General features: G+C 43.5%; 5 protein-coding genes across 29 annotated transcripts in view; 3 read left to right on the forward strand and 2 right to left on the reverse strand.

The window, feature by feature from the left end:
* Positions 1–2,092: 2,092 nt before the first annotated feature.
* On the reverse strand, positions 2,093–23,540 carry PACSIN3 (protein kinase C and casein kinase substrate in neurons 3). Of its 2 annotated transcripts, XM_058025924.1 has the most exons (12): positions 23,473–23,540; positions 11,258–11,343; positions 9,713–9,813; positions 9,125–9,281; positions 8,113–8,348; positions 7,558–7,713; positions 6,835–7,010; positions 5,923–6,043; positions 5,344–5,474; positions 4,627–4,692; positions 3,961–4,121; positions 2,093–2,407 (listed from the first exon to the last, which is right to left on the reverse strand). In XM_058025924.1, the coding sequence occupies exons 3-12, from the start codon at positions 9,764–9,766 to the stop codon at positions 2,292–2,294; spliced, it is 1,374 nt and encodes a 457-aa protein (XP_057881907.1). In that variant the 5' UTR covers positions 9,767–9,813; positions 11,258–11,343; positions 23,473–23,540; the 3' UTR covers positions 2,093–2,291. The 2 variants fall into 2 exon arrangements, with proteins under 2 accessions (XP_057881907.1, XP_057881909.1); XM_058025926.1 differs by lacking the exon at positions 4,627–4,692.
* A 3,986-nt stretch (positions 23,541–27,526) lies between these two features.
* On the forward strand, positions 27,527–40,881 carry DDB2 (damage specific DNA binding protein 2). 3 transcript variants are annotated; one of them, XM_058025921.1, is made up of 11 exons: positions 27,527–27,586; positions 28,485–28,683; positions 31,247–31,377; positions 32,002–32,193; positions 34,681–34,847; positions 35,893–35,992; positions 37,377–37,554; positions 38,250–38,395; positions 39,751–39,915; positions 40,222–40,267; positions 40,732–40,881. In XM_058025921.1, the coding sequence occupies exons 2-11, from the start codon at positions 28,497–28,499 to the stop codon at positions 40,824–40,826; spliced, it is 1,407 nt and encodes a 468-aa protein (XP_057881904.1). In that variant the 5' UTR covers positions 27,527–27,586; positions 28,485–28,496; the 3' UTR covers positions 40,827–40,881. The 3 variants fall into 3 exon arrangements, with proteins under 3 accessions (XP_057881904.1, XP_057881905.1, XP_057881906.1); XM_058025922.1 differs by having other exon boundaries at positions 28,485–28,668; XM_058025923.1 differs by lacking the exons at positions 27,527–27,586; positions 28,485–28,683 and adding an exon at positions 30,828–31,099.
* Positions 40,882–42,218: 1,337 nt separating this feature from the next.
* On the reverse strand, positions 42,219–51,386 carry ACP2 (acid phosphatase 2, lysosomal). Its single transcript, XM_058025927.1, has 11 exons — positions 51,291–51,386; positions 51,102–51,197; positions 50,939–51,025; positions 48,408–48,560; positions 47,983–48,081; positions 47,738–47,827; positions 45,361–45,493; positions 45,197–45,285; positions 44,479–44,585; positions 44,089–44,264; positions 42,219–44,006 (listed from the first exon to the last, which is right to left on the reverse strand). Exons 1-11 carry the CDS (start codon positions 51,384–51,386, stop codon positions 43,870–43,872), a joined length of 1,263 nt encoding a protein of 420 aa, XP_057881910.1. The 3' UTR covers positions 42,219–43,869.
* A 240-nt stretch (positions 51,387–51,626) lies between these two features.
* Positions 51,627–82,360, forward strand: NR1H3 (nuclear receptor subfamily 1 group H member 3). 6 transcript variants are annotated; one of them, XM_058025929.1, is made up of 9 exons: positions 51,627–51,708; positions 69,401–69,644; positions 72,377–72,643; positions 76,306–76,514; positions 76,754–76,933; positions 77,362–77,461; positions 78,993–79,106; positions 79,926–80,020; positions 80,416–82,360. In XM_058025929.1, the coding sequence occupies exons 2-9, from the start codon at positions 69,527–69,529 to the stop codon at positions 80,560–80,562; spliced, it is 1,230 nt and encodes a 409-aa protein (XP_057881912.1). In that variant the 5' UTR covers positions 51,627–51,708; positions 69,401–69,526; the 3' UTR covers positions 80,563–82,360. The 6 variants fall into 6 exon arrangements, with proteins under 6 accessions (XP_057881912.1, XP_057881914.1, XP_057881913.1 ...); XM_058025931.1 differs by having other exon boundaries at positions 51,668–51,724; XM_058025930.1 differs by lacking the exon at positions 51,627–51,708 and adding an exon at positions 52,835–52,902.
* A 3,214-nt stretch (positions 82,361–85,574) lies between these two features.
* The window catches only part of MADD (MAP kinase activating death domain), a 69,077-nt gene continuing 14,562 nt past the window's right edge, over positions 85,575–140,089 (forward strand). For 3 of the 17 annotated variants that reach the window (XM_058025976.1, XM_058025992.1, XM_058025984.1), the window contains exons 1-32: positions 85,575–85,644; positions 99,944–100,135; positions 102,630–103,244; positions 105,864–106,167; positions 106,527–106,658; positions 107,903–108,016; positions 108,693–108,773; positions 110,732–110,910; positions 111,499–111,734; positions 112,100–112,255; positions 113,212–113,319; positions 114,176–114,369; positions 114,955–115,286; positions 115,939–116,078; positions 117,294–117,395; positions 118,175–118,213; positions 119,242–119,301; positions 119,758–119,860; positions 120,894–121,080; positions 121,246–121,396; positions 123,787–123,993; positions 128,780–128,833; positions 131,876–131,973; positions 132,314–132,397; positions 132,829–132,987; positions 134,444–134,552; positions 135,083–135,145; positions 135,530–135,650; positions 136,786–136,891; positions 137,938–138,048; positions 138,937–139,044; positions 139,135–139,299. In XM_058025976.1, coding sequence (XP_057881959.1) covers positions 100,074–100,135; positions 102,630–103,244; positions 105,864–106,167; positions 106,527–106,658; positions 107,903–108,016; positions 108,693–108,773; positions 110,732–110,910; positions 111,499–111,734; positions 112,100–112,255; positions 113,212–113,319; positions 114,176–114,369; positions 114,955–115,286; positions 115,939–116,078; positions 117,294–117,395; positions 118,175–118,213; positions 119,242–119,301; positions 119,758–119,860; positions 120,894–121,080; positions 121,246–121,396; positions 123,787–123,993; positions 128,780–128,833; positions 131,876–131,973; positions 132,314–132,397; positions 132,829–132,987; positions 134,444–134,552; positions 135,083–135,145; positions 135,530–135,650; positions 136,786–136,891; positions 137,938–138,048; positions 138,937–139,044; positions 139,135–139,299 — 4,680 coding nt within the window. In that variant the 5' untranslated portion in view covers positions 85,575–85,644; positions 99,944–100,073. Of the gene's footprint in view, positions 85,645–93,499; positions 93,605–99,943; positions 100,136–102,629; positions 103,245–105,863; positions 106,168–106,526; positions 106,659–107,902; positions 108,017–108,692; positions 108,774–110,731; positions 110,911–111,498; positions 111,735–112,099; positions 112,257–113,211; positions 113,320–114,175; positions 114,370–114,954; positions 115,287–115,938; positions 116,079–117,293; positions 117,396–118,174; positions 118,214–119,241; positions 119,302–119,757; positions 119,861–120,893; positions 121,081–121,245; positions 121,397–123,786; positions 123,994–128,779; positions 128,834–131,875; positions 131,974–132,313; positions 132,398–132,828; positions 132,988–134,443; positions 134,553–135,082; positions 135,146–135,529; positions 135,651–136,785; positions 136,892–137,937; positions 138,049–138,936; positions 139,045–139,134; positions 139,300–140,089 lie in introns of those variants that run through there. The other 14 variants (XM_058025978.1, XM_058025981.1, XM_058025980.1 and 11 more) reach the window with 14 other exon arrangements.

A 140,089-nucleotide genomic window follows, 5' to 3' on the forward strand; every position in this document is an offset into this window, starting at 1 on the left:
AAGTCTAGCATTAGTGTTTGAAATATGCAGGTTAATCAGGGAAACTTCAGTATTGTTTACAGGACATCTCAGGTCACTTTATTGCTGTTTTAATCTCAGCTCTCTTAGAAGGCTGGCAGGCTCTCTTCACATTCACGTGTGCTAAGACAAAGGAGCAACAAATCATTCCAGTGTGGGTCAGCAAGTGGAACACTTGCAATTACTGCACAACACTAATTATATTTTTACCTGGGACACAGAACTGAGAGCAGACTGGATCTTTAAATAAATCCAAGTGCTTATACACCAACATGTCCAATTACATGGCATAAGCTTAGAGGCATCTTCAGATACTGAACCTAGGCTAACTAAATTCATAGCTAAATCCAGGCATTTTTATTGTGTTGCTTAGCTATTTAATTGCCTTTTGGAAATACTTTCTCTTCTATTGAAAAATGACATAATAGACTCTGAGCAAAATGCTTTAGCCTTTTTCTTTTAGGTTGCCTCTTCCCCATCCATGAAGTACATAGCTAGGGATATTTCAAGCAAAACTCTCCAACTGTAAGTTTCTGTGGTCTCCCATTTCTTTGTCTATGGCAAACTACCTTCAAGGCATGCAGTATGCTGTAAAAGGTTAATTTCTGTTGTCAGCCAGGCAATGAGATATTTGTGATACTTTAATCTTCATAAATTAAGTGTTTGAATGTCTATCCTCTCCTCTGTTTCAGTCTACATTTTGGTTTACTAGCTGCTGTTAACACAATACTGGCCATTTAATCTTGATGTTCACCCATGACTTAAGCCTTTTTCCAAACAGCTCTGAAGCAGTTCACTCCAAGTGGCTGGTGGAGGCTCAGCTGAGTTCTGTGAGTCTGACTGAGCCAGGTCACTCACACATGCTAGGCCAGAATAAGAATGTCACTACAGAAGGTTACTACAAACTCAAAATGCATTTCAGCAGCAGTTTCAGGCAGATGTACTAAGTAAGCCATTTTTAAGCAACTGCTTGTTTGCCTTTGTTTCTCTGGCAATGGGAGATTTTCCAGTTTTTTGTTCCCTCAAGCTCTTGGGTTAATCAGTCCCTATGTTGGAATATACAGAGCACTAGGATCAGGTCTTCCCAGCAGCCTCACAGGCTTTCAAAGGCATGAGGACAGGTGAGATAAAGATGTTGGATACATCCTCCCTGCTGAATGGCACTTAACAACTGGGCATAAGTGCACTTGCAGCAATTCAGGACAAAAAGGGGAGTTACCCCTCTATAGGTCATTTGTGCTAGCCAGCAGGCAACTTCCACAGTGCAACCCTCATCACAGTGCAGGGGTCTTTGGCAAAGCAGGGAGTGCACTTCTAGCCCTGTGTAAGCCAAGAAGATATTGGAAAGGAAAAAAAGAGGGTCTCTGCTGTGCACTAAGTGCTCTTGAAGAGAGGTATAGCCAAAATAATCTAGATGCATTAGAAACCCCAACATACACAAGTCAATTTAGGAATCCTAAGCAGAACAGCACTGGAACGTGGCTGTCATTTTAAAACCAGCCTTCATGTGTCAAAGACCATTCTAGTTCAGGGAGCATTCAGTCAGCTCCAACTTGCTGCACAACAGGTCTGTTCAGAACTCATTAGCCTGAACAGCCACACCATGCAAGACAGAAGCTTCTTTCTTGTGTGCCTCAGCTATACTATCATTCATTCCTGGGGTTATCCCAATAAAAATGAGCGCAGTGAAAAGGGATGTTCAGGTTGTAGCTGTGCAACTTTAACAGCTGTCTTGTCAGGGAAGCCAACAAGCTTGCAGGTGGGGGGATACTGAAAACTTATAAAATATATGGGAGAATAGAGACCTTTCTGCCAGTCAGCTTGATGGAGCTAAAAAGGGGAAACAATAGAAGTTCCTTATTACACTGCATATCAAAAATTCATTGAACAGGAAGCCTGGAGGCAGGGCAGACCTCAACACCCAATGCACTATGGATGCACGTGCACTGAAGTCAAGGAAGTATGCTTTCTCTCTTTTATAGAGCTCCATGAAAACACCTCCTTTCACTCAGTTCAAGTCAAAAGGGTCTGCTTCTTTCTGCACTCCTACACTACTGTAGTGGTCAGAAAAGTCTTTATTCATCCTTGTTTATTTTTTAGAAAATCCCTACAGATCTAGATGTTTAAATGAAGCATTAGTTACATGGAATATGTGCCTTTAAAGTCCAGAAGCTGCTGGATATACTGCAAAGGTGGGTTGGGGCCAGGAGTGACCCAGTGACCTCTGCAGGAGATGCTGGTATGGCTGTGAGGCACTGGTGGGGCAGCAGCAATCATGATCCAACCTTCTCAACATAATTGGCAGGATAGAGTCCAACTTGACCAGTGAGAAGTCGGCCTTTGCACCAGCCCTGCTCATCTTCCTCACTAATCTTCATTAGTTCTTCACCTAAAAGTAAGAACAGTCATTAGGAGGCAGCCTTGAGAAAGGTAGCATGGCATTTACCCACCTAAGATGACTTTATAAAAAACAAGACTATTGGTCTCAATCATCACACTCTTCTCCCCTTATCATAATGCAGTTTAATCAAAGCCAGAATCACTGATCTCTTCAGTATTTATACTCAGTACTATTACCTTGGCCAAGGAACTTAAACAGACCTTCACTTCTATTCAGCATCAGAAATCTTTTGGCCCTATAGTTCTGCCTGCTTTTCTCTCCCTAAGGAACATGCTTACAAACCAGAGTTATCAGACAGATCTGAGACATTTTTTTCTTAGTGGCTCCTCTGATAGGCAAGTGGGGAGGAAATTCAAGAAGCTGCTAAGCTCTGGCTGGTAGGACCCAAAATGTCTATTCCATGATGGAGTATCTGGTTTGGCCAGTAAGGCATGAGATCAACAGATTTCTCAGACTGGGAAAGACCTTTAACATTCCCACATCAACTTTGGGAGGGGCAGAAAGATCCCCTCCTCAACCAATAGAAGGTCATACTTCTGCCAGAGAGGGAGGTCTGACTGCATCAATGGGCACATCCCACATTGGCAGAGTCTCAGAAAGTCACTTAATAAAGTTCCTTAATGGTATGTGTTGCTCAGAGCTGACTCAAAAAGGAGATGACTACAGCTAACAAGTCATACCCCATTTCATCCGCTGAGTGGAAGGAAAGAACAAAGTCACATTCTAGAGCACCCATATTGCAGGATATTTTAAAGCAACAAGTTAATGTTAGAAAGTTTACTAGTATGGTAACACTGCAGCACAGATATTGGCCTCAGGCACAAGGCCCTGCTATGGAAGGACTTCAGTGACTTCCAGTGGGTGTGTTTTGGAGAGCTACAGCACAGAGATACCATGTAAAACTCAAAACAAGCAAGATCACAGACACTCCCAAGATCATGATGTCCACTTGAAGATGAGAGGAGGGCACATGAAAACTTAAATTTAACTAAAGGAAGAAAAGGGGACAGGTCTGTTTGCTCCAGCACTCAATCCTCTGCTGCAGGCCAGGATCTCCATTCATGAGATACCCATTTTGAGCAACAGTTGGCATAGCTGTTTTTTGCCAGCTGACCTCTGCCTTCAGTAGTACATGTCAGTCATGTGAGCTTCTCCCAAAATATCTATCTTCTCATTATTTGAAAAGACAATCCAGAACAGCCGGGTAATTTTTATATCAATGGTGCAAGGGAGAAACATTTAATAAAGGTTCAAGACACAATTCAGAATAAATGCCCTGAGAAGAGGCAGGGGTCTGTTCTCCCTGCACTCTGACCAAGGCCTAGGCAGTCTCTTGCCATGTGGCCTCACTACCTTGTGGTCTAGAAAAAGCTGGATTTCCCACTGTGTCATCCACCTCGAAGGACCTGGCAGTGGTCAGACCAAGGGAAGAATAAAGGTCAGTTTTCAAGTGGACATCCAATTCTTACAGAGTGTTGCAATCATTCATTGAGCCCAAGTGAGGACAGGGGAAGGTTTGTAAGAGATTGGTGCTTCTGTACCTGCTTTAAAGCTCAGCTCATCAGCCTCCTGTCCCGTGTAATCATAGAGTGCTCGTACCCGTACACCTGGTACCTTCAGGTCTTCCTCATGCCCGTTGGCATCCAGGCACTTCTTGGGAGTGTCCTCATCTGACCACTCTGAAATGTCTTCCTTCCCTCCGCTGTGTGTGGAAGGTGAGAGGGGACAAGATGGTTGTTAGTGGATTGATCTTTCACCAACCTCCTCCTGAGTCATGCACCACCCTGAGTCCCCCTGAGACTGCTACAGGACAGGGTGCAAGAGGCCCAAAAGTCAAGCAAGGGCAAACAGGGAAGAGAGATCCCAGAACATAATAGATTTTGTTGAGAGCACCCTAGCACTAGAACCCTGAGGGCCAGGAGGTAACTCACTGTCAAAGTATTTTTACACAAACACACTGTTCATGACCTCCTCCTAGTCTAGCAGACCTTCTTACACAAGGAAGGCCAGTCCTAACTGGACAGCCCAGCTGCATCCAGAATTGTTCCAGCCAAGAATAAGACAGAGAGGAAAAGCTGTGTTTTGCATCCTCACGAGATGTCTGGAATTATGTTTTCCAAGTCAGGGACAAGAGCAGAGAGGAAAAGCAGGAGAGGACAGACACCTGGAACCCAAAAAACCCTGCAGAGGCTATGTTCCATACTAACTTCACATGGGTTGGTGCCTTCAGGGTGTCATAGAAGAGACTGTTCTGCTCCTCTTGATAGGAAAACCTGTAGATTGGCAAATAGGGCCCTTGAATCCAGTTAACTGTGAAATACAGCAGTGGCCTTGAAAAATCTCTATATCCCCATTCTTCTCTGCTCAGTTCACTTCTTCTCTGCTCAGCCAGAATCTACCTTTTAAACCAGGACAGCTACTGTAACAGTTGTTTGAGCCTGTTTTGCTTCTCCTTATTCTTCAGGCTTGCCTCCTGGCAAGGGAAGCAGCTATACTCAAACTTGTCAGGTACTGCTCAGCACCATACCAGGGAAAAACAATAAGAATTTGTTACCTTCATTTAGGAAACCACACAACCCCCAACTTTTCTCACCCTGTCTGGGAGGAAGAACTGGGGAAATGCATGCCAGAATCAGACAGCACTAGCCAGACTGGGCTAAATCTTTTCACTAGAAGGATCTTTACCAGGAAAGCATTTTGTGAGGCAGAATGTGCTAGACAAAAAATCCCAACAAAACAAACCCAAAACCATACAGCTACCCTAAACAGCATTTTCTACATGGCCTTTTCCAGAGTGCCACAGGTAAGGCCATGGCCAAGAGACAGGAAATCAAAGAGATTACTCTTATCAACCCAACTCATTCACGACCCTAGGCAGGACTGTACTTTTCCTAACATGATGTATCCCAGAATTCAGCCTTTACCTTGTCTGCAGAGGGGTCTGTGAGACAACACCATCTCGTGCAGGCAAAATGCTGGTCAGTGTGACATCATCAGCCATCTTGCCACTCTTCTCCTTCTTGGTGATTTGCCTCTGTGTTTCAAGGGACCATTCCTGTCCAGGGAAAACCAGTAATACCATCAAAGCCACTCAGATAGAAACACTCTGCATCTTTTCTACCCAATACAGAACAACAGAAGACAAGGTTGTACTTCAGTAGCAGCTGAAGTGGTCAGCTCAACAGCCTTGCTGGTATAGCAGGCTCATTTCTGTTGAATCCCAAGGTACAACATGAGAGGCTGTGAGAAAATCATCCCAGAGAGCTGTCCCACCTCCTGTTCTCTGACCCTGCAGTTGGATGGCTGGAGTATAGCTTGGCAGCCTGTGTGTGCCCCTTTGGGCAGCAGACAGCTTGCAACACAACAATTTCAGAAGAGCCCAACATCCTGAGCCTGCTGAGCAAAGACATGGTCTTTCCAACACAAGACTAGCAACAGCCAGTTTCAGCTGAGCAGCTAATTGTTTGGAAATAGCATTACCAGAGTCTAGAATGCCACCCCACCTCAAACTGAGGCCAATTCATGGCCATGCCTGGTCCATGAGTGTTGCGCCACCACTTCAGGTCCTCCTGGTTGTCTGCAGCCATGATGACTTGGTGGAGATCCCGATACAATGCATGAAAGCTGCAACCAGAACAGACAGAACCACCACTAATCAAATCCCTCAGCAGCTTCCCAAAAGTCAAGTAGGAAGGAAGAGATTAACCTCATGCACAATTACATAGCACCCTCAATCCCACAGGATTGAGCACCACCTATTCAGCCCTAGGAAAACACAGCCTCCCTTTCTGGAGAGTCAGCCTGGCAAACGGGACAGGCTTGTTTGGTGTGGCAGTGCCTAACAAGTGCCAGCAGAGCTCATTAAGTGAGCACTGAAATAACTTGGCACACTCTCACACATGGACAAGGAGGTGGCTCAGATTTGTTGTCTATACCATAGAAGGGGCAGAGAAGATTTTTGGCAGCACCTGTTACCCCTGTGTAATGTCTGCTTAGGGCAACTCGTGAGCATTACTTCACAAAAGGTCTCTCTACTAAGGGCAAAATAGGAATGGAATAACCCTCAACACCAGATGGCAACAGAGTTACTACATTCCTTAGCCTGGGATTACATACATAGCTACATGAAGCTTTTCATAGGATGGAAGTACACAGGACAGTACTGGAGACTAGTGAAAAAGGAAGGGTTCAAAGGCAGAAAATCCTCTCTGGGGAGCATGGTGCTGCCTACAATCAAAGACCCCAGCACTGGTCACCCTACAGAGACCAAATGCCAATTCTAATATACACTTCAAAGGGGAAGAAGTGAGATCTGCCTGATGCAAGCAGCTTCCAGACACCCCAGAACTGGCACCCCTCACCAGAGCCTAAGCACTCCAGGCTGGCAGAATTCCCCTCTGCATGGGGGCCAGTACCTTTCACTGGTGGAGAGGTTGAGATGCTGGTGCAGATTCAGAAGCATCTCCTTGAAGAAGCACAGTCGCTTGCGCTCTGCCTCCTGACAGCCCTCAAACACTTGCTCCATGTCCTCCATGTAGCGGGGATTGTAGCGATTCAATTCTTCCAGCATCTTCTCATACTGATCCTTGCACTGTAGCAGGAACACAGCAATGGTGAGATGTGTTGCCCCGATGGCAAAGAAGTAACAACCCTCCCTACTCTGGCTTGGGACTGGTCAGTTTTTTCCCCCCTGCACTGTGGAAAAAATACACCAAAGAATTAAGAAATCCCACAGCTGATGTGCCAGTCCATTGCTCTCCTAATATTCTTGGAAGTTCTCTGTTTTTCCTTACTACTCTCTTTCATACAGGACCTTCCACACATTCCCTCTTGTGGAGAGACAAATCAGGTATTTTTGGTAGCCAGGTCTTTCAGCTCTACAGGTTCCACTCCCTGCACCAAATCCCCTACACTTTTTTCATTTTTTATTTAAATTCATGTATAAATTAGGATCTTGCATAACTCCAAAGACCAAGATCTTAGTTACTGAAGTCTCAGTCTAGCTCACTAAAACCTCAGATGATGGGATTTCACATCTTACAGGCTTCAGCTGAGTAACTTCACGAGGGACATTGCTGCCAATGCTTTTCCTTGAAAGGAGTGTCCTTGTGACCCTCATCCATAGAACACACACACACCTTCTCAGCCTCCTGAGTGCACTTCTCGACACGCTCCTGCAACTTGCGCATCTGCTCCTGTGAGACAGACGAGTCTGCCTTGGCATGGTTCTCCCTTGTATGGGCTGTTTTCTCCTCCTTCCGGGCTGCATGATAGTTTTTCTTAGAAGTCTCCACCTGCAGGAGAAGGGATGCAGAAAAAGCTGTGATCCTGCACACACTGATCCTCCAATACTCAGAGGAGGCATGCTAACATTTGTTAGAGTCTGCAGCAACCTAACAGGAATGCCAGTTCAACATTTAGTAAACAATGCTTCAGTGGGAAGTGGTACCTTCAAATGATCTCTTTTTCAGTGCTCACCTGCTGTGCAGGAATACAAAACCTGTTACCAAAGTCTTCCTATATGGGAAGGAAGTTATAAAACCACAAGAACATGAGATCCTCGAGATATCCATCCTTCTCTGGGAATTGTCTGCTACTCTGGCTAACCTAGGTTTGTTTGCTCAGTGGCTCTTGAAATCAGGCAGCCAGCTCAAGTACCCTTATCTCTTTTTCCACATTCACACTTTGCTTACATCTTTCATCTTCTTCACCCAGGGCTTCTGGGCTTTGCGGAACCCATCCTCTGCATCCTTTGTTTCCTTGAAGCCTCCAATCATCTGCTTGTGGTAGGCCTCCTTCTGCCAGGCCTTGATCTTATCGGAATCTTCACCAGCCAGGTGGTTCCGGACAGCCAAGTGAATTTCACTCAGTTTGTCTGCAGCTGTCAGGAAGGCATGCCAGGCCTTTTCCAGAGTACCATACTGCGGACCTGCAGGAACAAGCACCAGAGAGACTCTTATACCTACTGCCCCCAGAACGGAATGCAAAATCTCTTCCTCTTGCATCTACCAGTATGGAGTCACTTCCCCATCCAACAAGTCAGCACTGACTGGTCTCCACATTTCCACCAGGCAGCATCTGGACTGGCTGTTAGAGCTGGATGAGGTGGGCATTTCTTTGGGCAGCTTCAACTGTCCCAGACGGTGCCTGCTAGGAGAAGGGCTCTGTAGAAAAAAAATCCCTTCCCAAATCTGGCTTAGGCTTCAGAGCAGAGAGAGCAGAGAGCAGCATTAATTAATGACTGAGGCTACGCTTCTGCTCCACAGACCAGCAGGTCCTTTGGGACAGCTGTCCCATTGTCTCCTGTTACTTTGTGAGACACTATCAGTTTGAACACACTGCCACTAAATCACAGCATTAGTAGTTATTCTAAGACTGGAGGAGAAGACAGCTAAGACATCCTTAAAGGGGGTATCTCCAGATTGATTTAAGACATGGACTGCCCAAGGACTTGCCAAACTAAGCACAAAGTTTCTTAATTTTTAATAACCATGCAAATGGCAAGAGAACACATCTCCAAGTGAATCAGAGGACTGACTCAAAAATAGGCAAATACACAAAAAAGACACCCAAGAAAGTTACCCCCCTTCTGGGGGAAAGCAAGCCTGTCCCTCAAGGAAGCAATGTCACCTCAGTAAAAGATAGCACTCAAAGAGGGGAATGCAATGACTGCTTCCTGTTCCCAGTCTGATATGCCAACTTTACCTCTCTCCACATTGGTCCTCCACTTACGGGACCATTCTGTGAGCTGCTGGGCATAGTTCTTCTCTATCTTGGCTCTCTCCTGGAAGCAGGAGATAAGGTCATTGCAGAGCCGGTAGCCATCGTCCACACGTTTCACTGTCCGCTTGTAGTTCCCAGCCTGCAATGTCACACAGCATCATCCTTTAGACCACACTGACTTTCACATTGCTACAGTACATACAAGAGCAGGTCCATCATTGCACGGGGAGGGAACATGGGTCCTTCTGAAGCATCTGGGCTCAGACCCTCCTCTGGCTGTCTCAGGCAGACACAGCACTGGAGGGAAGAAGCTGAGATGCTTTGCTTGCTTCTCTCACAGCTCAGATCAATGTCAGCTGAACAAGGAACTCTCATTCCACAGTATCTATGGAAGAAAGACTCACTACTCCCTGCAGTAACACACAGCATGGCACTGAACCTTCCCACAGCTCCTCCCTTCCACTCCTCAAGGGCAACATGTCACCACAGACCTGGAACTCAACCCAATTCCACCAGTGGGTGGTAAGATGACACTCCTACCTCCCTCACATTCCAATTATCCTTCCTTACCTCCCAGAAACTGCCCCCAGGAGCTTCCCCGCCAGCATCATCTTCTGATGACATCACCCTTTTTTTCTTGCAGCAGAGAATGTTTGCAGATTTCAGTTAACCTGAGAAGAGAGAAAAGTGATTTCCATCATAGCACTGGCTGAGCCTTTGCAGATAGCATAGTTCTCCATGGCTCTTGGAGCTGGAGGAGCCCAGCTTGCTGCCCTTCAGTCAAGTAGTGTCATCAGTGCCACTCTAGCTGCAGATGGCAAGGTCCAGCAAAGATGCCCAGGGCTGAACTGGCCTCCTCCCTCCCTGCAGACAAGAGGCCTCCTTGGCAGGCCTGTAACACATTGGCAAAGTTGTGGAAGACAATCTTGCCAGCCTTGGCTGTGCAGATATCAGACATGCTCATGAATCCAACACTCTTCAGCAGCACCAAATACTTCGGCAGAGATTCTGTTCTTAACCAAAGCCCTGGAGAGGGTATCAGAAGCTGAGGTAGCTAAAGCTATTTAAAATCTGCCTTGAAAAACTTTAAATAAAGTCTTGTGTCAATGGAGATGACTCCAGCTTCCCAGTATGACTCAGGATTACAGGATTACAACCGACTGGGGAAAACAAGGTTGAGCAGTCAGCAGCCAGGCATGTCTTGAACGGGGAGGAGCCCTATAAGCTGCCCACCAGCTGAACTGGGCTTGAGCAGAAGTACAGAAATGTGCTGGGGCATACCCAGCCAAACAGCAGCACAGCACAGTTACCCATCAGCACTGCTTCCCTAGAAACATCCCTGCACAGCTGCTCTCTTCACTGCACTCACTGCATTAGGCTCAACATCTAGATTGGCAGGTAAAAGGTTCCTGTCATTCTCTGCTGTGTTAGAACTTCTGCCCATTCCCCTGTGCTAGCCTGCACTGCCAGTTTGTTCCTGATGTGGTATGGAGCCATGAATTCCTTGGGGAGAGGTTCAGGGTTGTTCTTGTGCAAGAGTGAGAGAAGGAGTAACAGGACCCAAGCGCAGTCACTTGCTGACAAACCCAGTTCTTTTCAGATGAGCCCAGGTTAATGCAGCATGCATGGCCTTTGCTGCCACTTCTCCTCTTGCACATTCCTAGTTATAAAAAGCTTCCCTCACACCCCAGAGAGGTATCTGCTCATTCTGCCAGCCCACAGAGCACACAGCAGAGAAGAATATCAGGTCAAGAGTCCACATCTCCCACCTCACGCAAATCCTTCTTGGTGGCGTGAGCTGCACAGTGAAGTGCCCCAACCCAGACTTCAGGAATTTCCCACATTTGCCCAGTGTCATCCCATGGAGTGTGTCAGAAGTGTATTAGTGCTGTTCCATTAGCCTTCTTCAGAAAGCTGGAAATGCTGAATTCCAGTCACTGAAGCAAGTTGTTAAATGGGATATGACATCCAGGTACACAAACCTTGAAAAATTAATTCCTCCACCATGCCATCAGCTGTCCCTGTCCTCCCTCCCCACATTTGTCATCTGACTGCAAAGCCATCTTACAACCTCCAGGGCATGGAACTCTACTCCTGGCCTCAGTAACTACATACCTGAAAGCTGAAAGCGAGACGCTGCCGCAGAGGAGCAGTGGGAAGCTGGCAAGTGTGCCTCAAGCTCTTCAGACTCTGAAAAAAGACTGGAGGAGACAGAGATGGACACAGTCAGACACTCCTTTGCAGGGATGATGCCTGTTCTGATGCACACAAAGGGGTGTCCCTTTTCTACCAGCTACTTAGGAGGGGCACCCTCTGATATAGCAGCTGCACCCACTGTGCCTCCCGAGATGCCATGTTCCAGCACGTAGCAGAGATGCCAAATCCTTGTGTCACAAGATCTAGCCCCAGAGAGAGTTAAAATAGAAACACTGGGGTGGCTGACAGCACTGTGCAGGAAAGGTAGCATCACAACAGCTGAGCACAGGGAATGGCTTGGGCCAGAAAGACCTAAAATAAGCACCCAGGCACCCCACGTGGGTCCTTGCTCCCCCTCACTGGATAGTGTCCAGTTTAGCAAACCCCACTGCCTGCATGGCCTTGCTGCATACACTTTTACACAAAGCTGCCTTTGGAACAAAGAGAGAAGGACACACACATACCTTCTCCAGTCTCTTCTACTAAAGATGAAGATTTATACACAAGTCAAAGAACTTGATAACTCTACATAAAGAAAAAAAGAAAAAGCCACCAAAAGCCACCAAAATGCATATTCTGATCTACAGTTCCTTTAGTACAAGAGCATCTAGCACTGCACTGGTACAATGTGGCCCTCTAGCAGGAAGGCTCTTTTGTCCCTTGCTTCTGTAAGCTGTTCCCATCTCATTCTCAGAAATACTTTATTTTGCTATATGGTACAGGTAATAGTCATCAGCCTTCCACAGAGCAAAGAGAAGTACAAGGTCTGCAGAAGCTAAGAAAAGCCAGGGCAGAACAAGATATTTTTGTTTATCTCACATTTACATCCCTGGGGATTTACCTCAATCTAAAAAGTTTATTTATTAAAAAAAAAAAAAAAGGCAGACAAAAATAATAAAAAACCTCAACTACAGACAAACAAAAAAAAAAATCCCTTCTCAGTCATCAGCATGCACTCAGCTGAGGCTAGAAGGTTAGGGCAGCTGAGAGTAGAAACTGCAAAACATGGAAGTGGGATCTTTAGCCAGATGGTAAGACCATTATTGAGAAGAAATGAAAGAAGGTAGGGAAACAGAAGGAAATAAAGAAAAGCAAACTGGGTTTTTGCAAACTATTGACTTTTGGTGAGGAAGGGGAAGGCAAGAGGTTGAGGGGGAATACTTGTGACTCTGAGTTGTCCAGGTCACTGGATTAAAGGTTATGGCTTCCCTGTAGTCCCTGAAAAAAAAAAGAGACTAAACATTCCTAAAATTGCTATGATTAAAAAAAACTTTGTGAAGGTATGTAAAAGTGTATTTAAAACCAATCCTTTCTTTCTTTCTCTTGATGAAGACAGATCAATGATACATGACACATGAACACTGTATCACTTTTTCCACACTACTCCCCCATCCCCACTTTTTCAGGAAGCAATGAATCACAAACATGCCCTCCATCTCTTCTTTCCTATTCAGGCTGACTACATGGCACTGTAATTTGCGGAGTAAATGTGGAAAGCTGTTGTATGGCAATATGTTTGTTCATTTGAGGGACAGTCAGGCTAAGCAAACATCCCAAACTGTGAATCCATTCTTTCTGCAGTTTCCATGTTAGAATTTGAGTCACATCTGCTTGCTTTTTCAGGAGTCACAAACTCAAAATAAGCATATTCACTATCACTAACAGGCTCTGAAATATAATAGTAGCTGTGCTGGATCAGACTAAGGTTTATCATGGCCTCATAGCCTTTTTAGACAGCAGCCAAAAGGAGATACCTTCCCTCACTTTGACAACAGAGCAAGCATACATGATGCCTCCCTGCATGCTCTCCAAGCCTCTAACCACTTGCTGACAGGAACTTCCCTGAGCTGGATGTGCCACCTATGAATGAGCACTCAACAGATTTCTCTTCCATTAATTTCTTCAACCTACTTTTCAATTCATATGATTTTGCAGCATCTGTAATATCATGTGCCAAAGCATGCCACAGCTTAAGGCTTTACTGTAGTCATCAGCACAGTAGCTGGGGGGAAAATACAATGAAGTGATATTTCTACAGACTAATCTCCATGACTGAGTAAGCAGTCAGTTGAGTACATATTTCCATAGCAGTTGTAAAGCCTTTATAAAAATCCAGAAAAATCCAGCTTGGTAGAAGCAAAAAGGTCAAAGAACAAGAAGGACCCTTTCCTGCTGGCTTTTTCTGGACTTTACATACTTCATGAGCCCATGTCAGTCAGCAGATCAAATTGGATCTGCATGCAGATATAGGGAAGGTACTTAGTACTGCACAGAGGGGCTGAAAAGAACAGCTGCTGCTGTCACCCTGAGTGAGCCCTGGATGAGCAAGTAGATTGCCAGTCCACCCCTTCATGCCAGTCTATTCCTGAAACACCACATGGTGTGAGCCACTAAGTGTTTGAGACCAGGGAAAACCCAAGTTTGACGGGAAAAGTAAATATATGTGCCAAAGCCTGGACATTGTTTGACAGCAAAGATGACAGGGATACCTCATGGACAGCGTGTTTAGCAATGATTCAGGAGGGCTGGCAGGGCCTGTACAGTATGAGCAACGTAGCTGGAGTTCTATTGGATGGACTACAGTTTTGGAGTCTTGTATGTGGGCCAGTACCACACACACTACTCCTCCTGATGCCACTGCCACCTATGCTAAGAGGAGGCTATCTAGCAAATCATATTTGCAGGGCAAAGGAATGTTTATGCCTACCTTCCCACCTTTGTTTATCAGCTCTCAGAGTTAAGAGCTACTTAAGACCTCACAGCAGCTCCTGCAAGATAAGGTCTCTGAAGAAGAGGGAAAGAGTGACTACATTGTCATTCATTTCACACCTCCAGAGGATTAATGGATAAAGGCATCACAGACACCACTACAATCAGCAACATCAGGCAAATCCAACCATGCAAATGACAGCTACAACTATTTCTGCGTGCTGTGTTAGAAAAGATTCCTCCCTTCTTCTCCCACATACCTGCTCTCACTTAGTAGCCAACATAATTATTAGGCCACACCTGCTTTCAACCCCCTATTAAGTTATCAAAAAAATGCTTCTTGTTCTTTAGCTGCAGAAAGATGGAATGGCTCATGACTGTCTCACTGGTACTGAGCTCCACTCAGGAAAATACCTGAGGGCTCATTGTGATAGAGCTGTTTCTACCTTTAAGCCATGTTGTTATTCTCACTCGTGATCCAGTCAGGGACACGTCTCAGACCACAGATCCCTGCCCTCAGACCAAGGTCTCAGGCTAAAACATTCCCTTTCAAAAACATGTGAAATCCATTATGCATTGTAGGGTGTACCCTGTTGCTTCATGCTTTCACAGCATCTGTGCAACAGGGTCCTGATCCACAAAGAAAACGTGTAGATCCAAAAGTAATAATAGCTGTTGTCCATTGAAAGCTTTCCCTCAGGCAGGTAAACCACAGAAATTCTCTTCCATCTAGACCACATTCCAGTACTTCCAGCCTCCAAATGCCCAAGGCACCACTTCTATGCGTTGCTTGACTGCCTCCTGAGAGTCCTTATGAGCAGCTGTTTTCCTGAGTTCCCCAAGATCAAACCTCTGAACTCTCCAAGGGATCAAAGGGCTGCAGTCCTGCAGGAATTCATCCACACAAACAAAGCTTGTATATTGCACCAGACAAGGCCTTCTGCTCAACTCCCCTTTCCCAACTACAACAGCAAATGCTGGATACAGACACATGTAGGAACAAACTGAGTAACATTTATCTAGTAAGTGAGGCTTTGGTGAAGACACGTTTTTATTGTGGATCAATTTCTATATAGGTGCTAATGCCAAGCTAAGCAAAAGTTGTAATCAGTAATAGGTTGCTACTAACCAATTTCCACCTCAAGACAACTACCACCAGAAAGCAGGAATTTGATACTTTCTGCAACCAATTTGTTTGATTCCCTGGTCATTCTTCTGTACAGCACCACAAGGCATTATTTTCCCTCCAAAAACACTGGCACTCTAGTATAGGTTGCAGATGAACGTTTCAATCTGAACAATCCAACTACACAAAATGGCAGCCCCTCCTTCCCTTACAGCATGAAATCCTTTTTTTTTTTCCCTTTCTAACTTGTCAGAATGAAACTAGAGAGCTGAAGCCAGGAGGTTCCACGTCACTCCAGCAGTGTAACAAACTCGACTGCTGTTGGTACAGCAGAGCTAGGAAGGTCCCCAACAGAGAGAATGAAATGGGGCATGGGACAGGGTGTCCTCTCCAGACTCCCCAGCTCTGGAACTGCACATCCAGTAGCTCTGCACCAGTAACTGGGATGGTGTCCTCTCCACTGCCATTATGTAGGCAGTCTGGCATTTATAGGCATACACTCACCTTTCTGAAGAGGGGACAGTTCTTGTCCACTGCTAGAAAGAATGCCAAGTAACACAAAGATCCCCCAAAAATTCCCTTAGAGGTATTTATCTTATTGCAGTGTCACACCCTCAGCAGTCACCTGACTGGGAAAGGGACTAAGCCAGTGTTTCCCAGCCTCTCCCTAAGGACTGAAGCCTGCCAGAGCTGTCTAATACAGTTTCAAGGAAGATTTCAGCTCATTTCTCCAGCCAGGGAAAGGTCAGAGAGACAGCAGGCAGAACAGTAACTACACACAGAGGTCACTTACAGAAGCCCATCTCCCAGCCCATGACTCTCTGGAGATCATGTGGCTGTCCACTAGCAAAATTCTCAATGATTACACCAAAATACTAAAACACAGCCAAGATTGAAGAGCTGACCCCCTGAGTCCAGACCACAGCTTCTTTAGCTTAGTCTTCACATTCAGATCAAGTTAATGTACTGATGACAGGCATTCCCCATGTGCCACCCCAAGCTGTTTTCAAAGTGCTCATGCAGAACTCAATCCTTTCTACTGTTAGCTATTCCCTGTCAGCAGCCAAGGCTACAGGACAGGCTTCTACTAATACACTGCTGCTGATCTAGGGGTTAAGATTCCTGGCTGACATAGCTTTACCAGACAGAAACTGTTTTACCAAGAAAAATTTAAAAATCTACTTTTATTTCCAATATGATGTAGAAGATCTTTAATATTACAGGAACACAGATCTATTCTGGTTAACATGACAGTATGAGACAATGTTAATGAAGGAATGTAGTGGGCTATCAAGGTAAATGTCACATTTTTTCCCAGTTGTTCTTTTTATTTAAAAAAATATCAATCTCAAATACAGAGCTGAAGGAGGGAAAAAGCCAGCAGCGAAGCATTGTGTACCATACTCAAACAGGGCAATAGGCTATGTTAATTTTTATTCCAAATGTTGCTGGTATAACTTAAACATGTATGTTGTGTCTATATATTTAGCAGCTGCAGCTGACAGCTTAGTAAGAAGCCACACATCCAAGTTACCAGGAACAGCACTACCCTAGCTGCTTTCTTAGACCTGTTAACAGCATCATTCGTGTTCACTCCTTAGTCACAGCATGCCCACTTTCCAGCTCTCACACTCCCTCTCTTACCACTCTCTCAGGGCAATGGTTTAACCCAGGCAGATATGGAGAACCTGTAATTGCTGCTGTCCCACTCCCTGGCCTCTTCACTTGTTTGATTCTACGCTGGATATTGCCCAGGGTACTTCCCACCCTGCTGCATCAGTCTCTGCAAGCAAACACCAAACACCTCCCTTTTCTTCAGATGGGACCCCAAACTACTGAAAGTTCTTTCTTCCTAAATCACTGATAAACAGGTGTTTAAAGCTCTAGTAAAAGCTAGTATATCCCTCCTCAGCAGTCTCAATCCACACTGAATGCAAACATTTTCCAGGATTTAATCTACATCTTATCTGGTAATATTCTTTTCTGCATTTATTAACTGGCAAGATCAATAGCCCATTCTGTAACACAGTCGCCTGGAACTTTAAGTAAAGATAAGTTATTGCAGTAGCAGGTCGGACCAGTCTCTCCTCTCCAACTAGGATTGGAATAAGAAGTTTGGTTTGTTTGGACAAACTTTACATGAACAACACTCATCCAAACAGAATAAAATGCCCTGGACTCATCTAACCCTGAGTAAAGAAGGCAGAAGCAATAGGAAGTGGTGAGCAGGGGTGTTTCCTGTGGTTGTGGATGGGGAGTGGGTAGGGGGACGAACTCCAGTAAGTTCCTGCCACTGGAATATTCTCCTGTGATTGAATCACCTTGCAATGCCAAGAGCAGGGATCAAGTTTACATGAATGCATTAGAAGTCCTAAGGAAGCAGATTGCACTCAATGCAATCAAACTTTGTGGGAGCCACAAGCCAGTTGGCTCCACTCTAACAATGAGCTTCTGGTGGTTTCTTGCTTCACTAGACTGCACAGCAGTCAGAAATCTCCAGCCTTCTCTCCTACCTTCTCCCACTTGGAAGCCACAGTGAGTTTTTAAATCATTTGTAGTTCTGGAGCCTTCTGGGTTTCCTTTACCAACAGTTGTATTTTCCACTGGCTGCTTTTTGAAAAAGGGGAATGGGAAATAAGAGTTGGAAGAAATTTGTCCTTCAGACCAAATGTGTGACAATCATGGTAAATTATTTCAAAGTACTGCATTTCTTTATCTATGGCTGCATCAAATAGGTTTCTGGTTTTACATGGTAAAAGCTGATTTACTAGAACTGCTTATTATGTGAATACTTTCCTTCCAAATATTCATATAATGGAGACAAAAACATTGAAGATCATCCTCAAGGCATTTCTGAAGTTCATCCAGTTCCCTGAAGAGTTTTGAGTTCCAAACAGTCAGTAGAAGGGAGTGCAACCAACTCCTTGACTTGAGAGCTGAGTAAGATAAAACTGAGTGCCAGGGCATCTCTCATGGTAAAGAAGAATGAGGTTAAAGCATCCTACCCATTGCTTCTGTTCCAGCTGTGACCAGTTCCTCCACTTTGACAGCAAGGCTCTTTTTTCACCTTTTGTTACCAGAGCTAGGTTTATTCTGCAGGAAAATCTAAACTGCATACAAACAACTGCAACTTAAGGCAGATTTCAATACCATAAGAACTGGAAGGACTGCAGAGTAGCTTTTACACAGAGTCATTTTGCATTTTTTTATGGGACCAGATGTGAAAAGAATGCATCCTTTGCTCTGTGGACTGAGGAGAACTTATATTCCCTTTGTAGCATCTCCTGGTTCAAGAAGAGTTTGGCAGATCAGCCACTTGGGAGGCACTCCACTTCTAAACATATTCATACACCTTTCTGACAGATTTCCCAGAGATACAGGTAACAAGGTTGAAGTAAGAAAGCCATAAGGAACTGGCCTGCTCTGTGGAGATTCATACTTCATTGAATATTAGAATGGTTTGGCTTGGAATGGACCACAAAGATCATCTAGTTCCATGCCCATCTCCATGGGCATGGGCTTGGATGGCACCCATTAGACCAGGCTGTTCAAAACTCCATCCAACCTGGCCTTGAACACTACCAGGGATGGGGAATCCACAACTTCTCTGGGCAACCTGTTCTAGCAACACTTTAAGAATTTCTTCATAGCATCTAATCTAAATCTCTCCTCTAGTTTAAAAGCATTCCCCCTTGTCTGATCACCATCTGCCCATGGAAAAAGTTGGTCTCCCTCCTTATATAAGCTCTTTTTAAGTACTGAAAGGCTGAAATTCTTCTGCTGAAAGGCCACAAATACTTCACACATTCTTCTTGAAGTTCATTGCCCTGCATGTCATGGAGCAGCTTTTATCTACTTTCATAGTATCTGCACAGAATCTGCTCCTTAATATCAGTAGTGCCTCTTAAAATAAGTTTTTGGATCTCAGGCTGAAAAACAGAACTGTTAACACTTCAGAACAGAACTATTATCACTTCATATCCTAAATTTTATTCAGAATACTTTAGGAGAACACAGGCAAACAGGGCAGGCAGCCCAAAGTACACACGTGACAGGATAGATTTTAATGTTCAGCATCACTGGAATGTCAGTTGCTTTCTCAGTCCACTGCCCAAAGGAATGATTTCAGTTTCTGGTCCTCAAGATTCACCCTGACATGTGAGGAAAGAACACTGGAAGGCTTTTTAAAAAAAAACCACAAGCACAACAAAGCAGTCCAGTGGGCTTTATTCCCCTGCAAGGCTTCCTGAAGCAGCTCAAAACCCTAGCTGTTTGCTTGCATTGGAGTAGAAGCCTGCTGGAGTCAACAGCAAGGTTTCCCATGGGTTACCATAGCTCACCAGTCCTTGTCCAAGGCAGAGCTGACTGAAAACATCAAGAAGCAGAAGTAAATACTTTCAATCATTCAAGGGGTCAAATGTGCTACATCTTCTCTCAATCATCCATGAAAGCTTCTTGCCCTTGTCAGAAAAAGCAAGGCCACTTCAGAGCTCTGCAGAGCAGTACTGCAGCTGGTGCAGCTCAGCACCCTCAGGAGTGGGAGAGGTTTGGCTCAGCAGCAGGGGTACTGTACTGAGGGATGGCAGGAAGTTACTACCAACAGCAAATCACCTGTAGGTGACTGAAAGGACTATGTCCCTGAGAGCCCAGGAGGCAAGTACTGGGTCTTCCTGCAAACAGGAGAGACACAGTTTGGGGCAAGCTCACAGTAGGGACAGGACTGAGGAGGCTGAAGGCTTGCCAGCACTGTTACTTATGGCTTGCCTGCAGCAATTCTAACTCCTCTAGCCTGGAAAAACTTAGTTGCAATAAATAGAGTCCTACCACAGTCACCTATTAAGAGAGCATAAAATCCCATACAAACCTAATGCCTCTGGATCCAGGCCCCTGGTACCATGGAGATCTCTCACATGCCTTTTCAACAAACTACAGTGCCCAGTGACAATCACTAGATTTAACACACAAATTCCAACTATCCCAAGTCTGAAAGGCTCATTCCCATCGTCCCATTCACAGCAAGGAGAAACCAGTGAAGGCTCAAATGTGATTAGGATGCCAGTCACATTTACTGCCTTACAGCAGTGCCCAGCTACTGGAGACTAATGTACCATTATTGAAACAAAGCTGGATGATTACAGCAGAGGATGCACCAGGTTCTTTGTACAACATTTTCCTTTGTGCTGCTGGAAAAACTTGTGCCCAAACAGTCAAGAATGCATTTTGATGTTAACTTACAGCCATCACCATGCTGCAGGGTAGTGGCAAAAAGCAACCACTTGAACAGCTTCTTAACTGCTTCAAGGATGCCAAGCTCTTTTTTAATTCTTCAAAGAGCAAAATCCTAAATTCTTTGTGAAAACTTCCAGATACAGCAGTCACTGTTTTCTGACCCATCCACTGAAGTCTTAGACTAAATATTAAGGGTTTTTTAAAATCTATCTGTCACAGTTGCCTCTCACAGAGTACCCTCTACACCCATTGCACTGAGTAACTAGTGATAAAACAGCTTGCCTGATCACAAAGTCTGTTTTAAAAAGATAAGAGCTCCTTAAAGGGCTTAAACAGCTCTTGTATTGTTCAGGCATTTCCCCATGAACTCTCAAGAGCAGCCCAAATTCACAGATCACTGATCAGCTGATGGCAAAAATAGAGGCAGTTTATTAATGCTCTCTGATCAAGAGTATAGCTTTTTCCACTCAGGCTATAAGCAGATACTTTTAGCTTTTGTTCAATCCCTGGATGCTAGCCATGACACAGACCAACAGTTCAAACAACAACTGAATAATCACCGGCCCTTGAGATGGCCAGAATAAAGAATATACAGTGTTTGCCCTGCTTGCTGATATCATGAGTTCTGACAGAAGCTCACATCACCCCGTTGTGGTGGTAAAGGCATTCTTACAGCTTTGCATCTCCTAAGAAGTCCCATTATTGTATTACTGTATATATATTTTTGTATTACATATTCATATTATGTACATATATATACATTACATAATATATATGTATATATAATTGTATTATTGATATATATATGCATGCATGCGTGTAAATATACATTGATTCTCTGATACATATTTATTTTCTTTTTCTTGTAAATTTATGAGCATCCAGGGAAAGCCCAGAAGATTCAGGCTAGGTCTTGTAAAATCCACAAAAACGTAAAATTACTAAAACCACCAATCATTATCCTGTGAAGAAATTAATTTGGGTCCATAAAATTTTCAGGCTTTTATGACTTGGTTACACACATGGTCTGCCAGTGACCTGCAGCATTTTGGTGCAGTCCAGCCACACACAAGCCTATTCACTTGTTGACATTTGATAATAGAGTTTCAGGTGGGCAGTTGTTCTCGCCCATACACATGGGTGATACACTCAGGTTACTGGTTTTTTTCAGCTTGAGAAGACAGTCTTCCCCTGAACAAGTGCAGGCAAGCCAGAGAAGCTCAAACACACAGATCAGAAGAAAAAAATTAAAAAGCCAGTAAAGCAATACAATGGACCAGGCACAAAACAGGGAAGGCAGCAGGCAGCTGATCAAGCTCACACATTCATTCTGTTCCAAGCTGTAACTCAAAGGACAATCTAGTAAATATTTTAGGGAACTTCTAGAGAAATACCATTAATTACACAAAACACTATCAAAGCAGACTCCATCCCACACAAAGCACGTTGTGGACTTCAGGGAAAGGTGAATCCTTACATGAAAGAATGTGCCCAGTTACACAACTCATGGGCAGAAGCTCCACTTTGACTCCACCCAAAGACCAGCTCACACCTGGAGCATGGAGTATCGGGACCCTGTCATTTTAGCCCACACACTGCAGTTGTGCATTCTGCTCTCATTCCTTCCCGAGAATGACTTGAGTCACGCACTGTAAGGCTTAGTGACACTTCAACGTCAGGGTGGAGTGAGAGGCTCTGCTTGGGTTCTGTACTGCAATCAATTATCCTCGTATCAGAAATTCCTTTGTGCGAATTAGACCGGCAGCTGATTTGAAAGAGAGAGAAGTTCACTTCCAGTTTCAGGAAACAGGGAGCACCAGTTCTCTAAGGTGGGTCAAAGAGTGAACAAAAAGGCCAGACTACTTCCTAGGGCCAGGAACAAGTGTCTGGCGGTGGTCAGCTAACCTCACCCGCCCCACCAAGCCTGAGCCTTCTTGCATACCTGAAGAACTGAAGCAAGGAAAGAACACATAGTTGGCACAGAAAGTGGTGGAACAGGTTAATGCGTTTGGGCCACGCTAGCTTCACTTATCGATAGCTTTGCAGAGACCGTGGAACCCTCCTCCCATGCCCAGTGACAAATCAGACTGTCTTCTCAAGCGCTGGATATTCAGGCCCACTAATACCCTCCCTGTTTATCAGCTTTCTCCTGCCCTAGGCTGGAGAGGACACGGTAACCCCAGCAGCCTGCCAGGGGCCCGGTGACACAGCCACAGGCAGCACCCCTGGTGCCTGTCCCTCGCCCTCCCCTCCCTGCTGTCGGCAGCCAGAAGAGAGGAAGAGGACGAACAAGGACAGAACTGTCCCGTCTGCCGAACTTCTCCATTCAGCTGCCCCGAGTGCGGCTCACAGACCGCCAACAAGGACACTGGAGACAAGGGACTGCAGCCCCGCTAGCATAGGCCCCGGCGCGGCCCCTTTCCCAGGGGGTCCTGGGAAGCCGCTTTATCCCCACTCTGCACAGCGCTGCCAGCGCCCGCGGCTCCGGTTTCAGAGTGGGAAGCGGCTCTGCGCGGATCCGGCACAAAGAGGCCCCTGTCCCCGCGGCGGAGCGGAGGCGCGGGCTCCAGAGGGAGGGGGAGCCTCGGCAGCCCCCAGTGACGGGGCGGCGACAGCGGGCCGGCCCCGGGAGGCCGGCGGCGGGGCACCCGGCGAAGCTTAGGAACGCAAAGGGAGCGAAACTCTGGCAAGAGCTTCTCCAGCCCCTCGCGAACAACCCGCCGGGACCGCAGCCCTGCCGCACTTCCCAGCCCCGCGCGCCGCCGCTCCCGCACCTACCGGGGGTCTCCGCTGCGCCTCCAGACGAACCGCACCGAGCCGCCTCCCAGTCCCCTCCTGCCCACAGCCAGCGCCCAGCCGGGTACCGCCTCTCCCACCCGCCCCCTTTCCATGAGGAAACTTTTCCCTCGCAGTTGCCAGCGCGTCCCGAGACGCGCTGCCCGCCGCGGGAAGGCGGCGCCGGGACCAGGACGGGCTCCGCCGCCAGGACCCCCGGCACCCCACGGGGCACAGGACGGAAAGGCGCCGGGCCCGGGAGAGCGGAGCCCACAGCCGTGACCCAGCCGCTTACCTCGCAGGCGGCGTGGCACGGCGGCACGCTCGGCAGGCAGCGGTCACTTGGGGGAGGGAGCGGTTGAGCCCTCCCCCTATTTCAACCGCGGGAGTCGGGGGTCCCGCCCCGCCTCCAGCAGCGCCCGCGGGGCGGGCCCAGGCTCCGGGCGCTCCGATGGCAGCGGCGGGGCAGCTTCGGCGCAGCTCCCGCCTCCCCGCCCCCGCCGCCCGGCCCTTGATCCAATTAACGGGAGTGGGCTCTGCCCAGGCAGGTGGGGTCGGAGGAGGGTGCCGAGAGGGCAGCGCCGGTTCCTGTCGTCGTTCCACGCTGCCTCCACACTGGGAAGGGCCTGCAGCCGTGGGGTTAGAGGGGACTGAGGGAAGTCTCCCTGGCCGGGATCCCCCTCGTGGCGGGAGGGAAGCAGCTCTGGGAGCTGCCCTGAGTTCGGCTCCTGTCCGTGAGTTCTTTCATCTATGTGCTGTACCGGCCAGCTGACCTGCAGGGCCCGGAGCCGCCCTGGTGTTGGGGGAGGAGGGTCCCCAAGGCTGGCTTCCACCCAAGTGAAGTGCTGTGGTCTCGCTTGTGAGAGTGCCGTGGGTCACTCTCCCTGGGCTTAGAGGGCGGCATCACCTCAGTTCGCCTTGGCATCAGTCTTTCTCTTTTAGCTCGATATTGCTAACTGTTTTCAGTCATTCTCCCATTCCTCTGCAAACCTCTATCTGAATAATCCGGACCTCATCTTTAAGTCCCCGAGTGCAATTTCTCCTGAGGCCGGGCTTGTACAAGGAGCATTATGAGACCTTGCTGGCCCACCTCCTCTTGACTGCTTCCAAGTGCCTTGGGACACAGTTCCAAGGCCCAACTGTGGGTTCAATTGGTCAAAAAAGGAAATACTGAAGAGGCTTGCAGAAGGAAGAAAGACCACGCCATCAATCTTCCACTTCTCTGGAGTTCTTGGGCCTTTTTACAAGTGCCCTAGATTTCATAAGAGCCAGAAAATAACTGTGCTGATGCCCTTCACATACAGTGAAATTCTGTGTTAGAAAGTGGATATTAGAAACCATTCCACTTAATTTCTTTCTTCTGAGACCAATCCTCTGTTCACTTTTACCAGCATAGGGTCCCTGGAAGGCAGACACCCGACAGGTCATTGCTTATCATGGGTGTCACTATGAGTATCCTTTTAAAAACTGAAGAAAGATGCTTGTCTTGTCCTCGAAGTTAATAACAGTTGAGACTATAAACAACAACATTGTCTTTTACTAAAACAAAGCTGAACCCTATTCTTTGGCATAGATACTCCCTAATTCAATTAAGATCTGTTTTTTATTTCCATTATCAAATTAATGTACATTAATGAAGGTCAAAAAAGGTAAACTCCTGTCATCCATTAATAGTCTATATTCAGTGTTTGCCCTGTGTTATGTTTGCATACTGATTTCTATATCAATATCCCATGTCCATCTAAGATAGTGTGTCTAAGACAGATGCTGTCCATGTGGGACTTGGCCACCACCAATACTAATTGCAAGGTGAGAGTATTAAATAGCATAGCTGTTGCAATCCTGTCTTCCAAGGCTGGAATGGCTTGGAGAAGATAGGGTACTTGGGTAAATGAGGCCATAATGATAGTGATCTTTTTGTTAATTTTCCTCTTATGGGCAGCTTAGTAATGGTCATGAAAGAGAAAGAGGTCAAACAGCATGATATTTACTCCTTCATCTCTAGGATTTTATATTTTGTTTTACTTTGTCATGGAATATAGACTTGTTTTCATATGCATGGCAAACTCAAGTTGCTCTAATGATATATACATCAGTAAATATAATTTATATATTTGTATATGATTATACACTTGTATATAATTGTATATTTAGTTAAAGTAGCCAAAATTATTCATGCTTTAGACAAAGATCCTGGAAACCGGGAGGCAGAACACCTAATGGTATTACTAATACCACTAAGCTGATCTTAGTTACAGTATAGCTTTACCAGACCCAGTGACAAGACAACTTAATTCTGTGAGAACCATGTCCCATAACTGAGGTAGAGCCTCAACATAATTGTACATCTGAGAAAAGGCATAATAAAAATAAGCCTAATATCCTGCCCATGCAGAATTCTACTCATCTGACTTTGTTGCATACTGCAGTTCTAAGAGACTGTAAACACATAAAAGAGTATTTTTTCAAATTAGTCTTTCTCTTGCTTGCTCAGACTACCTTCCAGACACTGAGCTGTGGGACATAGGGCAGTGGCATTTTTTCTGTGCATGAATTGTGTACTGTTGGCTGTTCTTGCCCTTAGCGGATAATAATTACAAAAATATCCCATCATTCTCTAGAGAGAAATCAAACTTGCTGTTAGTCATTGACACAAACACTCTGTTTAGCATGTGACCTCATCGTGAGTACTGTGTGCAGTTCTGGGACTCAATATTTGAGAATGGTGTTGAAGTCCTCAACTGTATCCAGAGTTTGGCTTTCCTGGGTTGGGAGAAAGTAGGCTGAGGGGTGACCTTATGGCTCCCCACAGCTTCCTGAGAAGGGTAAGTGGAGTGGGAGATACTGATCTTTTCTCCTGGGATCCAGTCATAGGATGCGTGCGAGTGGTTTAAAGCTGCACCAGGGGAGGCTTAGACTCGACATTAGGAAGCATTTCTTTACAGAGAGGGTAGTCAAACACCAGAGCAGTCTTCCTAGAAAGGTGGCTAATGCCCCAAGCTGTCAGTTTTTAAGAGGCATTTGGACAATGCCCTTAATACCAGGCTTTGACTAGGTCAGCCCTGAACCTGTCAGGCAGTTGGACTAGATAGTCACTGTAGGTCCCTTCCATAGGCAATAGACTTTTCAACTCTTTTCTATTCCATTCCATTTCTAAAAAATGCTAACTGTGATAGCTCCAGGATGGAGATCTGTAGGTTACACTGTTTTTTGCCAAGGGGTACAGTTCTAAAACAAATGCTGTGTATTACAAAAGTGCCTGATGAGACTTTAAGATGTGCTAATTGGTTTGATGCATATGTCCAAAACCAGATTGTATTAGTGATTATCATTTTTGTGTATGGCATTCTGATACAACAACTAATACAACTTTGTTACTGTTCAGGGAAAGAGCATAGAGACTATTTGTTCTTTTTCTGGGGAGTTTTTCTGTGCATTTTCTATTATGTGAGAAAATCCATAGGTAACTGTTGTTATAGCTCAAAAAATAGTAGCACTTGAAATCAAACCCTACAGAAGGCATGACTATGTACAGCTGCTTTAGAAGCTGTGTTCATAGCCTCCTGTGTGGATGACTGTACCTTGATTACTCAGCACAGTTACTGGCAGGCCTGAAGCCAGGGACCTTACTGCTCCAGAGATGAGGGATAAGGTTCCCCATGGTACATGGCCCGCAGTCAGTAGCTCCTTTGCGGGTGCGGGGAGAAGTGCTGGTACCTCCCTCGGTGTTGGTAGAGCTCTTCCTTTCCTGTTCTTGTCAGCTTCCTCATCTAGCATCTGGTACTCTGCGAGCTACTCTCGACAAGACTGTTATCAGCTTTTGAAACGCCTTTTCTTGTTCATGGTGCTGATGCTATTGTTGGTGTTGTGTTCCAACACCAGGTGAATTTTCTTGTGGAAATGCTATTTTGAATTTCTTTTTGATTGCTGTGTTTGGGGTCCTTACCAAACAGCTTTAATAGGACTGTTTGATCCTCTACAAACCAATGAGGGGCATATGATTTTACGTGCTGCACCAAATAAACAAGAGGCAGACAAAGACGGATCGCGCGTTTCAGGCTGGCTTGGCCCTCGCAGCCGGAGGAGCTCTCGCTGGTCTCTCGCTCCCGGGAGCCGGAGGTGCTGCTCATGCTGAGGGCCGGGGAGGCCGGCAGGGGTAGGGGCGGTGGAGGCGGGCAGGGACTAGGCAAGCACGCCGAGTCGTCCCCGAGCTCCCCCGTCGAAGGCGCTGCCCCTCTGCGGCGAAGGGTGGCGGGGGCCGCCACGGCCGGCGAACTCGGTGCCGCTCCGGGGGCAGGGCCGAAGCCGCTGCCCCCCGTTCCCGCCCCGGTTATGAAACCGCGGGGGAGGGGCCAGTGCCGGCCGCCGGCCGCGGCGGCGCCGGGGGAGCGGAGGCCGCGGGAGCGCAGGTGAGAGCGGGGTGGGCTTTCCGCCCAGGCCGCGGGGCACCGGGCCGCGCCTGGGGCTACGGGGCGGCTCCGCGCCAGGCCCGGAGCTGCCGGAAGGGCAAGAGCCTGCGCCGTGCCCGCCGAGCTATATTTAACACGGGCCGATATCCGTGACGGCCATTCAGGAATTCTAAATAAGCTCGGCGAGAGCACAGGCTCAGCCTAGGGATGCTCTGCGGGAAGGCGCTGCCGCTGCGGAGGGCGTTCGGCGCACGGCGCGCTGGCTGCAGAGCAGGCCGTGGAAGGCCCGTGATTTTCCTCAGGGGCCTGCTGGTGTTTTGGCCGGCATAACCCGGGACGCGAGTGGCTGAATCCCACCGCCGTCAGAAGAGCAGTTCCGGTGTGGTTGCCAGGCCATGCAGGAGCCCAATCCAAATGCCAGGTGGTGGTTGTGAGGGAAAGTGGCCATTATGCAGGAAATACCTTCTGAGCCCGCTTGTTGCAAGGCCAGTCAGCCCTGGCCATCGTCACAAAAATTCTGACCTTTTGCTTAGCTGAATCTAAAGAGCTCAGTGTGAGTTACCAGAGAAACAGTTAGGGTATTATGTGGTTTCACAGATGTACTTTATGCACATCTTTGGGTTTTGGGCTTAAAAGTCTGGTAGAGACACATCTGTCAAAACATAACCTAGTGCTTTAGGATACGTTAATTTTCATATGTGAGCTAAGAAGATTTTATTGAACATGTTTCTCTCTTCAGTAGAGAACAACAAAAAGCTAGTGTCATCCCAATGAAAGAGGATACAGGTCTAATCACTACCTTCAGATTAACTGGGATATGTTCCATTCCAGTTTTTCTCTCTGTCCTCTGGTTAGAAGTGTCTGACAGTCTTACCTTGCATGCTTTGTTTGCCTTCAGTGGTGAGACAGAATGGCTCCAGTGAACCAGCCAAAGGACAAGAAGCGTGAGAGGGCATGTCAGCATTGGCCAGAGGAGGCAAAATCCGCTGGGAAGAAGAAACGGGACTATGGAGAACGAGGGAATGAGAAACAAGAAAAGAAGTTGTTTGTGAGAAAAACATCTAAACCCTCAGGGAAAATCGGTAACATTTCTTCAGGTTCTTATTCTTTCTCCCTACCAGTTTAACAGCAAATAACAGGCATTGACTAGTTGAAGAGGAAGAATGCCAAGAAGCATGTTCAGACATGAGTGTTCAGATGGGGTTAGATGTTGAAGTAATAGGCAGACTTGTGTTGGGGTAGTACATCCTCCAAGTTTTTGTCTAGTGAGTGTGTGTGCATGCATGGATGTTTAAGTTTTGGGACTCTATACCCCTTGATAACCCAAAGCACTGAAGATGCTGTTACAGCTCATTTGAGGGTGGTCAAGTTTTATGGAATTCCTGTATTACAAGATCTCTGCTTTAGTGTTGGACAGACCAGTCTTGGTAATACATTCTTACTGTCATGCAATTCTGAATGCAGTTGTTAGTTTTAAGGCTGGTGTCCCACAGCATGCAGTCTGAACTGGTATTTGAACCCCATTCTTTTCCTGTTCTAAGTTTTGCTACAGTAAGTAAAGAATACTTTCTACCTCTGTTCAGATTATAAAGGACAGAATTTCCTCTAATTACTTCTGCTCATGTGCATTTTTTTCCTTTAGTGACTAACTTACGAAAAAGACCAAATCTTAATGATTTTTGATGTCATGTGGAGTTGTGATTAATTTCTAATATACTGGAAAGTTTAATGCTTTGTATTTATTGAGGAAGTTGTCTAGACTTTATCTACAGCAACTTCATAGAATCATTTAGGTTCAAAAAGACCTTTAAGATCATAGAATCCAACTGTTAACACAGCACTGCCAAATCCACCACTGAACCATGTCCTTAAATGCCACATCTGCACATTTTTTAAAATATCATTAGGAATGGGGACTCATCCACTTCCCTGGGAAGCCTGTTCCAATGGTTGACAACTTTCAGTGAAGAAATGTTTCATGATAGCCAATCTAAACCTCTTCTGGTGTAACTAATGACCCTTTTCTCCTTTCTATCACTTGTTACTTGGGAGAAGAATCCAACTCCCCTCTTGCTACAGCCTCTTTTCAGGTGGTTGTAGAGAGCAATATGGTCTCCCCTTAGCCTCCTTTTCTCAGATAAAACCTTTAATTCCATCAGTGATTTAGGAGATCACTAGGGTTACTGCCATGTGGAGATACTATGTGTTTTCTGTACAATTTTGGCTTAAGGATCCAGAAATTACTGAAGTGTTTTTCCAAAGTCAGAGATTCGGGGATTTTATGATTTTGCATATTTCCATTGTGTGGTCTGTAAGTCCAAACTTGGAGAAGTTAGCAGGGTGAACAGTGACTGTGGAGGCAAAATGCTCTGTTTGAAAGGAGTTTTGTCTATAATTGTAAATAGTTAAAGCATCTTCTGGTAGTTAATTTAGCTATGTGATTTTATTGTAACTTCATGACCTGATTTTTGTATTTGGTAAGCGTCTGCCATTCCTGTAAGATACTTCAGAAAAATGAGGCTAATAATATTTTTCCCTTAACCCTTTCTTAAAATGATTAAGACCTTTGTATTTGAGCTTTCCCGTTCTTCTGTCACCCCTGAAGAAGGAACTGTGGATACCAATTCTTCAGTGCAAAAAAAGCAATTAGAATAGAAATACTTACGTAACTATTTCAATAAGTGTGACAAGTGTTCTCACTATGTGAACAAAGAAGTGTGCTTTTCTCCATTATTGCATTGAAGAAAGATTTAATTAGGTTCTAATCATACAGGATGATCAACGTGTTTTCTGTCTTCTGTGTTTGGTTTTTTTTTAAGTGTCCTTAAATGAAAATAGCATTTGTGTTTCTTAAGAAATGCATTTGACATTTAGTTTGCCTGGGACAGCCCATTGTTGTGGGGATGATTAGATCACAGACATGGAACTGAACAGATCTAATTTTTACGTAAAGGCCTCTCAAGACAAAGATTTGGAACACGAACAAAATCTAGAAACAAGCTGTGCTCTCAGCAAAAATCACTCACAACAGAAAGGTTTTCAGGCAGTGAGGCATCAGCAAGTCTATTATCAGAAATAAAACTGGCAGTGCTGTAAGCAGACTGTATGGGCTACAGTGTGAGCAGACAGAAAGTTCTGATTCACAGCAGGCTTTTCAGGAACTGTGTGGGAGCTCATGTTGCCGTACTTGGGAAATTTTCAGGTGTTCCTGCTGATCACACATGTGACTTTTCTTTTGCTGTATGCAGGTTCTTACCACCTCCCATGGCATATTTCCAAGTAGCTGGGTCTTTGGATAGCAGCATTGCATTTTGGATATGGAGCATTGAAATTGTATGTTGTCCAAGAGGTGCACCACCCACCTGTGGCATTGCTTTAGTCCTTTCCTGTTATCTTGGATAAATCTATGGGAAAGGGAAGGAAGGTTTAACAAGAGGAAATATACAGAAATCTCTGGTGGCCTGTGGGATGCACTGGACTCCATAATTGCAGAAGCTGCTACACCCTAGATGTGTAAGAATTATTTAGAAGCTTTTATCTTGTGGCTGAAGCTTTTCATGGATGTAGCAGAAAATGCAGATGTCTTCCTATATTGTTTATATTGAATGAGCATGACAGGTGTTGCTAATCAGTAGGTTTTACTCTTTTCCTCACTGGCAGGTTGCAGTGGAGGTGGGTTTGTGATGAGAAACAAGAGAGTCCTTTCCTCTCAGCTGGAGCGGCGATGCAGCATTGTTCATTATGTCTACCAGAAAATGCTGGGAGGCTCCATTCAGGCACAGCTCAGGCAGGTGAGGAGTGTATCCTTCAGGACCTGTTGGACATCTCAGCTCCCTACATCAAAAGATCTTCAGCATAAGCAGAGGAACTTTAAGGAGCCTAAAAAGTTCCCCACATACACAGTTTGTGGCTCCAAGTCTGGTGCACCCTTATGTTTCTTAATCCTGTAAAATGGAAGAGCTGAAATGGCTTTCCCTTTTGGTTGGCTCAGCCCTGCCAATTTTTATCCTCTGTTAATTCTGTGCTTCCTTGAATCATATTTAAACTTGTCCACTCTCCCTGTCGAGTTATTGCACAGTGATACTTTTGCATGCTGATCTGACTCTTGTCATATCGTTCTTGTATCCACTCTACTTTGCCAGTCTTGTCAGGTTAAGTGTTGATTTTTTTCCTCTTCACAGACATAGTTTTCAAGTCCATAATGTTTTACTGTTTTGTAGAGCCAAATACCTTTCATGTGAAAATTAATTCTTCCTGTAACATCTGTAGGTGGGAAGCACTTGGGCGTGCTTTGTTGTTAAGATTATGTGTGAACATATTAACATTAATGACAATTAGAAATTGTTAGCATTCCTCATTCAGAGAATCTCAGGGATGCTTTAAAAAGTCATAATTCTCTTTATCTTTTGTAACAGAGATTGGAGCTGGCTTTTCTGCGTTCTCTTTCCTCATACTGCCTCTTTCGAAGAGCAAGTCCCTTTGACAGGAGAGTTACATGTCTGGAATGGCACCCAACACACCCCAGTACGCTAGCTGTTGGTTCCAAAGGTGGAGACATCATCCTTTGGGATTGTGAAGTACTTGCTAAAACCTGCTTCATAAAGGGGGTAAGCCTCTGGATGTGAGGAATGGGTGGGAGAGAAAACTGGAGTACTATGAAATACTGCAGATAAAAACTGAGGTTTGTTGTGAGAAGCACATAAGGGTCTTGGGTTTCAGAGTACCTAGTTATGGGTGGGACTGAGATAAAACAGCATGTCTGTTCCCAAGTCCCAGACTGTTGTAGCACTGGGGAGAACTGAGGTGTGGTGATTAAGTTCGTAATGAAGCAGCACTTGGTCTGTGCTCAGTGGAAAATACAGCAACTGGCAAAACCAAGGGATGCCAGAAACAAGTAGGCAGAGAGGGTCTGTCTGGTTTAGGTCTCGATCTTTCTCTGCTCACCTTTTATTGTGGCAGATGAAGAAACATCTTTGGGGAGAAACAAGGTGCCTTCATCTCAACAGAAAAACTAAGATAGAATGAATGGTGTGTGCATCTGGCATACCCCCTCACTGCTGTATTCAGCCATTTCCATTCCAACAAGGATCAAAGACTTTGTACCTTTTATCACCCTTCTAAGTTAAGATAGATACACATTGAGAGGTCTGTCCTCCAGAAATTCCAGAGTCACCTTTCTCTTTTTGTAAATAGTGTGGTGCCAGACAGCAAGGGAGTACCTTGCCTGGAGACTGAAGGAATTGCAGATTTGTCCTCCAGGAGGGCAGCTCCTGGTTTAGACAACCATCATGTTAGAGGCATGGTTGTCTTTCCTGCTTAGAGGACTGTGGTGTGTTTCACTGTTAAAGACATAGCAGTGCCTGCAGACTTACAGAACACACTTTTCTCCTTCCCCATCACTTAGTGGATTTTTCTTTTGTTCATCCCCTTCCTTGTAGATGGGAGCTGGAGGGGCCATCACAGCAATGAAGTTTAACCCTTTTAACCCTAGTCAGCTGTACACTGCGTCAGTTGCCGGCACTACCACCCTGCAGGATTTTAATGGCCATACTGTCCGGGTCTTCACCAGCACCGAGGACTGGGAGTAAGAATACAGTAATGCTTTGGGCCTCTGTGTCCTGCTGGCAGAAAGCACTACAGAGAGCAAGAGAAACAGACAGAGATGTGTTTGTCTCTAATATGTGAGAGCTGGGCTTCCTCTTCCCCATATACATGTCTTTTATCCTCTGAATTTCAGGGAGGCTCATTCTTTTTATTTTTCCTTGAAATGGGGTAGTGGGGAGGAAAGAGCTTTTCACTAATGGGGAGGGACTCTTTGATGCTGCTTACTTCCTGTTGTACATGAGTGAGTGGGGATCCTGTGGATTTCCTTACTTGTGTGTTCTTAACACATCAGAAAGCTCTGTGCCCTGGGACTGTCTAACCTCTTCATCTGCTAGCAGTGCTGCTTGATGTCAGGTGGTTTTTACAGGACAATTCATAGTTCTCTCCATGCTTCTCCACAAATACCACTGACTTCAAGCAGTGCCTGCCATTAGGGTCACGCCTGTTCATCCACAAAACTTCTGGTGCTTGTCTAAAGTACCAAAATTAAGAGTCTGGGTTCCTTCAGTAGTGAGTGAAAAGAGGAGATGAATTGCTAGAAGCAGCTGTCAGAATTATTTTCTCAAGACTGTTGTTTTTTCTGTGGACTCATGAGGAAGCCTGAGATCTTCAATTAGTTTCTTGAGTTCTGTGCTTGAAGGTAAGTGAGAGAATTTGAGTTAGCTTTCACTTTACTTTCCCCCACCTAATTCTTTCTGAGTGCAGCTTTCATGGTTACTTTTTAATTTGTCTGTTCACCTGCAAGTTTGTAATAGGGGAGAAGGTGAACCCAAGTCATGCTGGGATGACTGGTGGGGTGAGCAAGGAGAGATAAACTGCTTCCTGAGACCTAAGTAGTTGTTCTGTGAGCAGCAGAGGAGTGCACTTGAGTAGCAAAGAGTTTGGGGACTCCCAGGTAGCACTCTTTTCTTCTATCTTTGTGTAGGGTTTCCACTTTTCCTCAGTAGACCAGCTAGAAGAAAACAACATAACAATAACAATACAATATAACATAGAACATAACATTCCTGCCATGGGGTTAGCATAAGTAAGATTGGCACTTGGCTTTTGCTGCTTGTTGGTACCTTGAGAAAGACCAGATACAGCACTGGAAGCAGCCTAGGGAGCTAGTCAGTGTAGTCTCTGTAAGAAAATCTTGGTGCTGGGCTATGAGATTTTACATGGTTTATGCATGGAATGGTGCTGGTGTTGCTTGTGATCTCTTAAGCATGGTCTGAGTGAGGTAGTTCACTGCAGATTAGTCCTGCCTCCATAACAGAAGCAGCAGTCCTTGGTGCTAATGAGGTTTACAGCCCAAACTTTGAAGGCTCAGAATGTATGAGCTCGGATTTGAAACAGGTTAGAAAAAAAGAGTTCTTGTGTATGTGCTCTGCCAGAAGGCAGTGCTTGTACCTAGAGAAACTGACAGTGTGTACAAGGATGTGACTGTTGAATTAAGATTTTCATTTTCACTCTAACCTTGATGTCTCTTGGCTTTGTGTGTATTTCAGAAAGGGCCAGGAGATTCTCTCGGAGACATCAAGTTCAGTCCTTATGAGGCAGAGAAGCTTTATGTGGCATCAGGTGATGGCACCCTAAGTCTGCAGGATCTTGAGGGCAGAGCGGTGCAGGTGATCTCTCGTGCCCTGGACTGTGGCCATGAGCATCATAATGTTTGGTGAGAAGAGGGCACTGCAAGGTTAATTCTCTGTTCCTTGGGGTTAATGCTGTGTTGCTTCTTCATCTCTGCCAGTGTTAGGAGACTCTTGGTGTGAATTGGTCCCTTGGGGGAGCTTGGAGACAGGGGGTTGCTAGGCAGCCACAGGGCACGTAGGCTTTTACATTAGCTGAGCGTGCTGCCCACATCTTTGCATGTTACTTTCTGGTGATGCCATCTCCTATCTTGCAGATACTGATGGCTTTTCACTTGATGAAGTGTGAGGTGAGAAGAGCAGGGTAACTTCCTTCTCTTCATTGTTGTCAGTAGTCTGTTTTCTCAGTGGCAGCTCAGGTACTGTAAGGAAAGCCACGCCACATTCCTGCACAATCTGAGTTTCAGTTCATTGAGTTTACTCTGTGGCCTTTTTGCAGACTCCAGGCTCATCATGTTAATTTCCATGGTCTTGAATTCTTAGAATAATGTATCTTGCAAGTGAAGCTTTTGCAGCCAGTTCCCAAAGGACCCCAGCTCTATTCTCACTGCCCTTCTCCTGGGAGAGCTGGCATTAAGACGTATGTCTTGATCAGATAAGTTTCTATTTAGTTTTGTTTCCTGGAGCATGAAGTTGAGACAATTTGATGTGCAACTCTTCAGTCCAAAGCTTCTGTCTTTACTGCTGCTTCAGTGTTTTGTGGAAAATCTAATTTTAAAGCTGTTTCTCCACATTTGTCAAAGTCCCAAGGATGTTCTGATCTTTCCCAAGGTATTTTCATGTGCAGGCACCAAGTGGTTCTTCAGCCTCTCTTATGTTCCACTGTTGCAGTGTGTTACACTACAGCTAATAAGCACTTCACAAGGACTTTGAAGTTGTTTCACATTCAGTCACAGACAAAACACTGCTGATAAGCTGTCCTTCTTCCTGATACTCAGACTCATACCACCAGGCAGGAGATTACAGTTACAATCTGTTGCAGTCTCCCTTGTCAGGGAAGAGATGTGAACCAGAACTCCACTGCCTTCAGTTTCTTGTAGGAACAGCACTGATTTGTGTCTTTCCCTCTAGTTGCTGGTACTGCAGTGTGGACGTTTCTACAAGCTGGAATACCGTGGTGACAGGTGATAATGTGGGCAATGTGGTCCTGCTCAGCACTTCTGGTGAAGAGGTTTGTATGGCTCCATGCAGCATCTCCTTACAGGAATCTTCATGCTCATGTGCTTTTCTACTCTACAGAGACTCTGCAAAGAGGAGCAAGCTGACTTGCAGCTCAGGAGATGAGTTCACTTATTGTCTGGGTGGTGAGAAATCCTCCACTTCTGCCACCCAGTAGATATTTTATGTTGTTGAGTATAATGGTAATAATTTCTAAACAAGGAATTATTACCTGTCATGTGCTGCCCCTTCCTTAAGAGCATTTGCTACTAGCCAGAGTAATTATAGGGTAACCTGAAGATGTGAGCACCCTCTGCCAACAACCTTAACACTTCCAGAAACTTAGTGCCCTGATGGGAGTAATTTAGGAGGTACTGCTTTGCTGTGCACCCTTCCATGACCTGAGGGTAGGCACGGAGCAGTAATGCAGTGAATGTTGGGATGGAAATTGCACTCCTGCCGTTGGACACGAGAGGGCAGGCAGAGGCGCAGAATGTGAGTCTGGAATGTGGTGAAAGAGGAGAGAGTACTTGGAGTGGGCCCTGCTTCGAGTCCCTGCTGTACTGTCACACTGGCACTGCCCTCTCTGCTGCATGTAAGGGTAATGTCTGTAAAGGTTTGCCACCCAATTATCTGTGGCCAGAGGCAGCTGTGCAAAGCAGTGGGCAGAGTCAGGAGTGCTCCAAGTGACTTGTCCATATTCAGTGTCAGTTGCTGACTTACTTTTTTCTTCCCTTGAAAGAACGTGACAGTCTTCTCTGCAGTAGGAAGATATCCATTATTCTAGACAGGATAGGCCAGCTTCAGCCCTTAGATGAGAGATAACCTTTTGGCTTTCTATAGAAATTTATTCATGGCCACTTTGTGTTTTGTTGTTGTTGTTAATTGAAATATTTGTCCTACCTTCATGTTTCTTTGGTGACATGTTTCTAGAAGCCAGTTATATCTTCTCTCACTTTTTTTACTTAAATGAAGGTTTTTTTGCTTTTCCACACAAAGCAGTTCCTTTCATCTTGTTCTCTTGGCAGCAGATTTTCTCTACATGTTCCAGTTTGTTTAAATCTTTCTGCAAGTGAAAGTCTGGCACTGCTTAAGGTCTTCCAGATGTGATCTTGCTTTGTACAGTGGCACTAATATTTCCCTCCACGAAGGCCTTGGCTTGTGTTTTCTCTTGGCTGTAATAAATTGTCAGATCAAAGTTTTTCTAGAATGAAATAGTTACTTCCCAAGGTCATTCTTTTCCTTTCTTGTTTCCAGTGAATACACTCGGTGAATTGTAGAAGATTTGTTACTCTGTAAATGTGAGACCTCTTTGCTTGGCACTAGTAGATTATAATTTCATTTCTTTACTCCAGATCTTGGTTATTTTGTTCTACATGATTTTCTGTTTGCTGCAGATCTGGAAGCTGAAATTGCACAAGAAGAAAGTGACTCATGTAGAGTTTAACTCCCGATGTGAGTGGATGTTTGCCACAGCATCTGTGGATCAGACAGTCAAAATCTGGGACCTCAGAAACATCAAAAACAAAACAAACTTTCTTCATCTGCTTCCACATGAGAAACCTGTCAATGCAGGTGAGTTAAGGATTTCATTGCATGTTCCATTGCACTGGATTTCTGCAGAGTCCACTCGGCTCAGCTTTTATTGTGGTGCCAGTATTAGGTTTTACTCAGATTCCAGGTTGCATGGTAATTAAAGCAAGGAAGCTGTTGGGAATGTGTGGCCAGAGGCAGGGAGGTGGCTAGGGCAGCTGCAGCACCTTGTTAAGACTTGCCATACAAACTGTCACACTGTACCTTAGGAGTGAGTTTGAAAGGAGCAGTGGATGAGATTAGAAAACTGAATTTATTGGGGCAATCCCTTTAACAAGAGAAGAGAATGGAACTCAAACCTCTTTTTCTTGGGTGCAACTTTACCAGTTGATGGAAGTCCAGACTGCACGTATCCATCTCATTATTCCACTGTCTTTCCATTTTGAATGAGCAAGTTCCTTTCTTTGCAATGTTTCCTCCTGTGATTCTGAAATGAGAAAAAATTTTCTTCTTAGGTAACCCAGCATGGTAGGTTTCAACTTTCTTTTTGTAAGAGTTTTGAGTTTGTTTGAGACAGGTAGTATGTCTTGTCAGAGTCTTACCTATTGGGATACACAGCCATATTCACATCTCAGTTAAAGAAGTAGTGATGGATTTTCAGTCAGTGAAATGTGACACATTTCTTGTCAGTCACAGCATTGTGATCTTTAGTTTGCCTTATTGTCCCACTTTCCTAGCTTACTTCAGCCCAACACATGGTGCCAAGCTTCTGAGCACAGACCAGCACAATGAAATCAGGGTTTACTCATCTTCAGACTGGACCAAGCCACAGCATCTGATTCCACATCCACATAGGCAGTTTCAGCACCTCACACCTATTAAGGTGAGTTAAGTCTAAGAGGAGCACCATGCTTGGTGCTAGCAGCCATCTGCAAATCAAAAATGGTCTGATTTCTGGTCAAGATACTACACTGGTGGGTGGATATTTACACTGCTGCAGCTCCCAGTGGAGCAGTGTTCCTCAAGCTGTGGGTGGGGCATAATAAGAGTTGCTGCCAGTGTCAGTTTGTTGCCCGATTGATAAATGACACAAAACTCGGATAAGTTTTGTGGGTGCTTTATTAAGGGCCCGGGGAACTGGGGGACTCACGTCCCAAAATCCGAGCCCCCAAATTCACGTGTGGGTGCTTCCCTCTTATACATGCGATTCACAACAAAGTCTCCAAGAAACAGTTCCCCGTTCCCCTTGCCTGGTCACAGACCCCTTGTGATACATTCCTTGGTTCACAAACAAGATCATTAATCCTCTGCTTATCTTATTCTAAGAGCATTGTATGCTGCCTCTAGACAGGTTAGCATTCTTACTTTCCTGCACTAGTTTAATTATTTATTAAATCCCTGAGACTACCCACTACTGTGGGATCTCAGCACCTCAGGATGGAGGTGCAGAGTGGCCAAGAACACCCTTGGGGGGGCTTGGGAGTCCTGGAATGTTGCCAGAAGTGTCTGGTGGCTGGACTTTGACCCTACACAGGAGACGACACCTGTATGAGGATGGGAGGATTTCACTGGGGTGAATGGTGAAGGGATAAGTTAATCAGAGTGTAAAACACAGGGTTTAGGATTTCTGTACAGGGGGGGTCTAAAGAAGTAAGATGGAGGAATTGGGGCGTGTCCTGTTCTTCTTCTTCTTCTTGGCCTCCATCTTCTGTGGTGATGGTGGCACTTTGGGATTGGTCACTACTAGAAGTGCACCGGTTAATTAGGGTAGAAGGTATTGGGGAAAAATGATAAATATTGTATACGTAACTTCGGGTATAAAGATAAGTGACCGCCCCGGGGGCTCGCAGTGTGCTCATGGCTGGCTTGCTGTGCAGACCTCTGTTGGGCTGAAAGAAAATCTTTTAGATAAACAATTAATAAACACCGAGACCGAAACAAGATCAGAAGTCTCTCCTCGTCCTTTGAAGCACCGGGCTGTCCAAGGCCACCCTGGGCCTTTCCAGGCCACCTAAACAGCCGAGAAACCGACAACTACCTGCTAGGTTACACACAAAACCCAACACACACTTTCAACGGCTACAAAACTACTTTTTAACAAACCAGTTCACACACACAACTCACTATAATTAAATATTTTGCTAAATTTCATTTCTTTTCCAACAAGTTGTCTGGATTGTGTCAGTGCTGAGCTCTGTCCCTTTCCCTAAGCTCTCCATGACTCTGTTTCCTGACCAGGCGACGTGGCATCCTCGCTATGAGCTCATCGTGGTAGGTCGCTACCCAGACCCCAAGTTCCCCGGGTACACGCTGAACGAGCTGCGCACCGTGGATGTGTTCGATGGGAACACCGGCGACATGGTGTGTCAGCTCTACGATCCAAACGCTTCGGGCATCATCTCGGTGAGTGACCGCTGCAGCTGAAAGGGCTGTCAGGGACACTGCTCTGTCTCTGGGAAGGAGGCATGGCTTAGGGACTAGGATAGTATCCAGGTTACTTGTGACAGACTCATGCTGCCATGGGATATGGCTGCCAGCTAAAACTGCTGACTCAAGCAGGGCTAGCCCATGGTCCTTTGTGGGGTTTTTGTGATACTCTTAGGGAACACTTTTTTCCAGATGGTTTGTTGCTGTTATATAAGCTGCGGTGCTCTTATGACTGTTACATAAGCAGTGATGCTCTTACAGACTCTGTGTTTTCATTTTCAGCTCAATAAATTTAACCCTATGGGAGACACACTGGCTTCTGGCATGGGTAAGTGAAGAGAACCTGGGGCACTAAATGTGTGGGTTGTAGTCCCAGGAAAGGGCTGGCTTGTTATTCCATGCCATTCATGAAGCAGTAGAAGAAAACAATGGAGGGGGAAAAGCCTTTTCCTGCTAGGCTGTACCATTTCCCTTTGTTTAATTTATCTTATTTCCTAGGCTGCAGAGCCAAGTTTAGTCAGCTTTTCACAGGCTGGGATTAAGTTAGCTGGCTATAGATTTAGGTCTTAGACCTGTGACAGATGACACTAGAAATTATGTGTATTTCTTAGTTAGATCAGATTTCCATGGCTATGTGGATACAGCATCTGCAGTAACTATTTTTGCATCCTCTATACTTTGGAAATACCTTAGAAAAAGTCTTTTTGAATTTCTGACATTTAAGTGACTTAGCCTAAGATATTATGATTGATGCAGAGTTTCTGATATACAGTATTTAATTTTTCTTCTCAGGCTTTAATATTCTGATCTGGAACCAGGAGGAGATGGCAGCCAAGAAGCATGAACTTCTCTTGAAAGCCATGACAAACGAGGAGATTGAACCATGAGAGAATAGGGGATTGGAAGCTGGAGTTCATCCAGACATGGAGGGCAGAGGCAGGCAAACCCAAAAGCTAAGTTAATGTCTGGGGAGCTGCAGGAGATGAAAACAAAAAGCAGTGATTCTAAACCACAGGGAAGGAAGTAAAAATAGATGGATCTAGAGAACTGCTTTAGTATTTGCTTTCTGAATCCCAGCATACAAATTGTTGGCAATGGGAGTATTAAGCTGTGGAATTAGACTTTGTCCTTCCTCCCCGGATCTGATGTTGCTTCCCTGATCCTCTTGGCCTCCCTTTCTAGAAAGTTATGTCAGTACTTGGTTCCTCCAAGTGGAGTTACTACTCATTTTCTGAGGCACTAGGAGAACTTCAAAGATGTTCCCAGATCTTGCTGAAGTTACTGCTTTCAGCCTACCATATCTGTTTGTCATCACTTGTCACAGGTTCCCATTTCCTGTAGTCTGCAGTGGAGCAGCTTATGACAGGGTCCCCAGCTTGTTCTAGTCCAACCAAGCTGAGAAACCATTTGCTAATAGGATTGACATCCTGAAAAGATAGAATGTTCACAGGGGTGAATTCATGGATAGCTTGGGTATCCTAGGAAACACCAAGCTTTCCCATATGCAAGCTTGGAAAATGTGTTGGTCAAAACATCAGGCTTAGCCTGTTCTCTGCTTGCAGCTGAACCACAAAGAATGGGATGCCAGAGGTCTCTGTCATTGATTGCAAGGACAGTATGGAGCTGGGCACCTACTGATTCTGTAGTTTCTATTTTCAGAGTTCTGAGCTGTTTCCTGCCAATGAGTAGGCATTTTTTTAACCTATGCCTATGTGCTTCAGAATGTTTGGTAAGAGTGTTATAAAACAAGTGAGGGATTTCTTCCAAATACCCCTGCTCAGAGCCAAATCTCAAGACTGTTGTTAAAGGGTTAAGTTTTGCTTTTTCTACTTTGTTTACAAGGCTGCTGCTGTCTCAGAGGTTGATGGGATGGGCTCCAGGCCTGTGCAGGTTCTTCACATTCACGTTTATAGTTTTGCAATATTAATATCAATAAAATTTTATACTAAACTAAAATTCTTTGATAGAGTGGCTGCTTTGAGGATACTGCTGAACTGCTCTTGTAGGGGAGAAGTTTGAAACCTTTCTACAGGAGGGCTATGAGACATAGTACTGGGTCTGCAGCAGACCCCTCCAAGTTGGACAGGATGCATCATAAGCTGTATCCCTGAATAGCTGCTGCAATCAAAACCAGTTTATGTCAAATCTCCCTGTGTGATGTGTGGGATTGTGAAACAGGGAATTCCTTTATTGGGGTATGCTGCAGTAAATTCTGTCTGCTTTCCAACACGGAGCACAGTGGTTCTAACCCTGTGAACTCCTAGAGAAGAGGAGAAGAGTTCAGTGAGAAATTGATTTTAATAATGAAATGTATTGGAACAAGTACAGAAAGTCATTCACAGTCAAAATGTCTAAATCATCATAAAAATCTTCTGTGTATGTGCAAAATTTGGTGCCTTCAAAATAACAGGTCTGGTCCTTCTAAATGTACTTTCTATTACCTCTTTCTTGTGCCTGTTCTCACAGGCAGTAGCTTTTTCTTTATGACTGTCTTGCTGTGCAGGAGACCTAGTCTGTATCTTCAGAGGACAAAAAGGTGAGGAAGATGCTGAGAACAGCAAGCTGCTTCTGCTGATTTAGGGTTCCCATGCTGGCAGATGCTGATTACGGTGTGGAGAAAAGTCCCCATGGTACTCCTTAGGGGGAACAAAAGGAAATGTTTGTAACCTAAGAACTGGCTTCTGCATCCAAGAGGGGAAGGGAACTGCACCAGAAAGGGAAGTAAAAGTAGGAAGTGAATGTGCAGTTTCACCACGTGAAGAGCCTGTGCTTCTGGTGCCTGCTGCAGTCTCTTATTTTCTGCCAAAAACTACAAGGCAGGTAGTGAGCACTTGGTGTGAAGGTCTCTGCAGCAGCTGCAGTGTGCAGAGAGCCCAGGCTGGAGAAAGAATCACACTTTGGACAAAATGCCCAAGTGTGTCAAATAAATTGGCCTGCCAATTCTGATCCTTAATATTTGTTGTATATCCAGTAGAGAAGATAGGAAGAAAAACTACAGAACTTGGCATTTAATCTAGTCTTAGGTAAACAGCTCTGCTACATCTCTTAATTACAGCATAAAAACATTCTGCTAGTAAAGCATATTCCTTGGGCTGAAATCTGGACTGCCTGGAGTACTGGGTACTCCCTTTAATAGGTCCTTGAAGTTCACATGTGGGAAGTAAAATTTAAACTTGGGATCTTTAGACAGAAACCAAGTTTCTTATCTAGAGGGACTTTCCTTTCTAGAGCAACATTGCACAAGAAATTGAGTGTGGGTTTGCTTCAGTCACAGGAATTGCTCTCTCTCATGAGAGAGCCTTTTTGGGTTTACTCTTGATTCTACTCTGATTCTACCAGTTGCCAGCAGCAACTACTTGACAGCAACCTCAAGAAACACTTTACATTTCTCCCATCATCTGCAGAAGTTCCCTCTGCAAGGACAGTAGATGAGTCTTGGTGCATTGTTGGTGAGCTGTACCCTCAGTTCAAGTTCAGCCTTTCTACCATCAGCAGCTCTATGATGTGAGGGAAAAGCACTCAAAGTGGGTTGACCCTGAAGAGAAATGCAGCTGGATGTGGCAGCTGCTGCACGCCCAAGCTTCTCTGCCACAGTCATGGTGAGTGGTAACGTTTACAGTCACTTGAAAGGAGGAAAACTTGAAACTGGCCATGTTGGGAACCCCAGACTGGGTAAGCTGTATGAGGACCAGAGCACCACAGAGTATATTGGCTTCAAAGTTAAGGTGTCATTTCCTTAGAGTAGCTCAGTTCTTTTTCTCAGTTATTTCTAAAGGATGTCACCTTTAGAAAGTATCTAGAAATCAAGTCCAGTTCTGTTCTGGGAAGTAAAGGCCAAAATAGAAGAATGCTGAGTAACTGAAGGTGCCCAATCATCCTTAGGGGCAACACAGCTCCTTCCTACTGCCTGGGAAGGAGCTGAAGCAACTGTCAGGCCTGCTCTTCTCCTTCATTGGAGACGTGCCGGTAGCCAGGGGGCTGAGACTGTATGCGAAAGAGTACAGTCAAGAGGAGAATAATAAGGAGAAGGAGAATGGATCCACACACAGCCAAACCCACAAAGAGTTCTGTAAGGGAGAAAATAAGTGGTCAGCATGGTATCATCCAAACTTTCCCCTTCTGCCACACTCTGGTCAAGCCTGGGCTCACCTGTGTCATGCATGCTGCTTGATACCTTGCATTCCTGCTCCCAGTCCTGGGGCACAACAGGATCTGTGAGTTCCAAGAATCTTTGCAATGGGCATTTATGCTGACAGCCAGGGATTGTCAGTGGGAAGGGTTCCTTCCCACTCTCATTACGGTAAAACATCTCCACGGAGAAGTTACTGAAAACGAAACAGAGCAAGGTTTTTTTTTCTCTAGTTGAAGTCATCCCTTCCCAAAAACTAAGCGTGTACACCCTTTCCTTTATTCTGGTGGTAAGTTTTCCTCATGAGTCTTCTACTAGGAGCAAGATTGCATGCCCCAGGAGTGGAGTCTAGCCTAGGTGTCTAACCCTCAAGGTGAAATCACAGCAGATGTCTTTACTGCAGCCCTCACCCATCATCCTCTTGGTACAGTTCAAATAAATGACATGAGGCGTATGGTGCTTGGATCTTGTTGTAGACATCTAGAGCCGTCTGCAGTGCCACAAGTGTGGTGTCATGCTGAGAAAGAGGGAAAAAAACCAAATCAGTCACCCTTAGGGATGTGTCAGGGCAGCTCAGACCATACTAGTAATGGAGAAGGCAGTGCAGAGGGGACGTCACCTTTGTAACTTCCATCTGGAAATGGGAGAGGAACTGTACTGCTAGAACAGTAGTGTGTGATGGTGCCAGAGAAGGGGAGGAAGTGAAACAGCCATATATATACTGCACTGTTTTTCTGAGAATTAATCTCTAGAGAGCAATTTGGAAGAAATGCTTGGCCTTTCAGGCAGTACGCTGCTGGAAAGGAGACAACTGTATGCACACTTCTGAAACATCATATTTGAGTAGCATCAACCCATCTAGCAAATAAAGAGTGTCTCCTTAAAGTTTGCCAGTCTTGTTCATGAGCCTGAGCTAACAGGAATAAGGACACATTGGGAATTTTCCTCAGGGATCCCAGAAGAATGATGCCAAATACTGCATCTCTCACCTAGTCAGTGGCAAAGATGCATGTCCTGATCACTGCACGGGGGCTGTAGGGAAGCTAGAAAGGGTTAAAACTATCACCAAACCCCAATCCCCTGTAGGCAGGAGGAGATGGCTAAAATCCAGCCCCAGCTTTAACTTACTGCTGAATAGACAAGTAGTTTTAGGTTCTGATGGGCAGAAGCATTTGCTGCTTTGGTTAGATTTTTCCTTATGTGATCCAGCAGGACTCCTGAGGAATGAGAACAGCTGGTAAGAGGCAAAAGCCAGACAGAGCAGCACAAGGCTCCCTCCCTGGTGCACTCACCGCCTTGCAGACGAGCTTTTTCTACCCGATTGTGGATCCCAAACAGAAATTCAAAACCAAAGTCTTTTAGTTCTTTCAAGTGAGTCATGACTTCTGGAGTCACCCATCCAGGCAAATCCATTTTATGTGCTTGCTAGAAAGAGAAACAATATTCATATGCAGGTAGCACAGGTCACAGATTAAACAGAGAAGGGGAGGGTGTCTAGAGACCTGCCCATACTGCTGCTACTTTCCTACACTATTTTAAATATGCAATATAATATGCCCCTTTCCTATTTGTGCTTCTGATCTCACCCTGCTATGCTGGATACAAAGAATATATGTGGGTTTTGGTGTTATTCCAGAAAATAGTAATGAGAAGAATAACGATTGCAACCTAAGAGCTACATTTCTGTGAAAGCACAGCTGGAATGCAAGGTTATGTTGTAATTGATACAATAATCTTAGGGCATTAACTTTATATGTGGCTAATTCTGCCCTGCAGATTGCATGCAGTCAAAGAAAAAAACCAGATAAGTGAGTGAACACAAACTCAGGGTTTCTGGTGTAGCTGCACCTGTTTCCCTGGAGGCTCTGAGGACCACTGAAAGACACTAGACAAAGTTAGCAAGTGCTCTGTGGACAGAACAGTGGGATGCACCACTGAAAAGGCCATGTACTCAAACCCAGGAGCCCGAGAACTGGGAACCAAGAGAAGAACTTGCTTTGCAGCCAACCCATTACATGAAAGGATTAGCTGTAATGGCAGAGAAACAGCAGTTGTGGTTTCCCAGCATTAATGAGAACAATTTTCTTTGCTGCATCCCATTGGATTTCCGGAAGTTGAGGCTGAATATCCTTAAGGGCACATTCTGTCTGAGTGGTTCAGAGAAATTTCATCAGCAGCTCGGATATTTAGTTAGTTCTTCATTAATTTACAAGGAGAATCACCGGTAAGTTCAGCTATTTCTTGGACTTTTTTATTGTCTCCATCCAGCAGAATGACTCTACTGGCAGAGGTGAGAAAAACAATCCTCTTCAGGGCACATTTTGCATGACTTACTAAAAAGGAGGAAGACCAAAGAAGCTGAAAAAACCAATCAGCCTGAGGGTACAGTTCTGAGTGAGAAACACTCTTTCCTTAACAACATTCTGGTTTTGCTTTGGGACTGTGGGCTGTTCTCAAAGTTCTTGGGGATTATAGTGGTTGTCACCTGGCCTTCCAGGCCCAATCTGCAAGCTCATTAAGTGACTCTTGAAAACGAAGATCTGAAATTCCTGATCTCTCTGATCAAAGGATATTTTTTTACCAATACATGTTGATTCACTGTGATTGTTACAAGATAGGAGATGAGATTTGTGATACAAAGGGCAGATTCACATAGGACAATGCAGCTTTGGACTGGAATATTCTCATCTTGTAGCAACCCAAGCTGCTACTTTACATAGAAAAGTGCAATTCCCTGCTGATTTATTTTTTACACCCCCAAAATAGTGCACATCACTGTATACCACTGCCAGCAAGCGAAGCAGTCTTGCACACTCATAGAATTAGTGTGACACAGTGTCAAAATCCTTTGGTTTACTGTGTCCATAATTCAATAATTCACTAGTTTGACATGAAAGATCATGCTGTACAGTTATACACCGAGAAACTTGTGTGTAACAACTTTAAGTATCCTGGATATGTGACCTTTAGTTTAGTGTTACCACAGCACAGCTAACCCAATTTCTGATTTTGTTCAAGTCTTCATGAGATGTGTTTTCAACAGAAATCAACTCAAATACTGAGTTTAGTACCCGCATCCCAAATGGTAAAGGGTAACATCTGTCTCTAGAGTCTTTCTCTGACAAAGGAAAATATGTCAAAAACAGATGTGAGTGAACCCTGCTTAACTTAGAATAGCATTATTTTCTTTTAGATATGGCATTAAAATAAGCACAGAAAGAGAAGTGATTGATTTAAAAAACCAGAGAGGTAGAGGTATCACCAGCAATAGTCCTAATTAAGGTCCCAACTTAAATAATAAATTTAATGTTTCTTCAGTTTGCAGAGATCTCACTTCTACTGTATTTGACTTAGGCTTGTCAACAGACAATCTAAAGATTTCAGATTGCAGTCATTTTCTAACGACTTTCAAGAAAGGTAGGGCTTTTTCTGACTCTGGCGTGATACATATCTGAGCTACAGAGTGGGAGGTTTTATAGGGTGCAAAAACACATAATTCTTGGCACATGCCTCTAGTGAGTGGGAGCTGTTATTATTCTGAAATTAGAACATTACTTCTAATTGCAGGGTGAAAAGTTGTTTCATGGGATTTTGTAAAATAATTTCCACCAAATCCAGTGAATCCTAAAGACCAGATTCCAGTGGGTGTAAGATGATGGCCAGACTTACTTCACAGAACAGTGTGTCATACACACTCCATATACTCTCAAGAGAGATATCCCGGATCCCAGTCTCCTTTGCCACCATCTCCAGGAATTGCTGTAGGTTGGACAAAAGAGAAAAGGTCTTCAATTTTCTAATCTCATAATGTATTATATGCACTGGTATCCCTTCCCTTTTCTCAGAGCTCTGATTATACAGAGGTGATAGCTACAAGCCTAGAACCACCTTATCTCACATAAACAATCACTTACCCAATTCTCTTTGGTCTTATTTATGTATTCTGTTGAGTGCCGTGTTTCAGTCTGTAGCTGTTCATACCGTGGACAAGGGGTCAAAGGGAACTTCAGTAGCTGGGCAGAGACAAGAGCAGCTAGGTCACCAAGAATGCTGGAGTACAGAATTTGCAGTAAACATGCACAGCTGTAATGAAACCCTGACTGCCTCAAGTACTGCCTGCTGACATACTCCCGATCATGTGTGGTCTGCTCAGGTGTTGCACCTGACATTGTTGAGTGAACCCAGCCCCTGAATTCTCTCATCTTCTTCTGAAAATACGAAAACCTCTGCAAGGTAGGTCCCAGGAGAAGTTCAAGACAATCTGAATCAAGACTATAGCAAATATTTTTGGACACTACACTACTTGAGTAATCAATACATGTCTTTGAGATGAACTTACCCTTTCGTCAGACTCAGGGACTGTGTGCACAGGGATAGGCTGCCAGGAGATGTTAGGGTTGAACATCTCTTGTCCTCCTGGAGGATAGAGGCCTGCCAGATTGGCCTCTGCACTCATCAGCGTCCGATCACAGTCTGTGCTGCGGATGAAGATCTGCCAGGACAGGGACAGGGACAGTGCACCATTACTAATGCTCCTGCAAGTGGTGATGCTCAGGCACAGCATGATGCACTCGCCCAGGAACACTGCCAAGTGCCCTGCAGCTGCTCACGGACAACAGGGGAACAGGAGTCAAAGGGACTGAGCCTGCTGATGTTGGCCTGGACAAAACTGTAAGGACACACACAAAGACAATCCGCTAATACTGGAGCTGTCTGGTCTGGATCAATGGGATACCCCGGTGCAGTGTGCAGAGGTTAGAGACAGAAAGGAGTCTGAGTCTGAGGAAGGTTCAGAGATGAGGAAGACAAAGATGCAGAAAACTATGGCTACAGATAGGAAATGTGCTATATTTGCAGAGCAGGACTGAGGCAAACTCCTGCATTCTGCTGTCAGTTCTAGGAATGACTGACTGTGCTCAGGAAAAGAAACGGCTTCTTCAACCCCCAGTTTTTCCATCTGAGAAAAAAAGACAAAAGTGATCTGACTAAGAGGAGAGTAAACAAAAACAGGGAGGGCTGGGATTTTATCTGATCATTGTGGGCTCTTGGGATTAATGGGCCAAGACTTGACCATTCTAGAGCTCAGAAGAGAAAGTTCTGAGCCAGAAAAAAGGAGAAATGAGAAAAATACAGCAATGTTCAGAAGGTCAACATGGCAAAACTTTAGTATTCTGGAATCTGTGTACTGAAAACAGTTAAGGGGAAATAGAGAAACCAGTGATAAAATAATAGGACCAACAGGAAATCATAAACGAACATGCCAGGAAACAGCATGTTTGATCCGAAACAAGAACAAAAAGCCTGAAGAATGAAATATAAAGATAGCGATTTTTTAAAGTGTTAGGACAGAATCATAAAATATATACATACTCTTCACACTCTCATGTGAAGTGTGACCTCAGAAACTTTACAGTGACAAGAAAAAAACCCAACTGGTCTTTTCTCTGACATCACTGTCTTTGTTTTACCTCTTAACAGTGGCTTGAAAAAACTGACCCTGTACTCATTAGACAGGTTTGCTTTTATCCTTAGTAAGATATGAGATATTTTAAAAGATAAGGACTTAATTCTAGAAGTATCATAAAAACCCCAAGCAATTAAGCCCTGAGTGTACATGCTTTCTTCAGCACCTTTTGCCAGGCTCCAGCTTGTCGCTGAGTCAGGTGACAGACGGTCATATGGTGTCACCCAGAGGCAACACTTCTTACAAGGGAGGTTGCTCAACTTGAGCAAGGGTTCAGGCTTGGTTAGCAGAACAGCTTTTGTTTGCACATCTTGGTTTGTTTTTCTTTCTCAAGCAAGAGAAGGAAAAGAGTTCCAACTTGCAGAATGTGTATAAGAGTGAAGTATGTTTGGAAAGGAAATACTGAGGATAGTTAAAGGATCTCTGTTTGAGACAATGCTGGAAGTTTTGTTGATGAAGTAAATGTCAAAGAAGGGCTGTAATCTTAACTGTGACAAGCTGGGTTCTTACTGGGAAGCCCTAGAAGGGAGGAAAGAAGGAAAAGTGTATGGGGATTCTTAGTTTGCCCCCTCTGTACTATCAGCTAATTGAGCTCAGATAAAATAACTGAAGTGGTGCAGAGCCTGTAGGGACAAGAGGTCTTGGCTGCCTGCTGTCCATCTGAACCAGCCTCTCATCTGGACACCTGTTCATGTTTCAATTGACTCAGTACCAGTTGATTATTAGTAGAAGTACTTGGGAGGATTTTTTATTTCCTTACTTTTTAAAATCTTTTATAATTTTATCTGCGCTTAGTACATGGTTCCACAAGGGCTCTGTGACTTTTTCCAAAAGAAACCTACCAGTTTCTCAAGAACTATTATTAAGTGTGAGGACATCCTAATGAGAGAGAGGGGAATGAATAGCTCTGGGCAACTGTCAATACTTTACAGCTGAAAGGAAATGAGAAGGTCATTGCTGGCCAGTAACTACTACTAACATCTACAGGCTCTGGTAAGATTGTACCTCAAGTGCACTGGGGAGGGCAGGGCCAACACGGGCTGCATTCTTGTGAGCTGTTGTAACAGTTAAAGAAAATCTCATAAGCTCGAGTAAGAAACAAATACCAGCTACAACAAACATTGCTGTTTAGTTCCCTGAACTTCAGAGTGAGCGGCTCGAACAGTCCCACAACTCTGGTTGGATTTGCCTTCGTACCCCGCGGCCAGACTCAGCACAGAGCCTGGGCCCTTCTTCTTCCTCTTGCAGTGGGGACGGGCTAAGGAACGAAAGTACTTGGAGACGAGTCCCGGCGCCGGCGTTTCCTTTCCCAAAGGAGCCACCCGCAGCCCCAGCCCGCGCGGCGCCCCGGGCCCACCGTGGGGCGGCCGAGAGCGCCGCTCCCCGAGCCGGGGACTGGCACTGACCTCCTGCCGCCGGTACGTGTCGCTGAGGAAGTCGCGGTAGCGCCGCCGCAGGGCCTGGCCCAGCTCCCACTGCTGCCGCATCCCCACCTGCAACGGCACCGGGCGTCACCGGCGGTCCGGACCCCGGCCCGGCCCCCGCCGCCCGCTCCGCCTCGCACCGCACCTGCGTGAGCTGCCCGAATCCCTGGGGCCAGGCGCTCTCCTGGTACGGGTCCCGCGGGAAGGCCTTGATGGGCGAGCGGTCTCCGTGCCGGTACACCTGCGGGCGGCACCGCGTCACCCCGGCCCGGCCCGGCCCGGCCATCCCGGCCCGGCTCGGCCCGGCACCCCCGTGTCCCCCCGTCCCCCTCACCAGCGTCACGAAGCGGAGGCTGCGGGCCCGGGCGGGCGGCGGCTGCAGGCACAGCGCCAGGAGCAGCAGGACGGCGCCGCCCCACCCGCCCGCCATGGCGCTCGCACACCGCCCGGAACCGAGCGCCGCCGGCCGCCGGCCCGCGCGGACGGCGTTTCGCAGCGCACAGCCCCGGCCGCGCTCTCGGTGCTGCGCCCGCCCCCGAGGAGGAGGATCCCGGCGGCGGGACAGCCCCGCTCAGCCCCCTGAGCGTCGGGCTCGCCGGGCCGGCGGCGCTGAGTTCTGCTGTCAGCCCTGCGGGGGCTTCGTCCTGGGCTGCAGCCGCGGAGGCGCTCGGTAGGAGCGGCGGGACTGAAGGCGGTGTCACCCCCGCCGCAGCTTCGCTCTAGGACGCGAGTTTTCGCAGTGCTCTGACGCCGTGCGTGTGCTCCTGGGTAAACTCGTGGGCAGAAGTAGGGAAGGCGGCCTGGCGCGCACTGCCCGGCAGCCGCGGCTCGCTAATCGTCGCATCCCTCCGGTCAGCCTGAGGATGCCCGTGTGAAATGGAAAGCTGCTGCTGCTCCTTGGCAAAGAGGCTGGCCAGCGTTGGTAGCTTTTGCCCAGTTTTGGTTGTTCTTTACGAGACTTGGTCGAATTAGACGTGTGTGAGATGAAACCCGGCTTCTGCTGCCGCCTGTGCAACCACTAGATCGTTGGTCGAGGATCTCGTAGGTGCCGTGTAGAGGGAAAAATCATAGGCAGTTAAACGAATTTACTGCTACTTAGTCCTTGCCTGCACGCAGGAGTGTATAGAGGGCGGTGAATGAAGTTCTCAGCTTTTTTAAGGAAAAAAGGAAACATGGCTCTCGCTTTTGCAAAGAAGTCTTGGAGTCATGAAGCACAGCGGCTCATAACGCAGTTCTTTGGTACCTGTTTATTTGCTTAAAACTTTCCGTAGTTCGCAGCGTTTAGAAAGTTGTGTGTAAGGTCTCAGTGAGGGTGCCAATTGTTTGTGAAGCAGGGGGGTTATTTCAGGGCAGGGTTGGTGCAATACACGAGGCTCAGCTGGACGGAATAACGTGTTTAATTTGCTCATGCTCGAATGCTTAGTGAATTTAAACTGAATTCTATTTCCTATCGCTAGGACAGCACGAAGCCGCGTTCTTTTTTTTTATTCTGTTTGCCCATACGGCACCACTGAGGAAGTTCTTGGCGAATGCTGGAAGGAAAAGGTTCTCTGCGGAGGGGGAACGCGCGCTGTTCCTGCGGCACCTGCTTTGGGATAGTTCTGTTGTTGCAAGCTGGTTTTGCTCCGCTGCTGCGGGCTGAGCTGAGGGCGGGCGGGCGCGGCGCGGGAGGGGCTCCGGGCCCCCGTGCGGTCCCACGGCCCGGGAATCACCCGCGCCCGGAGCCTTCGCGTCCCGCGGGAGCCGCGGGGGCGGAGCGGGGCGGGCGGCGCCTGCACGTGACCCGGGCCCGCGTGACATCACGGCAGCTCCGCCGCGGCGCCGGGAAGAGCGCCGGGAGCAGCGCCGGGCCGGGCCGGGCCGGGCCGCCCCTCCCGCCCGCGGCTCGGGCACCTGCGCCACGGGGGGCGGCGGCCGCGCATCGCCGGGAGCCGCGGCCCGCGCCGGTAACTTTTCGCGCTGGCTCTGGGGGCGGTGGCGTCTCCTCCTCGCCGCCCGCGGGGCCGTGACTCACGGCGGGGGACGTGGACGCGCTGTCCCGCCCCGCGGCCTGCGCCGGCCCGAGCGCCGCAGCGTTCCCTGCGACCCAGAGCCGGCGGCGCAGCGCCGCCCGCGTCCTGCTGCAGGCCGGGCCGGGCCCGGCGGCGCTGGAAGGTGCTGGAAGGAAGGGGGACGGCGGCGGCCCATCCCGCTGAGGCACCCGTGGTCTGGCAGGGTGCGGGCCCGGCGGACGGGAGGGAAGGGGTCGCTCTCTCGGCCTGGGTCCGGAGCGCCGGCCATAATGCGCGGTGTCTCCCGGCGGGGACTGAGCGGTCGCGCTGTCGGAGAGTCCCTTTGCTGAGGGGGTCGGAGGCGTCTGGGGAGCGGTGTCACTTTCTCGTGGCTGCTGTCGTGCGTCTGAAGAGCCCGGGTTTCTGTCTGCTGTCTCCGGACGTGCTGTCAGGAGATGTTTACTTGCTTTGTGGTAACTTGTTAGCTTTCCACTCTGCTCAGCTTGAAGTTCTCTGTGTCATTCACCTGTTGCATCCTGTCAACCCAGGTCGCGAGTTTTCTAGGACAGAAACTTGTCTGTACGGCTGTTAGTTTGCATGGTGCTGTTGAAAGGTAACTTTGCTTACATTAGTGGTTACTCTTCATTGTGCTGTTTCCCTGATGCTTATGCTGCTGAAGTCCACAGATCTGTCAGGACGGGATTTCGTTATGGGCTGGAAGCAAACTTTGGATCACTGGTGAAAGAGAAATGCTCTGTCTTCTGAAAATTCTTTCCCTTCTTTTCTTTTTCCTAAAGGGGCAGCTGGGCTCTTCCCTGCAAGGCTTTTTTTGAGGGAGTCTCCAACACTGAGTCACGTTTCTGACTAACAGTTTGGATCACTGCGTGTCAGACAGTTTCTGGCTATGACTGCAGGTTATGTTTGTCTGTAGGGAAGAGTCCTCTTGGATCTGCTTCGTGTTCCAAGGTACATGGAGTTGATCTGCTGTTCCTGACTGTCAGAGAGAGGGCTATACCTGAGCACAGACAAAAGAAAACAGAAAGCCTGTTTTTTATTTCCTTTACTGGGTGATGGGACTTGATTTTTTAATTGAGTCTGAATCAAGACATAACCCCCTTGCTGAAATAGAAAAACATTCCTTATATTTTAACTATAGAAACAAAAACTCTTTGAAAAGTTCAGCCAGTTGTTGCTGAGCTCTACTCTTCTATCATTTAGGTTGTGGAAGGAAGGGATTGGATGTGGTACACATTGTGCAAGGACCAGGTGGAGATTGGCCTTGGTACACTTCTTTGTCACTGCACCTGTGGCATTTTGACCAGAAGATACCGCTGCTGCAAGGCTTGTAAGGGCTGACAGGCTGTGTGGCTTCCTGCTGTGACCCCTTCTCGGAATCTAGCACTTGCAGTGATACTTTCTCATACATGAATATGCCCATGCATTCTTTTTCATACAGGAAGGCCAGCATTTGCAGGAGAAAAACCAGGGTGAAAATATTTAACAACTTTCTCCCAGACCCCCAAAATAAAAGGTGGAGGGAATAAACCTAAACCAGCCTGAGGGAGGACAGAAAATGGGTCATTTTGGAGCTGCATGGGAGTTCCGTAGCTGCCAGAGGAAAGTTGCAGCTATTCGTGTTGTGAAGGGATGCAGGGAGAAGTACCACAGCAAGATCTATGTCTGTATAAATTGCCTGATCTAAAAAAATATGGACAGGAAACTTTATCACAGAATTAATGTGTCCTGGCTGCGTGCCTGGGGTTGCTCTCGCTTGCTGTTTCCAGTTACTGCTGCTGCAGCTCCCTGTGCCTTGTCAGCATGTTTTCCTTACCAGCTGGCTGTGCAGGGAGGCAGGGGGAGGCTATGCAGGACTGGCGTGCAGCCCTACAAATACAGAGCAGGAGTTTGCTGCCTTGTCCCTGTCTTACACCTGCAGGAAGAGTCGCGTTTCCACTGTGGTAAAGTGCATTTGATTGCTATGACTCTCTTTTCCTTTCTCTTGGGTTGCTCCTTGCAACTCGGCACGCTTGTTCTGAGGCAAACAGAAGGAATGTTGCTGTTTGAATGTTAGCTCAAGTGGTGATGGTCTCACATCTTGGAAATATGTCTCTTGTAATTAGATCTGGCCTGTGATTGTATGGCTGTCAAGACTGACAGTTTTCAAAATTTCAAGTTTTGAATTTAAAAATCTTTAACTCTTGCTGTTTTTCAGAAGTTGTGATTCCATCTGTCTAAGGAAGAGTATAGAATATAATGTGCTTTGTCGTGGGTGCATTGGAGGATGATCCTGCTTTCTGCTCGGGAAGCAGCTGCTGTGAAAGTCTCATTGTTGCAGATGTGTGGGTCTTTGCATGTTGAATAGGAAAGCTTATCAGATTGTTTGTCATTCTCCCTCTTTTCCCTCCCCCACCAAGTAATGAGATTCACGCACCTGACAGCCTTGGAGAAAAGTCAGTCTTCCAGAACTGTCATAGGTGTTCCTGCCCATTGCTGTGGGGCTTGAACCTGCCTGATTTTTTAGGTCCATTCGAAACCATTTCATGATTCTGTACAAAGAAACCTTGTTTCATTGGGGGAGAATGTTCTGCTGATTTTCTGTAGGATGTGTTGACTCGTTTTTCTTACAGCATAATAACTCAGGAAGGCAGAGTCACATTCTCTTGGCTGTGGAAACTGTCTCGGTGTGAAGGAACTTAATCTTAGGAGGGAATTCAGGGGAGTGCTTCCTTCTGATAGGTACAGGTCTGCATTAAGGCTTATGAACAGCTTGAACTTGGTCATTAGATCATACTTCTGCCAATATACAAGTACTGTTTGACTTAACATTTTCGTTGTAGTTATTTCAGGTTTGAGAGATGTGTTTAATATTGTTAAATGAAAAGAGGCTGTCCATGTTCAGTCAGACCTTAAAAATATATCAGTTAGAAATGGAACAATGGCTTCCTTTAGCATTCCTGTGTCAATTTTGTTCTGTGACTTCCTGTGACCAAATACTTTTTTTCCCATATTTGGAACATAGACAAATTTCTTTCTTGTGTTCCCGCTGAAAGGGAGACACCCCTAAAGCTAGTGTAACTTGTACTTTTATATTTAGAGATCTCAAAACTAGATTTCCTGTAAAGCAAAATTACTTGCTTAATGAAGTGTCAAAAAGAAAATTTTACAGTGATTTACATAATTTTGGTGTAATATTATAAACCACTTTGAAGTATGCACTGTCAAACTCTTAACAGTCTTATTTGGGGAGGACAAAGGTTAACTAAGGTAGTGCACAGAGGAGACCAGAGCGTTGCAGATCTTCCCAGTAGGTTTAAGGAGGGGGAAAAAATGAATGTTTATTTAGTGGGAAGTCGGTGAAGAAATGAAGAGAAAATGTTAGAGAATGAGAAATCTAATGCTTGTTTTGAGCAGACCGAAACTAGTGCCTATAAGGATTAAGTAGGAGAACTATCTTGTGGGATGTGAGAATTGAAGCAATTTAAAAGCCATGTTGCAGAGTCAGGTTATATTGTGTACTCATAGAAACCTCTCTGAGATGTAAATAAGGTGTTAGGTGAGTATCAGACTGATTGCTAAAGCACATGACTGACAAGAGAGTAGGTGTCTCCTGGCATATAAGACTTTCTGGTTTGTTTTAAGATTTAAAAAATATTGGCAAATATGCTCACAAAATTTCTTGAAACCAATAGTGCATGGAGGCCTATCCTCTCCCCCTCCAGGGATCGGGGCAGGGTTGGCCCACTGGTCCTCCTGCAGCTGTGAGGCAAACGAGGTCGATTGGTTCAAATCAAGGCTTCCCACTTGCTGATAGAAATCATGATTAAAGTTCGTGATTTAAATAATTCATTTAAAGTTTGTTTTGCATTTGGTAATTTCTTAAAAGGCAGCTTTAGTCTAATCAGTTAGGCTCATCTAGTACTGCTTCTTGCCAAACAGGACGATACAGTGTATCTGCATACATCTGTTTATGCTATTATATCACAGAAAATGTTTACATTACAAAATGGCCAGTTGTAATTACTGGGTGAATTTCTTTCCTCACGAATTGTACAAAACTGCTTTTGAATAAAAAGGTCAAATCAAATAGGCACTTTTTTATGCTTATGCTATAATCACACAAATAATGTGCTGGATACATAAGAGAAAATATCCTTGCTGGAATGTGCTATTAAATAATAGGAATTCTATCAGGGTAGTGTTATCTGTACTTAACAGAATGAACTGGTTAGTTTTGCTAATTGTCTCTTTCCAGATCTTAGAATGAGCATTACTCATCTTTCCTTGTCTTGTTTTCACTTGGAGATTGTTGGACAGAAGTACCTTCCACCCATTTTATACTGCCTGCACCACCTTTGTGTGAACTGAACTAATTTAATAAGTGAATTGAAGAAACTAATCTCTCTGCCTTTTTGAGAAAGAATTGTTGTGTACTGACTCTGCATGACTTTCTGGAGTTTAGAGTTAGACTTTTTAAACATTCTCCAGTAGCCATGTCCTGCTTGAATAGGGCCTGCGTGTGTTTAAATGGTTGTTTTAGATTTCGTCATAATTTGCCATTGACTTAGAAAATAAATTAACAAGTGTAATCTTGAAAACTGTGTGTAAAACCAAGTCAAAGGAAAATGTTTAGAATTTAAGTATTCTCATCTAGAGCTCTTATGAAATGAGGGTGAACAGGTAGGCTTCTGTAACAGCTCTGTAGTATGTCTTGGTTGCTACAGACATACCTGCAGAAATGTGCCAGCCCCCAAAGGACTCCTCATGCCTTGCCAGAGATTTTTGCTGGAGACCTCACAGCCAGAGAGGTCCCTGTAGTGGCACTTTGCACGTCTGCCAGCAGAAGCTCACATGCAGCTTTGTGTGGGCACATGAGCTTGCCCTGCACAGCCTTTGGGACTTGCTGCTGTGGTGCATGCCGTGACATGCAGGCACACATGCACACTCAGAGTCCTGTGGGCAGCCCTCAGCAGCATGCATTGGCTTGCATGAGAAGTGCCACCGAGGCAGGGCAGCTCAGCTCAGCCAGCTGCAAGCTTCAAGAGTACAGGAGAGGCTGTCACCTGGCCCTCAAAAACAACTTTGTGATTCCAGTCTTCTGATTGACTGCTTCCCACCTTTGGCCGTTGTGTGCAGGAAAGAAATAATATGTTGATTTCTGTGAAAGGGTTAGGAAGAAGTTCAAAAGGTGGCTTTTGTGTTTGCAGCTGGTGAGATGGACATTCTCAGGCATCTGCATTTCTGGACAGGAACCCAGGTAAGGATATGATAAGTAAGGATGTGATTTAAGGTCCGTATAGCATGAGGACAGGCAAGGTTGCACTATTGCGCCTTCAAGGAAGGTGTCAGAACCCCTTCCTTAGCAAAAGAAGAGGGAACTTCTGTTGTGAGGAGTGTTTTAAAATGAGAAATAAAAATTTAAAATGTAAGATACAGAATAACTATAGATCATACAAGGTAGCCTCTGTTATCAGTATGTGTCTGAAAAGCAGGGACATAACTTGCTGGCCTGGATGAGACTGAAGAAAAATTTTTCCTTGGTCTGCAGAAAGCTCCCAAGCTGCTGTTTGTTCCTGTAGAAATTGAACAGGATTGGAGAAAGGAGAAGCCTTTGCCTGAAGAAAACGTTAATTTTCTCCCTATCGGTTGTACTTGGAGGGCATTTTCTAAAGAGCTGCTTTTAAGCTGCTGACTAGGGGTGAGGGTTGAAGAAAAAAAACAAGAAGAGACTGCAGATTTTTTTCTCCCTTGTTTCAGTATCATCTTCCACTGCTACTCCCTGATACTTGCTCTGGGTGGTGCCTTTAGCAGTGTCCCAGAATCAGTGGACCATCCACACCCTTCTTCCTTGACACAAGGATCAAAGTAAGAAATGGAGCCACTTGTTGGCTTAGTCCCATTGCCTGCTCCCACACACTTGTACACATGCTGCAATTTGCAGCCTTGATCATGGATTTACACTTATTTCTGAAAAGTCAAGGTTATAGGAGTGCTCTGATAGGGTAACACATGCTGGCTTCCTGCAGACTCTGCAGGGGCATAGTCTTTGCAGGATTTGCTGCATAGTCTTTGCTGGCTTCTCATTTGTCCTTGGGTCACGTGTGATGGCTCCCTTCTTGTGGCAGGGTTGTGCCAAAGATGGGAAGAGACTGCAGTCCTTGCAGCAGGATGCTTGTGACAAACTCAGATGGTCTGATGGTTACCTTCTTTTGCATTTTTCTGTTCAAACCTTTGTGCAGACTTTCAGTCTGTTCTGAGCTGTTATTGGGGCAATAGGAAAACATTGGTCTGTTAGCACCTCTGGTTCTGTGTACCTTGGTAGGGCACTTTGTGCATGGATGAGGGTGAGGCCTCCTGAGCACTTGGAGACAACCTGTGAGCAGAGTGGGTGGCTCTGCTTTCCCATCTGGTGGGTGTGCCGGCAGCGCAGCCATTTCACTGGCTGGGATTTCAGCCGTGGGTTCTGTCCGGCTCTGGACTGGTTTTGAGCTGAGTATTTGTGGTGATGTCAGGCAGTGTGAGAAGGGAACATGACTTGGCAGGACAAAGTCTGCAGAAAGTTCAGCTCCACATTTGGCCAAAAGCCTCGAAGGCAATGAGATTGACACACACATTCTGCTACACAGCCTGTCACACGCCCTCTCACATGCTCCCTTCCTGTCACACAGATCTCTTTATCTCACTTTCAGACCTTTAACCCTTTCCTCCTAGCTTCTCCTTGGTGGGTTTATAAAACTCAGAGAAGTCCTCCTTTTGTTGATACTGTACCTTGTAAGGGTTCCATTGCAATGACCCCCAAAGCAGAAATAGCCTATACAGGCCAGAATCCAGAAGAGTAGTCAAAAGCAGGGCAAGTTTACTTTGCAGCAAAGCTCTTAATAGTCCTTTATTCTGACCTGCCCCCCCCCGCCAGTCTTCACTGTGTTTCTTGGCAGCTCTTCTGATCTCCTTCATTGCTGTGCTGCAGTTTTCTGGCTGATCTATGTTTGGATATGTACATCTGCAACCCTGCCTCTCTCCTCCTGCTCTTCTAAGAGCAGTATTACCAAAACCCAACAAAATAAATCCCTGATGATGCTTGAGTTTGGAATAGACTACCAGTCAAGCTTACTCTGAAGCAGTTTAAAACTCTGTTACAGTATCCCTCTGATGTGTTCTTTGTATGGGTATTTCAGTAGTACTGTAATTTCTTTCTGACCTCTGTGCTACATCTAGGGATGATCCTTCTATGAATGGGAATTGGTGCTTTTCCCCTACTGCCCTGAAGGGAATCTTAATGAGTTTCCTGCCTGTTTTGCAATCCAGTACTGTATTTCTGGTTTGCCTGTGAGCATTAGTATTTGTTTTGATTGGTGCTTTTGGATGGAATGGTGTTTGGATACAAAGTGTTATATAGAGACTTTATTAAGAGGTTCTTTCCCAGAAGCAATCTTGTATCAGTTATGGTGATGTGCAGTATGCTGATGGAAGTACTCCTGGGGTGGGAGGAAAGGAGGAAGTCAGTAAAATGAGCAAACAGTTGTACTGTAAGCAGCCTTCCCCTTCTGTTCTTTCCTCTTTTGCTTCTCTTCTTCATGTCCTCTAATTTCATAGCTGGTAGAGGATGGAGAGGACCAGTTTGAAAGAGAATGTAGTCTGGACAAGGGATAGGAGTTGAGAGCTTTTAAGTTCTGTTTTTGTTTATCTTTTTGGCTTTGCCATGATGTATGCTATGGCTTTATGTGTCTTTTGTCAGCTTGTCATCCTGATAAAAGGGTGCAGCTGCTTATTTTTTGCTTTTGTCTGTCTTAGTAACTCAGTGCAGTTAGTGGACTGTGCCATATTCCTGCTCAGAGGAGTCAACAGCAGTTTGAGTTTCTGTGTTGAAGAGATGCACTGAGACAGCCTGGGGAGCTGAGGAGATTTCCCTTGATAAAAAGTGCTTGGCTAGAATAGGCATGGATCATGAAATACTCTTCTCTTACTGCATAGTTGAGATGTAATAATTTTTTAAGGAAACAGATAAAAAAACCCCAGTATGTTGTGGTATTATTTATCACTACCATTTTCTATGTGCAGTAAAAAGGCCTGCAGTACTCTTTTCTAGACATAATCTTATTGGTCCTCTTATTCTTTATGGAATAGGTTTAGCCTTTTTCCCCTGGCATTTCCACTACCAGGATGTTATTTTGGGTATTCTTTTTTTTTTTTGTTCTTCTTTTTTATTTTTTTTTTTTTTTTTTAAGTTCTTATCTCTTGCTTCAGATTGGAAAGAGCATTGGGCTGATTTCTCAGATCTGCTGTGAATCAGACTCATGTTTCCCTGAAGCTGGGCTATAACGTCTGTGGGACTGAGGGTCATAAAGGAGGATGCATGGTAGAGTTTTTGTTCTGTAATATGGTGCTCCCAGAAAAGTCCACAATTATTAAAGAGAGAGGCTTCTCTAATTTTCCCCACTCCCTTCCAACTTCTAGTCAAACCCCATTTAAAAAATCCAGCTTTTTGGACCTAGTTGGTTGTTTTCATTGCTTCTGATCTCGGCAACACTGTTACTTCTTGCCTCTTTTAAACTCTGTTCTCTGGGAGGACAAAGGAAGCCCTGGGTTATAAAACTGCTGCTTCAAAGAATGCCTGAGTGTTACGTTTTGCATAGCTATGTATAATTGTGCAGAGCAGGATATTGATGGCTGAATAAATATAGAGACGGCATCCAGAAAGAAACTGAGTCTGTGGTCCTGTTTTCCATGATGTCATGCAGTGATATTTATAAAGAAACAGAGGTGGTGGGGTCAGATTGCATTTTTGGCCTTCAGGTAGGATGTGATGAGCCATTGCTGCATGAAGGGTGTGTAAGAACTGGTCAGCAGCAGGATTAATGAGCTACAGACACCTCAACTTTAATTTTCCAAACTGAAGGGGGATTTTGTTAGCAGATCATTTTACAGTAAGAAGTTTTATTGGTTTATTGGTTGCTTGAACACTTTTTACATTTGGGTTTTTTTGTTGTTTTGGTGCTGTGTTTGGTTGTTGTGGTTTTTTGTTTTGTGGGTTTTTTTTGTTTGTTTGTTTGTTTTTTGTCTTTTTTTTTGTTGTTGTTGGTGATGTGTGTATCTGGTGTTGTGGTTAGAAATGTGAAGGAATGACACTATTAGCATTACAGGGACCCTAGAAAGAAAAACAGGCATGTAAACCAAAACCACTTTTGCATAGGTACATGTGCAAGGGGAAAGAAGACTTACTGCTAGGATAGGTACATTTGCTTGGAGAAATTGAGTGCTACTGGCAAAAGAATGTTGTTTCCAATTTAGAGTGAGTTTCCATAGGAAAAAATTGCTATTACAATTGATGCTGACACATTCTGCGGACAAGGACCCAGGCTGGATTTCCTCCCTTCTGCTTCCCCAGAAGCAGCACAGAGCTGCCCTTTGCTAGCAGGAGGGGGCAGCTGCTCTGAGTGTTTCATTCTCCTGGGAGGAGCACAGATGGAATTTTCCCTGTAGGAAGCCCTATCAGAGACTCAGTCATGCTTCCTGCCATCTGAAGGTCGGTGCTGATAGTGGTGTTGAGCTGTCAGTGAGCCGGAGTCGTGGCCAGGCTCAGGGGATTATTGCAGTTCAGCTACAAACAGCAAGTTCTGCTCATGTTCATCCATGTGAGTGCTGCAGAAGTTGGTGTCCCTCTAAAGCAACTCTGCTTTGTCCCCTCTCCCTGTTGAGAAACTGGCTACACAGCTCATCTGGCCAGACAGAACTGAGGAGGGATGGCTTGTCCTTTTACTGGATGCATGGAGGGGAGGATGGAGGGATGCTGCTGCTGTCACATCTTCCTTGCTGTAAGCCTGTGCATGCCCTGGTTTTGGCCATTCCTGAGGTGGCTATACTCTAGGTTAGCCAGAAGCTTGAAAGCTGAGGTGACAGTAGAAAGCCTAGAAGGGGTTAGAGATTTTTTTTTTTAGTCCAGATCAGGGTTGTGTTGTTTTCCAGAGTTCAAAGGAACTTGTGTCAATGGCCTTTTAAAGGAATTTCATGGCAGCAAGGTGGCTACATCACTCCTGATATGACTTGTTATTCATCTCCAGTTCATTAACCAGGGAAAAGTCTTATCTTCTTACCATAATCCCTTCCTCCCTCTCCTTGTTTCCCTCCCCTCTCTCTCTTCCCTTACTTCTTCTTCTCACTCATCCCCTATCCACTTGCCTGCCTCTTTCTGTCTCCCGTTGTCAGAGGGAGTGATATTTCCTTGCAAACAGGAAGAGAGGCGGGAGCAGCCCTGTGTGCAGTGTGAATGAACTCCAATAACCTCGTCTCCTTTCTCCTCCACTCAGTTGCAGAACCAAGGACATCTGGCAACTGGGAGAGAGGGAGGGAGGAAAAATAAAGGCACAGTCCATTTCAGGATCTTACCCACCCTGAAAGTAGTCACATGTATGCTCTCTTTTCCTCTTGCTCCTTGTGTTGACATGGCTCTCTTTAGTCAGACAGAAACCAAGAGTTGAAGGGAAGGGCAAACCCAAAACCTCAGCCTTTGCCAGGCAAGGTATAATGAGAGGCAAAAGAGAGAGCAGGGAGCACCTGCTTCTGGCTGAGGCATGTGAGCAGGAGAGCTGACTTGCAAAACAATTGCTGTTGAGGGTGAGCTTTGCAGGGCCTGTAGTTCCCTGGGAACTGGAGTCAGCGCATTCCGTCATCATCTGATTTAAAATTTGGGAAGCTATATTTCTAAAATGAGGGAGTCCACAGGTTCTTCAGGAAAGAAAACAAATACTGTACTCTGCAGATCGTGGACAAAGGAGCAGGTTTGGGTTTTTGGACTTTTTATGTGGAGCAAAGCAGAAATACTTTGGGCTTATTCTGCCCTTTTTTATTGCATTGTGTTTGGTCATACAGTTGTGCCTTAAGATTCTAATTCACTTTGCTAACCCATTTATTCACTTATTTCAGTCCTACATTCCTTCTTGCCTTATGTAGGGTGAAACTGGCTTGGAACTCCTGTTGCTACCATTGTTTATTTATAATAGACACTTCATCCACAGAATAGCTGAGTCATATTAAGTTCAGATTCATAAATGTCCATAGAACTCTTTGTATTTTGGTTGTAGTTATAAGGTCTAATCCTAGAAGGAAAGTAATGGAGACTTCCAGTCTCTCAGAACTCAGCTTTAGGGTGTTTTTCTGTAATAGCCAGACTTTTCCCTTCTCAGTGTTCTTTTAGACATATTGTCTTTCAGAGTAACACCTTTCTTCTCTTCCCAGTGCTCTTTCAACCAAATGACATACATTTGTTTATTTTAATCTTTTCAGTTGTTAGTCACTTCTGCTGTTGTTCTCTGAACTTTGTGGTGGTTTCCATGCCTGACCTGGGTAGGAGACAGCGTGCCTTGTGTTGAGACCGAACGAAACCCAGTGAGAGCTGGATGCTGCAGTGAGCCCACTTCAAAGGGAGAGACAAATGCCTGGGCAGAGACCATGCCAGGAATCAGCAAAATGATGGGTAACAAAGGAGTTGGTCAGCAGCAGGAGTAAAACCCAAAGTAAGGTGGGGGACAGGGGGAGGGAGGCAGGCTTTGGAAGTGAGCTAGGGAGGGAGAGGTGGCAGTTAAGACCCTTAATTTGAGGGCAAGAGACCGGAATGCAGCTGCGCAGCTGGGAGTGACTTGTAGGCTCTTCTGCATAATTGTCAATGGTGGCAACAACTTAAAAGGCTTACAAAGCAGTGCTGCAGTCTTGGACAGCTGCTCATGGTCAGCTGAAGCTTAGCTGGACAGCAAATGAAAGCAATCAGGAGGCTGTAGCTTTTCTTTATCAGCTTCGGAGGCTCACAAACTCTGATGGTGGCTCGCAAACTCTTTCCTGCTTGTGGTTGCCTTTATGCTTCTGGGAGATCAAAATGGATAATGTGATTTCAAACTCTGTCCCTGTAGTTCTCTGAGAGAGGGATTTACAGCAGGGCCACTGAGCTAGTCTGTTCCCTGAGAGTTGCAGAACTTTTTTCCATTCTTTCCATACTGTTCATAGTCATACTGTCAAAGTCATTCTTTACAGTGTCCTGTTGCACTGCTTTTCACATTTTGCATTTTTGTGATTTGTCTCTCCCACTGTTCTGAAGTTACTATTTTTTCACGTGAGTTTTGACAGTTTTCACATGTAGTATTACTTCATTTTCAAAGTGACAGATTCATTTTCTGTCTTGAAAGGTACAAGGTGTCTTTTTCAACTTTTTCCTAATTGAAACGTGTCATATGTATACTTTTGCCTCACTCATAGACCTCCTATCTGTTTCAGCATTTTTTGAGAAATGTGACGATGTAGAGGGAAGGAAGAAGAATGGGCCAACATGAGCTGGGAATAGTCTTTGTTTCTCTGAAGCAGCTACAAGGTAGTACCAAAATCCAGTGGAAGATTTGTGAAAATACTCTGGCTGCTACACCAGGCACAGTATAGGAAAAGTATTAGGTCACAAGATATGGTTACTTGTAAGAAAGGATTGGAACAGTGGTGTCTCTCAAGGGGCTTAGTTCTCTGCTGGTGCTGTAGTGTCCTGTGAAATCTCAGTCTAACTGGTGTTTTCTTGGCCATTTAGTTCTGCAGCCAGCATTTGATAGCCAGTGTAGCATTATCACTGTGTGAGTTGTGCATTTAGGTTTCAGCAGAGGTTATTATGCACTGCCGTGGGCAAGCTTTCAGAGATAAATGCTAGCAGCCAAAGTGAATCTATACTGCATGTCAGAGCACACCTAGAAGCCAAAATGCCAAATTATATCCCTGCTTTAGTTACCTCTGAAAGATAGCCCTTCCTGTCAGTTCTATTTGTTCACCAACAGCCTATTAAGGCCTGTGCAGAGAGGTGCTGTCCTGTTGACACACAGTGAGCACAGTCATGTTAGCATATGTGTACAAACATGAGGTCTCTTCCTCATGATGCTGACATGCTGCAGAGTGCTTGTGATTCATTACAGAACTGAAACATAGCTATATATGTTTGCCTTGGCAGAAACTGTAATTGTAATTTACAGGGCCAGGACTGCAATGAGTAAATCCTGTTTTGAAACATCGCAGAGACTTGAACAAACTTTCTAAAAAGCTACTCTTTCATGTATTACATATGAACAGTGAGCTTCTTCAGAGATGTGCTTGCATCTGCTCTGGTTCCTGATCCTTAAACTTGTCACAGAAAGTGCCAAACTAAGAATACCAGGGAGAGGACAGCACTCTTTAGCAGAAGGCTCACACTGACTGCATTTGGCTCATTTGGTTTCTATATATTCTGTGCTGCTCAGTGATATCTCCTTTACTGTCCTCAGTGATCTGTAGCTTAGTCTGTTGATGATGGGTCAGATCAAAGTCTTCCAGAAGAATGCGTAAGTGCTTCAGCTGGCTTAGAAGAAGACTCAGCTGAGGGAATGGGATGAGATTGTTGCTGGAGGAAGTGATGAATGTTTCTGACATTTAGCATGAAGTACAAGAGCCAGGGCTGCCATCTTTAGTCTCTGAAAAAGCAGTACTTTGTTATAGGAATGCTGACCTGGAGACCATCAGTATCTGAGTTGTTCTGTTTTCTCAGAAAAGAAGGGGAGATGGAAGAAATGGAGTAGGGTGAAGCTGATGGCAACACATTTCAGAAGTGTTTAGTGTTATATTTGAGACATGGGTGGCAAGGGCTAGCAGAAATTTGTTTCCCTCAGCCTTTCATCTCCACATGTTTCTTCACTGGAGTATGTGTGCTCATCATGTTACTCTCTTCAAGATGCTGCATTTGAGAGAAGCAATTGCTTCATCATTTGTCACATGGCCGGTCCTGGTTTCTGTAACTGAAGGAGTTGAGACAGACAGTGGGAGGCAGCACAGCTGACTGTGTCAAGAAGATAGTGTTCCCTCTTGCAGTTAGGGCTTGCATCACCTTTCTGCATTTTTGGTTGAAGTGGTGGTGCAGATTGGAAGGTGTGAATCTCTAATAACGTCATTATTAGTACAAAACTTAGCAAGATTTTTAGTCATATAAAAACAATCCTCATGCATTTCTGTGAAAACTAAGCCTCAGGCCTTGTCACATAGCTTCTCACTTGTGTGCATGTGAGGAAGATGCTCAGTAGGCTTCTTTACCTAGCACCAGCATCCTGTTATTCACTGTTAGGTCAGTTTTTCAGCCTGCAAGTGTTATTATTGCACCTACAAAAGGATAAATGCTCTGTCTTAGGAGCAGAGAAGACAAGTAACCTTTTCTATCTCGTCCATTCTGTTTTGGGGAGGTTGGAGGCTAGTGCATGAAGCAGAAACACATTGGGTAGTTCTACAGTGCAGAAAGTGGCTTCTCTGTTGCTGTGTCCTGAATGTGCGCATGGATTTATATTCCCCTCTCTCTTGGTAGCTTGCAGTCTCTCAGACACTCCTCTTTGGTCTCCAGATGTCTTGCTGACAGCAAGTTTCACTCTTGCAATGTCAGTCATTGTGTAGGTCACACAGTTCTGAAATCCCATTAGACTGTACCCTTCTGTTGTTTTCTGGAATAAGTTTCAGTTGAGGCAGGAGTGCACTAAGAATGGGTCACTGTACTGGAGGCCTGGGCCTGAGCACTGTTACTCAGTCCCTTGGATGGGTGACCAAACCCTTCCTTTGAAAAATTGCTGCAGTAGTGCTGCTGGTGATTCATTCTGCACAATAATTAATCTTTGAGTGAGTCTTTTGCGTGGTTTAAAGGAATGTGGAGATGCAGAGACTTACTCTTAGCTTTCTTGTTTCATGCCCAAACATGTCCAGAGATACGTGTCAGCGTTGGTGAGGAGCTTACATAGGACTAGGAATACAAATTTGGTTTGGATTTATTGCAGTAAAGTTCCCATCTCCATCTGATGCTCTATGCTGCTTCCACAAGGTTTTCAGATTCTGCAAGATTTACTGGGGAGACTTTTTTTAAGAAGTTGATTGTGGTAGCCACATGGTTCCTTTGAGGACCATGAGTTTCTTCAAATTGCTTGCAAATCACATTGGTTAGGTTGTACTATCCCATAGTAGGACTTCCTACTGTCTGTAGGTTTAAGTTTCATATTTGCTGTCACTGCTTTTATCCTAGATAGTCTGTTTCTCCAGCTCCCTTAGGAAAGGGAGCTCTTGAGTTCCTGATGCAGTCTGAGGCTATGTTTACAGATGTCACATGAATGAGTGTGCCCTGTGGGTTTTAACACCTGCATCCACAGTGTAATTGGAGATAACAGGATCTCAGCAGGCCTGACAATGTGACTTGCTTTTATACTTGATGCCTGTTTCAGAGTTCTGGGAGGTGGTTCATTTTTAGAAACATTGCTTTCATCTTTGTTTTTGACATTCTGAGAAAAGTTGTGTGGTCTGGTCTAAATACCCAAGAGGAAAGAAGGGACCTGGGACAGTGGTTTTCTGCCTCTTCGTGGTGAGCACTTGAGTGTGTGAGGCATGCCCCTGCTTGCCTGATGCTCTTGTATCTGAACTGCTTCAGAGCTTTCTGTCACCTCCTGTCTTTCAGGGACTGATAGGCTTCCAGTCCTGAACTCAATCATTCAAACAGGCCTTTCACGTAGTTGCTTTTTAAATCAGTTAATCTCTTTAGCTTGCATTTGTAAATCACTGAGTTAAGATCAAGTGACGTTCAATCAGCTTAGGGGTGTTTACATTAGCAATTTACATGAGTTTCACTGAATCTGTGAGATTACTGAGTAGGCTCCTTTCTGTGCAGGTGGGGCTTTTTGGAGAAAGTGGTTGGATTTGCTTTCCAGTTTCAGGTTCTGTAGTGGAGTTAGGGCTCTACTAACTGTAATGAAGATGCTTTTCAGTATGGTTTCTAGGTTCCACAAAAGGGTGTCCTCAGAAGGCTTGTGGTGAATCCATTTCCTGAGGATGGCATCATGGCCATTTCCCATAGGGAGGATGCTGGCTTTCAGTTTCTTACTGTAGATGAGGGGAGGATTTGTCATCCTTATCTTTGATGTGTCATTGACCTTTGTCAGTCTTCAGCTACTGATACTAAGAGGGAAATTCAATGTTTTGTAGTCTGCTAAATAGTTGTATGAAAAATCCCTTTTCCAATTTTCTATATGCTCTGCAATGCATGCACCAAAATTCAGGGCAGCTGGCAGCACTGAGCTATTTGTTACTGGAAACTTTAACAAAGGCCACTGGTTATAATGTCAGGAATTTCCTTCTTACACACTTGGAGAGATCAGGGATGAAGTGCACTGGTAGTGTTGGCAGTAATGAAGACTTGTCTTGCTTTGATAAATCTGTTGGCAATGAAATAATAGCTTTGCACCTGGATATGCTAGTCTTGTACCTTTTCCCACAGTTTGTTTAAATATTGTGTTTTAAGAGTGGAAACATTGATAAAACAAAGCTAATTACGGAAATGAAATCTTGAAGCTTGCTTGTGATACAACTTGTAATAGGTTTTGGAAGTTAATAGTCTCAATAGTTGAACTCTTGCCTCTTTTGCATCTATTTGTTTTTTCCACAGGTACTTCCTGACTTTCAGCAGTAGAGAGAAACTAAGGACTTTGAAGATAGATGCCTGTGGCCCCTTGCTTGGCAGAAACAATGCTGCAGCGATGAGATTATAGTGAGCCCTTCCTGTGTGGCTTCCATGGGTCCCACTCAACTCAGCACACAGGATCATGGGAAGAGGGTGGCAAGTGTATTTGAAATGGAGGAGGAAGGGCTTGCACTCTTCCCGGGCTCAGAGAACCCCCCTGAGCATGCAGGTACGCAAAGATTCTCACTAAACCTATGCATGATAAAGACTGTCCATTCTTTCAGCTGTAAGCAGAATTGCTACTTGGCAAAATTTTAGGGCAATTTCTTCTGTGCTTGAGGCACTCAGAGATGATGTCTAAGAATAGAGTCAGTTATTGATAGCTGAAGACTGGGTTTATCTAAGTGATAAACGTGTTGAATATTTTGTTTATTTGACCTTCTAGAGACTAGGTCCATGGCAGTAAGATAAAGATTTTTTGGGCTTACCAAAAGCTGCTGAACAATAAAGCTTCACTACAGGTGACAATCCAACAAGGGTAGGTGGTGCAAAGAAGTGATAGGGTTTTGCAAGTTGGTGCAATGGGAAGACAGTAGGAGTTTCTCCATGTATTTCTTAGGTTAACTGAGGATGAAGAGTATCAGACATAGAACTGAGATGATGTAGTTAAAGCTGCTGCTGATAGCCACAATCCTACACTTTCAAACTGTAAGAAGACTGTATAATATCTCTGGGCAGGTAACACGAAAAAAAGGAAAGCATAAGTGCATAGGATCATCTTCTTAATGAAAATATGACAAATTAATGTGTTTGCTCAGCAGTGAGGCAATGGGCAATCTTGATATAAAACAAAGAGAGAATCTGAACATTGAATGAGGATTCCTCAGTGGAGTAGAAACAAAGAGAGTAGTTAAAAGTTGATATGAGATTGTCCAATAAAAGTCCTTAAAATGGGTCTGAGGACTTGAAAATAAAGCAATTGGTAGATTAATTCCTTATGAAAATGTAAGGAAAAAAGACACAAAATGTGGAAAATATTTATTAAATAGGGAATCTACAGAGGAAGGAGGGCCCTAATGAGCGTTAAAAGTTCAGAAGTGGCATTCATGCTTTCTTTATACATCTTACATTATTTCTGTGTTATCTTTGACTACAGAAAATACCAATAATCATCTATGTAACTAAAATAATTCATGCTCAGAGATGGAAAATAATTTGCATAGATCAAAGAATAAACCTATCTGTCTCAATAAAGCAGTCATAGAAAAGGTAATAAGAAATTTATGTAATGTTTTTAGAGAAAGCTAAGAAATCCAAAAGAGGGACAGATTTATCTGTGGAAGTCATTGGAGTACTCTGCTGTTCCTCAGAAGCATATGAACATCACTTGAGGCTTCAGCAAAGTTGTTACACTAGTTAGTCTGCCATTAAATGTGTTTATACTAAGTAATCTGAAATAACTGTAGGCATTGCATAATTTTTACTTGGTAGTGTGTGAAGAGAAATATAGTTGAACAAGAGAGGAGAATATCAGAAATTTAACCTTTCTGATGACATTTTCTTGCTGTCTAATCTACAATGAGAAGTGCAGGCCAAATTGAGTGACCTCCAGGCCTCTGTAAAGTCAGTGGTATTGAAAATCAACACCAAGATACTTATGGCTGGAAACTTGTATTGAGGAACACAAATAATAATGCCTGAGAGTGACCTAAAACTGGTTACCATTTCAGGAACTTGAGCAGAATAGTAAATATAAACACAAGTAAGGAAGTATTGGAAGAGTAAGTACAAAAATAAGACGTACAATTATAACCCTGATGCTGGTCAAGAAATGCAGTAGCCTTTTTCTTCAAAGTAACTCCAGTGTAAAGGCTTTCCAGGCATATCTAAACATCATCTGGAGATTTATCAAGACATGCTGGTTGTAATCTTTATAACAGCTGCCATGAATCAATAATATCTGACACTTAGAAAAATACCTGCACTATGAGCTGTGTAGAATATCAGATGTCAGCATAGCTAGAATTAAATGGATGGAAAAGAGAGAGGGCCAATAGAGGGGGAATGCACATGTAATATTGGCAAGCATTCGACTGGAGTGCTTAAGGTAAGATGTGTTGGAGCAGACCAAAGATGTTTTCAAAATGCAGAGCCACTAAGATTAAAATCTCTCAGAATGATATAGGAAGAGTTGGGAGCTGCTGCACAAAACCAGCTGAAATGTGAAGCAGTAGTGAAGGTCCCATGTTTGAGATAGAACAACAAGTTTTAGTAAAGGAACTGTCACTATGAGAGTATTTCAGCTTTAGGAGTGGGGAGTGCCCTTCTTGAAGAGGAGATGCTGGCTTCAGGATTCCAAAGGCTCACAGAGCTTGTGAAGTGCACTGCTTGTGTGCTTCTTGCAGCTAACTCCGCAAGCTGCTGTCTTCTGTTTCAACAGTTTCCCCAAGTGTTCAGTTACAGGGATTGTCTGCTCAATCTGGTTTATTTAGGGTCACAGTTTCAGTACTGGCTTTCTGTCACTACTGAGTTGAGGAAACATTTTTCCTTATTCTTGTCCTTATGTATGGCAGAAAATAGAAGTAAGAGAACTTGAGGTGAGTTCTGAAGAAATTTACTTTTTGCACAGTTTTGGATTTCACCTCAACTTTTTTATAGGTCTTTCTCATGTTAGTAACGTAACTGTAATTGGAAAGTGCAGAACACTTGGCCTCAGTGTGTTTTGGCTCTTTCACTCTGTTTTGGAGAGGAACAAGCGTGAAGCTATATTTGTTTATATAGTTGAGGTGAAACCTTGTGGATTATGTCAGTAAATTTGCCGCAGAAGACTTGTTTGCCCAGAAGGAGTGTGTGTGGCTGGTAGATAATGGGTTTGAGTGAGGATGTTGGGGCACGCTTCCTTCATGTCTGTGAGTTTACTTGTTTGTTTTTTTTTTCCCTTGCTACTGTTCATTTTGGTAGAAAATCCCCCCTTGAAGCGGAAGAAGGGCCCAGCCCCCAAGATGCTGGGAAACGAAGTGTGCAGCGTGTGTGGGGACAAGGCCTCCGGCTTCCACTACAACGTGCTGAGCTGCGAAGGCTGCAAGGGCTTCTTCCGCCGCAGCGTCATCAAGGGCGCGCAGTACGCCTGCAAGAACGGCGGCAAGTGCGAGATGGACATGTACATGCGCCGCAAGTGCCAGGAGTGCCGGCTGCGCAAGTGCCAGGAGGCCGGCATGCGGGAGCAGTGTGAGTGAGCACTGGGGCTGGGGATGGCACAGCCGGGCTCTGGGGACCGGCGCTGTAAGGCAGGGGGCAGTGCCAGTGCTTGGGGAGGGGGGACGTGGAAGCTGTGCAGGCTGAATGTTGGAATGTGTGTGGGAAGTCACTGAGAGCTCAATAAGGATCACTTGGGGAGGCGAGGCTGTTAGTGGAACTCTAACACCCGGCCCTGCTTTGTTCCTTGTAAGAACTTGTGGAATATACCAGCAGAGGAAAGACTCACATGTTCATCAGGGTGCTGTAAAGTGTGTCAGGCACGTCAGGCTTGTGACCAGGACTGTTAAGATTGGTCACCATGCTCCTTGAACAACAGGCACTTTTCTTTGCTTCCTGCTGTGAGCCTGCAAAAGAGGTCAAGGGCAGCACCACAGTACTGCAGCTGTGTTTGTGCATGAGCTAATCTCATTGCTCCCTTTGGTGATCTCTGCTATTTTTCTCACGCTAACCATAAGGATGCTGTTTCTAAATACTCACCAACATTTCTGCTTGCATATCAGGAACAGCCCTCTTTGGCCAAGGTATCCAGGTTTCATCCCTTTGCTGGTCAAGACTGACTGAATGAATGCTCAATTAAAGTTAGATCTGTGTGAAGTCTTCTTTTTTGACAGTCAGCACCCAGAACAGCTAGGAATAGTGGGTGTTTCAGAAGCAAAAAATAATTTTGCAAAAATTAAGTCCCAATGAGCTAGGAGACATGCTGTTCAGTTTTTCAGCATGAAACACAGCACATCATATATCTTTGTCTCACTGGTTTGTATCAGCATTATGTATGTTGTCTTTACCCCATTTCCCCATTCCCAAGAGATACGAAACAGATGTGTTTGAAAAGCAATGCAATAAGACCACTTGTTCACTTTGCTTCTCTTTTGTTGCAGGTAGATACAAAGAGCCTCAGTATGTTTCTGCATTTAGTAATGGTTTTGTGTTGAGGACTGCTCAGGAAAATTAGATCAAATGGAATCTTGGTGTTATTATCAAGAACTTAGCAATACTTGTTGATGCTGTGATCCCCACTGCAAATTTGCCTTGTTAGTTTTGACAGAAACGAAGGGCTTTTCCCTCCAGCTGTTTCACTTACAAGGTCATTCCAGAACTTCCCCCCTAGTAATTGCTGGAAACATTCTTCTAATTCCCAGACTGAAGTTATTCATGGCCAGTTTATTGTTCTTAAGCCAGTGTGAACCATGAGGTTAAATAATTCCTTCCTGACAAGCTGAGTAAGTTAGATTGCTTTGAATTTAGCATGGTGTAGGAGCTTGCACATAGGCAGTTTTTAAGATTAATTAATAGCCAAGTAACATGTTACCAGATAAAATTTTCTTATGCATTGGAGTCCCAAGATGAGGGACTGTAATCACTTGGATCAATTACTTCCCTTCTTAAACTGACACTGTAAGTAGCATTCTCTAATCTTATAGATAATCCTTATTTTGGTAATTGTATTAAATGCCTTTGCTGTTAGAATTGTAAATTTTGTGCATGGTGCATGTACTTGTGCACACATCCTCCCTGTTTGAAGTCAGGGATAAAGGTTGCTGTTCTTTGTCAATCTTTCCAATCCCAAGAATGCTGTCTTACAGCAGCTCTCCAGTTCTTGTCTTTGTTTAATGTGATTCTGTTAAGAAGTGCAGTTATATACCTGTTCAATTTTAGGGCCTCCTGCTTTTCTGTGTAGCAGATATAGAATCATCAAGGTTGGAAGAGATCTTTTAAGATCACTAAGTCCAAATGTCTACCCAGCAGTACCACTGTAACCCTTAAACCACTAAACCATATCACCGAGCACAGATTCAGGTACCCTTTAAACACCTCCAGGGATGGTGACTCCATCACCTCCCAGGGCAACTTGCTCTAATGCATGCCCTAACAAGGAAAATTTTTTTAATACCTAATCTAAATCTCCTCTGTCTCAATTTAAGGCCATTTCTTCTTGTCCTCTCACTGTGGGCATGGCAGGGGGAACTAACCCCCCCACCTCATTACAACCTCCTTTGTTTTCTGTGTTATCTGTGCATAAAAAAAATGGCCAAAGAATCTTTCGGCACTTTTAAAGTCTTATTTGTAAAGTCAAACTTTATTTATCTTTGTTCTTAAAGATATAGAGGGAGGGTTTTTTTCCCCAATCAGTTCCTTTTCTGGTTTCCTTCCCTCCAGAGTGTCAGTCACAGCACAGAGCCTGGCGCTGTCAGAGCCTTGCTGGGGCTGTGCTCGGTCCCACTGTCCATGTCACCGACAGAGGTGTTAAACAGCACCAACCCCTGGGGAACAGCACTCCTCACTGATCTCCACCTGGACATTCAGCCATGGGCCACAGCTCTTCGAATGTGACCATCCAACCAATCTTTTATCCTCCAGGTTATCTATCTGTAAAATCTGTGCTATTCCAGTTTAGAGACAGGGATGCATCACTCCAGACCTTGGAGGAGGTGATCCTTGAATATTAACCAGCTTTCCTGGGCCCCTCTTCCCTCCAGCACTTTATCTGATAGTACTCTACTGAGCAGATTCCTGAAGAGTCCAGAGTCTGCTCTCCTGAAATTCAGGCCAGCCAACTTGCTGTGCACCCTCTCTCTGTGATGCCAATATGATCACAGCTGTGCAGGTGTGTGCATGTTTTTAACTCCTCTTATTTGTTCCCTGTGCTGTGTGCGTTTGCATAAAGGCATTTGAGTTTGGCTTCTGATGAACCTGACTTAATGGATGGAGTGGCAGGAATTCCATTGTGCTGCCCTTCAGGTGCTTTCCTGCTGACCTGCATACCCTCTCCAGGCTCTGTGCATCTCTTGCTGGCCCTGGCATCAAACTAGTTTGGGAGAGGAAAGAGATGGGTTGAGGTTCCTGTCCCTAGGCAGATTTAGTTTAAATCCCTCTTTGCTGTTTGACAAGCCTAGGAGAAAAAATGTGATTCCCTTTCTCTGACAGAGGGACCCCATCAGCCCTCAGTAGAGCAGATGCCTTTGAGTTCTGTTCCTTACCGTGTTACATCCAACTAACATCTGCCCTTTGACTTAACAACTGAAGGAGACTTGTAACACTTTTCCTGAAGGACCTGGGGTTGGTCCTCAGTACATTTATGCCAAGTTACTCTTCCATTATTCATCTTGAGGTATCTTACTGATCTAGTTTGCTGCAGATGGCCTGTATAGCAAATGACCCTTTCACTGTCAAACTCTACCCAGGACTGAGTCTGACCTTTGAAGAGGGTGAAATGATACAAGCTGTTAAATTAACAATATTGAAAAAAGACATAACAGTAGGATAATATAAAATAGGGTGGACACACTGCCATATGAAGGGAGCATCTGTTGTAACATGACACTTTAGGGAATTGCTTTATGGGGAAAGTCACTGTTGTTTTTCTGAGATCTGCAGGGCATCATGAGGGGAGCTTATGCCTTTTGTGAACACTTTATATAACAGTATGATTAGAAGAAAGGCAATGAAACAACTTTAAGGAGGGAATAGAGAGAAAAACAAATAAGTATCACTGTTGGCTCTGTTGTGTACACTCTGCTATGCCCAGTACAGACAGCTCTGATCTCTGCCTCTACATCCACAGCACGTTACCTTGTGTTTAGTGTGGTTTCCACTGTGTTCCTATGATTGATCATGAGCTATTCCTGCTTCAGATGTTCTGTCTGAAGAACAGATCCGACTGAAGAAACTGAAGAAGCAGGAAGATGACCAGGCTCGGACAGTTGTGGTGCGTCCAAACCCTCCAAATCCACCAAGCCCTTCCCACAAACTGACGCCGGAACAGCTGAGCATGATAAAAAAGCTCGTGGCCGCTCAGCAGCAGTGCAACCAGCGCTCCTTCACAGACAGGCTCAAAGTGACGGTAAGAACTCTACCAGTGTACCCAAAATAAGGAAAAGTGAAGTTTGGGGAGTTGCATTTTAGGTAAAAAATTTGGCAGAACAGAGTTGCTTTAGACACGGCATCTGTGGGCTAAAGCTCTGTAAAGAATAGGAAAAGATATTCTGAAGTTGTTGTTTTCTTTCCTTGTTCTCTTCATCTTATCTTTCATCTTTGGCTCCATCTTTCACAAATATATGCTGTCTCTTCCCATTCCTACAGCCATGGCCCCAGATTCCTGATCCAAATAACCGTGAAGCAAGGCAGCAGCGTTTTGCTCACTTCACAGAACTTGCAATTATCTCTGTGCAAGAGATCGTGGACTTTGCCAAGCAATTACCTGGCTTCCTGGAACTCACCAGGGAAGATCAGATTGCTTTACTGAAGACATCTACCATAGAGGTGAGGGTTTGACTCCACCCCAGATCATAGCAGCAGAGATGAAAGAATTTGGAGTTATCCACCCAGAGAACTAGTTCTATCCCTTTTTTGAGGATGGCATACTGAGGGATCTGAGCTGTGGGACCATTACTGCAGTGTGATGTTATACTGGCAAGAGGCCTGGGTATGTACTGCAGTGCCTGGTTATACAGGAAGGGAATGAGGCAAGTGCCTTGGTAGTGGTAAGCAGGAATTTCCCGTTTCCCAGAAGCAAGACACCACAGACTTTGTCTTGGAATTTTTAAGCACTCTGAGCAACTGGAGTGGTTTTGTTTGGTGTTTGTTTTGTTTTGTTTTTCTTTCAAAGATACTTCAACAGTCAGCAATGTATTGATGTTGTAGCATTTCTTCCTGCTTTCAAAGCAAGTATATCTTATTCCTGTCCACAGGTGATGTTGTTGGAGACATCTCGGCGCTACAATCCGGAGATTGAGAGCATCACCTTTCTTAAAGACCTGAGCTATAATCGGGATGACTTCGCCAAAGCAGGTGGGGCATTAGACAGGTGTTTCTTCCTCCCTACTGTCTTGTCTTGTGTTCTTACATGTTTTCCTTTTTAATGTGGGCAGCTGGAAGTAGTTTGTGGTGAGAGGTTTAGAACAGGACCAAACCAATAGCCTCACAAACGACTTTTTTTGCTTTTAATGTACCAGCTCATGTTATGTATTTTTCTACATGTCAGTTTGCTTGGGAAAATCTGGACTCTTAAAGCATAAAAATATTGCCACCTAGGACTGGCAGTTGGTGTGAAATTCCTTGCTTGTAGAAATGTGACATGGTGGTGGATCTGTATCAGATCATACCAATCTAAACCACAGTCTTCTCTCCTTTGCAAGTGTGTCACTTGCTAATCTGGATGGATGCTTGGAGTGCTGACATTACTGTGATTACATTTCAGTTGATACAAAGTTTGTGCACTGAGGATCCACAGAGACTGCTCTAGACACTTCATCATCCTATTATATGGTAGCTTGTGGTGCTGTGATCTCTGAAGTGTATTTTTTCAGGAGCTCTGAGTGTTTGTAATTTCAGATGCAGTAACAAGAAGTGTTTATCTTCAGCATTTCTGAAAACAAGACTTTAGCCTGTGCTTCAGCTGATTTTTTGAAATTTTATTCCTTGACTAGCTATTTAACCATTTGAGATGGCCTGTATATACAACTAGCCATTTAACCACTTGAGATGGCCTGTATATACAATTTTTCTCTATGACACACTTCCTGGTAGCCTTTTCTTCGGGTTATTAGAAGGGCAAAATGCAGGAATCCAGAATTATTCCCTCCACTTTGTTCTTCCTTGTCTGATGCATTTGTAATGCAGGAAATTAGAAACTTGGATGCTGTTTTGGAGGAAAGGCCTGAAGTTTTCAGTATGATTACATAGCACAAAGAGACCTGATTTGACAGTGGTCTCTATTACGGCAATAAATATCAGTGCATTTCTGTCTGCATTTATCAATGAAGGAAGCCTAGGTCAGACTCTGCCTCAGGTCTCCCAGTTCTTTGAGCTGAAGGAAATGGCATAGTTCAGAGTTCTTGGAACCGCATATTTTCAGCTCATATATGTTTTAGATGAACCTGAAGAGTGGAATTAAAGGTTTCTTTGAAAGCGTGAAGGCTGCTGGTGTGAAGGAGGTGATGCTGTGAGAGTGGACAGTACAAATGTTGTGCTTGTGACCTTCTGATGTTTTGATGGACTTGTCTGATAGCTGATGTTGTGTTCCTTTAGCTGTTGCCCAATAATGTGCTGTGGGGCATTTAAGGCTTTAGGAAAACCCAGAAATAGTTTCATTTGACAGATATATTCTGACTCCTCAGCCACTGTTGTTGGTGCTCACCAGTAGTGGATGTAAAGCGAGGATTCATTAAAGCATAATGTAAGGTTTTTCCCTGCCTGTCTCTCCTTCCCACTCTCTGGTGTAGAGCAGTGGATTTCTGGCAGCCTTTTCCATGAAAGGGAGGGGGAGAGAGAGGGGAGACAATTGTTACTGCCTCACCTTGTTCTCTTCTGTTTGTTGCAGGTCTGCAGTTTGAGTTCATTAACCCCATCTTTGAGTTCTCAAAGGGAATGAATGAGCTACAGCTTAATGATGCTGAATATGCACTTTTAATTGCCATCAATATTTTCTCTGCAGGTAAAAAGCCAGGAACATCTGAAGAGCTACAGTAGTGAGTCAGAGGGCAAAGGAAGTAGAGTGAAGGGATATTACATGCAGAAAAGGAGTAATTGAGCATGTATAGAGTCTAGTGATAAAGGGAGAATATTATTCATTATATTCTGAATTGTCTAGTGCCACTTGCAGAGGAAATTTAATTCCTCACTACTGGAAAAGTGTGCAGAAAAGCCAGCCAGTATTTATCTTCCTCATTTAGAAATTGCTATTTTACTGCCCCCTTCATGTCCTTGGCACCTCTCTGGTGTGATGCAGGTCCCACAGCATGAGTGACATCTAGTGGGCAAGCAAACATACTCTGGAAAAGAGGCAGTATCACTCCCGGCCAGGACTGGGCTTTGCCAAGAAGCCACCTCTACTCTTCTGTCTTGTGACCTGATTAATGACTGTTTTTCTTTGTTCCTGTTTCCTAACTGGCTCAACTCTTGGAGAGCCTTTCCCATTTGCTTTTGAATAGGTGGCTTCACATATTTTCTGGGACAAGAACATGAGACCAACCAGTACTGTGTAAATGTGTTTGGTCTCTCCACCTCTATAGGAGTTGGATTGGACTCCCCATGTGCAGTGGACATCACTGAGAAAGAACAGTTACAGGCAACTGCCACAGATACCACAGTTTCATGGATATATCTCCCAGCTGTGCTGGGTGAATGTGAGATGAAGTTTTGGGAAGACACCATAGGAGGAAGTGGGGTTAGACAGAGATGTTAAATCCAGTGAAGCTGCTGGTGGCAATCTGCTTATGTCTACTCTGCTTACTTCTAACCTGCTTTTTGGCAGACCGACCGAATGTGCAGGACCAGTCCCTGGTGGAGAGGCTGCAGCACACCTATGTGGAAGCACTTCATTCTTACATTTGCATCAACAGACCAAATGTAAGTGCCTGACCAGAACATCTCCAGGGATGATGCAAGCAGATGTATTTATGCAGGCAGAGTTCCTGCAGTATTGGCTGTAACAGGTCTCTTGCTGCCTGTACTGTCAGACTTGACTCTTCTGGGCTCTTTGATAGCACCTGTAAATGCAGGGTTTGTGAGCTGTCACAATCTGCTGTCCTGTATCATGTTTTATAGTTTAGGCAGCATGGAAAGTCTGGAGTTTTTGAGACATGACGTACTTCTTGTGTTCTTTCATACTGCATCCTCCTGAAGAATGCTGGGTCTAGAGGAAGTAGGGATTGTGATTACAGTGTAATGTAATCGGTAGTGGTAATTTTTTTTTTAAACAAAGTTTAGGTGAATTTACTAACAGCTGTCATTTGGCCCTGCAGGACCGTTTGATGTTTCCACGGATGTTAATGAAGCTGGTCAGCCTTCGGACGCTGAGCAGTGTCCACTCTGAACAGGTGTTTGCCCTTCGGCTGCAGGATAAGAAACTCCCGCCCCTGCTCTCAGAAATCTGGGATGTGCATGAGTGACTGCATGCTCCCAGGGCGCTGACATGCTGACATAATGCCATCTCCCAGCCTTTGCTAACGAGAAGCCAGCCTCCCCTCTCCAAAGCACTGAACCCTGGGCTGGGCATGCAGGGAGTGATGAGCCTGGGGTTTCAGTGCTGTCATGAGACTATGCAGGAGGCAGCTGGGCTAGATCAGGTGGAGGGGTTGGTTTCGATGTAGTGCCCGTACCCCAAAGGAATAACATGAAACATTCGAAAACGGTAGAAATGAAGACCTTTCCCCCTGCCCCTCAACTCCTTTTTCTTCAGTCTTTCTCTTCTCTAAGCATATGCTGAGGGTTTGCCCCATTAATCCTCTTCTTGCTGATTATGAAAATGAATTTGCAGAAACTTGCCAAAAGCTCTCTGTTGAGAGTAACCCAGCTCAAAAGGCTTCTGCAGGGTCCCCAGTGTACCTGGATCTGAGGAGCTCAGGGAAGTCAGTGTGGATGTTCTAGGGGTTTCACTGGGTTTCCTATAAATAAAATCTCTTGAATGTGCTGCCCTTTACAATGATTCCAAGAGAAGTAGCTTTTATTTCTTTATTATGAGACTACATCTCTAGAGCTGCCCTTTATTCTGGCCCTCCTTTGGAAAAAGGATTCCTGTAATGTGTAGTGCCCTTTGTCTAACAAGGAGGTCCTCTGGGTAGGGAACATTGTGTATCAAAAAGATGTCAGGCATAAAGTAGTGGATTTTTTTTTATGTAATGCATCACGGTTTTATCTCATGGCGGTTCTCAGCTCAATTTACCTTTGATTTGCTAACAGCTGGACAACTTTAGTTCAAAACAAATCAGGGCATAGATTTTATCTTTAGGGGTGGAATAGAAGGAAAATAAGTGGGTAGGCCTCATACCTAGGTAAGGTGGGTGTGGTGGAAGGATCTCAAAAACTTCCAAGAATCTGGAGCATGTGGTATGTGTTCCAAGGTGGGTGTGAAGATGTATTGACCAAGGAGAGAGGACACACTGCATTTAGTGAAATATGTGGGCATTGCATAAGCTGTGGGCTGCACAACTCTCAGATCACAGGCTGCAGGAATATTGGGTGTAATCAGATCCACTTGCATCGTCTTCCTTTTGCCAAAGTCTTTCCAAGGTACTTGCTCAAGGTTTCAGTGATGATCACGGGATATGGAGGTCCCTCCTGTATGAGGAGTGCCAACTCCTTCAGAAGGACACTTGGGTCTTGTATCCTTTCTTCACTTTGGGCATTGTGAGATCCACACTGGATTTATGGCCCAAGTTTTAAGTATCCACATCCATAAGTATTCTAGGATTTACAGCAATATTTTGTCTGGCAGAATAGAAATATACTGTTTTAAATATGTTCCTTGTTTTCCAAGAAAAGACATCTTACGGCTGATCTCAGAGATGTAACCTTAAATATCCTGGTAGCTTGGTCTCATGACTCTTCTCTGTCATAGGGTCTATGTTTGCTTGCCCGGTGAGCATCCCAAGAGCATAGGTTCACATGGCTCGGGGTTTTTTTGTCTGTCTGTTTTTTGGTTTGTTTGTTGTTTTTTTTGGCTGTGTATCTGAGCGCTATGCCCGTGGTGAGGGTATCGTGTCCATTTTGCACTTGAGGTTGGTCCCCTGCCACTGGCCTTCACTCTGCACCTTTGTAAAGCACTTGTAACAATCTGTAAAATAATCTGTTGTTTTTTATAACTCATTGCAATTGCAAAAATTCTTGTTTAAATCTGTATTTTTAACTAATCTGTTTGAGAAATGTTAATGTTTATATAAAAGAATAAAGCCTAATACAGGATTTTGACATTCTCTGATGTGTTATCATGAGACTGGAAGAGGGTGGAATAAGTTCTTGTTGTAACAAGCTCAAAGCTGATAAGAAATTATGAGTGTATGTGTTGGGGGAGAAACAAGAAGTGGCGAGAAAGAAATGGCAGTGCAACCCCAGGCAGTTTGTTTTGGCCTTCAGTTATGAGGTTTGTAGCTCAGTATGTGCCTTGCTGTGTGCCAGAGCTGGCAAATAGGTGAAGTGAATTCAGTGTGTCACAAAGACCATGCATTATGCATACACACCTCACCTTGATTTGTACAGCTGCATTCATAATGTAACCCTTTCATTGCGTGTGCTCCTCTCCATTTCCTTCATTTTGTAGCTCACCGAAATTGCAAGAGGAGTCCAGTGTGCCCTGGCTGTCAAGTGGATTTCAGTGGGGCCTTAGCTGACCCCAGTATGCTGCTCATTTCTGATGTGTCATAGGCAAAACACCAGGAGGAGTTGAACACGTGCATTGCCTCAAAGAGAGCGGCAGCACGGGGGAAAGCAGAGAGCTGTCCAGCAGTAGCTGCTTCTGAAATGCTTGGTGATCCGCTGCCCCGATGGGAAAGGAAAGCAATGGTCAGTTCAGCAAGGTTCCACACCTCAGGCTGTTCTGCTGAAGCCTCTAGAGTATCAAATTCAAATTGGAAGCTACTGGACCAGAGGAAGAAGGAATAGCAGTAGGCTTACAGGAGACTGGAGCAGGGTCAGAGAGGGGGAGTAATGAGCAGAGCTCAAGAGCTTATCAGTGCTGGGCGGATTAGAGGGTGGCTGGGCCCTGCTGTCAACACAAGAGCTGCAGCTTAACTTCCAGCTTTGTATTCTTTGGGCTGCATCTCCTTAATTTGAAGAGAAAAACTGCATGGGAATGTAAGGGATTCTCAAGGTGTACAACGTATAACATTGCTGTGGGTGGCAGTGGTGAAAACAGTGATTTCTCTTGCCTCTGTAGTGGCTTAACCCAGACAGCCACCAAGCCCCACACAATCGTTCACTCACTCCCTGGCAGCAGCACTGGGGAGAGAATCAGAAAGGTGAAAGCCAGAAAGGTCTTGGGTTGAGATAAAGACAGTTTAATAGGGAGAGCAAAAGCCACATACACAAGCAAAGCAAGAACTTAATTCACTGCTTCCTGTGGACAATGCATTAATTCACTGTGAATTAACTAATTCACTGTGGACTGGCAGGTGTTCAGCCATCTCCAGAAGAGTGGGGCCCTATCACCTGTAATTGTTATTTGGGGAGACAAACACCATCACTCAAACATCCCCCTCTTCCTCCTCTTTCCCCCCTTTGCATACTCAGCCATATGGTCTGGAATATCCCTTTGGTCAGCTGGGGTCACCTGTCCTGTGTCTCCTCCCAACCTCCCATTCACCCCCAGTTCCCTCTCCACCGTGGCAGCATGGAAAGCAGAAAAGGCCTTGGTCTGTGTGAGACCTGCTCAGCAATAACAAAAACATCTCTGTAATACCAACACTGTGCTCAGCACAAATCCAAAAACACAGTCACTGTGAAGAAAATTAACTCTTCCAGCCCAAACCAGCACACTTTTCATTATCATGTAGTCACATACATTCTTCTTTACATCTTAACATTATCACTTTTTTTGAAAGTGCAAATCAGTACAGAACCTTTTTTTTTTTTTGTCTTTTAGAAGCTTCACAAATTAGCCTGTCGAGCTCAAGTAAGCTCAAGTAAGGTGTGGGGGAAGAACCATCTGTGAGATTGGTGACCATTTGTACTTTTATGTTTACAAAATGCTATCTCGGCCTGAGATTCAATCCTGCTGCTCTAAGTCTCTATGCCTGATCTATTTCATATCAATTTTGCTGATTTGGCTGCTGGAGAAATATTGGGGTGTTTGAATTATAATCCTGGGAAGTGTTCCTGGCTGTCTGTACCCTTATTCAACATCTGTATCTGCTCATGATGAATTCAGATCAGTGGGGTGGGAGGAAAGTTATTTCTGAAAACCCAAGTCCTCGACAGTGGGCAAAGTATAAATGACAAATATCAAACAGTGTTTCTCCATTTTGCACTCTCGATGTACAAAACTTGTAGGTTACTTGTGGTGCTTTTGGTTGCATTTTGGGTTTATTTTAGTAGTTTTGGTTTTGTTAATAAATGGATTTGTTTGAGCAGCATACTGGTTTTTAGGAGCCTGGAAGGAGTTAAAAAAAGCTTTGTCTCAAGCTTTTAATAACCAAATAATCTTGTAATCTTATGAAGCTACTAGCAAATCAGCAAGTATGTAGCTCAATACAGAGGGTGAAAGTACACGGCCCTGTGTCTCCTTGCCGCAAGGCCGCGTGTTCTTGTCGGTCTGGAGCCGGGCTCTGCTGCGAGGCCTCAGCTGCTGCTTGCCAGGACGAGGTCTGAAAGCACCAATTCCACGCTTCAAGCGGCTGAAGCGTTCCCGCTTCTCTCGACGCAGCCGGCGCAGGAGAGCTGCGTCGCTCCCCGCTTCCTGACACCCCGGCTCCAATCCCGCCTCCATCTCCTCTCCAATCCCGCCTCCATCTCCCCTCCAATCCCGCCTCCATCTCCCCTCCAATCCCGCCTCCATCTCCCCTCCAATCCCGCCTCCATCTCCCCTCCAATCCCGCCTCCATCTCCCCTCCAATCCCGCCTCCATCCCGCCTCCAACCCCGCCTCCATCTCCTCTCCAATCCCGCCTCCATCTCCTCTCCAATCCCGCCTCCATCTCCCCTCCAATCCCGCCTCCATCTCCCCTCCAATCCCGCCTCCATCCCGCCTCCATCTCCCCTCCAATCCCGCCTCCATCTCCTCTCCAATCCCGCCTCCATCTCCCCTCCAATCCCGCCTCCATCCCGCCTCCATCCCGCCTCCATCCCGCCTCCATCCCGCCTCCATCTCCCCTCCAATCCCGCCTCCATCCCGCCTCCAACCCCGCCTCCATCTCCTCTCCAATCCCGCCTCCATCTCCTCTCCAATCCCGCCTCCATCTCCTCTCCAATCCCGCCTCCATCTCCCCTCCAATCCCGCCTCCATCCCGCCTCCATCTCCCCTCCAATCCCGCCTCCAATCCCGCCTCCATCTCCCCTCCAATCCCGCCTCCATCCCGCCTGCCCCTGCGCGGCTGCAGCGCCCCCTGCGGGCAGCTGTCGGGACGGCTCCCCCCGCCCCCGCCGCGAGTGGTTCGCTCCGCCCGCCCCGCTGCCCCCCTGCTCCGGCTGTGGCGCGCGCCGCCGCTGGCGCTCGATGCGGAACTGGGCGGGCGGCGCAGAGCGGCGGTGGCGGCGGCGCAGGTGAGCGGAGCGAGCTGGCCGGGCGGGGCCCGGTGCCGGTGCCGCGGGCGGCCGGGTGCGTGCACATGTCACAAGCGGAGCCTACCCCACCGACCCTAGGTGTGCGTCGGGCTGGGGAGCGCGGAGCGCGGCCGGCAGCTCTGCCTGCGGTGACCCGCACCCGGACAGCTGGCGGCGGGGCCCCCCCGCTCGCCCCGAGCGCTGCCGCTGCCGCAGCCGCCCGGCCGGGCGCGATGGTGATGCTCGAGAGCGGCGAGCCCTTCCGCAAGGTCACGGCCGGCGGCGGACAGGCATCGTGTCCCGCCGCTGCCCGGAGAGGGGCCGCCGGGTTCGGCTCCATCGTCCCGGGAGCCGGTGGCGGGCGGGGCCGCGGTGTCCCGCTGTGGCCGCGGGCTCAGCCGGCCGCTGTCGGCAGCAGCCCCTGCGGGCTCGCCGCGGGTTTCCAGGCGGGACCGGGCCGCTGTGGGAGTAGCGGCGTGGCCGGCGGGCAGGTCCCGGCCACCCGGAGGCTTTACCTCGCTCCCTGCCGGGGGAAAGCGGACGGGGTGCTGAGGGAAGGGAGCAGGCGGCTCAGGGTGGACAGACCCCCTTGGAAAGGCTGAGGCGTGCAGCCGTGTGAGGGGGCTGCTGCGGTAATGTGACTGGAAAGGTGCTTTTACTCCATGGTTTGTAAACAGCAGATCCTGTTACTCTGCAAGACAATAGAATAGGAAATCCACTTTGTACTGGGCAATTTCATGTGAAGTCGACTATAAATCAAAAACATTTTCCCCACAGAAATGGGTGTCACCACCTTGTTGTGTTGCTCGCTTTTATTGTCAGGTGGAGGAGGGGAAGAAAGCTTGGTCTGTGTCACTGTTTGTGTGGAGTCACGATAAAGAGGTGTTTCAAGAAATGATAAGCTTTGAAGGAAACTGATCTGTTTCTCGTCTTTCTTCTCTGTCATTCCCCCCTGAACTCCTCCATATACCACGCTGTTTGCAGTCATATGCAAAATAACATACATTATAAATTTGCAGCCCCATGGAGATGGGGCAGAACTGTCATCTGGCAATGTGTTGTGCTCTCCGTAGACAAGCCAGCCATTTTCTGTGTGTCCAGTGTGACTCCTGTTGGTGTGCTCTCAAGTGTCCTTGCTGTGCTCCTTGCACCATTGCTTATCTGCAAAAAGGATGCTACTTGTAGACACAAGCAAGAGGAGGGAAGATTTATTGTGGTGTCTTGAGGGTCACATAATCAAACCAAAGTCATCCAAATATAGGTTGTTTGGGAAGTGTCTCTATTTTTGGACTTTATACTGCTTGGACCTAGGCAGCTGTTTTGGATTGGGCACAAGATGCACTTGCTGTGTTCAGCACTAATGAAAAGCTGCAATCCTGACACATCCAAGAGAGCACTTCACATCCAACACAGCTAAAAATGCAGTTTTTACAGGATCTAATCTGGCCATTCCCTCACAGCATGTTATGTAACACTGAACTGATAGATCATTCCATCTATAAAATACTATTTTTGCCTTATTGTTGTATTGTTAGAAAATGCACAGCTTTTGAACATAGTTTAATAGACACTGTAATTAAATGCACACTCGTTAAGTATCTTACTGTGTGTTTAACAAAATGCAAAATCATCAGCAAGTCTCTAGAATGCTTTTGTTTGGACAGTAATATAGCCTTGTCCTCACTAAAAGATCTTGTAGCTCCCTGTCCAGTGGTGCTGCAGTTGTATCACAAGTCTGGACTCCTGTGTTCTTACCAAATTAACAGATTTCAAGCTGTAAGCTTCAGAGTCCTACTGCATGGCTTTCCAGGTTACTGCTTTTAAAACAATTCTAAGCTTACTCGATGGGCAGAAAAGGAAAACAGTATCCTCCCTGAAAGTGTGTTGTCTACACAAAATGCATAAAATGGCCAAGACATAGTTCTAGGAAGTGTGTTATGTGCCAAAGCTATGAAAGATGGTGAACCAAATGCTGTGTGGAAATTAGCACAAAAAAAAAAAAAAAGAAAAAAGAAAAATAAGGCCTCTAGTTTAAAGTTTTCATGGAAAAAACATAAATATATACCAGAGGGCAAACCTCTTCTTCAACCATGGTACCATTCTGTAACTCTTGAAAGCGAGCAGGGCATGTATGTAATGAATCACAGGATGTGCTGAGCTGGAAGGGACCCACAAGGATCATTGAATCATTGAATCCAGCTCCTGAGCCTTCACAGGACCATCCCCAAGAGCCACATCATGTGCCTGAGAGTATTGAGTCCAACTTCTGTCTGTTTTAGAAGGATTTGGGGGTCAGGGGAGTAAAAGTTTGGAGGATTTTTTACAGTAATCCTTGCCTACCTAGCCAAAGTAGCTTTTTAGGTTTTAGAGCATCAGGACTGATGGTTCAGTAGAAATGGTGGAAGCATCAGTGCATTTCAGGCCTTACTAGAACACTTGTTCATATTATCTTCCTGAGTTAAATTAGTGTTGGCTTTGATTTTATCTGCCTTGGGCTCAGGGGCATAGAGGCTCATAATTTATAGCTTTTCCCCTCTCAAGCCATATCAAATACTCAGGTTCTGTATAGACAGGATATACTAGGCATACTTCTGTCAAGATGTTCAGTCTGGTCTATTTAATATCTTTTGTGGTGAGTCAGTTGCAAAACCAAATATTTATAAAAACTTTGAGTATTAAATTAGAAAGTCTCAAGTACTGCTAAATTCTAAGAGAATAAATTTCTTCAAGGTTTCTAATTTCCAGCATTCCAGCTAGTAGATTTTCTCTGATACTCCTTTCCAGATACATTTGTTAGAAGAATGGCTTTCTTTTTTTTTGGGGGGGGGGGCAGGGATTGGTAGAGTTTTAGTATAACAAATAAATTTAGTATAACATTTAGATAACAAATGGAGTAAAGTACTGTGTCTTCCCTGTCATTTCACACTGTCATTTTTAAACTGGATTTGCCATCATACTCACAAGATGGTAATTGATACTTTTATGTTAAAACTTAGTACAGAGGTGAATGGTTCACTTACTTTCCATTAGGAAGGAATTGGAGACAGGCAATGCATATGTTACAACCCAGGTGAATTCCTGCCATGTCCTTTGGCCCTGTTGTGCCTGCATTTAAGATATACTGCATTAAATTTCAGGCAGTTATTTAGTGCACTGGTAAAAAGTACAGATGCAGCTTCTGATTAGGGATTTGTGACAATGAGGAAAGGATTTACTAAAAAGGAATGAAAGAGCTTGATATGCAAGATTAATGTCATGTCCCCAGTTTAAAGAGCTTTCATCTACCTCAAGCTATGAGTTTTTGTGAAGTGAAAGGATTGCCCGTGACCTAGTAAGAAACAAAGTGAAATAAAAATGAACATCATGAAGCATCACTTAGAAAGGAATGTATTTTAGTGGGATAATCTGTTAATCTGTGGAATAATTGTGATATTTCTTTTGAAGACAGAATGCTTTGCTGCTTTTTTTTACTGTGAGAGCTGTGAAGAACTTCAGTCAATCTACTGCTCACTCTTGGTGGCTGAACCTGTATAATTTGGCTGGTCTTTGCTCTGTTGTTGGAGCTGGAAAATAATTCTAGAGCAGCTAGATTCTCTGTCACTGGATCTCCTTAAACCTGTCAAAACAACATGGAAGTTACTGTTGAATATTGACAAACATGCTCCTGATTTCTGTCGTGGAATAATAATAATGAGCTGAAACCCCAAACCAAGCAAACTGAAGAACTGACCCATGTACTGCCAGGAGCTCTGAAGTATCTTTGCACTGGGGAGCTCCCAGATGGGGAGGTTGTACCCAGAAACCACTGAATTGGGAGAGGTTGTGTTCACTTTGGATCACTGCTGCTAGCAGGACCCTTGCAGGGATTTAGAAATAAGAAGTGCTGCTTACATATGCCTAAATTACCTAAGCTGAGGCAGTTCTCATGCTGTGATCCCAGCCAGTGCAGTTAAATGAGAGCCTTGTGCTTCTGGGTTGCTGTGAGAAATAATACATCAGAGTAGCAGCAAGGAACGAGGTTTTATGGTTTTCTGTTTCTTCTACTGCCTTCATTATTTCAAAGCAGCAGCATTCCTGGAAACAGAGCTGGTCATCATGTTGCCTTTGATGTACCTGGTAATATTTGTCAGATATGGCCTTTTTGTTTTGTTTGTAACTAATCTCTAAACAGTTGTGACAATCAGGGAATTAACATTTGCTTCTTTGTGCAAGGGACAAAGATACGTTACTGTCAAATTTGTTATCTGATGACCTCCAGGAACTGTGTGTTATCTTTTGAGCAGAGCAGCCTTTTATTTCATATCCTGTTACTTTGTCACATCTGCAAGATCAGTGCCCTGGTTGTGTCCCGCTTCCCATTATATTCTGACTGAACTTGCCAATGTCAGTGTAAAACTTTTGATTGCCTTCTTGCCTGTAGCTTTGACACCAGCTTTCCTGGTCTCTTCTTGCCTGGGTATCTCGTCCTTGCTCTGGAAAGCCCTGGTGACAGGAGATGAGGAGTTTGCCTCTGCCTGTTTCCCTGTCATCAGCTAGCAGGAGGAGAGGAGTGCTTTCTGTGACACAGATAATTAGGAATCAAAACCAGTACCCAGCGAAATTTGCTGCGGCCACGAAGGCGGAGCAGCTGTGCTGCCGTGTCTGTTTCCTCTCGGGCAGCAGTGAAACTGCTCTGCTGGAGCCACGAGCTGGGCACGCTGCTTCTGCCCTCCAGGCCACCTGCTTTCTCCCCTCTCCCTTATTAAGTAGTCTTAAGACATGGCCAGCAGGGTGGTGTTTTCCCTCCCTCCTTTGCTGTGGTGACTGCCCCTGCAGTGTCTGCAGGGAGCTCTGGGGAGCCCTTGCTGTGTGGTTTGCAGCTCCAACAGCCGCTTGAGGCGGTTCCTGTCTCTCCTTCACTCTGAGCTTGCTTCCCCCAGTGTTTACGTGTGGGTGAGTCTGCCAAACGCACGCTTCTCACACCCCAGAGCTCTTGTAGAGAGAAAATGGGCTTGTCTCTTTTATTTCCTTTCAGTTTTGACCAGCTGGTAGGATGATTTATCACCAAAATTAATAGTAGGATTGGTTTGAGAGCAGGAATTTCTGGTCTCCCACAGTGTTGATGAAGAGTAGGGGAAGGTGCGTAGAGGGAAGGAATAACAAGCAGGTGGCACACGTGGGGACACAGGCTGAGTGCTTCTAATACACAAGGCAAAACAAATGTGGGGCTCTGGGTTCTGAGGTGCTAACAACAGCCAAATGACTGGATTATTTAAAGTACTTTATTTTCTGGTTCACATTATCCTGAGCAATGTTTCAGTGTTTCCACACTGCTTGTGATCATCCCCCCTCCTCTGTCTTACAAATGGCTGTAGTTTATTATTGGGATCCCGTTTGTCTGTATGACCGATTTCCAGGAAAGAGTTGAATGTGCCTGTATCTGTATCTGGTGGTGGTGATGCCATGAGTGATGAGAGAGCTGCTCACTGTGGCTGGGGGAGGTGCCGTGGCAAGGGAAAGCACTGAATAATTTAGCAGTTGCAGCTGCATCCAGCAGTTCTCTCAAATGTCACATGCTTTGTTGTTTTCTTGTTAATTTTTTTATGGCTGTACATTTACACTATTTGGTTTTTGGAAAAAACCCTCTGGTGCCTGCATTATGGGAACTGTGGTGTACTGCTCAAATTCCCAGCAGAGGGCTGGGAATGGAAGCATCCTGTGGGTGCTGGGGTCTGGGCTGCGCCAGAAGCAGCACCAGCGTTTCTCAGCTCAAAGCTCACACCAAAAGCACTTCTGGTTTGGAAAAGAATGTAATGCTGTAGTGGTTGCAGGTGGTGTGAGGCTAATTGGGCTCGGGGGCATTGTGTGGGCTTTGGTTTGCCCTTCCTTCCTCCCACTCCTTCTCCTTGCAAAATATTTAAGTGCAGATTTGAGGATCAGCAAAAAGCTGATGACGTAGAGAAAACGAGAAGGCTCTTGTATTTGGTGATGGTGATGTTTCACAAGGGGGGCAAGAAAGGACAGACTCCAAAAGAGCTGGCCTTGTGTTACTGTTCTCTCATGCAAATCTCCGGAGATGATTTTTGAATTAGAGATGAATTTAAATTCAAACAGTGTAGAGCAGGAGAACTGGCCAGATTGGGAGAGGGTTTTTATGCCAGAATTTGTTCTATGATTCTATAGAGAGTGGTGCCCTACACAATGATCCTGCCCAGGAAGGATCATGAGAGAGATGTTTCATACAGTAAAGGAGGGGAGGAGAATAAGGTCTTTAACCTAAATTGAAGAGTGTGAAATGTCCTGTGGCTGAGGCTTAAATCTGTCATCTCCTTCCTTTTAGGAAGCAGAGTGCTGTGAAAGAGTGTGCTTTTCCTGCATTAGGTTACTGTTGATGGTTTTCCCCAAGAGTGTAATGGAATAAAATGGATAGCAGTATTTGCATACCATTCTTCCTCACATGCTTATCTCTTGTTGCTCATTCAAGCCCTGGCCATGATTTTTTTTCATGGCTTTCAGGTACTACCGGTGGGTGCAGTTGTGGCTCTGTGGGGCAGGTGCTGCTGGAACCTCTCCTTTGCCTTTGCCTGCAAGTTCCTGTTAGGATTGTGTGCTTGTGTTAGCACACTGTGCATGTTCTTTCTGTGCCTGCACTGCGTGTTTGTGGAAGCATCCTGTGGGTGCCTGGGTAAGCGCATTTTGTCAGCTGTGGTTGGTAACTCAGCTTTCTGTGGGCAAGAACGCCTCCTGATACTTGTAGTACTCGTGGCTATGGCAAGCTCACGGACTGGGGGGTGTTTAGCACGCTGCAGATGCTGTGCTATCTCCTGGCCTGGGGCCTGCAGGTGCCAGGAGGGCTCTGTTTCAGCGCTGACCCCAGGCAGTCCTTGTGTCTGGGTGAAGCTTGCTGGTAGTGTGGGCAGTGCTGGGAGCTTTGCTGGTGGAGCAGAGGGGGTGGAGCGCTGCAGCTGCTCTATAAATATACCCGACAGGCTGAAATCTGGGGACTAAAAGACTGGGTTGCTATGGTGATTGATCTGAATCAGATTACCTGTGGGGCTGTTCTCACAGCGTGTGCATGTGTGGTGACTGCGTGGTCTTGCATGTACAGCAGGCTGCTTTAGCCGAGCTTTTGGCTGAAGCAGGGAGGAGAGAGGAAGCAACACTGAAGGGCTGACATATGGCAAGGACGGGGAAATCTGTCACTATAGCAACCAGGAACCTGAATCAGTCCAGCTTCACTCTGTGATACTGCGGAAAGGTTCCCATCTGTGTGCCCTGATACTTCTGTTTGTGGAGCAATTCTGGTCATTTTCAGTCTATCTGTCAGCACCCCTGCCCATGCTACTTCCATTTTGCTCTTGACAACTAATGTGGAAGCTAAAGATGCTTGACTGTGTCAGTTCTGTTTTCAGAAGGCAAAGAGATAATATTACTTAGTAGAAAAGGAAGAAATCTTTTATTTATTATAATTATTGAGAAGGCCTTCAAAATAAGTCTTCTTGTATTGCCAAAACCTGTTTTCCCCATTCATTCTTTAATTTTCTTTTATCTGGTTTGTTCTGTCCTTTCCCTCAAGATTTATTGATAGATGAAAAGTGGAAATAGTTGGGGTGCATCTGCTGTTTTACCTGTAAGCAACTCTTAGTGATTGAAGTGATGCATGTCCTCCAGGGCAGATGCTTTTAGAATTTGCCTGCAGTCCTGTTCTCTACTGGGTGATTTCTTATGCTTGGAGCTATCCCCAGGGCATTTTGCAGAATCACACCTATGTTATAGGTTAGCCATGCTAGATAAATATGTCACTGGCTGTTTAGGTATGCTTGCAATTCTTTGAAAATACTTTTTTTTTTTTTTTTTTTTTTTTTCCCTCCAGAGTGCAGCTATCTTCTTAGAAGTCACAGTTTTGGCATGCACTGCTGCCTTTCCAAGGTGCATGGTAACAACACACAAAGCAGCTGCACCAGTATAGCAAGTCCATCAGGTCAGATTTTAGAAATTGTTCCATGTTCTGTCAGATTCTGGAGAAAGGGAAGTGTTCTCATCTCTGCTGTTGTCTGTTTCTTGTGTTAGCAGAAACACTGTAGTACGCATACTGCCTGTCTGCTTTTTTAAAAGTTTAGTACAAGCAAAAATAGCATGTGCTATACCAGAGATAATGTCTGGCATCATTTGAAACACACTTGGAAAAAGAAGTAACCAGAATTTCAGTGGTAAAGATTCCATAAAGATTATTAAAATGTCTAAAGACATAGCTACCATGAACAGTTCATACTGGGCTTCAAACCATGTTGTTTCCAGTTCAGCAGTGAGTGGAGTTGCTGCTCACACAGGTGAGGTTTGCTGGTCCTGAGGTACTCACACCTATTTCTCATAGCTTAGCAGATAGGTCAAGGTGTGTGATGTGAGAAAAAGAAACATAAATCAGTCCAAAGGTGGGCATTGAAACTCCTGGCCCTGTCTGTGTTTGTTTCAGTGCTCAGTTTAGTTCAATTGGTGAGCCTGCAGTTCACAGAAAACAATGCACTAAGGTCAGCATAGTGGCTATTAGAGCTGAACTCAGTACAGACTGTCTTGGCTGAGACTAAATAGAAATTCAGGATGTTCCAAGGAAACGAAAAATTTAGTTCTTTTTGGGCGTGACTAGAAATCTGGTTTTTCACAAGGTGAAATTTCAGCGAACCGTAATTTATGTGGCTTCTGTCCTATAATTTGTTCTGTCTCCTTCACAGTTTCCTCTTTTTTCTCTTACAAATTAATGTCCCATGTATGTTCATTATTCAGTCAGTGTGCAAATTGAAATGATTCTGATTTATATTCTAAAGGTATCCATGCACTGGTGAACTGTGCAGTATGATCCTTTTACCAGGTAAAAACTGGAGGTAATGAAAGGAGAAGCCTTTCTGGTCCCATCTTAAAGCATGGAAGAATTGTAAGGAAAGCAGGGCTTAGCACCTTCCTGTTGGAAGTTAATCTGTTGTCTTCATACCATTTTTGCAAGCAGTGATGTAAATACCTGCCAGGCATCATGCAGGTCAGTGTAAGCCTGGCCCATCAAAGCTGGGAGCCTCTGTGTGAGGAAAACAGCTGCAGGTGAGTGTGGTGAGTTGGTGAGTTGTCCTTGGCTGGATGCCACTTGTCCACCAAGCCACTCTATCACACCCCTCCTCAGCAGAACAGGGGGAAGAAAATAAGATGGAAAAAACCTTGTGGGAAAAAGTAAAGGCAGTTTAATAAAGCAAAGATTGCATTCATGGAAGCAAAGAAGCCCAAGAAATTTTATTATCCACTTTTCAGAAGCAAGTACTGTCCAGCCATTTCCTGGGAAGCAGAGCTTCAGTAGGCTTAGTGGTTGCTCCAGATTATAAATGTTTTAAATAATGGATTCTCTGCCCTTCTCCTCTCTCTTAGGTTTTTCCTGAGCAGATGTGATATGGGATACCCTGCACCGATATAAGCTGGGGCCGGTGTGGCTGGACAGTGCTCAGATGGAAAGGGACCTGGGGGTGCTGGCTGACAGTCGATTGAATATGAGCCAGCAGTGTGCCCAGGTGGCCAAGAGGGCCAATGCCATCCTGGCCAGTATCAGAAATGGAGTGGCCAGCAGGAGCAGGGAGGTCATTCTTCCCCTGTACTCAGCACTGGTGAGGCCTCACCTGGAGTATTGCATCCAGTTCTGGGCCCCTCACTTCAGGAGGGACGTTGAGATGCTTGAGCGTGTCCAGAGGAGGGCAACGAGGCTGGTGAGGGGCTTGGAGCACAAGCCATATGAAGAGCGACTGAGGGAGCTGGGGTTGTTTAGCCTGGAGAAAAGGAGACTCAGGGGTGACCTCATCACTCTCTACAACTTCCTGAAGGGCGGCTGTGGTGAGCTGGGGGTCGGCCTCTTTCTCCGGGCGACAACGGATAGAACAAGAGGACACAGTCTCAAGCTGCGTCAAGGGAGATGCAAGTTAGAATTAAGAAGGAAGTATTTTACAGAAAGAGTGGTCAGATACTGGAATCATCTGCCCAGTGAGGTGGTGGAGTCATCATCCCTCGAGGAGTTCAAAAAAAGACTGGATGTGGCACTTGCTGCCATGATCTAGTTGAATAGTTAGAACATGGGTTGGACTTGATGATCTTATAGGTCTCTTCCAGCCTTGAATTTCTGTGATTCTGTGATCCTTCTGGTCAGTTGGGGTCAGCAGTCCTGGACATAGCCAGACTCCCAAGACTTTGCATACTCCCCAGCACTGCTGGGGGGAAGATGTTGGAGAGGCAGCCTTGATGCTGTGCCAGCACTGCTCAGCCATAGCCAAAACACAGATGTGTTGTCAGCATCCTTCCAGTTACCAGTGCACAGCACATCACTGGGAGGGCTGCTGAGGGGAAAATGACCTCCATCTCAGCCAGACCCCATACAGTGACACTAGTTAACAGTTTGTTGTATCAAAGTTATTCTTAGGCTAAATTGCTTTGTTCCTCTAGATAAGAAGACTCCTAACAAAGATTGAGGGCTCCAAGGGATAGATGAAATAGGATAACTGCACAACTCATTAGTCCCAACTCAACTTGGGACTAATGCAGGGCATGGCTCTGACACAGCCAGGGCATGGCTCTGACACAGTTTAGATGACTCTAAATTGGTAGAAAGTCTGCTGTGGTTCTTTCATGCTGCCCTATCCATTGTGTGCTGTGGTGCTTTTCATGAGTGTGTGTGTGTGTTTGTTTATATAGGCTTTTATTTCTGGGAGGACTTTAAATTGCAGAATACCATGCAGATTGTCCTCTAAGAAGTTGTGCTGCAACCTAAAATGTGGGTGTTTGGGGAATTTTTAAATGCAGAGTAATGCCAATAATAGAAGTGTTTGTTTTTTTTGCACACTTTTTTCATGTCATGGTAACTGCTAAGCTGTGGTTTTGTGCTGGTTCTTGCTTTTTGTCCTTGTGCCTAGGCTACAGTGCCAGCTTTTACTGGTGAGTATTGCTGACGGCTGCTACAGTGGGTGGGTAGTGTTAGTTCTCACCAACCCGTTCACCGTCCATATAAGTGCTTATTTCAGTTTTGGTGTTGTCTGAGACATGATCTGTTGGTGCAGTATTTTTCTGTGGTGGGCCTTCCCTTCTCTGTTTTTCTTCTTTTCTAGAGATGAAATAATGGGAAGTCTCTTCTCAAGTGCTGCTTAAGGATTCAGCCTTCAAAAGGCTGGTTCCAATATGTTTGCAAATAGAAAAGACACTGCACAAGACCTTTTCAGAGAAAGCAATGTAAAGTTAAAGCAGTTTGAGAGAGATAAGAGGTTTTGACATATCAACCATCTTAGAGTCAAGATAATTTCTTGGTTCAGGTCCAAATTCCAGCATGAAAGAGGAAAAATGAAGTATCTCTTGGTTGTTTGATCTATTTCTGTCCTAATGTACTTAGTCTTTAAAATCTAGGAGGATGATTGGAAGGATGATAGGAAATCTCTTAGAAAGAAACTACTTTACCTCTGTATTGCCTGTAGAGGTGCTGTCTGTGGTTCTGTGATCACCTGTGTTCAGTCAAGTCTTCCAGATTCCCTCAACTGCTTTCTCCTACCTTTTCTTTGTGCCTGCACAAGCATTTGTGGGGTCACTTGGTGAACGAAGTTAAAAAACATAACCTTGTGAAAACAAAAGCAGGGAGGGAGAAGAAGGGGGGCTGTTAGGTTTAGTCTGTATCAGTTCCACAGTCTGTTTTGCCCTGTAGCTGCACACACTCTTCTGCCAGCACAGGGAACAGAACGATACTGGCCTGAAAGGAAGCTTTTGCCAGATAGGGAGGGGGAGGCAGGGCTGGGATGCCTGTTTGTGTTGCCTTATACAGATCATCATCTGTGGTGTCTGATTCCAAGCAGGAGTAGGAAGACGAGTTCCAACAAATTCTGGTGCAATACTCTTCTAAGTGCTGTCATCAGCCATTGCTAGATCTCTGAAGAAGCCAGAGATTGAATAGAGGAAGGCAAAAACTTACACTTGGTTCTAATTCTTCTACGTCTTGCTCCAATCCAACAATAAATCATCTTCCCAAAAAAGCCTTTGTCTTCTTATGTCTGACTGTAACTGTTGTGTTGTTATGTATAGTAAATCAATAAAGGTGGCTCTGGAAGCCCTGGCGCATCTGCATCAGTCTGGTCTCCCTGGTACTTGTGTTTAAATAGAAAGTGGAAAATGGAAAGTGCTCAGATCTTTTTTTAAAAAATGGACAGAAACTTCAGTGTTTGATATCAGCGGGTTGTAGCTTCAGCCATTCCAGGGATATTGTAAGCCCTGCATATATTCCTTGTACTTGTCTGCTCAGATATTCTTGAAATTTCATGATTTCTAAGACCTTCATAATGCATACCTTGCTAACTTCTTTGCAGGGCTGTGGGATGTGTGTAGGGAATTGCAGTCATAAGACAAATGCAGTGTATTTTCTCCACCTTCACTGAGGGGTTGGGTAGCCTCTGTTTTTGAGGAAAAACATCTTTGATTACCACTAAGTAGCAGAATTTCCTCAAAGTCGTACTTCTAGGTATGCCCCTGTCTGTGACTGAGCAGTTTAGTTTGTTCTTTAAAGAGTTCTGGGGAAAGCCATTTGGAAAGAAAACAGATAAAGTAGTTCTTCAAAATGGAGACAAAAAGGACCACTTGATATTCCAACTTCATATTGTTCCTCTTAAGTTTTTCTGTGCCAAGATATTTGCAGAATATCAAGGATCCAGAGCCTTTCCAGGACAGATTCTACAGTGTTTTCAATAATATCATTAAAATGTAGAAACAGAAACTTTGCTTCCTGTGTCTGTATTTTCTCTGTTGTTCAGAGAAGATAATTTACAACTATATTGCTGCTCAGAGAAGATAATTCATGATAATTCATACTGCTGTTACTTAGGACTCTACAGTAACTGTAGTTGAGCATCTACTAAAAACATGCCACAGTTTCACAAAATGTGGGATTTTTTATGTGTGAGGCTTTAAGTTTCTTTCAGTTTATTACTCCTTTAATAGTAGCTACTGACTAGTATGATTTTCCTTTTTTATAAATTGCATATGTGCTTTTTTGTTCTGACTGTTGTAATGTTTTTGTATTCTTACCGCTGTTTGGAGGGCTAACGAATAAAATTTCCCTACTGTGTATGTGGTATGTTTACATCCTGCCTTAGGATGTAAACATGAACTGAAATGGAAACCTTATTCTGAATATGTCCCAGAAAGCAATCAATTAAGTTTTTAATGTAAAATAGCTCTTGTTTAAAAATCCATTGGAATACTTAGTAAACTTCTAGAATACTCTGAGCATCTCTGATTTTTTGAGTTTCTGAGACCTTTCAGTTTCATGAAGTGTCTGTTTTCAGGTTGGTTTCAAACACTGTAGGGAACACTGTAATGTGGAACTGTACTCCTTTTTAAAACTTTTTTTTTTTCTCCCTGTTCTTTCCTGAATTCTGTGAACTAGGAATGGTGGGATTGGAAAGAATTATTTTCTGGATATCTATTAAGCATAATTATTGACAAGTAGTAATGCTGCACTGTAATCTCAGTTTTACCAAGAAGATGTTTCTATCATAAAGTACTCAGAGAAATTTGCTGCAGGAGGCATGGGTATCAGGAGTAAGGAGTGAAGTTAAACAAGATAAATGGAACTGAATGGAGTAAGTGAAAAACCCAGTATGCTTTACAAGATGCACTTTTGCTATTGTAAACTGCAATTCTGTAGAACTGCAGTTCTGTATCTGCATAGAAAAGGTGTTAGAGATCACAGTCTTTGGGAATTGTGGAGATCATTCCTGCTGACAGCCATTTGCAGGTTTGGGATGGTGAGATGCATTTTATCAAATTGGATTTCTGGTGTTACGCCTTCTTTAGTTGTTCTGTTTATCCCACAGCTAAAGCTCAGGTTGTGTTTTTTTTTTTCCTTCAGTCTTGCCAGTTGAAGTTCCTTTCCCAAGCACTCTTAAGATGATCTTATGGATTTGCCCAAGCAACACACAAACCATGTAATGAGTAGCTCCTTGACAGTGGTAGGCAGCTTTGTTGGTCTGTGTTCTCCCTTAGAACAGAATCATAGCATCATTCACCTTGGAAAAGACCTCTAAGATGATTGACTCAAACCATTAATTCTTGAGATACTCTTGTACTTTTTTGTGTGTTTTTCATCTCTGCTTTTGTGGGCATGTGGCTGTGTTTTTATACTCATGAAGACAGAGGTTGTGGATGACCATGACTGCACCGAACGTGGAGGCTTTTTGGGAATATAATTAAGGTCATGAAGTTGCTTGTATGTCTTGGGTATTCCTGGTTGTGCTTTTGACACTCTTGCTTTTCTTGGTTCTAGATTGGACTTGGCAGACTGTTCCAAGCAGATTCTGTTCCCCAAGGCAGCGATCACAGCTGATGGGATAGCTGACCACTGGATCAATGAACAGGAATTCCTTGAGATGACATAGGGAGGGGCATCGAGCACAATGGTGCAGAAAAAGAAAATCTGCTCTCGGCTGCTTGACTATCTTGTGATCATTGGAGCCAGGTAATGTGAAACAGCCTCAGCAGAGCTTTTGCTTGGGCAGTAGAGTGGGGATAAATAGCCTTGCATCCACTGATGAAACCTTCCTGATGCTCAGGAATTGCTGTCTGAAATGTGTGCAGAATGCTCCCCTAAGGGGAGCGCCTACTTGAGCCAGGGCACTTCTTGAAAGACACTAGTGAAGTCAGAATTTTTTAACTTGTGATCTTTAGACTTCTTTTCAAGGGTCTGCAGAGGGTGACTAAGAGAAGCTAATTTAACTATCACTCTCTAGTAGTCTTTGTGTCTGAACTTTGCTTCTGCTGGCATCAGGACAGAGGGATTCACAAATTGAAAACACTGAAAGCTAAAGACAAGTAAAATACAAGTTTTCTACTACTTTTATTACTAGTAATGTGCTAGTAGTAGAATAACACTACTTTTCTAGCTTTTGAAATGTAGTCTATAAACTCAGTTTAAAAAAAAATCTGAAACTTGCTTTACTTGGCTGTTTTTCCCTGTAATACTTATTTATCCTCACAGGAATGACATGAATGCTTTCTTGTTTTAAAGTCTTATTAATAGATAAAATGTTATGCATATTTACTTAAAGCACATATGAAATGCAGGGTTGATGTGTTCTGTTTGTCAAACATAGAGATACTCAATAAATGTTATTTTTTCCTTATTCAAAGTTTATGCAGCAGCCTTCTGCAAATTCTGTGTAATGGATGTATCCTAAAGTCTGTTTTGCTTTCATTTCTAAATATCAGTGGTTCATGTGCATCAGCCTGTTGCTGTACCTCTTGCTTTCTTTTCAGAATACTTTGAATGTAATGTTTTAATAGGCTGAGTGGAGGAAATTACCTAATCCTGACTAATAGTTATTTTATTTTTGCATTTTACAGACTGAATACTATAATGGTTAAATCCTTCTGTCTGTAGAAAAACAACCAAATTTTCTATATGTCACCAACTAGGAAGAGGAGGGAGAAATGTTAGCTGCCTCCTCCAGTGAAGCTTATAGTGTCTGATGTTCTCACTTAGAAATTTGCTACTATCACTTCTGGACTCCTACAGTTCTCTTGCTTTTTGCCAGCCCATGCTGTTAGGCTGCTGCTGCTGTTTTGTTTGGCACTTTGGCAAATGCTTGTGATGAAAGATGGAGTTGCCTGAAACAGCCTCTCCTACAACGCCCTTAGGAGCTCCTGTGGCCTTTACTGTCACATCTTGTTATCCACTGTGCACAAACAACAATACTTTTTGGAACTGTTGGGTTCAAACTTTCCCAATATCTGAGAAAACTCTGTCCCTTGTAGCTACAATATTACATCAGAGGCACAAAGTGGTGATACATGCACTCGTGCTTTGTTGATGTCATTTTTTGGACCATTTGCTGCCAAATAGACTCTCTAAATAGTATCAGCATTATTTGACATTTCTTTTTCAGCAGATGATGCATTAATTGTGTCCATTAGCATATAAAAACATTTTAGTGTTTCTCTTTTTTTCATACAGTATTTCAATATCTAAGTTTACAGGCAGTATAAATCTTGTTACCAGTTTTGTTATGAGAGCATATTTACTTGTTTTAAATAAAACATTAGTTTGGAAGAGTTAGTCAGCAGAGCTATTTACACCAGTGATTTTCTTTTGTAAATTGTGAGCATTCTATTACTACTTGTTTGAATTTTTTCACATCTCTTATATGAGAAAAGCAAGTGTCATTTGTATTTTGAAATAGGCAAAGGCATAATATCTTGAAAGAATCTAGTGGAAAATTAGGAAACAGCAGTTTTGCCTTTCTGTCTTCATGTTTCTGTGGTGATTTGTAGTCCAAAGATTAGTGAGTCACAGTGGTAAATAGCTGTGCATATTACCATGCAGTTTTTATATAAATTACACTTTAAATCCCAATCTGAAAATCAAACACATATGTTTGTGTGGTTGCTAGAACTTCTAATGAAAGTGGTTTTAGGATGAGGTCCCTATCCCTCTACTGTTGATCTGAGTTCTTTCCTTGTAAATTCTTGCTTTCCCAGTTAGGAATTGATACTGGATTTCTCATTTAATTTTTCATCTTGTTCATAATGGCTGAAATCTAGGAGCTTTTCCTCTGACTGTGTATTTGTGAAGGGACAATGTGTTTCCTACTGAAATGTTGCCCAGAGAGCTGTGCAGTTCAATTCATTTTGAAAATCAAAGTCAGAGCAACATGACAATGCAGTGTTCTCCTGGGAACAACATATTCCTGGAAGGCCTTTTCCTAATCAGATTTGAACTGGCTCCTTGCGAATGACTGTATGGACTTAAACTTCTTTACTGAACCTTTCTGCCTTGCACTAGTGAGGAGCTTTGCGGCTCATGACCGAGAAGCTACTTTCCATGGACAGTAGGGAAGAGAGGGAACAAAGATGAAGCTGAGTCCACAGGCTCTTGGCACATTAGTAGGAAGTTTGCAAAAATATTTGTTGCCGGTCAGCTATGTATGTGGTTTTCTTGTTTGCCTCTTTTGTAGGCACCCGAGCAGCGACAGCGTCGCTCAGACTCCTGAGCTGCTGCGGCGTTACCCTCTGGAGGACCACGCAGACTTTCCCCTCCCGCCCGACGTCGTGTTCTTCTGCCAGCCTGAGGGATGCCTGAGCGTGCGGCAGAGGCGCATGAGCTTCCGCGACGACACGTCCTTCGTGTTCACCCTCACGGACAAGGACACGGGCGTCACCCGCTATGGCATCTGCGTCAACTTCTACCGCTCCTTCCAGAAGCGAGTCCCCAAGGAGAAGGGAGAGGGCGCGGGGGGACATCGAGCTCGCGAGGGACAGAAGGTCCCTAAAGCTGGGGATGCATCAGCGCCCCAGGAGGAAGCGGGCACCGAGAGTTCAGAGAGCGGCTCTTCGCTGCAGGCCCCCAGCGCGGAGTCTACCCCTGACGTGAACCGATCCCCGCGCAGCAAGCGCCTGGCCAAAGGCAGCCATCGCTCTCGGAACAGCACTCTGACTTCTCTGTGCATCCTTAGCCATTATCCCTTCTTTTCCACCTTCCGGGAGTGTCTGTACACCCTCAAGAGACTCGTGGACTGCTGTAGTGAGAGACTGTTGGGCAAGAAGTTGGGGATTCCGCGTGGGGTGCAGAGGTATGTTGAGAGGGAAGAACTTTTTCCTCCTACTGTTTGTGTTCAGTGCTGCAATTTATTTGCACAGTAAATTGTGGCTCCAGATGTGGTTGCAGAAGCAGCCAAACACCAAGGGTTGGCCTTTTTCACTGTTTTGACCCAGGTTCACAGTAGGAAAAGAAAAGTTTTATAACAATTTTTTTAAAACTTCTCTCTCTGATTCTGTAATCTGTTATGATTTTAATTTTTGATGCACCTAAGGAGGCACTACCCTTCTGACGACTGAAGCTGAGTGCTTATGCTGCTACTGTTGCTTTGGCATTTAAGCTCTGTGGTAGTGTATGTCAGGACTGATTCTCTGGGAAATTAGAAGCAGCCAAGAAATAACAGAGAGAATTTCTACTTGGGGCAGGAGGGAAATTATGAAAATGTGCTTAACAAGCTTATGAAACAGTCTGAACTTCAGCGTGGGAGAGAAAAGACTAGAGAAGCAGGATCAGCTGAAATAGGTCAAAGTACAATATTTGAAGGAGAGTGGGAGGAGAGGTAGAAAACAAAGTAGTTGTCTAGGAAACATGGGAATGGTTGTTGGTAACAGCAAATTGACAGGAACATGGTGTATGTTTAATGTCATGTAGGAATTGTAATGTATTTGCTGTTGTAGTGTTGAGTATGTAACAGAAGCTGTTGCACTGTAGGGTATGGAAGGGACAATTCTTTATGTATTTCAGCCAAGGATGTGCATCTGTGCTACAGTGCCTGACACCTTAGTTCCAGGATGGTGTTTTCCTCTCCAATGTGCTAACTGAATAGAAAAAGTATGAAATTAATCTCTGGAGAAGCAGGGGATTATCTTCAACAGTTTGAGAGACAGGACTGTGAGATAGTACATAATGTGAGTTAAGTAGCTTGGTACACTCAAAATTAAACTTGTCAAAAGCAAAAAATGACAGGATTATTATTATTATAATTTTTATCTTTATAAGCTCTTTACATTTTGCATGAAATGGTAAATGTGTCCCATTTATAGAGCAGTGGCCTACTTCTTGGGCTACTGCCCTGGAATAGTTCTAGGGGACTGTTCTGGGCTAGTATGACTGCATTAGCAGATTTAGCACTTGAATCCACTGATGGAGAATAAATTATTTTGTCAGAGCAAAACTTCCCCCCAATGGAAGTAAGTGTTAAGGAATGCTGTTTTGTCACTTGGTTTAGCCTGATAATTATTGAGGAAAAAACACCCCACTGAATTTCATGATTTTCCTCAATTTGGTGTTTGAATGACGTGTGGTATTTGAAAAATTTCCTCTTATTTGGCATAATATTTAAAGAGAATAATTAAGTGATAGATGAGGATAGCAAGAGACAGACTACTGAGCATACATCTCTGGGAAAATAAAGCAGCAGGTTTGAATTACCATGTGGTTTTCTAGTGGTGACCTGGAAAAGTAGAATAGTTTTGAAGTGGTGGCAGAATGAAGGTGAAACTGAACCCTTACAGCTGGCAAAAGTGGAGCACACGTCTTAGCAGCCTAATGTCTTATGCATGACAAGTAGATGGAGGATGAGTGGAGGATGAGAAGCATCACAGTTCCTGAGAGGTGTATCATGTACCCAGTGTAATCTCAAATTGCCCTTATTTTGAGCCATCCATATTTCTCTAATTATTCTGTCTTTGTGAAGCCTCCAGTGTTATAATCTTTTTTCCTTTTAGTTTTTTTTTTTTTTTTTTTAAGTTGTGAACTGTAAGATAGAACCTCCAATTTGAACCCATAGCTTTCTAGGGGATCTGTTCCAGTAACTTAAGATATTTATCAGGCTGCAGTTATTTGGAGAATGAATACATTCTCACTGTGCTACAGGGTAAAGGGCTGAAGTGGACAAGACTCTGTGCTTCCCTTGTCAGACCCAGTTTTGAGTTGTGAAGCTCTGAAGGCCATGAGCAATGCTGTACATGCTTTTTGGCCGGCCTGTCTGTGAGCTGCAGGCTTGCAGATTGCCAGCTTCGGGTGTGGAGAACTTGCTGCTTGTTTTGCTAAGGTACCTAAATGTTTTCTACGCAGCTTTCAGAGATTTAGCTGAAATAAATCGATTTTTCCCATGGGTTATTCAGCTCTTAAGAATGATACATTGCAATTTAGAACAGAATGATAAAGGGTATTTTATCATGCTAAAACATCTGGAAGATCTTGGATGTGGCATATTTTTATTATCTCAGGTTTAATTCCTACTCTTGCCAAGGTTTGTAGACTGCTAGAAGCAGAGTCCTGCAGTCAGTGTGCTACAGTTCTGGATGAGATAGGAGAGTGTCCTGTGTGCCTGCTGAATTTCAAGCGTGAGGGTGATGAGAGTTCTTCAGAGATCTGGACCTGACTGAATCCTTTAAACGCGTGAATGAAGTCTGAAGTGACATCCTTGTGTTGATTCCCGCCACAGAAAGATTTATTCTTCCTCATTGAAGAGGAAGAATTGTGGGTTGTGTCAGTATGAATGCCTATCTTCCATTCCTTTGTGTGACCAAAGCTTTGTTAGTTGCCTCTTTTAATCCTTGCTGGATCTCCCCTTTCTCTGGAAGAATCTTGCAGAACGGCTGTCAAGTGAAGATCTTGGAGCGTTAACCTTGGCGTTCTCCCTGTGCAGGGACACGATGTGGCGGATTTTCACGGGCTCCCTGCTGGTGGAGGAGAAGTCCAGCGCCTTGCTACACGACCTGCGGGAGATTGAGGCTTGGATATACCGCCTGCTGCGCTCCCCCATGCCCGTTGCTGGCCAGAAGCGGGTGGACGTGGAAGTCTTGCCACACGAGCTGCAGCCAGCTTTGACCTTTGCTCTTCCTGATCCATCCCGCTTCACTTTGGTGGATTTTCCATTGCATCTGCCTTTGGAGTTATTGGGAGTGGATGCCTGCCTGCAGGTGCTGACATGCATCCTTCTGGAGCACAAGGTAAGAAGGGAAGATCATTGATCTTTGATAAGTATGTAGGAAGTTCTGCCCTCTTCAAAAGCAGGGTAGGCTGGATGTGTAGAACAGCTGTCTCTCTGCACTGTCTGGAGTGAATTTTGTCTGTGGAGGATGAGGGGAATAAATAGCTCCTTCTGAGGTTCCTGTTTTGAAAAGTTCTATTCTCACTCATAAAAACACCCAAAGCTTGTTTTCAGACAGATTAGTGGAGGGTTACCAGTTCACAACCATTGAATTTCAGTCTGTGGAGATCCCAAAATCTGTGATCTTTGTATGCACCTGAGGGGAGTATTAGAAGTGAATGGTTGCTGCAGTGCTAAGGGGAGTTTCTTTGGTTGCAGGTTGTACTGCAGTCCCGAGATTATAATGCACTTTCAATGTCTGTGATGGCCTTTGTGGCCATGATCTACCCGCTGGAGTACATGTTCCCAGTGATCCCTCTGCTTCCCACCTGCATGGCCTCTGCAGAACAGGTACATATTTTTCCTTTATTGGTCTTTCACAAAAGACGTTTCTGTGATGTCTAATATTCATATGGTTGTAGTCCTTTTTATATTCACCATCTTTTCAGAGATTGTATCCAAGTCTGCCTTGCAAGGAACATTGCTTGAGTGTAACTATTTAAATCATAGGTAACACCATTTTTGTAGGATATCTTCAGAGCACACTCAGTGAATAAAATGATTTAAAGCAGTAATTCACAAACAATGAACTGAACAACCATAGATCGACAATATAATTATGATATTTACCCCCTTCCCCCTCTAAACTGAGTATTAAAATTTGTTGAGGAGGGTCCAGAGTAATATTTAAGGATGCTTGAGGGCTCTTTAATTCAGAGTTCAGAAGCTATTGCCTGCAATCTCAGAAATATGAAGTGTTGTTTAGCTTCAGCTGGGAGCCTGGGTTTTGCCAATAGTCAGTTCTTTGCAGGAGCTCATTATTCTACTTGGAAAGATAGAATTCAAGCCATCTTACTACTTCAGTGCTATCATGCAATTGATGCTTAGATTTGTTCTTGTGCCACTCCTTGGAGGGGACCAACAGTTCTAGATTAAAAGAATAAATTAGCCTCCCAAGCCACTGGTCTCAAACTGCTATGTGCCTAGTTGATTTAAACCTTTTTCCTCTGTTTATTGCCTTGCTAGAAGCAACCTGAATTTGCCCATAAGTTTTCCACATACATTTGGAAAAAGTGTGTCTATCTTGTACTTCTTAGAGATGTTATTATTTTGAAACCAAACTACCACTACAAGCATAAGGGTAAAGTCCTTGTATGTGCCTATTTACAGTGGCACAGACTCAGTTTGAGCTGAGGATGTATTCATCCATGACTTCCTGCTTTTCAACTTAGGCTCTTACTCTGAACATTTTTCTTTTTTGGACCATGATAGACACAGCAAGCTGTTTGCAAAGAGCTGTGTAGCCATATACATTATGTCCTGGGTGGCAGTGGGACATGAAACATGGGAGATGGAAATGTATTTTCTCCTAGATGAAAATTGAGCCTTGCTGAGTAGAAGCTTTTATTCTTTTTTTTTTTCTTTTTCTTTCTTTTTTTAATGCTTCCATTGTATGGTATTAATTACTTATTTATCAATGCATTTTCTGTTGTCTACTCTGCTATAAACATACTGTAGTCAGTAAATAAATATTTGGGAAGAACATGGTGATATCAAATGCAGATCTTGTCCTTAGTAAAGTCTGTCTTTCCCAGTTGCTTCTAGCCCCTACACCTTATATCATCGGTGTTCCAGCAAGTTTCTTCCTTTACAAACTGGATTTTAAAATGCCTGATGATGTATGGCTTATTGACCTGGATACCAATAGGGTAAGTGGCACACATAAGAAGTTATGGCTTTGTTTCCAGGAGCTGTGTACTGTCACCAGTGTACCCACTGAGAATTCAGTAATGCCTGGCCTCAGTCTGCCTTTGGCACTCCCATCTTAAACTTTAGGATTCCATTCCTTGCTGTGTCTCAAGGTCCCCATCCATGTCTTTTGCATTAGGCATCCTTTTTCAGTAATTGACCTGGCTATATCATTAGTAGGTGAATCCTCAAGCAAATGATAGAACTTTCTTCTTGGCTGATTGTCAGACTGGCTTATAGCCCTACTTAAGAAACCCAGTCTGTTAAGAACCTTCCCACAGGCTGTCGTGGTTCAAGTGGGGATATGTATCTCACTTTCTACAAGGGTCTGAGCAAGGCTAATTTAAGGAAAATGTGAATAACATCATCAAATTGATGGAAAGTGTGGGTTGATTCAAATTTCTTGTTTTTGTGGTAAATGATAAAGTAACTTCATTGTTTATTATGTTGTAAACATTAACAACTTTAAAGAAGTGAAGAGCAGGTGTCTGTCTGAGACTGTGAAGTTTTTTATTTCTTATTTTACTTTTGTGTCTTTTATTCCTCGGTGTCTGGAGTGCTGGAGATTCTGGGGATTCTGTTTTGCAAATGACTACAGCTGGGAAATTTTTAGTCTGTTGTTGTGCTTAATTCCAGGTGATTGTTCCCACAAATGCAGAATCTTTGCCAGCACTGCCAGAACCTGAAGCTTCAGAGCTGAAAAAGCATCTGAAACAGGTAATATGCACTTTAGGGAAAGGACTCAGATGCAGCAGAATGTAGCATATGTAGTGTTGCCCAGTCTTCTGCTAGAGTGAATAAGAATGCAAGTCAGTGAATATAAAGCTGAAATGTCCCTGTACACAACAGGTGGTTTCTTATTTGTTGTTTAAGGCCAACTTGTTTCCAGTCGATGCAGAAAGTTCCAGATCCCTCCTTTATGTTTGCCATGTGGGCTTTAAACTCTGACTTGATCCATCAAGCTATGATCATCTTTGTTTCCCCTCCATTCACAGATCTGTGTGTGAAGTGTCAGTCTCTCCTCTCAGGTCCTGCTAAGCCATTAATCAGCTTGGGTCATCCTGGCTGATCGTGTCAAGCAGGTTTTATCTCTTTATTTCTGTTTTCCTTATGCACGCTGCATGCAGTATCTGAAGGTAAAGTGTGCTACTAATGTGATGAGGTTTGCTCTTTCTCTTTCCTCATAGACCAGGAGAGCAAAGTGTCTAACCTCTCTGATATCCCTGTACCTGCTGTCAGCACAGATGGAAGTGATGTATTGCCTGGAGTTTTGTTAGATCAACCTCCCCCCACTGCTGCCTCACCCCCTTGCAATTTCAGGCTCTATTTAGTAAAACTTCCTCACTAGTGCAAAGGTAAACTCAAGTATCAGAAGAACAGATTGCAATTTTTTTGAAGATATATTTAAAATTCTCAGTGTTCACCCAGATTCAGCTTACATTCCCTGCGTATTGCTATGGACATTGTTATTAAGGTTTTGTCATTGGCAAAGGAGTGCTGCTGGTACAAAGCAGACAAATTGTGGCCCACATTGTTAAGGTTAACACTTCTGTGTGCCTTTGGTTCTTTAGAGTCAATAAATGAATTCCAGGATATCTGCTTTTAAACTGCTGTAGAAAGTTCTTAGCTGTATCATTAAGGACAACAGGCTTGCCTGTTTCAAAGTGACCAGATATGAATGTTTGGGGGTGGGGCAGTTATACCTCTTTCCCAAGATGTGTCTATTTTGTGGTCCGTTTCGTTTTCCTCTCATTTGTGATATTTGGTAGTAATAGATATTTTTTTTCCTTCCATCTGTTTCTCTATGGTCATGTGTTCGTCTTGGCTCTGATGGGCTGCTGTGGTGTTATCATATGATCTTCCATCTTGCCTCCAGTGTCTGGTTAGCATGACTGCAATCACTCAGAAACAGCTGCTCACTCCTGACAACAAGGTTCTTTATTTTATTCTTTTCCCCTCAATTTTCCATTTTACCCTTTTCCTTTGGAGTTTTTTTTTATTTCTTTGTTTGTTTGGTTTTATATATATTTTTTTTTTAAGTGAAAAGACGAAGCCTCAGTGGCAAATGGGAAGAATGAGGAAGATTTAGGATAGGTCTGGGTGTCCAGGACTGATTCTCCACTGTGCTGCTCCTTGAAGATTTTATGAGGGTTGAAGTGGTATCTTTATGGACAGATAAAGGCTTCATTCCAATGGAAAGTGGAAGTTTTCAGGGATAAAGCAGGTGTTTGTGTAGAGGTGTCTCCACATTTTCCTGGAATATCAAATTACTGGTTGAATAGTCACCTTTAAGGGCAAGTTTCAAGGCCTCTAATTCCCAAGATGTATTCAAATTACACATGGAAATAACTCTACAAGCAGTAGAGTTAAGCAGTGCCATGCTACTAGTAGTCCAGTTAGAACTATCTGTTTTCATGTCATGAATGATCTAGCAAAGTTGAATTCTGTGCTACTCCTTGACTGGCTCCAGGACTGTTCCAGCATTGAGGAGATCATTTTGACAATCAGCACAAAGGAGGGGCTGGAGATGCTTGTTGACTCAGCGTGGAGGTGGTTTAAGAGGAATTAATGGAGCATGCATAATTGTTGCAATTGCCTAGAGGGCAGGGTAGCTCTGATCATTTGTTCCTTAAATAACTGTTCTTGCTGAATGTGTGCATAATGTCCTTCAATAGGCCCTGGCCAGCATGAGCCTGAATACTCAGCCAATTCTTAATCTAGAGAAGTTTCATGAGGGGCAGGAGGTGCCTCTGCTGCTGGGAAGACCACAGAATGATTTGCAGTCTACTCCCTCCACAGAATTCAACCCTTTGATCTATGGAAATGATGTGGACTCTGTTGATGTGGCTACCAGGTGAGGCTTAACAGGAAGGTAGCATTGAGTCTTCATAAAAGTTTGCACTTGAGGGCAGCACAAACATTTCCGTGGATGAAACAGTATCTGTCAGGTACTATTGCAGATTCTCCTTGACATGCTGTGGGGAAAAAGAGCAGTAATTACAGTCTTCATCTCACACAGTTATGTTCATGCAGGTAATAGATATATCTTGAGGTGAGGGTGTTTTGCTTCTTGCATTTTCCTGTAGATCATCCACTTTACCTGGATTTGTCACTCTGATATTGTATCCTCAGCTTAAATCACAAACCTTAACTACAGGAAAAAAAATCTGGGGACTTAGTCGTAACCTCAGCTAGTAGAAACAAGCATGATATCTTTCACTGAGTGTTTGTGTTAAGATGGTGAATTAGAACAAAGTGATTTTGGTTTGTATGGATTTTTCTTTTATTTTTTGCAAGACAGCTGTTTTCTAAGAAGAGTTAGGTTATCATTCTTCAAAGGTTTGAAACATTGTCCATGGCATACCTTTTAAGGGCTCTCTTTATTCTTTTTTCGTTCTGCTCTGTGTTTTTATCTAATGTATTGTTCTGTGTTTCTTTTTAGGGTTGCTATGGTGAGATTCTTCAACTCACCAAATGTTTTGCAAGGTTTCCAAATGCATACTCGCACTCTTCGCCTCTTCCCACGACCAGTGGTAGCCTTCCAGGCAAATTCTTTTCTTGCCTCTAGGCCCAAGCAAACACCTTTTGCAGATAAGCTTTCCAGAACACAGGCAGTAGAATATTTTGGAGAATGGTCGCTCAACCCTACTAATTATGCTTTCCAAAGAATTCATAACAGTAAGTGTTGGTCTTGCCTTTCCTGCACTTGGATGTAATGCAGGAGCTTAAAAGCCAGACATTCTAGGGAAGGATTTAATTTTATACCATATTAGTCCTGCTGGGGCGGGGGGGGCAAGAATCTAGTTCAAGGAATATTTTTCTCTTTTTATGTATGGCCTCATGTGTTTCTCCCAGGTTAGCCCTGCTATTGGTGAGCTGTCCTCCAATTAATTTTACCTCTTGTTTGATTATGGAAAAGTCTTGTAGGCTTCTTAAAGACTTCCCCTTTGTGCAAGACTTAGTAAAGGGTAGTGTCACTGTGAATGAAGCCTTTGACATGAGTAAATGAGTTTGGTTAATGCTCTCCTTGGTTTTTTGTGCAGACATGTTTGACCCAGCCCTAATTGGTGACAAACCCAAGTGGTATGCTCACCAGCTGCAGCCCATCCACTATCGAGTCTATGACAGCAATTCACAGCTGGCTGAAGCCCTGAATGTCCCAGCAGAGAAGGAAACAGATTCTGATGCCACTGATGACAGGTTAGTGGGGAACATGCCCGTAGTCACATGAGAGTTATTTCAGATTGATGGACCTATCCTACTTCTCATTTGCAGCCTTTTCCTGTAGTCTGCCAGGCTGTTGTTTCATTTCTTGTCTGGGCAGAGTACTGACACTGCCCAGTAAATTTCCTCACTGCTCTGTTATCACAGCAAACCTCTTAATGCTTTGCTTGTGTATTCATTTAATGTGATTCTCCATACTTATTTTCCTGTTTTCTTTTGCTACCTGTATGCAACTTGACATTTGTCATTTCCTCACACCCTAATTGTCTTTTCTTCCATGCTGTTCTTTCTCAGGTTTTTTTTGTTGCAGTATTGCAAATACTCCCACTCATCCTACAACTCTTTTAAATCTCTGTTCCCGATCCATAATTATGCAAAGCTTGTTAGTACTACCCACTGCCTGTGACCACATTGTGTGTTTAATAAGGTGAAAGGAAAGTTTATGTAGTAGTTTTAGGCCATATTTCATGGAGTTTTTGTCTAGTTTTATTCCCTTTCATTCCTTCCTGGTTTGTGAGATCTTTCAGCCTTGGACTTGCATGTATTTTGCATTCTGCACAGCAACAATGGTCCTAACAGAATGGAATTTATCACTAGTGTAAAAAGGAAATGCTTTTACTTGTGATTCCCAGTTCCCCTGAATTTGTCCTACGTAAACACACATGTTTTGTGAATTAATATACTATTCTCTACTCACTTATGTTTAGCTTTGTAACTTTACTAAGAGATTTTAAATGTCTTCCCATAACTCTTCACATACCTAAAAGTTATGGGTTTTGCTCTTACTTTTCATGAAGTTGGCCTGTGAAATTTGTTGGTAGCTACTATAATATGAGATTTTTGGGAGGTCCATGAAAACAGTGCTGATTCAGATCTTTAAGGCATCAGAGCCTGCTGTTGCTTTGATGCTGCCACTCATCTCTCTCTCGTGGCAGTGGCAGTGACAGCGTTGATTACGACGATTCAAGTTCCTCCTACTCCTCCCTTGGTGACTTTGTCAGTGAGATGATGAAATGTGACATTAATGGTGATACCCCAAGTGAGTAACTTTTGCTTTTACTTTCACAAGGTCCATATAGGTTCCCTTTCCTAATTAATCTCAAGCACTTTGGGAAAATGGCCTCCCCTAAATCCCTGAATCAGAATGAAGTATTGTCCCATTGTGGTCTTGCTCTGAGGTAAAAGTGTGTGGGTAGACTAAGAAAGGACATTTCTCCTGCTTACAACCAGCTTCCTCCAAGCAACACTGTGAAGAGGAAGAACAGAAATTTTGTGCTGCTGAACAAAACTGGTTCACTGGATCTGGAAACAACCTGCTGCAGCCAGTAAATACTGTGCAATATGGACAGCAGAATCTCTGAGACAGTGAGCTCTCTCCTGTCCCTGCATATTGGTTCTCAGTGCTAGCTTTAAAGTATTGCTCTGTCCTAGTGGGGACAGAAAAATGCATTCTCTGTGGCTTATATGGAAGCTGCATAAACACTTACTTTGTTCAATATACTAAATCTAGAAGTCCCAAAACATTTCCTGTGTCCCAAGGACAAGAGGTAATAATCATAAGCTGCAACAAAGAAACTCTACTTGGATGTAAAGAAAAGAATGTAATGGTTATTGTAGTTGAATAGGTTCCCAGGATCACAAGGCTTGTAGAATGTCAAGCCTTGAAAACTTTGAAAACTCAGTGGGACAAAGCCCTGAGCAACCTGCTTTAATTTTGAAAGTGCTCCTGCTTTGAGGAGAGAATTGGAATGGATGACCTCCAAAAGTCCTTTACAACCTAAATTTTTATGCAAGTTGATTCTGTTAAGCAGTCCTCATCTTCTAGGAATATTTAGTTATATGGGCAAAAGGCTGAAGAAGGCAGTTTTGTTTAATGAATGATGATGTATTTGCAGATGTTGACCCCCTGACTCATGCAGCCCTTGGTGATGCTAGTGAAGTGGAATTTGATGATTTTCAAGAATATTCAGGGGATCCTGATGAACAGACCATGGACAGTGAGAACTCCCAAGAGAATAACCAGCCTCGTTCAAGTTCCAGTACTACAGCCAGTAGCAGCCCCAGCACTGTCATCCATGGAGTGAATCATGTGTGTACTGAGATGAGTTCAGCCTCAAGATCAGCATATTAGGATATAAAGAATGGGAGAATGCACATGGTTCTTTCTGAGAAGGGCAAAAGCTAATAGAACTGTGACACCATGCACAGATTTAATTGCATGCACACCCTGGATTTTCTGAGCAAGGTGGAGTTTGCTGGTATCCTCTTATGCTGGGATAGACCATTCCTATACAAAAAGTTCCAGTGCATTGAAAAATGCATTAGCAGAGAGAAATGGTCCAGGTTGGGACTGCAGGAATTGCTTTTACAGAGTCTGGAAAGACCTGATATCTTCAAGGGAACAGGTAGTGGGGTGGGGAAACTCAAGAATTTGTGGTCTTTAAAGAAGAATGGGAACATGGTAATGGAAAGCCATTATCCTGAGCTAACACTTACTAGTCACAGCTGTTTTAAAGGGAAGTAAGTCCCTAGAACAATGCACAAATACTGCAGTGTGTATGAAATCCTAGTTTAGAGACACAGATAGTGAGGATGTGGTGGGGGCCCCGTAGCAAGCAGCAAGGACTGTGCAGATTTCCCAGTTTGAAATAATTGTTCTTGTCCTGCCCTTCAGTTGTATGTAACGCAAATTAGCGAACAGATCAATGATTTGACTGGTCCACAGGAGGCAGCAGACTCAGCAGAAATAGAAGAGAAGTTGGCTGCTGGATTTTCAAACCATCTCTCTTCCTTGCCACTGCAACCAAGCTTTCCCAAGATCAGCTTGGATCGCCGTGAGAGTGACATCGCAGCTGGCAGCGTGAGCTCCTCAGAAGGGGTGGTGAGGAAGCGAGAGTATGACAATCCATACTTTGAACCACAGTATGGTTTTCCTACGGAGGATGAAGATGATGAGCAGGAAGAGAGCTATACCCCAAGATTTAACCAAAACCTCAATGGAAGCAGGCGAGTCCTCGTTGTCTCCTGCCCTTCTGTACAGTACTTCTGGGGTTTCTGTCTGCTTCATGTAGTTTAACATTCATGCACTGAAATGTCTTTGACTATTGAGATTTATTGTTGCTCACTTTCATTTAATATTGAAATGCTGTCAACCCTTCTGGTTCGAATAAAAGCATTTTCTTAGTCCTCAGTTCCTTACTTTTATGTAAGCAGTAGAAGCTGTGAGAATTAACAGTTCTTTCTAGAACATTCTAATATATCATGTACTGATTTCTGGAAACTGTTTCAGTAAGTCTTTGTCTTTTGGGGGAAAGATACTGCAGTGATTGGTGGCAATAGGTTTTCTTGTTACTCCTTTCAAACCAGAATGCTTTTACCTACAAGTCTGCCAATGCACTTTTGTAGCCAAATTTTCAGCATGCCCTGAAAGGCTATAAAAGCCTGAATGTAAAGATGTTTCAGTTATCTTTTTTTTTTCTTTTCCTTGTTTGTTTGGGTGGGTTTTTTGTTTTTTTTTTTTTTTTTTCCAGAGGGTGCAGGTAGTATGGTGAAAACTGGTGGGAGTAAGACCAACATCAGTCTCCCACAACCATATGATGTATTGATTTGGGGTGGGAAGGGGGAATGCTAATAACAGTTGTACTTAATTTCTTTAAAGGTCTCAGAAGTTACTTCGGCCAAACAGTTTAAAACTGGCCAGTGATTCTGATGCAGATTCAGATTCCAGGGCCAGCTCCCCAAACTCTACTGTCTCCAACACCAGCAGTGAAGGTTTTGGGGGCATCATGTCTTTTGCAAGTATGTACCATGCATTAATTAAGCTAGTTTTATTTATTATATCAGAGTGTACAGAGAGATGGAATAGAGAGATGGCTAGTCAAGAAAATGAGTTGGTTGTCAAATTGTTACCAGCTCTTCAGTAGTCATGGTGGCTTACTGACAACTGCTGGCAACTACTGCTTTATATATTCTTCAGTAAGAAGGACTTTGGTTTTGTGGTTAGCCCCTTGAGCTGTATGGCATTTTAGAGCACAGATCAGAAATTTCTTCAGTTTCATTTAAACCAAGCATTGTGTAATTTTATGAAATTGATAAAAAATCTTACAGTAATATGCCTTCCATACTGCCATGTTTTGTACAGAGGTACAAAATTCAATTCCTTTATTGCCTACTTTAAATTTTATTTTAATAAAAAAACCCCACAAGTGTGGAACATGAATCTAGAATCTCTTAATCAGTGACATAAGGCATGGCCACTTGAGTCTTGCACTACAATAAAAAGCAGTGAATGAAGTTTTTGGCACTGGGGAAAATATGTTAAATGTTTCGGGTAAGATGACTGTTACTAAAATAAGGCTACAAAAAAACAAAGAACAAAAGAAAATTGAAATAATATGTTGACACTTTAATAACTTGAAGTGTTAATCAGCTCCTTTATGTAAATGTGATGCTTTCAGGCTGTCTGTGGGCTATGATGATGATGCAGAATTGTGTCCTTAAGATCTGCCTGTACCAGGAAGAATGTATGTTTTTTCCTAATAAATGAAAAGCTTCTATTCAAAGCATGGTTCCATGGCAGATTTACAGTGTTTCACAAGACAGTGCACAGTCCTCAATTCAGAGTTACATGTTTTACAGATCTTCTGTCATCCTGTTTTCTCATGTGGCCCAGCCATTCATTTGATCCCAAAAACAGGATCAAACTAGAAGATAGATCTAAAGTGATGTGATCTAAGTGCAGCACAGGAGGATTTTGCTGTTAAATTTCAGCCTCGAAGATCCAACATCAGTTATTGTAACACAAATGCCTGGACTTATTTTTTTTGTACTGTTTAGAATAATCTGATTATAGATGTGGTTGCAGTGTAAATGAGGTCATATTATGGTAGTGAGACTTTTGGGTAATAAAGAAGAACTTAATCATTAAGGATCTGAAATAAGATGGTGAATTACAGGATCTTTGGGTGTGTGCAGTGAGCAGTAGACCTTAATTGTTTTTGTCTTCTGTCATAGGCAGCCTGTACAGAAACCACAGCACAAGTTTCAGTCTGTCCAACTTAGCCCTACCAACCAAAGTTGGGAGAGATAAGAATACTCCCTTTCCCAGCCTGAAAGGTAATAATGTTTCCCTTTATCTTCTACAGCCTTTTCAGTTCTTGTGACTTGGCAGTCTGAGGTCCTACCCCTAACAGGAATCCTGAGAGTGATGCCTTTTGGTTGTTTGGGTAGTGGCTGTGTTAAGGAGCAAGACAGTGAATTGTTATGATATTTCTCAGTCAGTCTTTTTCCCAACACCTGTTGGGATGGGAGAGTGTCCAGTCTAGGCTGAATTAACAGATACAAAACCAAACCAACATTCATAGTGTATTTTGTTCAGTTTTATTTTGAAGTACTTAATATAAAGAATGGGAACCAAGAGGTAGGTCCTGCTTTTGTACTGCCACTATCTTCATGCTTAGCAGTCTGTAGTTTGTAAGAGTGATGATGCTGCATTTGTAAATGGGGGTAATGCCAACCTCCCATGGAGACTGCAGATTATGTGAGTTTCAAAAGTGTTTATCATCTTTTCAGATTGCTAAATAGAAAATCAGATTACAACCGTGCTTTCAGTTCTGTGAGAGTGAAGATCAATCCCTAGCATATGTGCACAATCTTTTCATTAGAACATCTCCTGGTTGTCTGCAGTGTCATTAGATAACATGTCTGAATGGGCAGTAGAGAAATGCCCCTCACACCATGGGTGTTAGACAGTGTTGAGACCTTTTCAGATGCTACAGAGGAGAGGTTTTGTTTTGCCTTTTGAGTTATTCTGATTAGAATTTACTGCTTTTGTTTTAATGTGTTGATTTTTTTTTCATTTATTTTTTTCCTCCTCATCACTTTTATCGGTAAAGATTACTTTAATCTGGAATTGGGAAGGGATGTGGATGAAGGTTGGTATGATGTTTTGCTGACCTTTGACCTTGTAGAAACAAAGACCAAAAGGTGGATTTTGTGTTTCTGCTTTGGACTTTGTTTTTGAGACAAGTAATCATTCCCTGTGTGTAAAATAAGGAGTAACAGGACTGGTAGGGTGAAAACACTAGCAGAGACTCTGCACAGCTGTTTTTGACAACCTTTTACCAGTTGGTTATGTTTTTATGTCCAGTTGTACTGGATAAGAAACATGCTTCGTGTCAGGGTTGTTTCCATGGGTAAACTTAATGACTGATTCCATGCATTGGAAGAAAACAGTGATGGGGTTTGCCATTCCTCATTCATGCTTTGTGCCTCATCTTCTGCACTTTGGTGTTCTTTTCTGGACTGTTTTAATCCTGTAGGGCCTTTAATGTTACTGTGCAGATATGAGGATGGGATTTCATGGAGTAGCTCAGTCTGTTTTATGCATGTGCAAGTGTGTGTGAGAGTGGGTGTGTGTGTGTGTGTGTTCTTTTACATGTGCATGCTGGCTCACTGGGATGCCCACTGGGCACTTCAGTGGTTTCTAGATGTTTTTGTCTCTGTTGTAGAGATACAAAGTTGCTGCATTAACTTGTTCTTGCCAAGTGTGTGTTTCTAACTGTAATGGGAAATGATGCTGGGACTCCATTTCATTGCTGCTGTTTGACCACTTTCCATATTCCTTTTTAATTTTTATTTCATGTGCATCCATTGATATTTTTTCCTCGGTGATGCAGATGGTTTTTGTAGTGCCTTTCAAATACAATATGTGCAGTAATGTCCTTGAAGATGCATTACACTGGTTCCACGATGCCAAATTTCAAGTCAAGCACTATCTCTTAAGATAAGTTATTCTGGCCCTTGTGGTCTTGGGCTTTCAAACATCCTTCCTGCTCTAGTGTCATTTGGGTTTTATTTTGAGGGAGGGCTGGGAAGAAGCTGGTAGTTGGATTCTTTTGATGCTGACAGTGGGGAGTGTAGATATTTCAGTACACTACTAATTGTATATTTTGTGTCCCAGTATTTGGGTTAAATACTATAATGGAGATTATTACTGAAGCTGGCCCAGTAAGCAATGAAGGTGGGTTCCCTACAGCATGAGCTGTGCATGATGTAACAATTTCCAGCATTCCCTGTGCCTGACTTCGGGCTACCTTTCTCACTGGGTAACCAGTACCACATGATCTATACTAGTCACCCTCAATGCATTATGCTTTTACATATAGTGACTAACTTGAAGATGATTCTTGTTGTGGAACTGCATGCAGAGCAGCCAAACTTTTCCTGCCTCTCACCTCCTGCTCCCATTACCATCTCTTTTTCTCTCTGCATTACTCCCATTACTGTTTTCTGCCGATGTGTGATGCTAGAATATTATATATGCTGCTGCTTTTTTGGAGTTTCCATTTTGTTTGAAGTCTGTTACCTGTAATTCAAATAGGTGTGTTAGCCAACTTTAGTGTTGCTTGTTACTGTCCTGGGATCAATTTGTTTTCTTCCTGCCCTTTCCTCTCATTCTGCTTCCTCTCCTCTTTAGGAAACAGACGGGCCCTTGTTGATCAGAAGTCTTCAGTCATAAAGCACAGCCCAACAGTGAAAAGAGAATCTCCATCGCCTCAGGGACGATCTAGCAATTCCAGGTAATATTTTTTCCTGCTTTTCAAGTATACAGTGTAGTTAGAGTGGCCTCATACCTGTCCAGTATTTTCTCAGAAGTCTAGCTGTTGAAAATTAAATAGTACTTTTCTGTTGCCCTAGACCTGGACATGTTATTGTCTAAGAAGGTACGGTACGGATGTCTTACAGTTAATAGTGCACATGCTTATTTTTCTGTGCTCCAAAATGTATCCTCCTTCTGTCTGAGAGCCAAAATGTTCTAGGTTTCTACTTTAACTTGGTAGTTATTCTTTGTAATTGAGTGTTCTGAACAAGGTGACCTAGCCCATTGGAGTTTTAATGCACCATGCAGGGGGATCAACTGAGTCCAATGAAGAAGGTTGATTCTATGAATTCATGTGAAGTGCTTTTCTCAGCCTTGGGAAGGGACTCAGAATGGTGCAAGTAAACATTACTTGACCTGTGCTTGTGCTTTCTTCTCCCTTTCTTATGTAGCAGTCATGGGTAGAGTGAATTTATTTTGACCTACTGGGTTTGGGGGACAAGTAAGAGCAATAACTGCAGTTCAGACTGGGGAATGCAGTAGGTTGCACAGGAGTTTCCTTCTTCTTACCTTTCCCTCTGTGGCAAAAGAAGCTGAGCAAACATGTGCCAAGGCTGCTGCAGTAATGCATTAGTAGTGCTGCACTTCCTCTTTTAAAGAAAGCTTACAGCTCACATGTGGGAGCTGTACGAGAAGGTTGAGGCATAAAGATTCCTATGGATTCTGAGGGATGCTGTGAAAGTGAAAGATAGAGTGGTACCTAGAGGAGCTAGAGGAAAGCCTGATTATGGCTTTTTATAGGAAATTAAGGACAAAATAAAGTAGTTGCTACTACACCTATGGAACAAAGCTTGAGCTGTGTGCAGTTACGCTAGCAGCAGGCAGTGCTACATGTCAGATATGTCGATAGGGAAGGTACTTCTGTGTGTGCCCTGGCCATAGCTCTCTTCCCATGCAAGGCAAGGTAAGCAGAGGTTAGCTAACTTTTGCCTGCTTTCTCTTAAATGTATCAGTGAGAACCAGCAGTTCCTGAAGGAGGTGGTACACAATGTTCTTGATGGGCAAGGCGTTGGTTGGCTGAACATGAAGAGAGTCCGACGTCTGCTGGAGAGCGAGCAGCTGCGTGTCTTTGTGCTGAGCAAGCTGAACCGCACCATCCAGTCCGAGGAGGACGCTCGACAGGATGTCATACAGGACGTGGTCAGTGCTGAGCTCAGCAGAGTCCTCACTCTGCCTTTCTGCTGAGGCTCAGTTCACAGCAAGTTTTTGTCAATTGTGAAAAGCTGGTGTTACAGCAGTTTGAGATTTTATGTTCTTGACTTTCTCACGTGAGAAATAGCAGCACTAATGGGGCTTTCATTGCAGGAGATCAGCCGCAAGGTTTATAAAGGCATGCTGGACCTGCTGAAGTGCACTGTGTTGAGCCTGGAGCAGTCATATGCTAATGCTGGCCTGGGAGGCATGGCCAGTGTTTTTGGCCTGCTAGAGATAGCACATACTCACTACTATAATAAAGGTAAGAAAAGTGTTAGTGAGAGCCTAGTGTTCAGGAACCAAACAAGATTGGGAAGGTAGCTGGTTTTGTGCCTTTTGATATATTTCAGGGCTTTTCAAACACTTCCAAAATGGTGAGAATTGTACCATTGTCACTGAAGCCTTATAAAGCTTGAAGCCTGTTTCTTACACACATGTTACTGGACCAAAGCAAAATAATGGTCATACTGATATGTAATTGAAAATGGAAACTCTGCAGTGAGATACAAAACCTGGCACTTCTACAGCTGAAGTTGAAAGTCTGGGAATGGGGACCTTCAACTAAAACTTCCCAGCCACAGTCTTGGAAAGTTGTTGCAGGCAACCTCAGCAGGGAGGGAGATACTTGTGATGTGCAACCATATGTGACTTAGGTCTCACCAACCACATTGCACTACACAATTATTCTCATACAACTAAATATCTTAGAGAAGAAAGTCTGGAAGTATCTCTTTATATTTCATCTGTTTCTTAAGCGTCTGATTCTTAATGCTAAATAAGAAAATGCATGCTAAGGAAGAAAGCAAAAGATGACAAAAAGAAATCTCTGCTTAGTATCTGACTTTTCTGTAATCTCAAATGATGAAAAGTTACTTATTTCATTGTAGCAGAGAAGTAGCATCTACTAAACCCTTTATAGTCGGTGTTCCGGGTCTTGTATCAAGGATTTTTTAATGAGTTAGATGCACCCCGTGTTCCTTTCCAGACATTGTTGGAATGCTGAGGAAAGTAAGGAAGGCTGTGCTAGTGGAACAGTCCTGAATGTGGAGAATGGGCTGATCTTGGTAATTACAAGCTTTTAGTCTGACACTGTTTTTTAAGGAAAATTGGAGTGGCTGATGTAAAACTCAGTAGTTTTAGAGTGAAGACCAAATAGCATAATTTGATGGTAAGTAGAGTTTTCCCAGTAAACTAATTGTGGTCATGACAGACAAAATTTGGTGCAAACTTTTAAAGATTCTTTTCAACTTTTAAAGACTCTTCTCATTATTGCATAACATCTTCATTTGTAGTCATGTTTTAGCTGTTTAGTATGCTTTACTTGTTTTCAATTAGTTGAAATTAGTATTTATTTCTAGAAATGTTTTACAGAGATTAGTCCTTATGTTGATATTATTTAACATATAGTAATAGACTAGTAATCCTACAGGACATGATGGATATAGTTTATTTGTCTAGAGTAAGCTAAGTCTTAATAAAGCATGGTTGTGATTAAGTTATTATGTTGTGGTCAAACTAAGGACTTGTTTTTATTACAAGGATAGCTGGCAATAGTAGTAGAATTGGGAGGTATATACTAGGAAGCAATCTCCTGCTACTGTATGTGAACTTCCCACTATTTACTGTGTCTGTAAAAACTGGGAAGGGGGGCACTGTGTATCTGTGAATACACATTTGGAATGCAGCTACTGTATAGGATCTTGATGTATCAGTAACAAGACCCACAAATGAAGTAGTGCTCCCACTTCTGGTATTCACATCTTACAAAGTTGAGTAGGTTTCTGAAAGATCTGCAAGGAATTGGGGAAACACTTCAGCTCTGAAGGAAGGAAGTGTTCAGTCTGTTGAATGTTAGGTGTTGATTCTTTTCAATTACTCTAATTGAAAGGTTTTACTGATAGCAGAATCTTAAATCCACTGAACAAAGGTATCACAAAATCTAGTGATATGACAGATTTAGATAACAGGAAATGAAGTTTTGACTATTAGATTCATCAGGTATTGAAATAGTTTGTGCATGAAGCTCTTTATGGAAAACCTGGTTTTAATTATTCTTTTCTGAAGGTTTTGCTGTAGTTCAAACTGTGAGGTTTGCTACAGAGAAATAATCCAAGCTGCCTTTAGGGACATGTGGTTATAGGAAGTCTCAGAGATTGATGGAAGAGCTATAGCTGATTGGTATTTTTGGGATTTTTTTTTTCCCTAACTGAAGTTTCATTTAGTGCTACCCATGAAATTGATTGCATTTGTCATTTTTGCACTGTGAGTGGAACTTACTTATCTTCTACAAATTGTATTCTTGGTAGTTTATGCAGAATTGTTTAATTTGTCACAATTCAGCAGAGGAGATGCTCCAGTTACTGTGTCAGAGAACATTCCTAGGTTTCAGATTACAGAAATGAGATACTTGAGTATCCCTAAAACAGTACTCTGGCTTTCTCCTCTACTGTTTCTACCAGTGTGTCAGACTATCAGCAAGCCAGGTTGGCCTATGGGAACAAATGTGGCACTGAGCTGTTTCAGTGCCAGGCTTAATGATTTAGGTGAGACCATCTGTCTCATCTTTCTTCTCCTGCTCTCATTTTCTTTTTCCTTAGGTCTTTTTCTATTTATTTATTTATTTTCTCTCAACACTGTTCTTTTAATTTAAAGAACCAGAAAAGAGAAAACGAAGTCCTACAGATGGATCTGTCACTCCAGTTGGCAAGGATCCTGCATCATCCCCAAGAGTGGAGCCAAAACCTGCCATGCAGCTGCCGGTACCTCAGCTAATGCCAAAGCCACCGAGCCCTGCAGGCAAAGGGCCAAGGGAGTTTGACACAAGGAGTCTAAAGGAAGAAAATTTTATTGCTTCCATTGGTGTGTATTGAGGTGCACGTGGAGTGCAGGGGGGACTTCTGGTTTGGCTTTAGGTTCTATTTGCATTCTCTCCATTTTAGCGCACTACATTGCTACTGTAACATGCTTCATTTACACCTTGGATCACAAGGAAAAATCATACGTGTTTTCACCCTACTCTTGGATAAACTATCCACTGCAATTTTCTCCCAGAAGCTGTCTAATCTTAATTGTTTCTATATTTCATTACACCTTAAACAGCCTTATTTTTTGTTCTGTGATTGCTGTTTTCAAGCAACGGGAAATGGCAAAAGAGGAACAGGGACAGCAGGACTTTAGAAAGGGCAGCTGTGGAAGGGAAACATGAAACAAAGGTTTTCTGTCATTGCTGGCTGCCTATGAATTATGTAGATTGTATCCTGGTGTAGTGGGATACAAAATCTACAAAATTTTGTTAACAACAAAATTTCCAAAAAGATTTTAGTTACAGTGTTACAGTTTCAGTGAGCAGGACTGATGGATTTTCCTTCTATGCAATAGCAAATAGAATGTGTGTTCTTGTAAACAGCATCTGCTAGGCTGATCCCTGGAGATTTTCCTGTCTTGCTCTTAGATGACCTAGCTTTTCCCTATGTCATGGGAAAAAGTTTGAAATAGGGCTTTCAGAACTGTTTTATTTAAAAAGGGCTTTACAGACTTTTTTGGTGGAGGAGAAAGAAAAAAATTACTTTGGTTGGATCCTCTGGGCTATGGGTTGTAAACATGAGAAGTATCATCAGCATATGAGGAATTTTTTCTCAACTGCAAAAATATGTCATGTTAAATTATAGATGTTGCTTCTTGCAGCCTGTTTAAAATAACATTTTAGTGGAATCACTGTGTGAAAGATTAATTTTCTGAAAGTGTGGTGCTGTGAGGATTTGTATGTAGTTTGTGACATAAGGCAAGGGATTGTGTGTGTTCAGCAGCTAGGTGACAGGAGTACAGACATACATTTTTATACACACATAGTAACTGCAGGCTGGGTGCTGTTGAGTCCTGAAGTGATACTGTACCCCTCTGACTTGATTGGCTTTCTGTTTAAAGAGGCAATCTATGGAAGCAGTTGCTCAGAAACTAGTCTTGCACTCCATTTGTAAAGCTATCAGGAAGCTGAGAGAGTTGCAAATTCAGATGTCCAGCATTTCAGTTAGTGGTTTGGTTTGCTCTGGGTACTTCATTACTTTTGTGTAGAAGAGAAAAAGGAAAGTATGCTTCTGGCACAACTAAGAATAAACCAGGCTCTAGCACAGTGTTCTTTTAAAGAATGAAGAGAGATCTTTTGATGAGATTGCTAAGACTGCTTTTTTCCTTTGATGAAGTTAAAGCCTCATAGAAATGGAAATCATAGACATCAGATAGTTCCTGTTTGTGAGGCATCATAAGAAGTGCTTTTCAAAAGAAGTGCTATGCAATATGCCATGTTAGCTACTGTTGCCAGAATATAAGCCTTAAACAATTCACTGTCTTCAAGGACAGACAAAGGTACATTCTCCTTGATGGTTCTGATGGTTTCCATTTTTCTCTTATGGAGCTAAGTTACAAGAAGAATATGGTTGTACCTAGACTGACCAAAGTTCAAAAGACTTGAATGTTTTTCCTGAAGCCTTTTTTCCTATCTGCTTTTGTCTTTCACCACAAAACATGAACTGGTATGCAAGTCACTTCTTAGGAAATTGCTGTAAAAATAGTGTAGTCTCCATAGTGTGCTCATCTGACTTGTGTGATCTAGAAGTAAAGGGTGTTTCTCTTGTGTTGCAGAGAGATAATTTAAAGCTGCTTGCCTATTATACTTCCTTTATATTCTGTCATAGAAACTTCAGAACAAGACAGCTTCAGATATACAGGACTGGTGTTAGTTGTGGCTTAGCTGTGAAATGCAGGTGTTCTCATTCAAACTAATTTATTTAGGGAAGAGCATTTGGTAAACATTTATATCTTACTGAAATAACAACGTATTTGTAAGTAGTTCCATTTAAACATGGGAAAAAAATGTTTTATGTGAAGATGATCCAGCACTAGAACAGGTTGCCTGGAAAGGTGTTGGATTCCCCATCTGTGGAGAAAGTGAATACCTGAATGGACCTGAATGTGGCAGGCAGCTTCAGTTGATCCTGCTTTAAGCAGGGAGGTTGGACTAGGTGGTGTTCTCAGGTCCCTATGAACTTCAGCAGTTATGTGATTCTGTGAAGTTTGGAAGGTACTTACAGCCTCAAGTTGCAAAAATGTAAATACAACTTTGAATTAATCTCTTGGTATTGTATAGATGAAATGCAAATTGGGCTGCTACTCTTTTTACCTAGATACAGGAAGAAATACTAGAATGAGAAGTCTTCAGAAGGATGGAGCAAAATAATGTACAGCTCTGTTTGCAGTAGTCATATATAGAGTGTATGTTAGTGTGGTGATTAAACTGCATCTCATATCTATGGTAGCTGAATCTGTGGAGTTTTCTGGTACTACAGGAACAATGGCCATAAATTTCACAGGGTTTCCTATTTCTGAGGTGAAGTAGGATCTGAGTTACCACCTGAGCTTTGATCTTGACTGTGCTTGATACCTAATTCCTACCTAGAAAATTCAGTATGAAGATGATGCTTCTGATACTCACCAGTTGCTTACTTCTAGAGTTCTTGTCTTCCAGGGTTTATCACCTGTAGTGTAGGTCTTTTTGTTAGGACACTGGTGGCTTTTAAGTTGATAGTTAATTAATTTGCCCCTTCGTGTTAGTGAAAAGTTTGGTTTATTGCATACTTTCCATAACTGTTAATGAAAATGTCAGTACTTACTGAAATTTCCATTACTAGTTTTTAAATAATTGTTTAGTCTGGTCAGATCACTTTATTTTGGCTGGGTTTTTTAAGCAGAAAAGATTGTGCTACATACTTCATCCACATGAGGCCCTTTCTGGACCTGCTGTCCTGTTTAGTTCAGGGTCACGTAACAAAGCCATAGGTGTAGTGTTTATACCCTGTGAGTTTATTTGAAGTTTTGTTTTTCTTCTGTGACTAAGTAATTAAGAGTAAAATCTAGTCTGTTTTTATTGTGCTAGGATATGCTCTACACTAAATTACCAGACAAGTCAGCTGAAAGTAAGTTAATGGCAGGTGTTGTACCTTTCAGACTGGTGATTTTTAAAGTAAAGCCATATAGAATGAGAATGGAAGAGGCCAGATGTTTTCAAAGCCCTTTAACAAACAAATTCAGTCCGTCCATCTTAGAGATTGTTATCTCTGTCAGTGTATGCTCAGCTTGATAAGCCTGTAGGATGCTGTTTGGATCCCTCAGCAATTTTATCTTATCCATCTGTCTGTTTATGAAAGTTGAAGGAACATCCATCAATCATGAAGCAGATCTAGAAATTAGCAGGCTAGAATCTATCTTTCTAGCTTTTTCTACCTTGTTTTTCATAATACTTTGGAGCCTTCCTTTACAGTTGTAATCTATCCTTTTAAATTTCTTTTCTGTGGACATTTTGCTCAATAGAACTTATTTAGAGCCTGTCTTGCCCTTATTTCTGCTATTTACAGGGTGGAATGGGTTTCTAACACACTTAAGTGACCTTTCAGTTGCTCAGAAAGTTTTCTTAAAGAGCAATAAAAGAACTTTTTACTTCTTTTTCCTTCCATTTACCACTTTTCTAAGAGGATCTTCCTCTGTAGCGTCCCCAACTTTAATGGTGCTAGTGAGAGAGGACAGTGCCTGACACTTGGAGTCAGCTCACCATGGCAGCTTGTAATGTTTCCTTTGGCCAAAGGGCCACTGCCTGGAATGATCTGATGTTTCTGAGCAGAAAAGGTGACTGCATTTCAGAGAGTTGAACAGAGTGATAGAAAAGTGCAAGTGTCTCAGGACCATTTTGTCCCAGGGCTGAGTTTCAAATTCAGTTTGAAGAAAACTTCAGACTGTTTTGCTGGTCTGCACATTGTATATTCTCTTATGGAATTCGCCGACTTGATTAGAGTGCTGTGACTTCTGTGACTTTGAGTTTTGGTAGTTGGAGTGAAGCATGTCTGATATCTTGCTAATTTTAGTTCTTCATCATTTTCTATTCTCTATACCCTGATGGGAGCAAGTGGATGCAGAGGATTCAGCTCTTTGCATATAGGAGAGGTTCACAGGCAGAGCCAGGAATTTATTGAGAATGTTGTCAGGCCAAAAATAACTTGTAAACTTTGTGATAATATGTAAAACATAATATTCATTAAATATTGTGTTAACCTACATTTTAATATTTTTTGAATTGCTGCTGCTTTTTTTTTGTGTCTTTCTCCTTTCAGTGATATAAACTAGACATTAAAATGTTTCTGTTAGTTAGAGCTTCTGTGATGCCTACGTTTTAGAGGAGTAAATATCTGACAGTCCTAAATCCCTTTCTTGGTAAAGGTGATTTATTATTTGTTCCTAAGAGCTGTTTTTCCTTAGTTGAGTAACTGCTGTCAAAGTGTGGCCTGTGGAGGGGAGGGGGGATGCACCACCACCACTGTGTGAAGTCATCTCTAATGTTTGAATACTGTTACTGAGAGATGATGCAGTGCTCAATACCTAACATTGATTTCTTTTAAACTGGTGTTAATTAACCCTTCACTCAGTAGTTGTCATAAAATTCTTCCTTTTTTTCCCCTTTTTTTTCTTGGTTTTTTGTTGGTTTTTTTTTTAAGGTGAAGGGGTGGGATTTTTGTTTGAATTTTTTTTTCCCCATTTTCACCTGTCTGACCAGCTGCTGACTCTTTCTCTTTCTCTCCTGCTTTCAATGCATCTTGGGTAGAATTGTGGAACAAGCACCAGGAAGTGAAAAAGCAAAAATCTTTGGAAAAAACGAGTAAGGAAATTTAAAAAAATGTAGAAACTGACTCCTCCAGCCTCCCCATAACTGCCAACTCCGCAGGTGCAGGGTGAGCTTGCATCTCTGGCACACAGGTTTTATACTCACAAGAACAAAATCTATCCAGAAAGTCTCCATTGAAGTACCAAACAGATCTGTTTATCCTGAGGAAATTATGTTCAAATATCTCTTCTTTTTTTTTTTTCCTTTCTTTTTTCCTCCCCCAATTGTTGCCTTCAAAGAAGAGGAAGTAGGTATTCTGCATCCTCACAAATCAGATAAATATTTTTTAAGATACTCCATCTCCTTTCTTAAAAGTTAAAACTTATTTAACAAGTTGTTGACATGGATGTATTGATTGATTGATTAAATGTTACTGAAATGAAGAATTCCTGTTTGTTCAAGCTGTGGGATGGTGAATTTTGTTAACTGGCATCAACCATGAACAGTCAGTCTCCAACAAGAAATACTTCTGAGGGGGAGAGAGAAGGTGTATGTGAATAATTGTATTTAGTGATGGCTTCTAGAAAATAGCCTCATAATAAGGAATCAACCTGATTTTGTTTTTCATATCCCTTGGTAAAGAAGGAGTGAAATAGTTTGAGGCTGTTACAGAGTCTAAATAATAGTCTAAACCTACACAAATCTGAACATCTATTGAAGTATGATAATGAATAAAATACTGAATATGTATACTCTGCAGGTGCAATACCAGGTTTTGCTCTTTTGGTTGTCACTGTTGTAAATAGGGACATATGACTTAAAGGCAACAGCCAATTTATAACAGCCATATTGTGGTAGGTGTTTCCTAACCATAAGCTTAGTTTGTACTTTGCAGAGCTGATGCTACCTATTTTAGAGACTGAAAATTGGGAAGGATTAATAGCTGAGATGAATGAGTGAAGATTCCTAACATTCTGACTAGGCCTGGATTTGCTTCCATTAGTTTTAGGCACCTCAGTTAAATATTTCTGTTAAGTACAAATTAGCAACTTCTGTCAAGTACAAATTAGCATGTGGAGTTAGTTCAGAGAGGATGGGGTGACTGGGGCAGCTCTGCTGTACAGCTCACTGTACTTCAGCTGTGAATTGCTTCCTGCTGGGGTAGGAGTGTGTGAGACAGACACACAGCACCATGCACAAACTGAGCCTTTCAGGTAGGTGCCTACGCTGGGAGGGATAAATTGAAGCTTAGGTGTTCCATGTGTATTAGACATGTCTCCATAAAGAAAGGAAAGGGAGGATTTTAAGTGCTTGTAAATTGACAGTGACAACAGTGGAGTTGTGGCTATTGTGCTCCTTAAACTCAGATACAGGCCTCAAATATCTGAACTGCTTCAGTCAATTTCAATTCCTTTAAAAGTCAAACTGCCAGAAACATATCTGAATTATGTGTTGGGACAGGAAACTCCTAAATTGCGTAAAACACACAGCAGAAATTTTGTTATTGCTGTAGTAACGAGATAGAAAACTTTGGCTGTATCAGAACTAGAAATGATGACCACTTGAATGAGTGGATATAGACTTCTAGAAGTGAGCTGTGTATTTCAGTGGAAAATAATATTCCAAATTCTGAGAAAAGATATTTTTAGTTATTTTTCTTCATAAGTTCTGTTTATGCTTTCTCTGTCTTAGAATCTTTGAGGAGTTGATTTACAGTAACTAAGGCATTTGGGTTTAGAGGCAAAATACTATAGCAGCTGAAGAATGCTTCCTGTAAACTCTTCACAGGAAGAATTGGTGGTTGAGTAGTAAGCTAGTATGGTCTGCCCAGCCCACTTATGCTTATGGCTTTGCAATTCATGAGTTTACATGTCATCTCAAACTCACTGCCACAAATCTTTGTATATTATCCTTCTCTCTCTCTCTCTCTCTCCCCTCCCGTCCCTTTTTCTTTCCTTTTCACTATCTTATCCTCTCTAATATTACATATAATATAAACATGTTCATAATTCCCAGGTTGTTGTGATCAGTGGTTACATAGGGAGTGGCATTGTTTGTTTAGAGATACTGGCTATAGACATGGGTATATAATACAAATATTCCAGCAGCTGATCATGTCTTGCTGTTACTGAATAGTTGGCAGATATGGCTATGGCAGCAGTATTGCATTCAGTCTCTTCCCCTTTCTGAGAGTATTAACATTTTGTGTGCAGCCTATAACACACTATTTTCTTGCATTGTTATTTACTTCATTCAGTGCTTATCCAAATTTCTTTTCAGGCTCTACCTCTCCATCATTCTCTTTTCCTTCTGCCATCCCATCTGAGGACAATAGATGATACAATTCTAGAAGTGCATGGGAAATTGAACATAAAGTTCTTTATCCTTTCTTTCCCTTCTTTGTATAGTTGGGTTAATGAATGCATGACTTAAAAGCTTGCTGATTCCTCTCTCTTTCCTACCTGTGTGATTGCCAACTCTGGAGAGCCATTTGTTAATGTAATTGGGGAATGTTGTGAAGTACAGCATCATACAAGTTGAATCTTTGAAAATCTTACTGGGTAACACCAATTGTCACTGTTTATTTTCTTGTCATGTGTTGCCTGTTTTTTGCCTAGATAGTTGCAATGGGCAACCAAAAAACTCAGTCCAGGACTTTGAGCAGTTTAGCTGTTCAAAAAAAGGATTCTTACTTATAAGTAAATAGATATTCTTTTTTATTACCAAGAATCAAAGGAAGTGGCTTCCTAGAGTTGAATGTCAACTGCTCTGCATGTGTTATTGTATCTGGAAGCTACTTGACTGTTGTCTGTCCTCTAATCTCTCTTGAATGGCTAAGAAAGGTACTGTTTAGTTATAGTCACTCCTGGACTTTGGAATATTTGAAATTCAAATTAATGTTGGAAGACTAGCAGATATGTTCTGCTGGCCTTGTTGTTTTCAGTACCAAGGAATAATAAAAAATGCATTAAAAATCAAAGAAATCAGAAAGAAAATCTGTTTTCTTGGTACTGTTCCTGCTTCCAGTCTGTCATCTGCTTTCTCCTATGCTGTTTTTTCTTGATACAGTAATTATTTACTCTTTCCTTTGTTCAGGACCAGAAGGTGTGAAACAGTTTGATTTGGGAGAAACGGATGAGAAGAAATCCCAAATCAGTGCAGACAGTGGCCTCAGTTTGGCCTCAGGTTCTCAGGTCAGTGGCTCCTATGTTTGCATTATTTATGTGGTAAGAGACAGGATTCTTCTATTCACTGCTTAATTATGGGAAGACTTCTAGGGTTTGAGTATTCTTGAGAGGCTCATTTGGTAAAATTTCTTTGCCCCTTTCTCTAGGGCATTGATCTTTGTAAACTAAATTACAGGACACCATGGTCTTTTTTACACTCAGACAGCAGTTTCTATTTGATTGACTAAATAGACTAAGGAAGTGTAAGGCATGAGATTAAAAAACCCAGAAGAAAGGGAAGTGATGTTCTCTCCTTATGGTAAAAACTAATGTGACTCTTCTTGTCCTTTCTATGTTTTGACTGCAGAAGAGTGATTTTGACTCTATTCCCAGTGGAGGACCAACAGTTATGGTCCGAAGTACAAGCCAGGATTCTGAAGTCAGCACTGTGGTAGGACATGCCCAGAGTGAAATCTGGATGTGATTGACTGCTTGTTAAAGTGAGGAAGGGCATTTTGTGCCTACATTTTGTGTGGTATGGCAGTGTAGTGTCACACATGCATCATGTACTCTGTGAGTGCTCTCTCCAGAGCCTCTGAGTGGGTAGGAAGCATGTGTGTGTGCCAGGACATAAATGGTGCTTGCTTTATGGGCACATTACAGCATTCATATATGCTGCTACATATTGGTGTATTTATGGAACTGGTAGATTGCAACAATTCTATAAATATGTCTTAGTTTTGTATAAACTATCTATAAAAAATAGAAGTTTTAAAAGGTAACCTGAGAGCAAAAAAGGCAGATTGTTTGATGCATTAAAAATACGAGCAAATTCTCTGGTGTATTATCTCTTGAAGGTAATTGCTTTATTTTTCTCCACAGGTTAGTAACAGTTCTGGAGAGACATTGGGAGCAGACAGTGACTTGAGTAGCAATGCTGGTGATGGCCCAAGTGTGGAAAATGGTGGCAATTTAGCAGGATCCAGAGGCACTGTGTCAGACAGTGAAATTGAGACAAACTCTGCTACTAGCTCTATCTTTGTAAGGGCATTGTAAATTTCATTTTTTTAAATAGATCTTGTACAGTAATATTTCAATGTGTGTGCATGGATGCAATAGGATCTCTGATTCCGTTCTAAGAGTTAATCAGCAATGACTTACAATACTACAATGTCAAAGATGTAGTTTTGTCTGGGTCCACATACCTTTCTTCATTTCCTGTGCAATAAATGGCTTTTTGAAAGTAGTAGATTCAATCTTGCACCACTTTAGAGACTCTAGTAATGTTTAATATTAATTCAATATTTCTCTCAACCAAATGGACATTTGGTGGGCATTGTTCATCCTTAACTAAAAAGAAAATTCCCTGTTTCCTAGGGGAAGCTGCTTGATAGAGTAAAGGAGTGATCCATTTTAGTTTTAGCAGCCGTTCTGTTTCTTTGAAGTATTACTTTAGTCCTATTTGAAGAGTAGGCATAACTTTCAAATATATTTGCCTAGTTGGAAGATCTGTATGCAGTAAAACCCAAATAATTTGTGAGTGCTTCCTTTTGGAAAGTCCTTGATTATTGTGTATAACCTCTGATATACATCTTACCAAGAAAATAATGATACATTTGATTTGGCTAAATCAAGCTCTCAGCAAAATAAGAAAACTTGCAGTGCCTTAAGATTGGTCTCACTGTGTTCACTATTTTGTAATATTGATAAGTAGAAGCCTTTACAGGGCTTCTACTTCTAATGTTAAAAAACAAACAAAACCATTGTGTTTTATGGCAGATTTCTACAAAAAGCATGAAAATGATTTAACCATGTCTGCTTCCTTAGTTGCAAGTGGGTGTCCTCTCAGTTACTGAAGAGTCAGACATTGTTTTTAACATTTACTTTTCTGTGTTTTTGTACTAAACTAAATAGAATAGAATTAAATAGAAATGAAATAGAATTATAAGAAACCTTGCAAGAGATTTAGAAGAAAGATGATGGGTGTATATGATGTGCAATGAATTCAAATATTGCACCATAATTTACCTGGTGTAGCAAAATAAATGGACCAGCTTTGGTTGTCACTGTTGTCATGGTTCCTGCTGGCTGGTCTTCCCAACTCTCACTCTTCAGGCCAGATGAGATGGAATTATTTGCTTAATGTCACACCTTTATGAATGCATAAGTGTGAAATATGGGGGATGACAGAAGAGGTTCTTCCCTTCAGTCTGGGGCTTGCATTTTTGTTTTGCCTCAGTTTTCCTTCAGGGAAGCACTGTGCCTCCTCTGTGTTTTGATTTCTGTGTTTGTCTCTCTTTGATTTTTCTTTGGCTGACTCTGGGTGTTTAAATGTATAACGCTGCTCTTTGAACAAAACAATTGTTTTGTGCATGTTTGCAGGAGAAGCTTTTTTGAAGTATAGCTTGCAAACTTGTGTCTGTTAAACCCAACAGCACAAGAGAGAGCCCTGCAGGGTGCAGAGTTAAATTGCCAATACCTCTTTTATTATTTTCAGGCCAAGTCTCACAATCTGAAGCAGAGTGTGAAGGATAGCAAAGGGAGCACTCCAGGGAGAGGTCCAGAGGATGGGAACCAGCGTGTCTATCTATATGAAGGACTTCTGGGTGAGCTATTTTTTTTTTGTGGGAAGGGAATCTTTCAGGTTGAAGTTCAGATGAAATCATGTCTAGGACAGACTGGAGTTTTCACTTTCCCTGACACTGTTTTTAACCTCTAACTGTTGTCCATGCTGGTAGAATAGGAAGGCACATCAGACCATTCAGAGTAAAGCCAAAGTTTTGCTGGGGAAGTTGAGTAAGTGTAAAAGGAGATTGGTGTGAGTGGTGTAGTTTGCATAAAATTAAATCTGTCCAAGTCTCTTGCTCTGCTTGAATAGAAATTCTTTAAACAATATGAAGAAGGGGAGAAGGAAGTTAGCTATGTGTGGAAAGCTAAAATATTTCACTGATCTTGAAAAAAGATCATTCAACTAGGGCTAAACTCAGAATATGAAAGGGCTTCAAGTAGCTCCCTTGAATTAGGAGTACATTGGCTATTTTGTATTTTGTCTGGACTTGTTGTTAATCAAAAGCTCTCTCTTCCTGTGTTTTTCATCCTTCCCATTTATCGTTCCTACCTGCTTGGAATGGTGCAGGTAGGGATAAAGGATCTGTCTGGGACCAGTTAGAGGATGCTGCAATGGAAACCTTCTCTCTGAGTAATAATCTTATCTTTCCACTTCTCTGTGTGTTTGCTGTGATCTGTGTCTGTGTGAGATATTCCTGTCTCTTTTGGGCAGTGTTAACAGTTATGGAAGAAGTTATACTCCTTAAAGAATAGAGATGAGAGGTATTTGACTGTAAGGGATTAAAAATATTGTGCCATTAATCAGAATGAGAGATTTGTCTTGTCATTTCTTTTACACTTTTTTTCAGTTGTGATATTGCTTGTGGTTTCAAGTAACCTTATTTTTTTTAAAATATAGTTTCATTGTGTGTTGGCTTATGGTATTTTCAAGGAGTGGGATTGAACAGGAATTAATCATAAAGTATCTGACTGGAATAAAGAGAATAAATGCTCAATTTTTTTATACATTGCATAGGCAAAGAGCGTTCAACTTTGTGGGACCAGATGCAGTTCTGGGAAGATGCTTTCTTGGATGCTGTGATGTTAGAGAGAGAAGGAATGGGGATGGACCAGGGACCTCAGGAGATGATTGACAGGTAAATTCTTTAGTAGACATTTTTCCTCCTCATTGTTTCACCTGGGGCTGAAATAGTAAAAATAGTAGGGAAAAATTATTTTAATTCTGCTTAACATGCTATTGTCACTTTGTAAACCTTGCTACTATACCTGACTATTCCAAAGGGACCCTTTCTTGTTTCTGCTGTTCAGTAGCTCCTGATACTGAAGTACTTGTCTTTAGTTATGACATACTTTTTTACTCTTGTGGTGAGATATTTCCTGAGAAATCGGTAATGTAAGCATAAGAACAATATGAACGGATGGAATAGACTAGATCATTAGTAAAGTAAGAGATTTCTGTGGCTATATTCTGGAATAATAGTGTGTTGACATACAGTGAAAGAATTAAATAGTTCCAGAAATGGCATTTTGAGCCTTCTCAAAATGCAAAGTAACTTAAAGGTGTTTTCACAGCTTGTAGTTAAAACAAAACAAAAAAGTGGAAACCACTCATGAGGAAACCCCTCTCTAGAATATCTACGTGGTTGCCTAAGGCTTGACTGTTTCTAAGATGTCAGTCTTGACTCATTTCCTCTTTCTCCCCCCAGCTCTATTAACAGCTGATCATTCTGTGCTCTTTTCTACCACCTGCAGCTCTCCTGCCTCCATCCATGTTATCAAGGATCATGAAATCTGGTAGCCAAAATAAGAACTAGTTTGGGGTGATAATTTCAAAACTATTATTCCAGAAACTGCCTACCTTACTGGAAAAATAGAGTGCCTGGTGCACTTCCTTCATCAGCTTTCTTCTGCCCTGCAGTTGTATTTAAGCTCTAATGTGGGATAGCTCCTGTGCTGAGTTATGTGCTCTTCTTCTGACAGTTGTAATTGTCACGGAGCTGCCACTGCACAGAACAGGAAATGGATAAGCCAAGCAGACCACTAACAAATTTCCCACTGAGCAGATGTTATTTGCTTCAACTAGTTAATAATTAAGGGAAATGTTTCATTACTGATGACAGTGTTTTACTGGAAAATGCCCATTTGACTTAGTGTTTTCAGAGGTTTTATTTGCTGTACGCTTTGCAAACAGTGCTGTGTCCTCTGCCAGTGCTTTAGGGAAGTGGGTGAAGAATGCCTGTGAGTCTGCCTCAGATGTAGCTCTTCTTGCAGGTATCTTTCCCTGGGAGAACACGATCGAAAGCGTTTGGAGGATGATGAGGATCGCTTGTTGGCTACACTGCTGCATAATATGATTGCTTATATGCTTATGATTAAGGTGACTTCTTGTTCTTTTTAATAGATTGCTACTCAGATTTAAGCAGTATATTTTGTTTGTGTTGTTTTTAAACCATACATCGCTGTTTATGAAACTCAGAACTGTGGATAATAAAGGCAGTTTCTAGTAGAAACTGCAAAGTTGGAAGGCTTTCTGTTACTAGAGAGATGAATTTATTTGAGCTGTTAAGGGAAGCATAATCCTGCTAACCAAACACTTAGGTACTTTATTTTCTTGTTTTGCATAACAGAGCCTAGTAGGCTTTAATTGTAAAATATATTGAGAAATACAATGCTTCTTTCAAGCACAAAGAATTCTTGTCAAAGGAAGGAAGCAGATTGAGTTTGTTTTATATACTCCACAACATTAAGGTCATAATGCAAATGTGTTAAAAAACAGTGTTTGATCCAGCTTGAAATCAGCACTCAAACATGGGTGTAAGGTCTTTGAAGCCTTTAGTATCAATGGCTGGCATTCGTAGTAGCCTTTTGAAATGGCAAGTGAGGCAGAAATATTTTGCTTCTGAGCTTGCCTGCTGCTCATCTTCAGGAAGAACCTTTTGCTGTTTGAAGGCTCTCTGGGCGTGTTTGTTAGAGCCACAGCCTAGTGACCAGGAAACACACGGTGAAAAAACAAGAACTCTGAAAGATATTGTGTTGTGTTGAGGGCTCCACAGCTTCATAACTTGAGTCTGTGCAGAGAAAGAGGTGGAGGAGCTGGTATGGCCAATGAGACTCAGAAGTGGTAACATGGAGAACCGAGGCTTTTGATGTCACTAGTTGGAAGTGGTGGGTAGTGCAACTGCAGCTTGTGCACATGGGCAGGCCGGAAATCTGTTGTGCACAGCATCACTTGCACAGTAGCTGGAGAAAGTGGGATATGTGCAATGTGGTCCTGTACTGCTGATTAAAGAGGCCCTAGCAGGGGTGAATTGGATATAAGTTGTTCTGCTTCTTAGCAATGGAAACCAAGATATATTTGGGAGATTGGAGTTGCCTCCTGTGAATAGAGAAGAGTATGCAACTGTCTGTATATCTGCTTTCCAGGTGAACAAGAATGATATTAGGAAAAAGGTGCGACGTCTAATGGGAAAATCACATATTGGATTGGTGCACAGCCAGCAAATAAATGATATTCTAGACAAACTTGCCAATCTGGTAAGTAAATCAGTGATGAGTGGGATATACCTCTGGGAACTACAGTGGAGGAAATAAATTGCCTGAAAAATCTTATGTATATTCTCTGCAACACTAATTTAAAAATATTAAAAATAATTAATTGAAGTTTTAAATGCTGCTCTTCACAGATATAGAATAAAGACTGTGACTATATGACCCTGTTTATAATGTTTTAATGTTACACAGTTATCAGTAAGAGCTGCAATACAAATATGTATAAACATGACACTTATGTACAACAGTTCTGTGCAACATTAATGTTTTCTTAATAACGTTTGTTGGCAGGAACCTTTATGATGACTATGACTGTAAGAAGAGTTTAGTTGTCTATCAACTTCCAGGCCATTATAAGACTTAGAGCAATCAGTTTCTGCACAAAACTGTTCCAAGTATTCATAGCGAATAAACCTGATGTCCTCTAATGATCAATAAGAATATAGGCTAAAGCTTCAGTTAGTAAATCTAGCCAGTTTTTAACACAACCATCACCCAGATGGACACAACTTAGGCTCTTTTAAAGGTAATTTCTACCTTTGGAACTTACTTTTCTGCTCAGAAAAGGCACAAAATGATTTATAATTAATTGGGAAAAATCAGACCAGTTTGCTGCAATGATACCAGAACTCAGACACCTCACTTTCCCATACTGAGTATGGTACCACATGAATATTGTGTGCTGTCGTAACTCTCCCAGTCACACTTGTTGAAACTAAACTTACTAGAGTATCTTGCTTACAGCTTTGTCCAAAATTGTCTCCAATGAGCTCATTAAATACTGTTAAAATTCTTTTTTCTTTCATTTGTGACAGCTAATGTTTTGGGATTTTCCCAACGTTCATTCATGACTGCATGTGGGTTTTTTTCTAGAATGGACGGGAACTCCCTGTGAGACCCAGTGGCAGCCGCCACATCAAGAAGCAGACTTTTGTAGTACATGCTGGGACAGACACAACAGGAGACATATTTTTCATGGAGGTAGAGACAAGAATAATTCTAATGCAACCAGTAGCAGAAGATATAAGAGAAACAGCATTTAAAATCTTACATAATATTTTGTGCTCCCAGGTATGTGATGATTGTATTGTGCTGAGGAGCAACATTGGAACTGTGTATGAACGTTGGTGGTATGAGAAGCTCATCAACATGACTTACTGTCCCAAAACAAAAGTGCTTTGCCTCTGGCGCAGGAATGGTCAGGAGACACAATTGAACAAGTTCTACACAAAGAAGGTTTGCATCTTGTTTAATATACACAATACTGCAGGGAAAACTGCACAGAAAAAAAATAAATCCTTTGTGTGTCATATTCCATGTTTAATCAAAAAACAGCACTCTCTTGCCAGCATTGGTTACTGAACTGCAATGGCTGTTTAGCAGCACTGACATCTGAAGCTGGCCTTGTGCTCTGTCATTTACTTGAAGACAGTTGTCCACCAGAAAGTATTTAAGAAATGACACGAAACTTTTTTGTTGGAAGAAGGAAAGCATCAGTATTACTAAATATTGTGTGAGCTTGCAGGCTTGTGAAGATAGTAAAAGTACTACAGAGGATTCATGGGCAAAACCTAAATAAAACTATGCCCTAGGAGTTAATTGTATAATTTTTGATCTTAGAATTCTGGAATGGCTTGGGTTGAAGGGGACCTTTAAGATCACCTACTTTAAACACTCCACTGCCATGAGTCACCTTCCATTAGTCCTTCTGTCCATGTCACTGACAAAGGTGTTAAACAGCATCAGACCCAGTACTGACACCCAAGGAACAGCACTTGTCACTGGTTTCCACTTGGATGCCGAGCCATTATCTCAACTATTTTGAGTTTGTCCATCCATCAGATTTGTTCCTTTCTAGCTCAGCTCTGTGTCCTGTATCTTGGGCTATTGACAGAAAATGTTCTTTAATTTATCTCTGAGATTATGGCTTAATCTCAGAGTTGAAGGAAGAGGAAGAGAAGAATATGCCATAAGGAAATTGATAAGAATAACAAAAGATAGGTATGAGGTGCATGACTAACAATAT

This window comes from Melospiza georgiana, chromosome 6 (assembly GCF_028018845.1).
Source record: "Melospiza georgiana isolate bMelGeo1 chromosome 6, bMelGeo1.pri, whole genome shotgun sequence".
NCBI lineage: Eukaryota > Metazoa > Chordata > Aves > Passeriformes > Passerellidae > Melospiza > Melospiza georgiana.

Coding starts and splice junctions, on each gene's coding strand:
- NR1H3 (XM_058025929.1), top strand. CDS start 69,527: ATGGGTCCCACTCAACTCAGCACACAGGATCATGGGAAGAGGGTGGCA. Junction 69,645..72,376: donor GAACCCCCCTGAGCATGCAG/GTACGCAAAGAT, acceptor TCATTTTGGTAG/AAAATCCCCCCTTGAAGCGG. Junction 77,462..78,992: donor GGATGACTTCGCCAAAGCAG/GTGGGGCATTAG, acceptor TGTTTGTTGCAG/GTCTGCAGTTTGAGTTCATT.
- PACSIN3 (XM_058025924.1), bottom strand. CDS start 9,766: ATGTCATCAGAAGATGATGCTGGCGGGGAAGCTCCTGGGGGCAGTTTC. Junction 4,693..5,343: donor CAGACCCCTCTGCAGACAAG/GTAAAGGCTGAA, acceptor GCCAATCTACAG/GTTTTCCTATCAAGAGGAGC. Junction 4,122..4,626: donor AAGGCACCAACCCATGTGAA/GTTAGTATGGAA, acceptor TTCCACACACAG/CGGAGGGAAGGAAGACATTT.
- ACP2 (XM_058025927.1), bottom strand. CDS start 51,386: ATGGCGGGCGGGTGGGGCGGCGCCGTCCTGCTGCTCCTGGCGCTGTGC. Junction 51,026..51,101: donor GATTCGGGCAGCTCACGCAG/GTGCGGTGCGAG, acceptor GTGCCGTTGCAG/GTGGGGATGCGGCAGCAGTG. Junction 47,828..47,982: donor ATAAGACCAAAGAGAATTGG/GTAAGTGATTGT, acceptor TCCAACCTACAG/CAATTCCTGGAGATGGTGGC.
- DDB2 (XM_058025921.1), top strand. CDS start 28,497: ATGGCTCCAGTGAACCAGCCAAAGGACAAGAAGCGTGAGAGGGCATGT. Junction 38,396..39,750: donor AGCACCTCACACCTATTAAG/GTGAGTTAAGTC, acceptor TTTCCTGACCAG/GCGACGTGGCATCCTCGCTA. Junction 39,916..40,221: donor ACGCTTCGGGCATCATCTCG/GTGAGTGACCGC, acceptor TTTCATTTTCAG/CTCAATAAATTTAACCCTAT.